Source organism: Camellia sinensis, unplaced genomic scaffold (genome assembly GCF_055761805.1).
Source record: "Camellia sinensis isolate YWXY unplaced genomic scaffold, ASM5576180v1 Unanchor14, whole genome shotgun sequence".
In the NCBI taxonomy this organism is placed as follows: Eukaryota; Viridiplantae; Streptophyta; class Magnoliopsida; order Ericales; family Theaceae; genus Camellia; species Camellia sinensis.
This window is the reverse complement of record NW_028129020.1, coordinates 4,605,521-4,709,561: the sequence shown is the minus strand read 5'-3', so window position 1 is coordinate 4,709,561 and position 104,041 is coordinate 4,605,521. Positions and strand designations below refer to the sequence as shown.

Sequence of the window (104,041 nt, the reverse complement as noted above, 5' to 3'; positions counted from 1 at the left end):
GATGATATTGCTTATAAATGATGTATTTTGAATAAAAAGTATTAAATAGTCTTAGAGTACTATATGACGTTACCTATGTGATACTTGAAGCATAAGAAATCACAAATTACAGTAAGTGATCTGTCGATTACCTAAAAAAATAGTTCATTACATCTAATTAATAAAATTTCCTGCTACACTACTGGTTTAAACTACTACATAAATAATATCATATAGTATTTCTAAGGTATCAAATAATTATTTGTTATGAATAATATAATAAACCCTTAGCTGAAGAACGTGTAAAGAAAAAAGGTTATACATTTTGTATATGAAAAAAAAAAAGGTTCAGAACCAGGGGGGAGGGGTATTTGACCCCATCGGCCTTCTTTGGCCCCGTACGTGTATGCACCATAGTTCCGTTAATTTATTTAGTTTTTAATTATGATTATTTTTTTTTAGTTATAATGTTATTTTAATTATAACTTATGAGTTCTTTAGGTATGTTTCATGTTTTGTTTAGTTATGATATTTTTTTTTTAGTTATAATCCAGAAAATATGAAATTATGTCATTTTTTTAATTATAAGGTGCATATAATGTTTCTCAGGAATATTTTTTAATTTCTACTTTATTTACAGTGTGTTTGAATTATAAATTTAGATAAAGATTTAAAAAAAAGAAAGAGAAATAGAGAAAAAAATTAATTTATATTTCATTCAATTTTTTTTATTTTTTTTTCATTTTAATTTTACACAATGTGTATGACTAATTTTTTTTTCCCATAAAAATACTTTTCATCCTAACGTTGAGTATTGACAGCATCAATCATGAGAACCTCCTTTAACACATTTGATACATTGTCCTAAAATTGACAATGGAAATTTTGATAATCAAAATGGCACAAAACATAGTACTTTAGATACTAATATTGTTTTTAATTGAAGAATTTAAGTAGGAGTTTGAAAAGGAAAATGAAAAACGTAAGTGAGATGTGAATAAAATATACTTACATTTCACTTTGTTTCATACACCTTTTCTCTTTCTTTTTCCAAATCTCTTCATAAATCTTTCAACTAAACACAACGTATAATTAATATCTAAAAAAGTAAAAGAAAAAAAACAATATGTAATTGACAGTGTATGTGTTTGTAAGGATAGAGTTTTCATATATTCCAAGATTAATGTTTGTTTTACCAGCATATAAGAGAGAGAGAGAGACAGAGAGAGAGAGAGGAGACATGATCAGGTCATCAACCACTTATACTTATATCAACTGATATATGTATATATATATATATATCATTCACTTCATTAGTAGTATTCCGTATGTAACGGATTCTTTAAATAATTGGGGTAGCTTGCTAGGTAGCCCTGGTACAAACGAACCCACAGGATTAATGAAGTAACAAGAATCAAAATTTAAATCAAACTAAGATTTATTTCAATAAAATATTAATCGTGTACTCTATTTAACCAGTATAAAATTAATTCAGATTTCTACTTGATATCATTTAATGGTCCTCGTCATTTATATAAATTATTATGATAAATAAAAATATAAATAAATATGATAATATTATTAAAAAGAATGTACATCATGTTTAACCACAACATCAATGCCACTCACTCATGCATTCTTGTTTTGTTTTTAGAATAGGCAAATGCAAGCAAGTATCTAATGGGTATTGTTTAATGTTGGGAGTGTGTAAAAAATTCCTCCCAAATATGTAAAAATGTTAAAAAAATATATTGGTTTTAGTAAAAATGTATTAAGTTTAGTAAAAAAATATCTTGTGTTCTTTAATTTTTTTTTATTTTTTACTTGTGCTTTAGAGGCACTTGGTAGCAAGATCCATTAGAATATGTATAAGAACATAGAAATTGATTTCAAAATTAGACGAGATTCTACTAATAAATTTTGTAAAATCTTGTCTATTCATGTTTATTATGTGTCTGATTTTATGATCAGTTTTTGTGTTTATCATTTTACCTAGGTTTACTTTAACGATTGGCTTGTCTATGCTATGTGCATTTTAGTAATTGTAGGTACTCACTCCAAATTCGTTCAAATTGTAAAACTCACTATTTTATCATACCTAAAACAATTTTGAACAAATTTTTTTTTTCTTTTTACTTGAACCTCCAAATTTGTGATTTTATTGGCTTTTCAAAAATATTTGTTCTAGTAATAGCTTTCTCTAAGAATTTTCTACTCGACTGCCATTTGTTTTGAAACAACTTTATATTATTCAAATAGTGGCTTAACTCAAATTTATCATTGTTAGCAAATTTCTAATTGTTGGATCATTTTAATATCTTATATTTATTTATTGATTTATCTTTTTTATAAATGAGATTTCATTACTTTGGTAACCTCTTGGTCATAAATGGAGGTTAAATAGAATCTATTTTTACTTGGTTAATGGTCATTATTTTGGTGTAACCATTTTCTTTTATTTAATGGTCATTATTTTTTGGTGTAACTGTAAGGTCCTAGTGGCCTATTAATAGTCTCTCTCATCTATTCTTTTCTACACCACTAACACATCAATTATTTTCTATACAAGAGAGATTACTAACAAAGAAGGGTGTTTTATTGGTAGAGTTTTGGATTCACCATCTTGTGCAGAGTTGGCCTGAACCATACGACAAGTGATCGGACTGTTGTATCCTTGAGGGACAAGTCATAGTTTTGTGATTGATGCACGGTATTGGGGTTCTTCCTACTGCAGTGGGTTTGATCTCCTTAAAATTGTTGGTGAAAATACCAGAAAAAATTATATTTTATTGATAAATGATGCAAAGAAAACGAGATATCAGTGTCCCAACCTGATCTATTTGTATCTCATTTTCTTTGCATCATTTATCAATAAAATATAATTTTTTTTAGTATTTTCACCAACACTAATTATCTTCATTATTTTCATTTTTAGCAAGGAATGGACTTAACTATTTTCTAATAGTATGAGGTCTCTTATTATAAATATGAGTTATAAACTCGGCAAATCAGTTCTGATTCAATTATAAGTTTTTTTTCCCCAACTCCTTTGGTATCATGTTTTATTCTTGGTATTTGTAGAGAAAAGGATTTAAAGACGTTTCATTGATGGTATTTGTGAAGAACCACATGTTCCACGAATTGCTGCAATCACCGATCTTGCTTTTCTAAATGCTACCTACTTGTATATTTTTTAAAAAGAAAAATAATTCGAACTTTAATCTCGGGGCATAAGAGGGTTCCTTGATATGATTTACTCCTCAACTTTTACTTTAATTATTGATTTCAACATGCTAGAAAGTAACACTTCCTCTTGCACCTAAATGTTCTAGTCAAATCAAAATCACATATTATTACGATTCAGAATCCTTTGTTCTCAAATCTTTCTATCATTATGTACTATTATTTTCTTAATTATAAAATCATATAAGAATCTTAATAATTAAAAATTTCAAGACTAGATTCAATGATTATAATTGAACCGGAGCAAATTACACTAACGGTCCTTATAGTTTGGGCTTTGTGTCACTTTGGTCCATGACTTTTCAATTGTAACACATTTCACCTTGAATTTTAAATCTTATTCCAAATATAGATAATTAAAGATACCATTGCTCAATTTCAAAAGTAAAGTCTAAAATATAAACTAATTTGACAAAAATAAATATCAAACAAATATTTTTGAAATTTTAAAAATTATTTCTACCAACTAAAGATAAAATTATGTAAAATAGATAAATCTTTTAGACATTTTTTTTTAGCAAATTAATTTTTATTATGTGTTTGAATGATGATCATGTAATGGGTGGTTGTTTTTATTTTGATTAAATTAAATTTTTTTTTCAAAAATTAAATATGACGACAACTTTAATATCATTATTAAACCAATCTATTAATTCAAAAAATCCAAAACTAAATTTTTTTTATATATTAAATATATCAATTACACATTAAAAGCCTAACAATCACTCATTACATGATCATCATTTAAACACATAATAAAAATTAGGGCAAATTACATATACACCCCTCCAGGTTTGACAAAATTACAGATACCCCCCTGAGGTTTGAGAAATTACGAATTCCCCCCTGAATGCTATATTTGCATAAGAAATTAGGGGGTAATTTGTTATGAAATATAAACCTCAGGGGGTAAATTGTTATGAAAATACAAACCTCAGGGGGCGGGATGTAATTTCCGAAACCTCAGGGGGGTATCTGTAATTTAACCAAACCTGGAGGGGTGTATATGTAATTTGCCCTAAAAATTAGTTTGATAAAAAAAAAATGTCTAAAAGATTTATCATTTTCACATAATTTTATCTTTGGTGGGGTAGAAATTATTTTTAAAAATTCAAAAATCTTTTGTTGACATTTATTTTTGTCAAATTAATTTATATTTTATCAAATTGACAATTTTATCTTTGAAATAGAACAATTGTATCTTTAATTGTCCTAATTTAAAATAATATTCAAAATTTAGAATCAAATGTGTCACAATTAAAAAGTCAAATGTCAAAATGACACAAGTTTTAAATTATAGAGACTATTAGTGTAATTCGCCCGTTGAACTGAGTGAGATAGAAGAATAAAAAAAATCTAAAAATAACCAATCTATATAAGTTATTAGTGTTGTATGTGAAAATGACACCAACTATTAAGTCCTTTTCGCATTATCAAAAAGTACGAAGTGCGGTTGCCATACTCTTGAATGGAATAGAATAGAAAGTGATCCATAATTTGGATTCTTTTCCATCATCCAAATTTTCATAAAGCCTTTGGTTGCAAATTGTAAAAAATTGTAGCAAACACTTGATAAATGACATTTCCAAAATTGCATGAGATTAATACAAAATACTAATTTGGAAAAATTACAAATACACCTCTTGAGATTTGATTAAAATACGAATCGCCTCCTGTAATTTTGAAAATTACATTTCACCTCCTGAGGTTTCTAATTTCATAACAAATCGCCCATTTTATTAGTAAATCATCAAGTCAATTAACAGTTTTTAATGATGTTAAAAATATGTTTCAATTAATAATTTAGGTAATTTTATTATTGTATAGGATAGCAATTATGAATTTCATTTTTTTAGTTAATTTTGTTAAATAAAAAATTCTAATAAGGGGTGTTCATAATTTTTCAAACTACATAAGATAATCTGTATTTTAAACAAATCTCAGAGAGTGTATTTGTAATTTATCCCAAATTTTATTTAGTCCAAGAATACTCACAATATAGAACAATCAAATAAGAAGTTGATTAAAAAAAAAAAAAAAAAAAAAAACACAACATCAACAACAACAACAACAACAACAACAATCAAATAAGGATAAGGGCAATGAGGACATTGACATTCACACTCTATTTCAAGCTTCTCACAATCCTTTTTCTTTTTCGTACTCTTTTTTGTTTTTTAGCCTATGATATAAGGAGATTGTGAGAGGCTGAATTATTTAACTCTCTTTAAAATTTAAGACTTAACAATATATTATAAAATAGACATGTCTCAATTTTATTAAGAAACAATAAATTGTGCCAATCCCTTGTTAACATAATTTTTTTTTTTAAAAAAAAGGAAATTATCCAAAGTCGTAAATTTGAATAATTAAATACAAATTTGAATACTAGGAAGCAATGGAAACTTACCAAAACTAGTGGCATAACAAAAATGAAAAATCTTAAACAAAGTAGATATTAAAACAAACTTTACAAATATAGTTAATTTGTAATATCAGAAGAATAAAATGATGACATTTGGTTAAAAAAATAAAATAGGGACTTAAATCACCACGACATCTTGAGTTTTGCTCGTTGAGTTATTTCTAATGGGATATGAGTGTTTTTATAAAATTATTATTTACCAATTTGTCAATTCAATTTCTCCAAATATGAGACGGCTGCCCAATTTGTACAACTTAGAGTAATTATTTAGTAGATCCAACCTACAACATATATCATACCATTTCAATAGCAAGAGAATATATAACTATTTTATCTCCTATTTTTTAGACAAGGTAGTCTTGTGCATCCTCTATTATTTAGTAGGTACATGACTACATGAGAGGCCGAACCTATCAAATAATTTCTTGAGATTGAGACACATATTTGAGAGTTAGGGAGAGAAAATAATTAAAGAAAATGTTTTGGATTCTAAATAATTTATTAATTTTTTTATCAAATCTTTCATGTGAGTGTGAGACCCACACAAACCCACATGTGTGTAGGTTTCACACCTATATGAGAGGTTTGGTAAAAAATTTAGTAGATTATTTGAGGTAATTATTCAGTAATTCCGGATTATAGACATGTGATATTCTATAGCATTATGATTGGTAGAGAAGATGGATAAGTGATGTATTGTGTTGAGTGATTGAAGAATATGAGAGAACATATTAAATAATGATTGGATAAAGAGTCCAAACACGTGATACTCTGAAAATATTAAATAATTTTCTAATTATTTAGAATTCCTATCATCACTCAATAATTAATGATAATAATAATGATAATGGGGTAATATAAATAATTGCAACTTTTCGGTGGCTAATAATGGTTCAATTATTAGGCAGTCGTGCAAATTTTCCTATAAAAAAAATAATAAATTCTCATTGGTGACACTTCCACTCCATTTTTCTATCCAATCCAATTCCATTCATATTTGTCGTATTTACATGCACTTCCACATTTCAATATTTTGAATATCTTAATCTTAGATATATTTCATTATTTATTTATTTATGTGCTTCATTAAACCATTAATTTCCATTTTATATTGTACTGGTGTTGACATGTAGTGGATTTAGTGGAAACATGTTAAGATTAATCTATTTGAATTATATATTATTTATTTATTGGAATGTGATGGATCCTTCTGGGGAAGAACCATACTAAGATAATGTACCACTCATTTCTGTCCTGTTTGGTAGAATTTGTTTAAGTTAAAAGTTGATAATTAAAAAGTAAAAATTAAAAGTACTCATATCTCAGTTTTTAAATAATCAATTTATTTAAGTTATTTCTTTCTAATAAATTATAAGTAGAAGCTACATTAAATAATTTGACACAAACTCCCGAATCAAAATAAATTATAACAAACAGTCTCTTCAACATTTTGCAGCACCCAATTAAATTATTTAAGCTTTTTTCTTTTTTGCCGCATCTGATGGCAAAATTGTAAAATACGTTTGCGGGCCCGACATTAGCGGATCAATTTCAAAAGACTGATATTCAATTGGAAATGACCCAACGATCAAATTACACACTAGTTTGATGTGATATGAGATATTTTTTGAGCGAATTCTATCGTTTTGCTTCACAATTTTATGATTTTTCCATTTTAGAAAAGTTATTATTTTTTAAGAAATATCAGTTTTGGTTATCCTTTGTTTATCTATATTTTTTAAAATCATTTTTTTGATAATTTATGAGTTTTTCTTTATTTTAGTTTGATTAGCAAGAAATGAAATTAATTGCTTATTATGGTTGTTTAATATATATCCTTAGTGTTACTCTACCATTATAAATTCCATCATAAAAATTATTGATAAATAAAATTTTAAAGAAAGTGCTCTCTCTACTAATACTTGTTTATGATTTTCTTGTTGCACTGCATAGTTCTTGATTTCCTACATGATTTCCAGTATCACAATCTTTGGTTATATAAGATTTGAATAAAAGAGAATTGTTGAGGAAAAGTATATATTTCCAACTGAGATTGATATGTTATTGTGTTGTCTAGAACCCAATTTTGATTAATTAATTAATCAACCTTGCTTCATACACCCAGTGGGGGTCGCGCCCCCAGTGACGTGGCGCGCCCCCACTGGTCAGAAATCAAAAAAAAAAAAAATAATAATTTTTTCCGGACCAACCCCCAGCTGACACCTCACTGGGTGTCACCCCCAGCTGGGGGTAGCAAGCATTTTTCTTAATTAATTAGCCTAGCCTAGAGCTAGAGCTAGAGCTAGTGTCTGCACTGGGCAACATGTAATTAGATTTTACCATAGATTGCCCTATACCTTAAGCCTTGATTAGTTGCTTAATTTTAATACAAATCTTTTTGGCATAGCTCAGAATATTTTAGTAGAGAAGAGAGCACTAATTTGCATCAAAAGAATGAGCTAAGCCGCCATTATAGCGCATAAACAATCAGATTTTCATGCAATCTTTTGCTTTTAAACTAACCTTAACCACTGATTACTAAAAAAAGGTGGTGATAATTGTTTAATTCAAGTTCAATTTTTTACATTTAGCAGCAACTTAAAGTGGAGCAACGAAAGCTACATAACTTTCTCTCAGCAAGAGATGACTCGTGCACTTCATAAAGTATAAATATTAGAAAAAGCAATTATTGAAGTAATCATTATGCTAATCTGCAATCAAAATAGGTACGCTTCTTCTATGAGTATAGAAATAGGTACGGTTCTTCTATGAGTATAGAATTAGACACAATCCTTTTATTTCATATTATGTGAAAGGATTATATCTGATTTTGTAATTGAATTTTGTGTATTTAGTGTAGAATTTTTCAAACCAGTATGTACATAGGTTTTGATAGTATTAGTACACACTCTTTTCCTCACAAAGAATTCAAAACTGAATGCTAATAGCTAGAGAGAGGAACTCCAATAGAGAGACTGATAATTCCCAATAGAATTTCAAAATTAGGGGCGTTAAGCAAATCAATTTACCTTTAATGGGACTCATGCTTTGGTTTTGTTAAAAATTCTTTTGAGTTCGTCTCGTCATATAAACAAACTAAATTTTAACACAATTTATATTTGTATTCTGACACCCTCAATTTTGAGCTAAGGCAACTAAGTCGAGGCACAAGAGATGGAGAGAGAGAGATGAAATTATTAGAAATGAAGGTAAGAGTAGAGAGAGACAGAAAAGATACCCACTTGCTTTTTGAAACTGGTATCGTCCAACCTAACTTGTTTAGTTGGTAGGTACCCCCATTCAGCTTTTGGTGTTGGGCTAATATATGTTACACTTTGTAATATGAAATATAATATTACTCTTCTGAGGTTTCTGATATTGAAATTGTTGATCTGATAATGTTTGAGCCTCCTAGAGGCTGCTCTCTCTCTCTCTCTCTCTCTCTCTATATATATATATATATATATATTAGTGGGTGACACATATAATGTGTGTATAATTTAAATAAATAAACATAAAAACAAATAATAAAGAAATTAATATCATAATATGTATGTTGTCTAAATAGTAAGAGTGTTCTTAATGAAATCCAATATCTTGGGTTTAAATCTTACTCACGCATTTGAATAATATTTTGTTATTTTAGGATAAAAAAATTTGCCATGTGATAGAAGGAGAAGCCACCACATTATTAAACACCGAGTCATATGCTCACATATATAATACTATGGATATATATACCAATTATAAGCAAGAAAGAAAGAAAAAGGAGGGTTCCTATATATTATCTATAAATTTCATTAAAATCTATCAACTCTTATATATGTGGCTTTCTATATAACATGGTGAATTTTATAAATTTTTAAATATAGACAAACTCTTTATAAGGGATGAAAAGATTAAGGAATGATGAAAGAACTATTTTGAGAAACTATTAAATGAGGAATATGGAGGTACGACAATAGGGGAAGAAATAGCCGGTAATACGATAAACCAAGATTATAAGTTCTATCGCAGGATTAGGAACTTTGAAGTGGAGATCGCACTTAAGAAGATGAAATCAAATAAGGCTTAGAACCAGATGATATCCCTATTGAAACTTGGAAGTGTTTGGGTAAAAAGGGGTTGCTTGGTTGACTAGGTTGTTTAGCAAAATTTTGTTGACTAAGAACATGCTAGATGAGTGGAGGAAGAGGGTGTGTTTGGTAACGTTTACGTTTTCAATTTATATTTACAAAAATTTTATAAACTGATTTTTGTTTAAAAAATTGACAAAATGTTTAAAAAATTTTAAAAATATAAAAAAGAGTGAGAAATGGCAAGTGGCAGCGGAAGACGGTGGTGGAAAGCGGTGACGGTAGGTGGTGGGTAGCTGGTGGTGGTGGGTGGGTGGCGGTGGTGGTGGGTGGATGGGTGACGGTGGTAGGTGGGTGGTGGGTGGTAGCGAGTGGGTGGTGGTGGTGGCGGGTGGTGGGTGGTGGTCGCAGGTGGGTGGCGGATGGCTGGTGGTGGTGGGTGGTGGCGGGTGGTGGTGGTGGTGGTGGGTGAAGTGGGTGACTGTGGCTGGTGGTAGCGAGTGGGTGGTAGTGGCGACGGGTGGTGGGTAGTGGTGGCAGGTGGGTGGCAGATGATGGGTGGTGGTGGGTGGTTACGAGTGGTGGTGGTGGGTGGGTGGGTGGGTGGGTGACGGTGCCGGGTGGTGAGTGGTAGCGAGTGGGTGGTGGTGGCAGGTGACGGGTGGCGGATGGCGGGTGGTGGTGGGTGGGTGGTGGTGGCAGGTAGATAGCAGGTGGTGGTGGTGGATGGGTGACGGTGGTGGGTGGTGGTAGTGGTGGTGGTAGTGGTGGCGGGTGGTGGGTTGTGGTGGCAGGCAGGTAGCGGATGGTTGGTGGTGGCGGGTGAGTGGTGATGGTGGGTGGATGGGTGATGGTGGCGGGTGGTAGCAAGTGGGTGGTGGTGGCGAGTGGTGGTGGGTGGCGGATGGCGGGTGGTGGTGGGTGGGTGGGTGGGTGACGGTGGTGGGTGGTAGGTGGTAGCGAGTGGGTGATGGTGGTGGGTAGTGGGTAGTGGTGGCAAGTGGGTGGCGGGTGGGTGGTGGGTGATGGTAGTGGTAGTGGTGGTGGTGGCGGGTGGGTGGTGGGTGGTGGTGGCGGGTGGGTGGCAGGTGGCTGGTGGTGGCAGGTGATGGATGGTGGTGGCTGGTGGATGGTGAGTGGTGGTGGCAAGTAAATGGCGGGTGGTGGTGGCGGGTGGTGGATGGTAGTGGTGGGTGGTGGTGGTGGTGGTAGCGAGTGGGTGGCAAGTGGGTGATGGTTGGTGGGTGGCTGGTGGGTGGTGAGTGGTGGTGGCAGGTGGTAGTGGGTGGTGGGTGGTGGTGGCGGAAGACGGTAGTGGAAAATGGTGGCGGGTGGTGGCTAGTGTTGGGTGGTAAAAAAAAAAAATTTTGAAAATTCAAAACGGAAATACAATTTTTGTGTTTTCATTTTTTGGCCAAATTTATAAACTGAGACCACTGATTTATAAATCAAAAATTTTACCAAATAAGTTTTTATTTGAGTTTTTTAAAATTTTATAAATATAAACTGAAAACTGAAAACGTAAGTGTTACCAAACGACAATCTATAAGAATAAAGGAGATATCCAAAATTGCAGCAACTATAGAGGAATCAAGCTAATGTGTCATATAATGAAAGTATGGGAGAGGGTGATAGAATGCAAATTGTGAGATATAACGAAGGTGCCAGAGAATCAATTTGGGTTTACATCTGGCAGGTCAACAATGGAAGTGATCTATCTTTTGAGGAAAGTAATAGAAAAGTATAGAGAAAAGAAAAGAGACATTCATATGGTATTTATCGACCTTAAGAAATCATATGATAAAGTGCCTTGGGATATAATATGGTGGGTGTTAGCAAAGAAATGGGTGACAAAAAGTTACATTGATGTGATTATGGACATGTATGAAAGGGTGGTGACCACTATTAGATCGCCTGGTGGAGAGACAAATGAATTTCCTATCACTGTAGGGTTACACCAAGGATATACCTTAAGTCCTTATCTTTTTGCTTTAGTTATGGATGAGTTGACGAAAAATATCCAGGATGACGTGCCATGGTGTATACTTTTTGTAGATGATATAGTGCTAGTGGATGAGACTAGAGAATGAGTTAATACAAATTTAGAGATTTGGAGAAAAGCTCTTAAATCTAAAGGATTCCGGATAAGTAGAACTAAGACAAAGTACATAAAGTGTAAATATAGTAACAGTAACAATGAAAGTAGAGGAGAAATGAAGATTAAGAATCAAGAACTGCCAAAAAGTGAACATTTTCGTTATTTAGGGTCGATTATCACAACAGCAGGGGAAATTGATGCGGATGTGGCCCATAGGATTAAGGCGGGATGGTGTAAGTGAAGAAGTGTTTCTGGAGTACTGTGCGATAAACAAATATCCACTAGACTTAAAGGTAAGTTCTATAGAACGGCTATTAGACTAGATATGTTGCATGGGACGGAGTGTTGGTCAACCACGAAACAACATGTAGATAAGATGAGTGTAGCTGAAATGAGAATGCTAAGGTGGATATGTGACAAGACTAGACAAGACAGAATTAGGAATGAGTGTATTCGGGAATGGGTAGGAGTAACACTGATAGAAGATAAGTTGAGAGAAAATCGATTGAAATGGTTTGGTCATATTCAACAGAGACCAACAGATGCAATAGTGAAGAGATTCAATATTGTAACGGTAGATGAAAGTGTTAGGGAACGGGGTAAGCCTAAATTAACGTTGGTTAGCGTTGTAAATAGAGATATGGATCTACTTAATTTGACTAACGAAATAGCCTTTGATAGGACAACGTGGAGAAGAAGGATTAATGTAACCGATTCCATTTGATGAAACTTGAGAATTAATTTTGTTTGATTTGGTTTGGTTTAAACAAACTCTTTATAAATACATAAAGTTTGAAGTGTGGATACGCATAAGTGCTGAAAAATTATTAAAATAAATTTGGTGATAAATATGAGTGTTGGTGCTCGATTCAAATTAACCAATGACACATGAACACATATTGAAAAGAAGCCTGCTTCATTAAAGAAGATTTGGAACTAATGAAGACATGTGATAGGCCAGCAGCCAGCAAGTATGACCATCGAATGGAGAGACTTTCTTGTGCCAATCTAGTTGGAATTAGTGGGACTTGTTGTGATGCGTTTTGCATATTTTGTTTTTCCTTTATTGATATTGTTCTTTGTAATCTTGAATTTCATCAATAATTTTTTTTTTTTTTTTTTTGCTGATCTTGAAAAGAAAAAAAAAGAAGAAGAGTAGTCCTTACATTATTATTATTATTATTTTTTTTTATCAACAAAAAAAACTTTATTAATGAATCACAAAATACATAATACAAGGATAATATCAATAAAGAAAAGATGAGTGCAAAAAATATTATAGCAAGCAAATCCATCTCATCTAGATTGGCATCAATATGCAAGGTCAATCATATGCTAGTACCACACCCAAATTGGTGAGAGACCAACAAACCAAGATAGCAGTACTAATGCACCCATAACAGCACAACCAAAGATCAAAGCCCCAGCTGCCCTGCATCCCCCCGCCAGATTCACTCCCAATCAATACACAATTCAGCCTAGTTCAACCATCCAAAACAGAGCATTGCAGTCCAAATCAGCTTCAGGATCACTACCTTTCATTCCTAATACAAAATCTAATTGTTGGCAAATTAAATATAAACCCTTATATTATATTTACCAAACTTGAGTGGCTTAAATTGGTAACGTGGGATTAAATCTAACACTTGGATTCAATAGGAGTAGTTCTAGTAACCATAATCATAGGAGAAGATATTTCGCAGTAGAAGTAGAGCATTAAGGTACATTTTTTTTTTTGTAATTGTATTGTTTTTCAATCAGTAGCAATTTCTTTCTCTTTTATCTCTACTCTTCTTCAAATTTTGTTCATTCTCATTTCTCCTCAATTGGTTCTTTCGCAATTGACACTTGGGGTCATTGAAGCAATTTTCAGTGACGCAAAAGAACCTTCAATTCAATCACCTAATTTATTCTGATTTAAGGATATTCAATAAAACTTATTCAATCATTGTGACAAACTTAAATTACTTAACTGAAATTAGTCAAGAGAGAGGATAATATGTTGGACAGGGAAAAAAAAAAAAAAAAAAAAAAAAAAAAACAATAGAAGGCAATTAGATCACTTGAAGCTTAACAACCTGAATTCAACCAAAAGTTGGCGTGGGGTGAGTGAGTGAGAACTTCACTGTTCAATGTATGTGTGTGACCATTTAGAGTAATTTTTGTATGGGGATAACACATATATCATGTAGTATCTTTTATTATTGTGATTGATTTTGACAGTAAAGATCATTACATTTATGCTGGGTGTTTTAGAGAACAATAAAGAGCATATACATTTGTGATTGGTTAGTACCATTTAATACCCTATTGGCATATAAAAATTTCTAGAGAGAGAGAGAGCAGTGAGTGAAGAAGCTTCTGTTGGGCATGATTTGAGTTGATTGCCTTGTGTTGTGTTAGTAATCCAATTCAAATGGAAAACAGTTACCTACTTGAGTGAACGGCCATGATTGTGTCAACCAAAAGCAAGCCTTGTGTTGGATGTGATTTCATGTGGGGGAGGTGCTACTACTACTACTAGTCCTTGTGCCTGCCTTGTGTAGTGCTATCATTATTTATATATATATATATATATATATATTATACAAATGATGCATGCATGCCCTGCAAAAAGCTCCCATTCCACTGCTAAAATCATTAGTGGAAGAAGGTGGTCATCGCTCTCTCTCTCATTTCCAACCCCCAAAACAAACACGCATGCCCCCCTTATCCTCATCATTATCATATTCGCATCCATCTATCTCATGTCTCCTCCTGGTCCTTGCATACACAACCCACCCACGAGTTACATGTAGGCTTCTAAATATTAGTCGAAGCATATTGATATTTATTGATATATCAATTAATATTATTGAATAAAAATTCATATATATAATTCTTTTGTTTTAATAGTATTAAAATATATTTCGATACTTATATTTAAAATTATGATTACACGTCATTAATTTTTATATGTATATTGATTGAAATACATGGAAGATTTATAAATCCAACTGCTCTTGCATCATGTATTAATTTCCTTATCTACCCACACCACACCCAATTTTCATCTAGCTACCTGATTATTACTCCAATATATATTGTTAGGTTTGACTCGGTCCCAATAAAATCATTATTGTTCGGTTTGAGTCCCAAATTAGAGAGAGGGGAGAAAAAGTTTAGGACATTTTCAAAGTGACAACTGGTCTCCTAGAATTGGGACCCAGCGATTTACAGTTTTTTTATGATAAGAAATTTTGGGTCATATGTGAGAACACACACATATATATATATATATATGAAAAATTATAGAATATTTTATACTGGTATTTGATCATTGTATTATTTTGGTATTTATAATTTGAATTGACTCAATTTTGACCATGAATTTATACTTTTGTCTCAATTTAATCCAATCATTTTTTATAAAAAATACACATAAGTGGCAAGTGTTATACATCTATAGACAAAACTCAGTGAGTTAATCTCAACACACGCAGTCACTATTTTCTTTCAAAAATCTTATTCGACGTTATTAATTGGACCAAATTGATACAAAATTTAAAATTAAGATTAAAATCGAGCTAATGAAAATTATAGAGACTAAAATGACAGAAGGGAATACCAATGTAATTTGTCCAAAATTATATGTAGTTAATTTGATTCATATGATTCAACAAAGACATATTATGGAAAATAAGATTAGTTTTACCTTATTTTTTTAGCAGTAAACATAAAAGGATGAGTTTTATATGTATTTATGTATGTGGACCTAACAATTGTGTCCAATGATAAAAAATCTAATTAAAAATTTATTTATTTATAATAATACTCTTTTGAAAATTATTTAGAATTATCCACATCTTGGTGATTTCTTCTCATCAAGGTTTAACACTGTTTGAGAGAAATTTAATTTGGTTTACACATTTATTTAGTGTACATGTATATGAACAAAATATAATTTACAATTAGTCCGAAGCAGGCCCACAATTTTAAATGAATGGACGGTCCATTCCATTGATTTGGACCAATCACCATTTTGAGAGGATATAAAAATTGCATTATAATAATTCAATTATAATTACTTTTCATGGATATATATATATATATATATATAGTGTCTAAAAACTATATACTCTCTATCATTAAAAGGAAGACATGCATGTTTACATCCACGTACTCATACATCGGCTTTGAATAAATTAAGTTGATGCACTTTGTAATAAAAGATGTAGTATAATTAATTACTATATTCTTTAGGTAAAAAGTTGGTATCTTTGGGTTTTATTAAAAGAAAAGAAAAGAAGATTACTTTTTCTTGAATCTTACTATTAATTAGTATAATTGAACAAAAAGCTTCTCTAGGTTATCTCTGGAAGAAAGGCTAGCTGATGCTATAGATTAGTATATATACAGTGAAGTGCACTGCACTATATTATCCATATGTATATACTACAAGTAATGCTATATATCCATAATTCTATTTCTTATTTTATTTTCTCATTTTTAGACACAAAATAATGGTGTCAGCATTTATAAATGCATATGGAACCCACTCGTTTATGTCTTAGAATGAGAAAATGAGATAATAAATAAAATCATGCATATGGAACCCACTCATTTATGTCTTAGTATATATATTGAACCACCACTCAAGGAAGACTCAGGTATTGGTCTTAGTATATATACAATCACTAATTAATATTACAATTTCATAAATTTTATCTTGAATTTTGTTAAGAAATATCAAATTATATGATTCAGATTTATTTCATACCTGCACCTACGTTACACACCACCTTTCCTAAAAAAATCAGGGACCAAAATTCCAGTACTAGCATTTGTGATTTACAATTTTCCCTTTTCCAATCCTCTTTCTACTGATTTTCTATTTTATATATATCAAAAAGCACTCATAGAAGGAACTACTAACATATAGAGAGGAAGTTTTTTTTTTTTTTGGTTGAGATGAGTTTTCATTATCTTTTTTTTTTTAATTCAAAAAATTGTTTGGTGAAAAAGTTTACAAAAAAAAAAAAAAACACTCATCATTTCATGTGGTATTCTTTTTTTGGTGCAAAAATAAATTTTGAAAATTTTAGATTAACTTTTTTTTTGTATTTATTTTTCTCAAACTAATTTTAAAATTTTCAAAATCAAAAACAAGTTCTGAAACGTCAACCAAATAAAAAATAACACTTTTGTTGGGTTATAACAATGGAAAATCGAGAATTGTTATACATCATCTGTTGGCTTATTTTTCCTACGAAAGAAAATATCATAAATGCGAGCGTGCCAGTAAGGATTGAAAAATCCTTACAGATTAAATTCAAGCCAATTATCAAGTGATTGCGTTGACGGTTCTTTTGCCTCAACAAAGAGGACTTCAAAATTGCCAAAGTGTAGAGAAAAGAAAAATTAAAAGAAGAATGAGGGACGGAGAAGGACGATTGAGTGAACAATCAAAGTAATAATTACTTACCTCTACTCCTATGCTTCGAAAATGAAGTGCATAAAATGCATCGAAATGAAAATGCTGAAAATAAATGCTTCGAAATATAAATCTATGTTAAACTACTCCTAAAATAAGGAAAATGACAAGAAATTTTGAAATCAAGTGTCTTTGATTATGAATTCTGGATCCTTTACAATGTAGTCATTAATGGCTATTTATAGAAGAAAAAATACAGCAATAACTACTTAGTAACTACCCATTTCTTCCATCTTCATTCTTGTCTTGCCATGTGTCATTCCACTCATGTACTTTGTCCTCTCACCCATCCACTTTGTCCTTCATATTCTCCATTATCTCTATAACTTCTTTTAACTTCCAAATGAATAAGAGGATGCCACGTGTCCTGCAATTATATAAATAATAAATAATAATAAAAATTACAGATTTATGGTGCTAACATTACCCCCTGCGGCCCTTAAAAATGATGTTTACTTAAATTTTTGAAGGGTCGAACCAAGCACATGACTAATCTAAGCAATAAAATGCTTCGAATAATATCAACAAAGTGCTTCGAATGATATAATAGCACCAATGAAGTGTTTCGAATGAGTATAAAATTATGACTAGATGTCTCGAATGCTAGCTATTACGGACTAGTAACAAGTTTTGAAGGTGGTTCAAAGGACCAAAATCATCTTTCGAAGGTTGAAAGTGCTGACCAAGAACAAATTACATCCTTAGAAATACTCGGCAAAGTTTCGAAGGTTCACAACCACTATTATTGTTTCTTCGAAGCTGTTAATGCAAGATGGAGTGCTTCGGAGCTTACAAAATTATGGCAAAAGAGCCTTCGAAGCAGCTTTTGGCCAACATTGTAGTTATTCACATTTTGTATGTTCTGGTTCATACATAATTAATGAAAATATTAATTTTGTGTTTCGAACCAGTTATTAATTCTTCGAAGACACCATAACCGTTGTTCTTCGAACCAACTTATCATGCCAAAAACAGGCATTATTCGACAACTAATTAATTGTCATTTTACATATATTTGAAGAGATGTACACATTTCGAAAGTTTTCAAAGCTTTATACAGTTTCGAAGGTGAAATAATCAACCTTCGAAACAACTCTTGATGTTTCGAATGTATCTTCAAAGCTTTATACAGCTTCGAAGGTGAAGTAATCAACCTTCGAAACAACTCTTGATGTTTCGAATGTATCTTCAAAGCTTTATACAGCTTCGAAGGTGAAGTAATCAACCTTCGAAACAACTCTTGATGTTTCGAATGTATCTTCGATGCTTTGATTGTGTACATACAAACAATTGGCCATCAATTTGAAAAGATAAGCCATTCTCAACCATTTATTTAAATGCACAGGCTTTTTCTAGCCAAATTCATGCATTTTAAATTGTCATCCCTTGTTCTTAGTGCTTCGAACTCATAAGAACAATTTGTTAATTTTATTAACCACGTCATCAAAATTATATTTTGATGTGAACCACAAATCCAAAAAGGATTTTGAACACCAAAAGTCATGGTATAGTGTGACCATAAAAATTCATACTTTTTGACATTTTGAAAAATGCAAAAATTTTGAATTCATGAACAGTGGCTTGTTCATTATTCTTGACCATGTTTGTTTTAAAAACATGACTTTTGCTGAATAGGTTTTCATAATTATTTTTCAAAGTGGGTTGTTTTTCCATATTAGCCATTAATGACTTATGAAAATCACCCATAGATATGTTATTTTCATGACTTGACTCTCTAAAATTTGATTTTTGGACCCCCCGAGTCATACATGGAACATTATTCTTAGCCAAATTTGGCTCAAGAACATGCTCTTTCATTGTGTTAATTTCATAATTTGGCTCTTTTTAAACGGACTCTTGAACCCCTCGAGCCATTGATGAAATTAACTCTTTACTTTTGCTATTTTTAACCATGAAAAAATTCTGAAAAAATTCACCAATTCCGGCCATTAAAGCTTCAATTAAAGACTTGGTAGTGAGAGTTGATAACTCATCATTCCATTGCCGAATTTTCATATCAAGTTGATGAATTTCTCCAATTAAATGGTGTCTTTTTTCTTCCACCAAATAATATTGTAAAGGATGAAAGTTTATTTCATCAAGAAAATAGATCTCTTCTTGAAGATCCAAAATTTCTCTTTCACGCCAATATATTTCATATTAACAAATTCGAATGGCGAAATCCAAATAGTTTGTCATTTCTTACACTTGGCTGTCCCACTGGGCGTGCCAAAAATTGTTGGCTTATTTTTCCTATGAAAAAAAATATCATAAATGCGAGCGTGCCAGTAAGGATTGAAAAATCCTTACAGATTAAATTCAAGCCAATTATCAAGCGATTGCGTTGACGGTTCTTTTGCCTCAACAAAGAGGACTTCAAAATTGCCAAAGTGTAGAGAAAAGAAAAATTAAAAGAAGAATGAGGGACGGAGAAGGACGATTGAGTGAACAATCAAAGTAATAATTACTCACCTCTACTCCTATGCTTCGAAAAGGAAGTGCATAAAATGCATCGAAATGAAAATGCTGAAAATAAATGCTTCGAAATATAAATCTATGTTAAACTACTTCTAAGATAAGGAAAATGACAAGAAATATTGAAATCAAGTGTCTTTGATTATGAATTCTGAATCCTTTACAATGTAGCCATTAATGGCTATTTATAGAAGAAAAAATACAACAATAACTACTTAGTAATTACCCATTTCTTCCATCTTCATTCTTGTCTTGCCATGTGTCATTCCACTCATGCACTTTGTCCTCCCACCCATCCACTTTGTCCTTCATATTCTCCATTATCTCTATAACTTCTTTTAACTTCCAAATGAATAAGAGGATGCCACGTGTCCTACAATTATATAAATAATAAATAATAATAAAAATTATAGATTTATGATGCTAACATCATCAAAATAATTCATTGAATTACTGCATCTTCAACATGGTTTTGTATGTGGCAAAAAAATTTCACTACTTTTTACATGTAATAGATTTTACACATACGTGAGATTTATTAAATTAATACACGTCGGAGGTGAAATAAATTTGAAAGTAAATAAAAAAATTCCTGAAAAATCTAGTCCTATTTTAATGCTTAATAATTCAAGGCACACAAATCCACATCAACCATTTAAAGTTTTATATCATTGGCCCTTCAATAATTGATCATGTTAGTGGATACACGTTATGAAAAGGTATAAATGAGAGTTCAGAAATGATATATTTTTTTAATTTAAAAGCTTTAAAAAAGTATTAATGATGTGAAAAATAAAAAATAAAAAAAAATTAAGGTCCAAATATCACATCACATACGACCCACACACCCATTAAAACCCATTAAAACTATTAGAACTCCTAATTTAAAACTCCTAATCTTTTTTTCATGTAAGTTTGTGGGTGAATAGTATAAATGACAGTTGGTATTTACCATTCCAAGTCTTGTGCTTTGATATAGTCTATTTTTACTCTAAAATATATATATTTCAATTTGATTTATGCCTTCGAAGTAAACATTCTTGTGTACATGTATGTGAGAGGGAAGGGTATATTATGGTGGTCTACCTGTAATATATAAGATACACAATTTATATGTAAAATTATAAAAATAATCAATCATGCTAGAGACTACTAATTTGGTGGCTCTAAACTCACTACTAATGAGGTGAAAAAGTTAAAAAAAAAAAAAAAAAAAACATTATTAGTGGTAGCTCTAATTAGAGCTCTCACTCATTTTCCAAAAATAATACCAAAGAACATTAATTGAACTATTTTACTCAATTCTAAATGAATAGATACAATCATATCTATAGACCTACTGATATAGATATCGGACTTATTTTATATATTAAGCTTATAGTAATCTAAGATTAACATTTTGAATCTTATCTCTAACCTTCCTTTCAAGACGAGCATACGGGTTATAAAAGAAATGCTCATTTTAGTTTTTATTAGTATTAGTATTAGTATTTTTTTTTTTGTTTGGAGGGGGGATTAAATTTTTTCGTTGATACGATCTCACGTCAGTTAACAATGAGTTTATCTATCTGAATATAAGCCTACTGGGACTACAAATCAATTTTAAGAATAAGTTCTACCTAAGGAGTATGCATCATTTGGTTTAGTTACGCTGTGTTTGGTTGAAGGATTTGAGGAGGGATTTGGAAAGGAAAAGGGAAAAGTTAGGTGAAATGTGAATAAAATATACCTATATTTCACCTAGTTTCATACACCTTTTCCCTTTCCCTTTCCAAATCCCTCCCCAAATCCCTCAACCAAACATAGCATTAGTAAATAATGAAATTTTCCATACGAACATGTCTCTTAAGCATCTTTTAAGAGTATTATCCAATAGGCTTTTAACATCCTCTATTTTTCTCTCTAGTCTCATTCTTTATTAATTTTTTTTATATTATATATATATATAGAATGAACAAGGAAGGAGCACTAAATTGACAAATGAAAATGCAAAGCACCAACCAATTCTTTAAATATAATTTTGAAGCCAAAGCAATAAGGAGAGGAGAGGAGAGAATTTGCCGAGTGCACGGGTCTCTTAGGCATGCAATAATAGAGAGACGTAGGAGAGAGTTGAAAAACTATGAATGATCAAATATAGTTAGTGGTCACAACAATAATGGCATAAAAAAAAAGTTTAAAAAAAAAAAAAAAAAGAATAAAAAAGAAAAAGATAAATGTGCTTTACACTATATATAGGACACAGAAATACTCAATGACGTAATCAAAAGAACAACATATTACTCCTGAGGTAGTTTGGATCGTTAGTCGCTCAAGTTGTTATTCAAGTCATTTGAGATATGACTCCCTTTTGAAAGAGTGATTTCTAAACTCCAAATTTACACACTTAGAATAGATCTGTCATTAAAACAAAAAAATGACAACATATAAAAATTGATGAAGAACAATAAATTGTATGAAATATGAATTTTGTGGAAGTTATTCGAGAGTAGGCTATCGTGTAACATTTTTCACTTCCAATTCATTTGAAAGTCTTGTCAAGAGGGATGTAACTTAAAAGATGTTGCTTCACATGTGGCTACTCTCCACCAAACAAGTGAGTTTTTTTTTTTTTTTTAAAGTATCCGTTCCACTAGACCGATTAATTAGAGGATTAATCTCACCATTCATTAACGGAGGCCTAATTAAAGTCTGAGCAAAACCTTGTATGAATTGGTCCCAATAAATTATTTGTACATAGAAAGTTTTGAATATGACACCTTGAAATGAACACACTCCAAACCCAAGCCTTGATCACCAGGCCAAATCCTTGGGGATTAATTGGTCTAAGTAGACGGTGAGATTTGAACATAAGATCTTATATTTGTCCTGATATTGTGTTTGATCATGTGTTTTCTCCAAAGTTTAAGTCATTAACAAATGGAAAAAGATTGAGAGCTCTAAATATAGGACTCTAGAAGGGCTCTAATGAGTTGGCATCCACTCATGATGTGATGTTTGTGCCTTGGTTTTGTTTTGTTTTGTTTTGTTTTGTTTTGTTTTTTTTTTGCTTCGACACATCACTAGAGCTCAAATTAGAGCTCTAGATTTAGAGCTCTGGATCATTTCCCTTAACAAATAGGCTCAAAAGTATTTATCAAGCAATTTAACACTTTCGATCGAAGTGCGACTTTGTTTTGCAAGTGAAGAAGTGAACAAATTGAATAAGTACAAATAAATATATCAAGCTATTCAATGCGTAACAATATCATACAATTGATAGGTACAAAGAATTTTAATCAAAAAAATCCTAAATCTTACAGTAAAATAGTTATAGTATTCATATTTCACTGTAAACTTCCAATTTATTATTATTATTATTATTAAGAGAAATGTGAGAGTGTTTGCACCAATTTTTGTAAATTTCCTATTGACAGGTAGATCAATTGAATGATGACACATGGCAATAAAGTCAAGAGTAAAAGTCTTTCATTTGATCAAAGAGACACAAGGCAAAAAAGAATTGTTTAAGTGCATAAATTGTTAAAAGTAGTCATGGAGCAATTATTAAATAATTGTTGGTTTAGTGGATTGATTTGTGTGAAAATTGGTTTATGAATGAAAGGTTTTCTTTGTCGATTTAGTGTTCAAAATGATGAGGAGCATGGGACAGTATGGAGCAAAGTTAGTTTGATAGGAAATATGAAGAATTGTTAAAGTTTGAAAGTTTGGAAGTGTGGAGCAGTTGCAGCAGCAATTGGAGGTTAGCGGTCTGCAATTTCTAAGGGAAATGAGACAGTTGCAGCAACAATTGGAGGTTAGTGGCCTGCAATTTCCAAGGGAAATGGGATCATGGATCAAGGAAAGAGGAGAAACAAGAACTATAAAGGCCAAAAGTTAGTAGAGAGAAGGAAGATCAACAATCCAACAATAACTCAATCTTTATTTTAAATGTAGATTATCAAGTTAAGAGTAGTTTTGTTCTTCATAATTTGTGACTTGTAGTTCTTGTAAACTTGAATAATTTCATTTGGAGTTATCTTTGTTTATTTGAATACTTTTTCTTTTGATTAGTAATTATTCCAAAGAAATCCTTATACTTTTAAGGCATTTAAAACTTTTATACAATTATCTGATTTTCTGTTTAATTATTCATTTAAAATTATTATCCAACCCTAGCATAACTTTTACTAACCGAGAGGTTAAATGTACAATATAAATATCAACCTATGTAGGGAAGTATAATACCATACAAAAAAAATAATAACTTGTTTCAGCAAAATAACAAATTGATAGGAGGGTAAGAATAGCTGGTGATGGTGGTGAAGAACAAGAGTACGGCTTAAATTTTTAATATATCATCCTCGATGAATGCGGTCCAGTCCAACATGTAACGCGTGCACCATTCCAACTATCTTTCGTTCTCTATGGTTTATATAATTGTAAAACAACCACTCAAGCTCCATTTGTATTCGATTCGATGAAAGTTTGTTTAAGAGCGACTTTCTATATGAACACATTCTAAAATTTTAAAATTTTTAGGTCAAACTTAATTGATCTTAACTCGATTATATAAATGAATTATAAAAAATAAAATTAATCGAGCTTAACTCATGATCAGTTCAATTAAAGTTCATTTGAAATTGACTTGAAAATTAAACAAATCAATCTTGAATACACATTTTGAAGCTTGTTAAATTTTAAATTAGAGTTAAATAACTTGCTATTGCTTCGATTCGTTTGTCCTAATGATTTCATGACCATTTTTTTTTTCTTTCATAACTTTTTATTTTTTTGTTTTATAATGTGCTCATCTCCCACCCAAATTCCATAACTTATCTGTGCCCACAGTACAGAAAGACATTAAAAAGAAAGAGAGAAATGCAGGAAGTTACAAGAACAGGACAGGAAAAAGACACTTCCCTCTCACATCCTCAATCAACTCAAAAAAAACAAAAAACATAAAAACAAAACAAAGGAAACAGCAAACCCCATCTACTCAATCATTCCCCACCTCTCTCTCTCTCTCTCTCCCCACCTTTCCCCACTCCTCCTCCTCCTCCTCCTCCTCCTCCTCATTACACACAACCCAAAGCAAATAAATCCCCCTCCACCCCCCCTTCCCACATCCAACATCCAAACAACATCACCCCATTAAAATACCCACCAAAACCATATAATACCCAAAACAGAGGGAAACAAATGCTAATGGCCTCCTTACAACCTCTAGTAGTGGTGACTGTGGTAGCGGCGGTGCTACTACACCTTTTCACAGCCACAGCCACAGCCACAGCCACAAACACCACTGCCTCGGAAGGCCATCCGATGCCATACCCCGACTTCCAACAACTGAAAGTCGGAGAAGTTATTGAGAGTGTCAAAATCCCAAATGAATATCACGAAGATGTAGTCTCTGAAAACAGTGATGGTGGTGGAGAGAAGAAGTGGAAGCTGAAGCTACTTCACAGAGATAAACTATCAGTTGGAGTTAGTTCATCATCCACCAATTATCATCACCGTTTCTACCAGCGCATCCAAAGAGATGTTAAAAGGGTTGCTGGCCTGATTCGCCGCCTCACTAGTGGCGGCGGCGGCAAAGCTAGATATGAGGTGGCAGATTTCGGGTCGGACGTGGTTTCGGGTATGGAGCAAGGGAGTGGAGAATACTTTGTTAGGATTGGTGTTGGGAGTCCTCCAAGGAACCAATACATGGTTATTGACTCCGGAAGCGACATCGTTTGGGTTCAGTGCCAACCCTGTAACCAGTGTTACCGACAGTCCGACCCGGTTTTTGACCCGTCAAACTCCGCTTCGTTTACTGGGGTGTCCTGCAGCTCTGCCGTCTGTGACCGCCTGGAGAATGCGGGTTGTCATGCGGGTCGGTGCAGGTATGAGGTCTTATACGGGGACGGGTCGTATACAAAGGGGACTCTAGCCCTCGAAACTCTGACATTCGGGCCCACCACAGTGCGCAACGTGGCAATCGGGTGTGGGCACAGGAACCAGGGCATGTTTGTCGGGGCTGCCGGGTTGCTGGGGCTTGGAGGTGGATCCATGTCATTTGTGGGTCAGCTTGGTGGGCAGACGGGTGATGCATTCACTTACTGTCTAGTAAGTCGAGGCACAGGATCAACCGGGTCACTTGAGTTTGGGCGGGTAGCATTGCCCGTGGGTGCTGCATGGGTACCGTTGCTTCGCAACCCACGGGCCCAAAGCTTCTACTATATCGGGCTTGCGGGGCTTGGGGTTGGAGGCATGCGGGTCCCCATACCGGAAGATGTTTTCCGGTTAACGGAATTGGGGGATGGGGGGGTTGTTATGGACAGTGGGACAGCCGTGACCAGGCTTCCGACGGCGGCATACGTGGCATTTCGTGATGCGTTCATCACTCAAACTGCCAGCCTACCTCGGTCGTCAGGAGTATCGATATTCGACACATGTTATGATCTGAATGGGTTTGTGTCGGTTCGGGTACCAACCGTATCGTTTTACTTCTCAGGAGGACCCATCTTGACGCTGCCAGCACGGAACTTCTTGATACCAGTGAATGAAATGGGAACATTCTGTTTTGCATTTGCAGCATCAGCATCAGGACTATCCATAATAGGGAATATACAGCAAGAGGGAATCCAGATTTCATTTGATGGGGCAAATGGTTTTGTGGGATTTGGACCCAACGTCTGCTAGCTACATTTTTTCTACTTAATTTTGCTACCCATCACTTCACAGTTAATAATACTCTCTCATTTCTCTCTCTCTCTCTCTCTCACTATTTATATCTATATCTATATATATTATATCTGTTTTGTATTAATATAGTAGTAGTCTATTGTATTGTATTGAGTTTTACTATTGATTGTGTTTAAGAAAAGGTCATCCAGGTACTGTCCTGTCCCAGTTGATGATTAGGTCAAAGTTGTATTTTGTGTCCTCCTTTGAAAGAGGAAGGGTATGTAATAACAATATATTATATTAAACGAACTTCCTATGATGAGTTTTGGTGTTACAGAGAAAGAGAGAGAGAGAGAGAGACACAGACACAGACAGACAGAGCATTATAATTAATTGGAGTCTGTCTAGGTTTTAATATAACAAAGCAGGCAAGTATAATAATAACAAATAATAAACATTCACAAAGGGAAAGCAAAGCAGAATATAGTCAAAAGAATCCAGCAAAAAAAAAGTGATTTACTTGGGAGGGGTTGTTAGAGAGCAGCATCCTCTCTGTATTCTTAACATGAGAGAGCATCCAAGACAACCTTTCTACCCCCAGGACTGTAAAAATCAACAACGCCCCCATATTCATAAAATATCTAAACAAGTGTACATACTTAAAATGTGTAAATCAGATTTATTTTTATTATAATTCACACTTGAAAATTTTAGAAATCTCTTAAATATTGATTTGTGATTATGTATCAATTTTAAGCAGTAAACAACAATCCCAATCAAACAATCAAGACAAATCGACACAATGATTTTACGTGAAAAAAACACAATTGGACACCTCCAATTGTGATAAAAAAATCACGGGCAACAGCCACAAAATAATTCACTAAGAAGATATAAAGGAATTACACAGGTATACTCTCAATTACCTAACGAATTCACGCCCGAATTGACGATAAGCCACTCCGGAATCCACCAAAGCTTCAGACTCGAATTCTTCAGAATCTACCGAAGAACAACTCTCTCTTTTGTGTAGAACAAACAAATAATCCTTTGATGTATACTCTTTAAACCATGAGTTGAATACTCAATTAAAACATCAAAGAAAACTAGCAAAATATCCACAGATATAAACCTTAGAACCCAAAAAAAAGATCCGGAGAAATTATCCAAGTTTTGGGAGAAACCCAACTACTTATAGAAATTCAAAAGTAATCCTAGTTTTGGAAGAAAACCAATTTCTTATAGAAATTCAAAGTAATCCTAGTTTTGGAAGAAAACCAATTCCTTATAGAAATCCAAAGTAATCCTAGATTTGATCCAACACGCGAATTTATAAAATCTGTGTTCGCGCGGTCCGCTCGAGCATGGGACTTCCCACTCGAGCGGAGGCTTCAAAATTGTGTGATTCATACAGACTTCACGCTCGAGCGGAAGTTTCCACGCTCGAGCATCGAATCACACCATCCAGTACTTTTTCAGGCAAAGCAGAGATGCTGTGAGCTTGCAATCACCGCTCGAGCGTAACTTTCCCCGCTCGAGCGGGATGACCAAAATTGAAAAATCTGGAAAACTAGATCCTCTTACAACCTCGGTTTTGATTCATGGAAATTGATAAAGGCACGATTCGGGTTGGATTCGCATCTAATAAACTTATACCCTCACTGAAATAAAAGGTGCGAAAACAAATACAACTGAAAGAATTTTTGTCAAACGGGATTGCCAAAAATAAAACCTAACAACACTATAGTAAGTTTAAATTTTACTATACATTCAAATTTTGTTTTTGTGTTTTTTTTTCTCTCTTCTAAATACATAGCATTTCTAAGTACAAATAATTCAAGTCTTTAACCATGAATGGCGATATCAATGGCACAACAATGCAACATATTTTTGCTCATTGCCCACAAAAGACCTTTCTTTCTTCCAATTCCATTTCCATATTGAGAGATTCCTCTCTCTCTCTCTCTCTCTCTCTCTCTCTCTCTCTCACATGATGATGGAGGGGAGCCACCACATTGGTGGACATGTGAAGCCATCACTAGAGGTTATGGTGTACCTTTTGCTGCAGCCTAAGTTGGAAATTCATTCAAGCAATGACTTTTGCAAAGGCACTATTTACTTTTTGCCTCTTTTGAATGAATTTAGCGTAGGATTACTTTTGCAATATTCTCTCAAATTAGGGAAAGAAATGTTAAGGGAGGTACTAATACTATTCCCTTTTCCTATTCAACTAATGTGGAATAAATGGAGGAGACAATTTTATTAGTGGTAAATAAATACCATTCCATCTCCATCCAATTGATTAACCACCTCCATAATTTCTAATTTCTAGGACTTTAAAACAACTTTTGAGAGGCCCACAAAAGTCAAGCTAATTGTCCATGAAAAATAGTGAAAGGAAGGGAATCAATAAAAGCAAAATGCAGGCTTTGAACAAAAACTAGGATCATTTGGGATATGCTAATACTTACTTTTGGGGTCTAGGCAAAGACTTATTCATCCATTTACCCCAAACCAACATGGCCTCTATTAAAAAACACTCGAGATAAAAAAAAGTCATTATTGCATGTTGCAAGTCCTTTTCAAAATGTCTCTCAACGGCTATATATGATGCTAACCCTGTCCCAACAAGTTTTAAATCAATCTCAATTATCTTAAATGACTTCTGTGTACCCAAAAGATAATTATTTCAACAATTTTTTCATTTTTTTCATCCTTCTCATTTTTTAAATTTTTTTATTTATTTATTTTTTTTTCATATGCGCTTATTTGAACATTGGGTGTTGAACATACTGCACCCATGTAATTATCTGTGAACTCTTTTGTTTTTGGGCTAACAAGTCCACCCTTGGCGTTTATATTTATCAAAGGAAAATCCATGAGAAGGATCATTCGAAAGTAGGTTTGATTGATTAGCAAATAGATATGTCCGAGGGGTTGGGTTTCATCCACAATGGGACCCTGTTAAGAAGACTGGTCCATCATTTCCCCATGGCCTACCTAGTCTACTGATCCCACCTTTATCCGAAAACAGGACAAGGAAATTATTCTTCTTCTGCTTTTCTTTTTTTTTTATAAATATCGTTGACATCAAATTTTCATTGTGAAAACCATTCCAGCCATCATAACAATTGAACGTGGGGGAGCATCCTGTCATATACCAATTCATTGGGGGTGCAAATTTGACAACAAGCACCTTGCAACCGCATTAGTTTGTGAACAGCAAGGCAAGCAGTGTAAATCCCTATCGCATCTCTTGGGTTGGTCCTTGGGCATAATATACGGAATATGCAGTACTACTCGTGGAGCCAACTTCTCGGGAGGATGACAAGCGCCCAGTCCGCGACAAGTGATATCAGAGCCAACCTAAGGGCACTATGGTGGGGACGATACGTGAGACTTACACCAAGCACCTCCATTGTGGGGTCCGCACCAAGGGTGGTGTCTGCGCGGGGCATGTTTCCCATGAGTAAGGGAACGGACAAGTATGGAGGCAGGCAGGGTAATGTCCTCCTGACGAGAGCGTCAGGGATTGGTGGTGGTAGTATGTCACATACCGACTCATTGGGAGTGCGAGTTCTACACCAAGCACCTTGCAAGCACATTAATTTGTGAGCGACAAGGCAGGCAAGATAGATCCCTACCTCATCTCCTAGGTTGGTCCTTGGGCATAATAGACGAGGTATGCAATACCACTCGTGGAGCTGACTTCTCGAGAAGATGACAAACACTCAGTCCGTGACAATCCCCTTACTTTCCAAATAACGAGGCCAACCACAGTTGAAAGTTTATCAATGCAACACCTCTCACCTCTATCCTCCTAAATAAATGGTGAGCATCTCCTAAGTTTCCTTAGGCTATAAAAATTTCGGAAAGGAAAACATACCTTGGTTGAGCAAGAAGGGCGGCATCCTCGCAAAGTTCCCGTTACAAATATTCCCTTCCTAAATACTTGATAAAGCCTTTACCAAACTGTCTTCCTCTGTTACTAAGACTATCTACGAAGTCGTCTTCTTCCTCACCCTCAACTGTTGAAGAGTACATTCAGGCATCCAGCTTTAATCAAAATATGTGATCCCTTTCTCAGGCAAAACGTGGTTAGGAACAAGTCACTGGAAACTCTGAGACCTTCCAGATTTACCACATTGCTTGCATGCATGCAAACAGAATCGCTACGAATCCCCATTTCAGTTTCAAATTTGTCTGGCCACCTGCTTTGATCTCAACAATCAATGACAACTGTGGTATATCGAGGGGGAGAGATAAAAAGTAGATAAAGGAGAAGGTGTTTCAAATTCGCAGATGGTATACAATAAAAATACTTAAAACAGATTATTTACAGTCAATCATGGCTTACAATCTCCGCACCTCATGGGAACAAAAATGCCCTATCATGGCCCACAAAACTCATTACCAGAGGAAATACACCTACACCCATGGGTACATTCTAAGGTAGAACTATCGCATTCAAACCAACCTTTGACGATTTGCTTCCAACTCCTGTTTGGCCATTCTTCTCCAGACAAAACGAGCTGAGTTAAGCCCTAGGTTTAAGCCCGAATGCCAATGATTGGAGGACTGCATTTTACACCATAAAAAGGTATTTGAGATCTTCCACAGTTAAGCGAGTTCCCGAGCCCCCACTTTGATCTTCACCAAAAGCAGACGCCACCATTTTCCTCTTTTCTTCCTGCAACCATGTTGGAAAACATAAAAGAATAAGGCATCATACAATAAATATCTCATCTTTGCTCTCTGTATCTGCACGAAGGCCTGTGTGCATATGCACTCTTCTAAAACCTATCAACCCTTGCATTTACAAAGCATTGGCACTCGGTTATATTCATAGATTCAACCAAAAAATTGACAAATGTCATTTACACATTAAAAAGCACTTCACAGAAGGGCCCTTACAAAATTATAAATTCTGCAAGCATACAAACAAATTGGTTTTCTTGAGTTTTTAGAGTAGTTCTTGTAATATTGAGGATAGAAATGTAAGGCAATCAAACACAGTCACATGCCCCAATTATGGGAAAATTCAGTTTGTTTCTTGAAGTTTCTAAGGCTTCACATGAATACATCTAATTCATTCTTATTCATCACTACTGTAAAGGTTCCATGTAGTAAACATTTAAGGGAGGTGTGTTCAGCAGTGACTGTTAGTGATTATCTTCAATGGAGGGCCACACAAAAACAAAAACAAAAAAATCTGGAAGTGGACAAAAAAACCTAAAATTACCTAAAATTTCAAACCAAAAAAAAAACAATTGTAGACTGTTGAAAATAAATTAAGAATAAGAAACAAAACTCATTCAGATTCAGAAGCATATGTATGCCCAAAAGGTTATCACGGAGCAATACATGTGACCACAATGGTAAGGGACACTTGGGTGTCTATGTTCCACTTAGGTTGCTCACAAAAAAGAAATGTTTAGGGAAGCCAAACATACACAAATAAGAAAGAACCTGATCTAAGGCTAAAAAATAAAGGAAACAAAGAAAGCAACATTCGGATGCAAAAATATAAGGTTAAACTGCTCTGGATTGATTAGATTGGATGCCAACACACACTAATGCAGGGCAAGGCAACAATGACAAATCCAAGAAAAGGTGGCTCTGAGCATTATTATTCGTGAAAATATCAATCAAGACTTCTTTACACAAACAAAATATAAAGATGGTGAACGAAAGTAAGAAATGTCCATACGTGTTACCTTCACATACAAAGTAAGTTCAATAGACTCTGTCTTGACATACATAGTTAATCAGAACAAAGGCAAAAACATCGTAGAATTATTATACTTCTTATTATATCATGATTAAACGTAGATCACATTCAACTCAACTCTAACAAAGCCTAAATTGTAACTGCTTGGTTTTGCCTACACTAGTTAAGGCCATATCCTCTGTTAGACTCAGCCATCATGTATTTTCTAACCAACACAACTCACATTCTTTCATGATTTCTTCTTTACCTTCTATTTAACTGTCCTTTTAAATTCAGAATTCACTGATTGTCACTCAACCATGCCACTGAATTTCCATATAACCACCCATGCCTTGGCAGAATTCAACTTGAGTCACGTAATAAATAGCAAAACATCCTGCCCATGATTAACCTAGTAAATGATGTCAAAGAAGTCACTTTCCACAAACATTGGACTCTTTCCTCCTACTATAAGCTGATTGATCTCATATGATGTGGAGGGTAAAGATCTTCCACAAATTGCAACCAATGGTGCCATATATTACCCATTTTTATTTAACTGGATTTTTTTTATCACCAGTAGTTACATGGCATAATTTCTTCTCCTTGGTTTCCTTCTTCACAATCATAATTTCTCAAAACATCTATTTATAGGGGCATGGTGGAATTGTGGTAAGGTAAGCCTCCACCTTTCCTTTTTGGAGGGCATTGCTGAAGAAATCAATTAATTTAGGGTACTGATCAATTCTATGAAGGAACTGCCTGTTGATCTGGAGCTGCATTTTGGGCACATAAAATCACAAGCATCCAATTAATTTGTCACTAAAGGGTGACCAAAGACTGTTGGTAACATAAAAAATAAAAGAAAAGGGTAATTACACTGAAACCCTTGAATTTTTCTTTTAATACAAATTCCCCCTCTATATTTCAGAAATTACACTGCATCCCGTCAGTGTTTTTCTTTTGATGGAACTGACGAAAAACATGTAATGAATTATTACCATCAACTACAAGGGTAAAAATATTGTATTACCCTCATTATCTATCTCTCCCCCTTCCTTCTCTCACCCCCTTAATACAACTTCCATAGAAACACAATCATCACCCACTACAATTGTCAATGGCACCATCACCGGCCAAGGGAAAGAACACCAACATCACAACCACCACATATTGTTGACCACACCATCCCACTGCTCTCTCCCTCACACTGACACACCCCCATCATTTCCCTTCCCCCTCCCTTCACCATTACTGGACTACCACTTCCACATATTGCAAACACAATTGCCAACTTGCCACCATTGATCTCTACCTCCTGGAGTGGTGATGATGCATTGAAGATGGAGTTGGGGTTTGTCAGGTTCGAAGAAAATGAACATAGAAAGACATAAAGAGACAGGGTGAAATTGGGGACAGTGGGTGGGTGATCATCAGTGGCGGAGCCAGGATTTATTGTCAATGGGGTCAATTAATAGTCAATAAATTATACAAGTAATAACTTACTCCAAAAAAGTGCAAAATGCTAAAAATATTCCATTTTATTTTTGATTTTGAACTAAATTTTTAATAAGAATCACATTTAGGAAAAAAAAAATTTTAAAAAAAAATTCAATACCTTTTTTATGTTAAAATTTGACATTCTCTTCAATCATATAATTTAGTGGGGTCAATTTGATGAAATTCTAAAATATCACATAATTTTTTGAATTTATCATATGAGATTACAAAGTATTTGTTAAAATATTGAATTAACTCCTATTATCTTCATTTGAACCCACTAGCTACAATGTAGCTACCCCAGTGGTGATGGTGGTGCACGTTGGTGATGGGATGGTGGCTAGTTTCCAAAGAGATGAGAAAAGGAATTTGTTCAATAAGAGAAGAGAATTGTGGTGCTGTACACAATTGTTCTTTCATATGCAAAGTGTTCATTGTTATGTCGCAACACCCATTAGATTGCAATAAGAGAAGAGTTATGGTAGTGGCAGCAATTATTTGGGGAAAGTATGATTTAAAATGAATTTTCTAGAACTGTCCTAATTTTCCATGTTCACTCTGAACTTGCTATGGATCCACTCATGCTTTCTTAGTTGAACAAAAGTGAAGCTCTGTTCCAAATGTACCAAACCCTGTTGTAATTCTTGTAGTCTGTCTTACTAGAATTGTTCACCCACTTGTGAATCTATAATCTTCTCAGCATAGTCTAATATATGCAATTACACATTATATATATATATATAGGTGAGGTGGTGCTAGCATGGAGACGGGCGTGCAGTTGGGTATCTCAGTGGTGAGGTGCTTCGAATTCTTATGGGATGTTTGATAAAAATAATTAAGAAGTGTTGTGAGAGGTAGTATTGGGTTAAACATCAGGGCCACATTTGATTGTTGGATTATTTTTTGTGGGATTAAATATTATGGGATTATTAATAGGATTGTGAGAGATAAGTTATATCATGGGATTAAATAGGATAAAGAATTGGATATATAATAGGATTATGGGGATAAGTTATACCATGGGATAAATGATTAGATAGAAAGAGTGAGGTATTATATTTGGTTAGAATGAAATACAAATATATTATTATTTTTGGAAGTTGGATGAAGAAAAAAATAATCTGGAGAGGCCTCATTCTTCTAATACCACACTACCTATGGTAATATTTAATCCTCCCATTTTCCTCTATTTAATCCTCCATACCAGTACTAAAATTATTAGGAGTTTAGTACCATGCAAAACAAACACTGGTTTGGACTATCCAATAAGACCCACACGTTCCCCACCTTCATTCCCTTCCTCCTTATATCACAATCAAACACCAGACTCACAATACAGTGGGCCCCACAAGTTTCCTCCACTTTCAATCCCACTAATAGTCAGGCAATCAAACATGGCCTAGGAGTAAAGTTTCCATTTTAAAAAAAATTTATTGCTGACATCAGCAAAAGCTATTAGTTCGCCTTACAGCTGACTAACAGGGCAATTTGTAATACGACTCCAAACCACAAGGAGAGATTGTATTAAAGGCAAACCTCAAGCATTGTCAATCTAATTTACTCAGAATAAAAAGGGCAAAAAAAAATCCTCATGCCGCTCAAGCCTGGCCCTGAGTTTTCAGGGGGCCTAAGCAAAAGCCCTAAAATGGGGCCCTTTATATATTCACAAGGCTGTGTGAGTGGGTCCCTGTGTGGCATGGGAACAATAGGGGTTTAGGAAGGTTATTCTCGAAACAAATTCTCGAGTGGCGATCCAGTTGATCCAACAACCAATCGTTTCCCACTTTAGCTATAATTTGGGCAAGAATGTGCACTCATGGATGGCTAGAAGTTGGGAGTGCACTATAGAACATACATAGCGTGAAGGCAACGCATGTGCGTATCAATTTGCTAAGGAAGCAGTTTTCGTTGATGAGGAAATCCAAGTAATGATACAGCGCTGAGAATGGTGAAGCCTTTGCTGGTTTGGGATTCTTTTGGATGGGGAACTTCTAGGACTGCCATGCTTTAGTTTTGGGCTTCAACCCCCTTGTGTACCCAAAAAAAAAAAATTTGCTTCCATATTTAACTACCAAAATTATATACTAAAATTTATTTGCATAGATAGAAAAATCTAATTTACAATAAAACAACGCCCAATTAGTACACATTAATGTGTGCTTTGGAGGAAAAAGATTGGGTAGACACCTAACATTTGACATAGTGCGCAAAGTGGTTGCCTCGTAACTTGAACCCATAATCTCAAGGTTATTAGGCCAAGGTTTTACAATAAAGAAAAAAAATACCAAAACTATCTAAGGCTATAATATCAAATAAAAATTGAACAAATTTTAGTATAGTATCGCTTAAAAAATTACTCCTCGCATTTTTAATTGCAAAATTATTAATTAAACTTTTGCATAATCTAAGTAATCTATCATATCCTTTTTAATGAATAACATTCCTAATCCATTCAATCTTTTTCTTGTGACAGGGTTGACCAAAGATAAGATTTGATCAACTAAAAATGTGAAAAAGCTTCCTTCTCCATAGGCAACTTTAACTGGCATAGTCAACGGTATTCTATAGGCAATCCAAGCATTTGGAAAACAACCATCCATTAGTTTCAAATAATTTACCACACCAATCGACTTCATGCCTTCTTTTGGTAAAATTTCTTTCAAGACTTCAATTCTAAAAATAAATCACTCCCATCAACATCAGAAAGCCCATCATGTTTCAAAATGTCTTCAAGGTTGGCACAATAAGTCTTCAAACATTCATCGTTGATAGAATTTAATTTCTTAAATCAAACAAAAACCTAAAAGTTTCCTCATATTTAAAATTGTTCGAACTTACTTTTTAAATTGTCCATTGAATAATTTAGTTTCCTAGGCCTTTTTGTATTTAAGGCTAAAAAAAAAAGGACCTAATATAAGGGCCATAAATTTCAACAAAAATTTGCCCTAGGTGGCGGCCTTGCTCGCCTACCCCGAATGTTGGCTCTGATGTTGCTAGTTTTTTGTAAACCCATGAAGTTTCAAGCATGAGCACACTACAATGAAAGCTAACCTTTACCCAAAAACAGGAACAAAAGGTGTGACGAGGAAAAATTAGGAAGAGACCATATACTAATGTCATATGTACTACAACAGAAGGCCCAAATCTCTCACAAAACCCACGAACTCTAGGCTTTTATTGCATACGGCAAAACCAGCTTAACAGAAACTCCTCCATCTTGCCCTGAATTCATGCTACCCCTAAGGCTCCAACTGGTAAAAAAAAAAAATACATTCATGTCTAATTCTATTCGTCCTCATCTGGCTAGTCACCTATCTTTATCATCATCTTGTCAACAATTTGTGTTATAATTACTCCATATTATGTACCATAATGCAAGTTAACATTACAATCATCTTGCACAACTTCACACCAAAAAAGTACAATTTTTATTATTATATATTATAGTCACTCCTCCCTCACAATTGATCATGTAAGCACAGAAGCACCTTCTAACCAGCCGTCTTGCTCCAAATCTACGAGCAGTTTTCAATCTTCTTCATCTCAAAAGGGTCCAAGACAACAAAAAATAGTTTCCTTTTGGTGTATATTAGGACATCAATTTCCCTGATGTCTACTACAAGAAATACTTCACATCAGAAAGGCATAAAAGGATAGGTTCACGTGAAAGAAAAAAAGCTTTTATTGGAAAAGAGAAAGGATGCGATTGTGCATTAATGACGATATGATTACAATAACCAAACTACAAGCAGAAGAAATTCTAGCACTTCAAATCTTGAAACAACTTAAATTGTACGACTTCAACCATACTTAGATAAAGAAATTTAGAATGGTGAAAATATATACCTGGAGAGCTAAAATTCGATCTTCAACTGTATCTTTAATAGTGATCCGTGATACAGTAACAGGACGAGTCTGTCCAATTCTATGAGCTCGGTCAATGGCCTGATCTTCAGTAGCCGGATTCCACCAAAGATCAAGGAGGATTACATGACAAGCAGCAACCATGTTTAGACCAAGGTTTCCTGCTTTTAGTGACATCAGCATAACAGTAACCTGCAATTCATTTCAACTTTTATTTATATATATGTAGCAACCCATATTATAGCAGTAAGCAGCAGAATCTAAGCTAAATGGTATGTGCCGTGAATTAGTTGTAGGCTTACAGCATAGTTCCAGATGAAACCAAAGTGAACAAAGTTTCTATCACAAAATCTTTCCATATCATTTAAAATTACATTTATTGTTCAATATAGAAAAAGTAATTAATGGTACAATATCAAACAGTCAACCCAATTGACTGTGCAAATAACTTGATAACTTTCAAGTTCTTTATTTATTTATTTCAGCAAGAACATTTCCAAAGAATCCCAAAGACCCTTTGGAATTAAAATAAATTATTTGTAATTAAGATTTGCACATTAGATTCATAATTTCTTGACAAATTTTAATCCCTAAGTTCTATATTTTCAAAAACAAATTTCCGCATAGGATAAAGACCTATTGGAAGTAATAAATTGGAGATAAAACATTCTTCAGTTGAGCACTAAAGGTTAGTTCTTATGTTTCCACATAATGGTGCTTGTTCCTTCTTCATTAAAAAATAATAATAATAATAATAGTAATAGTAATATTAAACATAGGATTGCACAAGTTAATTTGTGGTAGAAGATTTATTGGTTAGTTTTTACACAGTTCTAACAATCTCAAGAGTATCTTATAACACAAGATACAAGTATAGCATAAATTAAGGGATAAACAAATCAGGAGAAAGAGTCATAATACAATACACAAGTTGACAACTATGTTTCCAATATTATAGTGTGGGTGTTAAAAGTCAAATTTCTTGCTTGGAGTCCACAAATATCATGCTATAACAGTAATTCCTAGATATCCATAAAGAAGAAACACAAACAGTACGAAAAAATTGGCAATTCTTTTCACATTTTTACGAGATAAGAGGAAAACCTCGGGATCAGTGTTAAATTCTTTCACAGCCCTGTCTCTTGCACTCAGAGTCATTGTCCCATCAAGCCTTCTATATCGCAAACAAGACTGGTTCAATGCAATTTGAACCAAGTCCAACATGCTAGTCCACTGAGAGAAGACAATGGCTTTTATCGGTCCTTCAGGTTCAGTGTCCAGGTCTACTACTGTTGCAGCCCCAACTCCTGAATGAGAACTGTCTGAGAATGCCTTTCCTGAATATGACGAATCTCCATTGCATCGCACCAAATTATGTGATTCTGAAGTCGGACTCTTTGATTTACAATGTTTCTGAAGAATCTCAAGAGTAGCTCTGATTTTAGAAGAACTATATTCATTCTTCAGAATTATAGATTTCCCCGGAAACTCAGACGAAGATGACAAATTATTATCAGGATCCTCAGAGATACACCTCCTTAAGATAGCTTTGGAAAATACAACATCAACACCAACTTGTTTCTTGCAATCAGGAGCAGGACACATATTATCATCTCCAGTCATATATTCTGATACACATTGATAGCAAAAGACATGTCCACACATAGTAACAACTGCATCTTCAGGCGGATCCTATAAAAGAATCAGATAGTAGGAAATTCAATGGGAGTGCTACATGTTTACTGTTTCTATATAATCTTCAGATACCATCACTTTTTTCATTTGAAAACAAGAGTAAGAAGTAAAAAGGGCAAGCACTAAAATATTAACAGAACACAAACCACAAATATGATCTGCAAATAAGTGTCACTCTCGAATGAAAGAGGGAAAAGAAAAGAAAATTTTATTTTAAAAAAACAAAAAAAGAGATACATACAACAGTAATATAAGACATCAATTTACCAGCAACCACAATACTTACACTTTCATGATAGTTATGTCGCAGCAAGAACATCGTTCAGCCCTTACCCCAAGAATATTTAGCAGAAGTTAAATGAACTAGAATATTTCACTATATCCAAAACATATATATATATATATATATTATCCAATAACTTCATGACACTAAAAGAAATATAGAAAAAATTAAGATCATGGCCAAAGTGATTTCAAATAGCACCATCAGATAGAGGTCACCAGTTGACTATATTAGTTAAGAGTACTTTTCTTCCTAACAATTCATTAAAGATCCAAAGGCAAAACGCATTGCAGGTGATTTTTCAAATTCCCAATATTCACAGAACCAAGACTGGAAAAACAACCACAATTCCATGAAGATGGCATAAAATTGCTTCCAAAGATCCCAGCTGAAGGTTGGTTCCCAAAGAACTAACCTAAAAAGGTAATGAAACCAAATTGAAATTTCTGAGACTTCAACCTTAACTGTATTCTGATGCATCTCTATCCATCATGCATAAGAACTCTCACTCTCTAGAATGCTACGAAAGCCAGGTTCTTGTCACGCGGAATCACTACTAGAAGTCATCTTGTGTACTGTTGACTCTTCATCCTAAGCACAAAGAGCAAGCTTGCCAATTAAATTTAGAAGCATCATACTTTAAACCTCCATAAATGCTTTAGTAGATAGTCACACCTACATGTCTCCATCAACTATCCTGATTGACATGCTTCTAAGAACAGTATTTGCTGAAAGTTTACATTTTTTTTGTTAGATATCATCAGATTTTGCAATCATCATGAATATTCCAATTACAAACACTTAAACTAGAGGTCATAAAGGTTGTATGCAGTGCCCGAGGCTCCTAGTTGCAGCAGCGTCTAGGAGAGAGGTAGTAGGTAGGCAACCTTACCCCCACCATTTTTGGGGATAGGCTGACTCCCAGGACTTGTACCAGCACCACAACCCTAAAGGTGGATAGTTCTTGCCATTGTGCCAGGTCACAGCGTCTTAATTCCAAAACACTTCAATCACCAACAAAAATTCAAATTATACATTTATCTGTTGAAAATAAGCAGTACATCACCTACCAAGAACTTGCAGAATTCACAGTAATATTAGCCATTCCAGATCATACACACTGACTGTTGTACAAGCAGAAAACTTCTCAACAAGTTTTTACACGCAGTAGAAAAAAAATTTAATACCATGTTAGAGAAGAAAAGAAGTTTAAGATCAATAAAAACTCACACTGCAATAACGACAAATGGCCAAGGAAGTTTCCAAGAGATTCAATAAATTGATCAGCTTCTCCCTAGGAATTCTCTTTGCCAAATCCAACGAGTCACTTCTAACAGGCTCAGAACTGAAACCTTTGACAAGTAGTGGGTGGTCACAAGCCTGGCGAAGGCGCAAAAGCATCAATAGAATATTTGCATAATTTTGATTCACGGTGCCAGCAGCAGCATATGCCTGCAGGACAAATTTATAAATTCAAGATACACGACAATGAAGATCAATGAAGACTAGAAAACATGGTTTCGGTCCTTAAAAATGTCCAAAAAACAGTTCATAATGTTAAATTAGAAAAGCAAAAAAAATGAAGACTTTAGATTTAGATGGTAGATAGGTAACAAAGCAACAAAAGTGAATGCATCGCCACTCACATTCTCATCTTATTGAGGTATCATTTAACAGACTCCAACACTACTACGCTTAGACAAACTCTGTGATGACCAAACTACTACGCTTAGACAACTCTCTCTCTCTCTCTCTCACACACACACACACACATACGACTTTGAAGTGCTAAGAATCACTAATGGCAACATTAAACTAAGTGCTAATTAACCAAACCAAACCCTAAGGATCCCAAGTGTATTCAGGCCTTTTCTTCTTCAAGGAACTCATTGGGAAGTGATTCTTGTTTAGGTAATAATGTCTTTGGCAGATTGAATGCTATGATATTGGTTTCTTATCCAAACAAGAAAAAGTGTTCAAATTGTATAGATTATGGTGTTGCAGAAGTATCTGCCTTTAACTGAATGAGCTTCCACCCAAAAGAAAATACACTTTCCATTGCCTATAACATATCTAACATTCTTGGAAAACTCGTTAAGAAATAGCATAGTAGACTTCCCCGGACAGTAATGATTCTCCCTAGCAGAACTCTTAGCTGCAGAATATACCATCTTACTATCGCAAAGCGCCTTAAGGTTTCAAGTCTCTAAGAAATCTCCACAGCCACATACCCACGAGTGCTAAGATTCCTTAACAGTCATGTTAACCTGCCACATTCCAGCAGACTAGATGATCTTTCCTCTACAATCCAATTTCCATCCTAAAGGAAATATTCCACATCCTTTCTACTTTACTAGCCTCACACAAAAGATCTCCAAATAGAAAGTAACACAGGGTGACAAATCTAAACTTAATATAATGATGCATACATTGTGATGGACTTAGCTAAAGAAAGGACATAATTCTAGGGGCTGATAGAATCGACATAAGGGCCAGGGTTTGCATCTTAGTTGCAGGAATCGTGCAACCAGGTGGCGATTCTGAGTAAGAATCGCGACTCCACGTTTCTAGAAAGAAACGTGTAAGAATCGCGTTTCTGTGGAGAGAGAAACGCGATTCAGTCCAAGATGGGATCGTAAAGGAGAGAGAGAGAGAGAGAGAGAGAGAAACCCTAGCCTTCGACGTCGACATGAGAGGAGAAAGAAGAAGGATTGTTGAAAGAAACTTACAGTGGACCAGTGGTGGCAGCTTTGTAGTTGGATTAGATTAGGGCTTCGATCATCGATCACGATTAGGGCTCTCACTATCGATCACGATGGTCTTCGTCTCTGAGGGCTTCGATCAGCTTCGTCACTCTCTTCTCTCACTGTCGATCTCGATCTTGATGGATCGTCTTCGTCTCTGTGCTTCTCTCTTTCTTCGTCTCTGCTTCTCTCTCTCTTCATCTCTCAATCGTTGTTCTCTTTCTCTCTTCATCTCTGTTTTAAGTTTTAACTGATCATATTTATAAAAAAACTTCTAATGTGCATTAAAAAATATATATATATATATATATTACCGCTCCCCGAGACGCTCCCAACCTAAGAAACTTCTATCGGCTCACGATTCCTCGCTTCCGCCCCCGCTCCCGCTTCGTGCAACTAAGGTTTGCATACGTAGCAGGTTAAAGTTTGTATGGTTTCCAAAGCGATTGATAGTTGGAATGCGAAAAAGACAGAATTGGTTGAAAGTAATTCTAGAAAGCCAAAATTAGATTGTAGCAAAAGGGTGAGGCTGCAGAATTAGGAGCTTTGGGATGAAAAGCTAAAGAAAACTTGTAGTAATCAAAATAACAAAATCTGACTGCAAGAAGACTTTATAGTCTTCAGAGTCAACCCTAATGTTAGGTTGCATTCATCACAAAATCTCAAAGCATGGTTGTTAAAATCAGAATCCTACGTATCAGTGAGAGGGTCCCATGGATCGAATCGTAGGATCGGATCAAGGATTGTAAGATTCTCCTTTCTATTAAAATTAACATAAAAAAACAAGACGTTGATTAAAAAATAAGGTAAAAAATCATAAATTTAGCGATCCCACTTACGATCCCACATGGTCCTAAACGATCCTACTTGCGATCTTGCTATAACACCAATTCTACAACAATTTGGATCATTTTTGCAATTTAGGATCGTACGATCTGGATTGGGATTTTGATAGCCATGGTCTAGAGTGTGTTGGCGATGCTAAGGCACTCATTAAGCTGACTAGACTTAGGCTTCTTCTTTTTTGGTAAGCACCAAATAAATTAATTAAGGAATTTTCCGAGGGGGCACAAATACAATTAGAGGTAAGTAAAAGAAAAAAGTACGAAATGAAGTTTCAAGACCTCCACTCCAAAAACAAAAACCAATACCAACTATTAAAGTACTTCAACAAAGCACCATCTTCACATAAGATGCTTTCTCAATCGGATTGAGATTCTCTACACTAATTCTTCTTGCAATAATCTTGCAATACTAGTTTAAGTAGGTGATTTTTAAGTCTAAAATACAATCAATTATGATTTAAGTGGATGGTTTAAGTTCAAAACACAATCATTCTTGCAATAATCTTGGTCAGTGCAAGATTATTACAAGTAGTATTGTAGAAAATTATATTCCTTCTCAATTCTCCTCATTGATTTCCATTTAGCTACCCTAACTTAACTAAGAAAACATAGAAAAAAGTGATATATGGATGCTATTTCATAAAGTTCCTCTTAAACTCTTCCCTAAATACAAAATCTTCCCTAAATACTGAAGTCAAATCATTGATATCAAGATTGTTAAGAACCCAAAAGAATTAAAATTCCAAGAGATCAGATTCACATCCTTCTTCACCCGTATGTTGCCACATAACCCACTTTTAGGTTTTCTTCTTTCTTCAACTTTAGGTTGGAGGGACAAAACTCTTGTGCTACCTGAATGACTGGTGCTCCTCTGTCCACCATTACCCATGTTTGGCCTCAATAGAGCTCCAAGTCAAACATTTAACATCTCTCTGTCAATGAGGATGCCAACTGGCATGCAATAAAACCACATTTTGAGCCTTAAACTCTAATTCAAGCCTCAAACAAGATGGAAAAGTGGTTTGTTCTTCAATAAACTTCAATCATACCACCGCAAAACTCGCCAATTTTTTAGGGAAAATCCAACTTTAAATAATGAAAGGGCATATTGTCTACAACCACTCATCCTCCATACGAAGCTATTAATACATCACAAGGTGAACAAATTTCAGCCTTCCATTTATGAAGAACCACCTCAACTGGACTTTCTAAGAAACATATACCACAACTACTATACCCGTCAGCCTCCTTACTATTATAGAAGATAATAGCCATGTTAATGAGGAAAGGATAACAAGTAAACCTATTGTCAAACCTTCTACTCATTGCATTCCATATATGAACCCAGGAATATGTAATTTCTGTCTTATTCTTGTACATATGGTGGCAGAGTCACAACTATAAATCATGCTCTCATTTTGCACCATACTCCTATGAAAAACCCTTGGCAGTTAGGCGAGCGTTGTAGCGCTCAATAGAACCATCAGAATGAGTCTTGACTTTGTAGACCCATTTACAACCAACCAAATTCTTACCAGCAGGCAAAGGAACCAATTCCCAAGTACTAGTTTTCTGCAAAACAGACAACTTTTCCTCCAATGCAAAGCAGACAACCCATCCTCCATAGCTTGAGTCCAATGAGGATCCTGACAGGCCTCCTTATAAGACTGAGGTTATGAAAAAAAAGTAAATAGCAAACAAAAACGTACAGTATAAAGGAGAAAAACATGTTTTTGCAAAACCAAGTCTGACTACCTGTTTACAGATGCGAAGAGGATACTTACAGTTAGCAAGATCAGAGTTGTAAGAAGCAGGAGGATCAACAGCAGGAGCAGATACAACTGGTGGAGGGAGAGCCTTGCGACGAGAATACACTAACACCGGAGGAGAAGGAGAAGGAGAAGGACAAGGAGAAGGAGAAGGAGAAGGAGCAAGATCAGGCTCATGGGAGTCGGTGGAGAGGGACTTATTAGGAGGGGCGGTACAAGGAGAAGATGGAATAAGCTCGTGGAGAACATTAGAGATGTACTCATTACGAGGGACCTCAGAAGGAAATGGATCAATATAAACCAAATCCTCTTTAGAAACTAGGGGTGTGAGAGGAAGAAGCTAAAAGTAAGGTAGACATTTGAGAAAGGCAACATGACGGGAGATATAAAGGCGACTGGAAACAGGGTCATAACTATAAGATTTCTGAATGACTTTTGTATATTCAAAATTGTGTACTAATACAAGAATATATCTGATTATATAGTAAACCGAACCGTAAGACTAAAAGAAAACACTGCCATATATATATACCGATACAATCTCTCCAAAAAGGAAACACTGTCATATATCTAAACCTAAAACACTAGCACATATATACACCTATACACTCTGAGAAAAGGAAACACTGCCGTACATATAAACCTAACCTAATATTCTCATACCCTCGCTCAAACTCAAGGTGTTATAACATAAAACACCAAGAGTTTGCAAGAAGAAACTGAAACCGTGCAGTGGTGTGAGTTTTTGTAAAAAAGTCAGCAAGTTGCAGAGTCGAAGAGACAAAAGAAAGCAAGATAAATCCTGACAGACAAAGTGACAATCAATCTCAATGTGCTTTGTTCGTTCATGGAAGACAGTGTTATGGGCAATCTGAATGGCACTACGATTATCACAATAGAGGGAGGTCAGAGAAGACGGAGGGACGCCCAAGTCAGAGAGAAAACAACGAAACCAGACAATTTTAGCAATAGTATAAGCCATAGCACAATACTCAACTTCTACAGTAGAACGAGCAACAACAGTTTGTTTCTTACTTTTCCAAGAAATCAAGGAATCGCCAAGAAATATACAAAAACCAGAAGTGGATTTACGATCTATAACATTTGCTGGAAATTTGTGTTAATGCATATAATAAGATAGTGGCATATGATAGTGGTGTTGGTGGTAGATAGTGGCATGTATAGAATATGATAGTGGTGTTGGTGGTAGATAGTGGCATGTATAGAATATGATAGTGGTGTTGGTGGTAGATAGTGGCATGTATATAATATGATAGTGGTAGATAGTGGTAATATATAATATGTAAGTGGCATATAATGGGTTATAATGATGTTTGTAATATCTCCTATATAAGGAGTGTCATTTGGTCTTGTAAAATAAGAAGTTTTGAATATAACAGAAATATATTCCTTCTTCCTCATATTTTCGGAGTTCTTCTTCCTCATATTTTCTAAGTTGGTATCAGAGCTACAAAAAACACAGCAGCCCTAAAACCGTCATAGCCATGTCGGAAGTCACGTCCGAAACCACTTCAACCCCAGCCGCTGCCATTCCGGTGAAAACGTCCAACTCTCACTCTGTCCAAATCACCACCATCCGCCTAAATGGTGATAATTTTCTCCGCTGGTCACAATCTGTCCGGATGTATATCCGTGGGCAAGGAAAGATCGGTTACATCACTGGTGACAAGAAGGCTCCTGCTGTTAATGATCCGCTGTTCGACAGTTGGGACGCTGAAAATTCCATGGTTATGACATGGTTGGTCAATTCCATGGAGGAGGATATAAGCTCTAATTACATGTGCTATCCTACTGCACAAGAATTGTGGGATAATGCGAGGAAGAATTATTGGCAGACCTCCTCTCCCATCCATTGGCGAAGTATTTGCCGAAGTCAGAAGGGAAGAGAGCCGAAGGAGCGTCATGCTTAAGAAAAAAGGTACTGGTGAATCAATTGAAATTTCTGCTTTAATTAGCGATGCTGCGGCCAACAAGGCTGCAAATTACCAGCGCAGGTTTGATGATAAGCCACGGGTCTGGTGTGATTTTTGCAACAAGCCTCGCCATACACGCGAAACGTGTTGGAAGATCCATGGCAAACCTGTCAACTGGAAAAGCAGCAAACAAGGAGAGAAGAATCGTGGCTTTCCTACCGCTAATGAAGCCGATTCAGGTCCCTTCAACAAAGAGCAGATTGATCAACTCTTAAAGCTGATAAAATCCAACTCCTCATCCGGTACTCCTAGTGTTTTGTTGGCACAAACAGGTAGAAATCCTAAAGCCTTCTCTTGCCTAAACTTCTCTCCGTGGATCATAGATTCCGGTGCCTCCGATCACATGACTAGTTTTTCCCATTTATTTAGTACCTATTTCCCTTGTTCTGGTCATGACAAAATCAGAATAGCCGATGGTAGTTTTTCACCTATTGCAGGAAAATGATTTATTAAACTAACTGAGAAAATTAATCTCAATGCTGTTCTTCACGTCCCCAACTTAGCCTGTAACCTTTTGTCTGTCAGTAAACTATCTAAGGATTCTAATTGTCGTGTTACATTTTTTGAATCCCATTGTGAATTTCAGGACCAGAACTCGGGGATGATGATTGGGCGTGCTAGGATGCTTGAAGGTCTTTACTACTTTGATGAAGTACCTGTTAGTAATAAAAAAGCTCAGAGCTTTAATAGTACTAGTTCAATCTCTGTTCGACAAAAAATAATGCTATGGCACTATAGGCTAGGACATCCTAGTTTTCTTTATCTGAAACATTTATTTCCAGAATTATTTAAAGGGATTGATTGTTCTTCTTTTCATTGTGAAAGTTGCATTTTTACAAAATTTCATCGCCCTACTTATTTGCAAAACCTTACCAGGCTTCCAAACCTTTTTATTTGATTCATAGTGATGTTTGGGGCCCTTCTAAAATCACTACTCTTTCTGGTAAAAGATGGTTTGTTACATTTATTGATGACCATACCCGCTTATGTTGGATTTATTTGATGAATAAAAAATCTGACGTGAAAAATTTATTCACAAATTTTTACAATATGATTGAAAACCAATTTCAAACCAAAATTGGTATTTTACATTCTGATAATGGAACAGAATATTTCAATGAGCAGTTGGGTGAGTTTTTGGAAAAAAATGGGATTTTTCATCAATCTACATGTCGGGATACCCCTCAACAAAATGGCATTGCAGAACGAAAAAATAAACATCTACTTGAAGTAGCACGTGCTATAATGTTTTACATGCATGTTCCTAAATATTTATAGGGTGAAGCAATTTTAACAGCCTCTTATTTGATAAACAGGATGCCTACAAAGGTGTTAATATACAAAACACCTTTCGATTGTCTCAAAACTTTTTTTCCTGACACGAGGTTGTTTTCTGATTTACCCGCCAAAGTTTTTGGATGTACTGCCTATGTTCATGTTCCTAGTCAATTTCGTTCAAAACTTGACCCCCGTGCTATAAAATGTGTTTTTTTGGGTTATTCCTCAAACAAAAAGGGGTATAAGTGTTTCGATCCTCAAACCAAGAAATTTCATGTGAGTATGGATGTGTCATTTGTGGAAACAAAATCCTATTTCCCCAACACTTCTCTTCAGGGGGAGACAAGTGGAGTAGAAGACCGTTTTTGGGATATTTCTATCCCGCTCCCCAATATCATTTATCCTACACAAAAACCACATCTGTCTGATAATGATCACTTAGGAGAACCAAGTTCTATGATGCCTAGTCAAGAAAATTCTTGTTTAGGGGGAGAAGTACTACAAAATGATCTAAATCCTGAGCTTCAGGTTTATACTAGGAAGCGATTTCATCTGAGGAATAATGACCCGAATGTCCATCCTAATGACCCGAATGTCCACCCGAGTTCTGGCATCGAAATTTTAGGTAATCCTATTCCTTCTATTTCCGACCTTGATGTTCCTATAGCAATAAGGAAAGGTGTCCGAAATTGCATTAAACATCCTATTGCAAATTACCTCTCCTATCAAAGACTGTCTAAAAACCATAGAGCTTTCACATCTAGGATTTCACACTTGTTTGTTCCAAGGAATATACAGGAAGCATTGGATGATCCGAATTGGAAATTAGCAGTCATGGAGGAGATGAATGCTTTAAGAAGAAGTGGTACTTGGGAGATAGTTGACCTACCCAAAGACAAGAAAACAGTTGGGTGTAAATGGGTGTTTACGATAAAATGTAACGCAGATGGAAGCGTTGAGAGATACAAGGCGAGACTGGTGGCTAAAGGCTTCACTCAAACTTATGGGATCGACTATCAGGAGACGTTTGCTCCTGTTGCTAAAATAAATTCCATCAGAGTACTATTATCTCTTGCAGTAAATTCAGATTGGCCTCTACATCAACTTGACATTAAAAATGCATTTCTCAATGGTGATCTTGAAGAGGAGGTGTTCATGAGCCTACCGTCGGGATTTGAGCAGAGACTTGGAAGCGACAGAGTATGCAGATTGAACAAGTCATTATACGGACTCAAACAATCACCAAGAGCGTGGTGTGAACGCTTTGGGAAGGCAATTATCAGTTGTGGCTTCTCGCAGAGTCAAGCAGATCACACAATATTTTATAAACATTCAAAAAACAGTAAAATTGCAATTTTGATTGTTTATGTTGATGACATCATTTTAACTGGTAATGATGAAGCAGAGTTAGCAGCCCTCAAAGAGAAACTCGCAAAAGAATTTCACATTAAGGATCTGGGAGCCCTCAAGTATTTCCTCGGAATGGAATTTGCAAGATCCAAGGAAGGTATATTCGTTAATCAGAGAAAATATGTTCTTGATCTCCTTGGAGAAACAGGTATGCTTGGTTGTAAGATGGTGGAGACTCCGATCGAGCCTAACTTGAAGTTACAAGCTGCTAAGGCTGAAGAAGTCAAAGAGAGGGAACAATATCAGCGACTTGTCGGGAAATTGATTTACTTGTCTCATACGCGGCCTGATATTGCCTTTGCAGTCAGCATGGTAAGTCAGTTCATGCACTCACCAGGGGCAGAGCACTTTGAGGCCGTTTATAAGATCTTAAGATATTTGAAAGGAACTCCAGGGAGAGGCTTACTGTTCAAGAAACATGGGCATCTTCAAGTTGAAGTATACACAGATGCAGACTGGGCAGGAAGTGTTACAGACAGGAGATCAACATCCGGATACTGCTCCTTTGTAGGTGGGAACCTAGTTACATGGCGGAGTAAAAAACAGAATGTGGTAGCTAGAAGTAGTGCAGAAGCAGAGTTCAGAGCTGTTGCCCATGGAATCTGTGAAGTAATGTGGATTAAAAGAATTCTTGAAGAATTAAAGCTTTCTCACCCGACACCTATGAAGGTCTATTGTGACAACAAAGCAGCTATATCTATATCTCATAATCCAGTTCTACATGATCGCACAAAACATATAGAAGTGGATAAACATTTCATCAAGGAGAAAATCAATGCTGGCATAATCTGTATGACCTACCTTCCAACAGGTGAACAATTAGCTGATGTGCTTACGAAGGGACTACACAAGAAGCAATTTGATAAGCTGACTAGCAAGCTGGCTATGGAAGATATCTTCAAACCAGCTTGAGGGGGAGTGCTGGAAATTTGTGTTAATGCATATAATAAGATAGTGGCATATGATAGTGGTGTTGGTGGTAGATAGTGGCATGTATAGAATATGATAGTGGTGTTGGTGGTAGATAGTGGCATGTATAGAATATGATAGTGGTGTTGGTGGTAGATAGTGGCATGTATATAATATGATAGTGGTAGATAGTGGTAATATATAATATGTAAGTGGCATATAATGGGTTATAATGATGTTTGTAATATCTCCTATATAAGGAGTGTCATTTGGTCTTGTAAAATAAGAAGTTTTGAATATAACAGAAATATATTCCTTCTTCCTCATATTTTCGGAGTTCTTCTTCCTCATATTTTCTAAGTACATCACTAACCCAATCAGCATCAGCATAGGCGACTAAAGCCAAGGAAGAAGTAGAGGAAAACAGAAATCCTTGGAAGATAGTACCGCGAAGATAGCGATGAATCCGAACCAAAGCAGCCCACTGTGTAAAACGAGGAGCAGAAACGAACTGACTAACCACATGAACAGCAAAGCTAAGATCAGGACGAGTAATTGTCAAATAGACTAAGTAACCCACGAGCTCCCAATATAAAGTAGGATCAAACAGAGGAACATCATCGATAGTATTAAGTTTCACATTAAGCTCAATGGGGGTATCAGCAATCTTAGTGTCAGTAAGACCAGCACAGTGAATAACTTCATTAGCATACTTGGCCTGATATAGAAAGTAGCCATTGGGAGAAAAAGTTACCTCAATACCAAGAAAATACCGCAATGGGCCCAAATCCTCCATTTCGAAGGTGCGGAAAAGATGCTACCTAACCTCAAAGATAGCAGAAGAATCAGAGCCAATAATAATCATATCATCCACATACAATAATAAGGCAACAAACCCAGCAGAAGTGTGGAGGAGAAACAAAGCAGAGTCCTAGACAGAAGGATAAAACCCAAGCTCAGTAACAGCAGTCTGAAAGCGATCATACCAAGCACGAGGAGATTGTTTCAGACCATACAAAGCACGTCGAATACGACAAACTTGTCCAAAGGAATGGTGAAGGCCAGGAGAGGACACATGTAAACCTCCTCAATGAGATGACCATTAAGAAAAGCATTCTTAACATCCATCTGATAAAGAGGGCAATGACGAACAGCAGCAACAGATATCAAAGTATAGATAGTAGTCATCTTGGTAACAGAGGCAAACGTCTCCTCATAATCAATACCATACTCTTAAGAAAAACCCTTGGCAACCAGGTGAGCCTTGTAGCGCTCAAGAGAACTATCAGAATGAGTCTTGACTTTGTAGACCCATTTGCAACCAACCAGATTCTTACCAGCATGCAAATGAATCAACTCCCAAGTAATAATTTTCTGCAAAACAGACAAATCATCTTCCATAGCTTGAATCCAATGAAGATCCTGACAGGCCTCCTTGTAAGACTGAGGTTTTGAAAAAGAGTGTATAGCGGACAAAAATGTACAATATGAAGGAGAAAAACATGTTTTTGCAAAACAAAATTTGACTACTTGTTTATGGATGCGAAGGGGATACTTACGATTAGCAAGATCAAAGTCGTCAAAAGCAAAAGGATCAGCAGCAGGGGCAAAGACAACTGGTGGAGGGAGAGCCTTGCGACGAAAATAGACTAATACCGAAGGAGGAGAATGAGAAGGAGAAGGAGCAGACGAGAAAGGAAGAGGAAAGGAGGGAACAGACTCATGGGGGTCAGTGGAGGACTCATTAGGAGGGGTGGTATAAGAAGAAGGAATAAACTCATGGGGAACAACAAAGATACTCATCAAGAGGGATCTCATAAGGAAATGGATTAATATGAACCAAATCCTCTTTGGAAACTAGGGCTGTGAGAGGAGGAAGCTGAAAGTAAGGTAGACGTTTGAGAAAGGCAAAATGGCAGGAGACATAAAGGCGACGGGAAACAAGGTCATAACAACGATAATCATTCTGAGTAAGACTATAACCCAAAAAAACACATAGGACAGACCGAGCACTAAGTTTGGTCCTATCTTTACGGGATAAAAGGACAAAATAAGCAGACCCAAACACACGAAGGAGGGTGTAATAAGGAAGTTGAGAAAACAAAGCTTCGTAGGGAAACCGACCAGAAAGAAGAGGGGTAAGTATACGGTTGAGAAGAAAAACAGCAGTAAGAACTGCCTCATCCAAAACGAAGTCGGAACGGAGGCAGAGAGAAGGAGAGACCTAGATATCTCAAGGAGATGACAGTGTTTACCCAAATTGGGCAGGTGTATCAGTACAGGAAGTTTGGTGAATGGTACTCAAATTGGCCAAATATTCATAGAACTCAATTTTAAAGTATTCTCCACCAAAGTTAGACCGCAACAATTTAATAATAGACCCAAACTGTGTAGTGACCATAGATTGAAAAGTACGGTATATCTAGTAGAAGTCAGATTTATGAGTCATAAGATAAATCCAAGTGCAACGGGTGTAGTCATCAACAAATGAAACATAGTATGTAGAGCCCCTTTTAGTGAGAACAAAAGGACCCCAGAGATCAATATGAACTAAAGAAAACGGTGTATCAGATATAGAGGTACTTTTGCAGAAAGGTAAGGCTATTATTTTGGCAAGTTTATACCCCCAACAATCAGTAAGTTGACTAGGAGAAATTTTTACCCAATATACCTGATTAAGCTAAAGACCGTAAGCGGTCAGCAGACAAATGCCCTAATCTGGAATGCCACAAATAGAAAGGAGTGAACAAAGAATCAAACTCAAAAGAGAAAAAAACAGTCAGAGAGGTAGTCATATGCAGATGTAGGCTCTCCACCACATAGAGGTCTCTAACTCTACGACCAGTCCCAATCTGCCGCTTGGACATCCGATCCTAGACAAAACAAATGGAAGAAGAAAAGATAACATCAAAACCGAAGTCATCAAGCTGACTGATAGAAAATAAACTGATAGATAACTGAGGAACATAAAGGACAGATGGAATAAAAACAGCAGACATAGCAGACAGAAAGACAGACCCAACAAATATAACAGACATATCAGACCCATTAGCAACATTAACAGTAATAAGAAAAGGAGAGAAAGTACAATTTTGAAGTAAGAAGAGATGAGAAGTCATATGATGAAAGGCACCAGAGTCAAAAATCCAGACAGACGAAGATACCTGAAAAAGGCCCAAGCAAACCTGAATAAAGAGAGGAAATAATGGAGGCAGATGGGGACGGTTAGGAGGTAGACAATATATGCTGCAGTTGACTAATTTGAGCACTCAAGGAAGCGAAGTCAGGATCAAGAGCCGAAGCAAATGCAATAACTAGCAAGAGGAGCCCAAAATTGGTTCTGAGACTGTTGAAAAGACGAGGTAGACAGGCGTCCCTTCTTGGGATAGTGGTACTTCTAATAGCCCCACTGATGGCAGACGGCACATTGATCTGAAACCAACAACCTATTTTTGGCCCTAGCAATCTTATCATTCGACATTGCAATAAACCACAAAATGAAAAGACAACTGATAGGGTCTAAGTGTAATAACACAAAACTGATAGGTCAAACTCAGAGGAGAGATATCGAGACCCACAAAATTAGAGAACTACAGAGAGAGCGAAATCGTTACAGAGAGAAGCTTCGTGACTCGAATCTTCGGTCTCTTAAATTGGTCGATCCAGATGCAACAGTCAGATGGGTCGAACGAATGACCTAGATGGGTCGAATGAGAGAGACAAAGCAACAAGATAACAGAGCTTACAGAGAACCAGAAGTTTCGAAGAAGAGGACCAGAGAGAAGCAGAGTTAATTGCAATGCGTCACCCACGCGAGTCAGAGGAGTGACAAAGGGGTTCGAACCAAATGGGTCACCCATGCGAGTCACACATGCAACGAAGAGATGTGACCCAGATGTGTAAATTAGATGGACCAATCACACGAACCAAAAGCTGAGGTACGATGATTCCAATGCTAGATGAGCTTGATTCTGGCAAGAACCAATGTCGATTACGATATGGGTACAATCGCAATTCTTGTGGCAGAAAGAGGTCGTTCAAAACTCAACAATCGACGGTGCTAGGTTTTCATACACGACTATGATACCATATAAGATTTCTGAATGTTTTTTGTATATTCAAATTGTGTCATATAGTAATTCTAACCCTAAGACTAAAAAGGAAAAGAAAACACTGCCATATAGAAAAAGGAAACACTGCCATATATAAACACAATATATACTACCATATATATAAACCTACTGCCATATAAGAAAAGGAAACACTGCCTCATATACACAATGTACACTACCATATATATAAACCTAACCTAATATTCTCACAAATGGAAGGAAACTATTCGGATAAACGAGCAAATGAACTAAATACAACCGAAGACTCATGCTGGAGAAGAAGACTTAACAATTGTCATAAATACACAATAGATTCAAGAGATAGCTGGTGAAGGGATAAGGTTGCAGGCCGCAGCTTTTGGTTTTCTGATTAATAGAAGAAATAAAGGAAAGCCATAATATTTTCATATTAGGCTTTTTTTTATTGATAGAAGTACTAGAATATACAGAAGAAATAAAGGAAAGCCATAATATTTTCATATTAGGCTTTTGTTTCATATTTCTTATAAGGTAAAGGCGATTTTCGCTCATAAAATGCTAGCATAGTAAGATTGGATGAAATTTTAATAAATAAAAAACAAATGCAAGACATAACTGTGAAGGGGTAATGTTGCAGCCGCAGTTTTATTCCAAAAGGTTTGGAACTCCCAGTACATTAGTTGAAAGTTCTCCAAAAAGGGTAAATTACAAGAATCCCCTATACGTTTTGAACATCATTGTGGTGATTATTTTCCTTTTGTTTTATCCTTGTTTCATAGAGTGTACCTCTATGAAAAAATGACCAATTATGCAAACTGCATTATCTTGTCATGCCTCCAAAAGCGCCAAAAGTTCTATGCAGTAGGAAATTAGCAACAGTATACTTGCACTTGTGCACAAAGCCAGTACAAGAATTTTGAAAGAAAATAGTTTCTCAGTGTGGATCAAATAATGCCTAGAGTAAGACATTGCTATTTTTCACCACCATGCTTCCTGTATTTCATGCATGCAAAACCAGCTACAAGAACTACTTGATCTCAAAAAAAAAAAAAAAAAAAACACTAGTATGAAACTCTTAGTTTCAAAAGTTGAGACAGGTTTTCATCTCTGACATATAGCAATGCGCTACAACCAAGTATACTTGATCGTTAACTCACCATCCAGCACAAGCATCTAAAGCTTCCTCAAGAATAAAAGACAAAAATAGAAAACAAAATAATGAAAAAAAGTCGGAAACAATGAACAAAAAATAAAGGGGGGAAAAACACCTTGAATTGTGAGCGTGAATCAGCTTCCAGTTTTGCATAGAAAGCCCGCTCTTCTGGAGAGAAATCCACCTTAGTCAAATGTATTGTCTTTGGTGGTAATCTAATTATAGGCTCCCCATCAATCAATGTGCCTAGGACACAGGTTGATGATGATCAGCACCGAAGAAATAAAAATAACTCCAAGTACACATTAGTGTGGCACAAGTATATAAGATCTATACATTTGAGCAACAAAAGTTGAACCAAGTAGCACCAACCAAAGTTAAACAAAGAAAAAAATAAAATAAAATAATCCAGAAAAACACAACCATATTCACATGTGTAGATAAATAGCTAAATAGAGGCCAGCAGGAGAAATAAAATAAGAAAAAACTAAGCAATGAAAAACAGGGCACAACTGGCTCCAAAATTGTAGCTCAATTTCAAATTTCTAAATATCAATGCAACAGTGTACTCTCTTTTATGCCATGCACCCTCGTGCACATTTTCTAGTCTATATATATTTGCTACCTTCATGTCAACTGAACACAACCAATAATATATACTTCTATTATTATATAATTATAAAAACTACAATTTGAATTATTCTTTAATATTAATGATTAAAAAAGTGGGTCAATAAAATAGCTGGACGACTCCTTTTTTTGGGTTGACAAGAGTCCTGCTAAAATTATTCCCAAACTAGCAAAATGTGCACCACATGGCCACATAGAAAGATCAGCTAGAAAGCACTCCTGACAGCAACAGACGAGCTATGCAGAAGCATCAAGCTATGACAAAGAACAAGATCTGTAGATAGGTTTCTATTGTTCACAGATTTTCTAAAAGAATGTTGTCTCCATGATTTAGAGATCTCACGTTGCATATTCCGGCATATTCCACAGCTCCAATGCCTAAAAGAACTAGTATATTGTGGGAAAAATATTTGCAAAACATTCTAATAAGAATTCAAAACACACACAAGTTCATGTCAGTGCACATAAAAACTGAATTACAATCTGTGCAACAGGATGAAACTACTTTGAGACACATCCATTGTTATGGTCCAAAACATAAACATACCCACACACATAAAAGAATCAGGCATAGGAGTTAGTCACCTTTTGTTCGGCGTAACATTATAGCCCTTAGAACAGCTTGAAGCTTCTTGTAACCATGAATTGAGTTTCTAGATATCGGATACTTTATTGTATTGCAAAATGACTTATAAACAGCATATGGATCATATTTCAGGAATCTAAAGTAGCTGTACAATTCATCAATTGCATTTTGTATGGGTGTACCAGATAAGCACCACCTTCTTTTAGCTCTAAGGCCACAGCAGGCTCTAGCCACTTGTGTTCTGTGATTTTTGATTGTTTGAGCTTCATCTAATACCACCCTAAACCAACCAACTCTTGCAAGTGCACCACAATCACTATCAATAACAGAACTATCAATTCCATTTCTCCCCTTCTTTCCTCTCTTACCAACATTAAATGTCTTTTTCCGTTTTTTATTAGCAGAAAATTCAGAAGATAATCCATATTTCTCCCCATTTTTTTGGTCCTCATCATCTTCATCAACCAAAGGCTGTTTAGGAACTTCATTAGTCACAATAGCATATGTCGTAAGAACCACATCATACTTTGCTAATTGAAGAGGATCCTTCGTCCTATTGCTTCCATGATAGATTAAAACAGAAAGTTTTGCTTCATCTGCAACTTTGTCATCCAGCTCCCTGGCCCACTGTCGAAGAACACTTGCCGGACACACAACCAATGTCCCAGCTGCAGGCCTCCGCCTACTCAACTCCGAAATAGAAGTAGTCGCTTCTGGAATCAACTTAACATCATCAGATTCTCCAGTCTGCTTGCCTTTTTCCAGAGTGGCACTGCCATTCTCATCATCATCATCCAAATTCAAGGCTTCAGGTTTATGATCGGATTGACCTTCTGGTTTAGATTTTGATTGTAAGAATCTCTGCATCTGTACAAGGGCAATCACTGAGATAGTCTTACCAAGGCCCTGTAAAATAACAGCAGAATAAGTCTGCATAGAAGATTTATAAAAATCCCAAACAATGGGCAAGGTCAACCTAATTACTAATTATTAACCTGATCATCAGCCAGAATTCCACCCAAACAATGTAAACTTCTTGTTTCCTTCTGAAGCATCCAAGCCAAAGCAATTTTCTGTAAAATAAAATAATACAAGATTAGAACATGTTCACATGCAAATGGAAGGACAAATTAACAAAGATAGATCAAAAATAAAAATTGAGAGAGAGAGAGAGAGAGAGAGAGAGAGAGAGAACCTGATGTCGTAGAAGAGAGACAGACAAAAGACCATCAGGTAATGTTGCTTCAACTTTAGGTTGGTTAAGATCCTACAATACATTGTGAACAATATCCATCAACTGTTGATTTTCCAATCAAGGATTATTATTCAATAGTTATTAACGTACAAGAAATTTGAAGGACCAATTTTATTCTAGATTTCTAACATCAAAATTAAACTAATGAACTAGATCCCAAGAGCTGAACAGTTATGATGCAAAATACATCCATTAAGAATAGATATCATTGAAGCATCACTCCTCCCCTTCTTTCAATTATGTGTTCCAACTTCCCTAGTAATACAATAAGGTTAGTTCAGGTCACAAGATCCCAAAAGACATTGGTATTGCGGATTAAATCGAACTAATAACTGGTTGAATCAGGATTTTGATGCAGCACCAGGCCAGCTGTGAGCAACACAAGTAATTCAATCATAGATAAAAAGTAAGAAACAATTCCACCTTTGAGGTACTTTTCTGCCCTCAATGTAGGAATATTAGGGCAAGGACAGACCTTTTCATAGCAAATAAAAATGTGAAACTATGAAGGGGGGGGGGGGGGGGGGGGGGGGGGAGGAACAAAAATGAAAGTGCAAACGCTGGTAAAGGATATGGTGCTAAAAGGAGTCCAATGATGAAAAAGAGTCATCTACAAAGTTTCAACAGTTTTGCATTAAGGGCCTAGATGATTTAAGTTGAAATCTAGGTGTAGATTAAATCTACAAATCTACAGTGTTGACAAGATTTACTTTTGCAAGCGATTTTAATTTCTCAATATCAATATTAATTTGAAATTAAAAACAAATAAATAAATTGAAACAATATGCATATCAAAGGAAACATAATGGGATAGACATCCTCTGGTAAATGGATCAACTATATTAACCAAAAAAATACCAGATACGACCTAAATAAGGATGCTAAAATTGGACTGGTTCACCTAATAATCCATCCAAACTGAGAAACCACCCAGCCCGTAAATGTGTTTCATAAACACAGAACTGAGGCCCCATTGATGCCATTGGACCTCCTAGTGATGGGCAAGCGCAACAGGGAAACAGCTCATCTTCATACCAAAAAGACTACCACAAAAGTTTATGTTCCAGTAAAACTAATAGGAAAGTTAAGGAACAGACACAGATAGAAGGAACACTAAACTTTTTGTTTTATCACCTAAAACAATATTACATAGTTTGAAAAGAGGAAAAAAGAACGAAAGAAAAAGATTCATAGATGTTAGACTTGTCCCGCATCCTTTTCTAAGCCACCCAAGCTTGGTTTCTATAGACTAGAGGCCCCTCCACCTATTGATAATTGATTTTGGGTTGGATTTCTCCAAAATTCTAACATAGTATCAGAGCAACAATGAACGACGACTTTGTCATTAAAAATTTTCTTTTACCCACAAAGATGAATTGCATAAAACCAACCTCCACTAAATTAAATTAATTCTAGAAATTGTTTATTTTCAAACTCAATTCAGTTTCCCTCAATTTCAAAAAAGTAAACCCTAATTTTTAATATTTATGTTTGTTTAATAGATTCTGTCAAATACTAAACAAAAGATTGACCTCAATGATAACAAAAAGACAAGATTGAAACCGAGATGCTATTTTACATACTTTTTCATTCATATTGATGTGGTCACCTGAAAAATCTCATCCAACCATAACTAGTATCACATTTTACATATCTAGTTAAATTTAAAATTTGATGGGGTAGTTGACCCCATATTCCAATACCTAGCTGCCTTGACCCTGCCTTTGCGTCTCAAAAGGACATGCAGACAAGCAATGAAGAGCTACTTAATTCAAGCCAGCAAGAAGACAGGAAGCTAATTCCCTTCCACTGGGCCTTTCTTCGCTGTGTGAACAAGGTCTTAGTATGTATGGGCATTCTGGGTAGGTCCCAATAAGTCACTGGTCGAAGGTTTAGACCAATTGCAATTCATCACCATGTTGCCCGCTTTACCCCCACCACCGTAACCTGCATCATCATCATTCGCAATCACACCCTACATCACAATCGTCGACCACCAGCCCGTCGCACCACATCTCAATTGCAACGCTTCACAACTATCTCCAACAAGTCACAGGCACTCACGATCACCCATGACCAGTTCTTTGCAAACCGTACCCTCAAACATTGCCTACAAAGTTTGCTTCCACCAGTGCCAATGATCTTCAATTGTTCTATGGTCTTCGATTGTTCTCCAATTGTCTCAGCTCAGATAAGGACTTCTTGACTCAACCACTAAAAACGATCACGGATCCTACTTTTCTAATTTTTTATGGAGTAAATTTTTTAGATGTCTATTCTGCTACAATGTGTTTTGTGATGAAGACTATGTTTCATGGTTGAGGGATTTTGACATGCACAACTCCTACTTTGCACTATTACCTCTTATGTTTTGCTAGTTGAGTGCATTGGAATTCTTGATTGGATAAGGTGGGCCCATGGATTTGACGAGTTCTATTCAGTCTCCATTCGTCTAAATGGAAGTAACTATGCCCAATGGGCTCATACCATTGAAATCCAAAGTTTACAAATTGGAGAGTTGAAGATGCCTAGATTCAGAGTTGTCTATGGAACAGTATGAACCATAAAATCAGTTGTCTAATATTCTTACCAACTACGAAACTTGTGTTGACACTAGAGAAGTGCTCTAGTCTCAACAATCTCCATAGAACTTACGATCTTCATTGGAGTATTTCTCCCTTCCTATGAATGATCTTTCTTTATTCTTGTCTGGTTTGCCTCCATTCTTTGATTCAGTGAAATCAAAGATTCCAGATAGTAAGGAGCTTCCTTCTCCGAGTGCCGTTATTAGTCAACTTCAATAGGCCTCCTTGTCTGATTCTACTTTAGTTGCACAACCTTCTAGCGAGAGATCCACTTTAGTTACTAACTACTATAGGAGGTGGGTTACTAACTACTATAGGAGGTGGTAAAAAATCTAGTGTCGGCTACGGGTGGTCATAGTGGTTGATATCATGGTAAAGGAGGTAGTGATCATAAACGTCATGAGCAAGGGGGAGGAACATATCACGGAAAGAACCATATTACAGAGTTTAGTTAGTAGAGACTTGCAATACATAAGGTTTAGTGTTCAGGAGGTGGATGAACCACAGATTGGTACACTCCTTCAACTGTAGAGTAGTATCTATTCCTGAGGAAGACTCTGCTTTGGGTACAAATTCTCATGGGTTGCAAATTCTCATGGTTTCTCCATTGCGTCGTCGGCTTGCTCTAGTTTGGCTCCAATTGCATGGAATCTTAGTTTTGCTAGAAATCTCACTGATAGAGAAATTGGGGATTTAACCTCCTTGTTGTCTCGCATTGATCATTTGTCTTCGTATTCCTCCTCAAGGGATAAATTGGTTTGGCTTATACATTCCTCTGGTGTATTTTCTTGCAAATCTTTTCTCGAAAAAATCATTGAGAAGCCAAATATTCATACTTTCCTCTTCACAAAAGAATCTAGAAGTCGTTTGCACCTCTCAAAGTGAGGTTCTTTATATGGTCTCTAGTTCATAGAAACATTTTGACCAATGATGTTCTTCAAAGGAGAAGGCCCGTTTTCTCTCTCCTCAATGGTGCATTATGTGTAAGGAAGAGGGGGGAAACTCTAAATCTTTTCTTTTTCTTTTTTTTTCTTTTTTTTTTTTGCACTGCCTAGTGGCAAGGTGTTTGTGGCAACAATTTTTTACATGGGATGGCCTTGCTTGGGTGGCACCCGAATCATGTAGCTCTATGCTTTCTATTGATTTTCGATTCCTGGGCTGCAACAAGAAAGCAAAGGTGTTAGGGCTTTGTGCAGTTTTTGCTCTTTTCTGGGTTATATGGTTGGAAAAGAATGCAAGGATCTTCGAAGATGACAGATTTGACATTTGTTCAATGTGAGAGAAAATAAGGTTTTTGGCACCTTTTTGGGCTTTGGTCGCTCCCCCATTTAGAGGAACCCCGCATTTCTTAATTTCTAGTGATTGGAAGGCCGTGTGTGTTTCTTAGTTTGATTTTTCTGTTTTTGGTTTTCGCTTTTGAGGACTTCTTGTCCTCCTTTGTACTTTTCTATCCTCTTTCTCTATTTTAATAAAATTCTTCTTTTGTTGCTGATCAAAAAAAAAAAAAAAAAGAGAGTAAAGCAATACAAATCACACCATACCATGGAATGAATTATATCATATTATGTAGTTTAGTAAGTAGAGACTTGCAACACATAAGGTTTACTGTTCAGGAGAAGGATTGTTGGAATGTGTCCCACATTACTTGAAGTTGCCTCATCTGTGCTAGTTATAAGACTCTAGTTTCCCTCTCCTTAATATATGGATTTTAAGGAGAAGTGTGGATTGGGCTTTTTAATTTGGTATCAGAGCTTGGTTGGGCCTGCGACTGGTGTGTTGTTTGTCCGACTAGTGTATGTTGTCGTCCAAGAGGGTGTGTTGGAATGTGTCTCACATTGCTTAGAATTGCCCCATCTGTACTAGTTATAAGGCCCCAGTTCCCTCTTCTTAATACATGGGTTTTAAGGAGAAGTGTGGGCTAGGCTTTTCAATTTGGTATCAGAGCTTGGTTGGGCCTGTGATTTGTGTGCCGTTTGTCTGACTACTGTATGTTGTGGTCCAAGAGAATGCGTTGGAATGTGTCCTACATCGCCTGAAGTTGCCCTATCTGTGCTAATTATAAGGCTCTAGTTTCCCTCTTCTTAATACCTGAGTTTTAAGGAGAAGTGTAGGATGGGCTTTTCAATTAGGATGAGCCGCAGATTGTAACACCTACTTCAACTATTAGAATAGTACATATTCTTGAGGAAGACTATGCTAAATTTTGGGTACAAATAGAGCAATACAAATGACACTATGAAAGTTCAATGAAACAACGATAAGATTACTGTCTACAATCAGAATGATAGTGGTGACAGACAATGATACGTAGGAAGTGACACAACTCAAGCTGAGATTAAACAAGGAATTTGATATAATAAAAAAACTTGATCCTTTGAGGCACTTTCTCGGGATTGAAGTTGCCAAATCCAATAAATGCATCTGATTATTTATTTGGTGGGGGCTTATTTGTTCTGCCTTTGGAATTGCTTGGGTGTAGCCGATGGGGGTTTTGGAGTTGTTGTGGAGTTAGAGGGGGGTTCGGGTTGAGCACCGTCGACGACAGGTTTGGTCATTGGTGCCATTTTGTGTGATGTGGTTGATTTGGTTGCAACGGAATCAACATACTTTTCTAGAGACACGTCATTGTGTTTCGTGGCTTGAAAACCATTTATTAGTTACTTTGTACAATTGGTCAAAGAGAAGAAGGATGGATCTAGATTTATTTGTTTCTTAGACTTTTTAGATGATGTTATTGGTTAAAAGTTGTTAGCATCATCCCATTTTGGGGTTTTCTTGTATTCTTTTGTTTCATCTTGATGCTTTCCCTATAAAGTCTAATTATGTATCCCCAAAAAAAAAAAAAATCAAATAAATGCATCTTTATTTCTCAAAGTAAGTGCATTCTCAATCTTCTTGATGAAAGAAGCATGTTGAATTGTAGGCCATAAAAACTCACCAATCAAGGCTAAACATCATCTTAGTAGTAGTGTCGGTGATCCTACAAACAAGGAGAGATACAGGAGACTTGTGAGGGACTCGATATATGTTCCATACTCATTGCATATGTAGTCGAGGTTGCAAGTCAGTTTATGCATGATCCTCATTTAGTGCATCTAGATGTAATATATCGCATTTTGAGTAATCTCGCGTCAGCTCCTGGAAAAGAGATATTGTTCTCTAACCATGGTGGCTTGAGATTAGAGACATTTACTGATGCAAATTAGATAGTTTCAATTGATGATAGACAATCTACTTCAGGCTACTATACTTTTGCAAGGGGAAATTTAGTTGCTTGGCATAGCAAGAAGCAAGTAGTGGTGTGTAGATCCAGTGCAAAGGCAAAATAAAGGGTTTTGGCTCATGATACTTTGAGAATATTACGTTATATGTATATATGGTAGTATATATATTCTGTATATATTAGGGATTGAGTTATATATGTCATGTATATATTAGGGTTGGAGTGAATCTTTGTGTTTTCTTTTCAGTTCTAAAGTTAGATTGTTATATAAACTGGTGTATTCTTGTATTAAAAACACATTACAATATATAGAAATATTCAAAAACTTATATGATATCAGAGCCATATTCGAAACCCTAGGTCTAGTCTCGATCGTTCGACGTTCTCTCGCTTCATTCGAACTCGTTGTTCGAAGTCCTCTCTGTGTCACGAAGGCCTTCTCTATGGTTCTCTGAAGTCATGAAAGCCTCCTGATTTTTGGTCTGAAGTCGCGACCCTCTACTCTGGTTCATCTTCATCCTTCGCTCTCTCGCAAGGGTCTCTCTTACTTGCACAAGCCTGCTCTCTCTCTCTCTATAGTTCACGATCTCTCTCTTCTCTAGTTCACGATCTCTCTCTGGTTTGTCTGATCGTCTGGTTCAGACTCTCTCCCTTCATTCTTTAACTTTGGTTCTTCCTTAAACTGATTGATATTTCTAGGTGTTGAGTCAAAAATCTGGTTATTATATTTTGACCTCCACTGGTTCTAATACTTTTCATTTAGGTCCCTAATAGCTTTTATTTACATATTATCACCATGTCAGACAATAAGACTTAATCTATAGCTTGCAAATTTATTGGAGCCAATTATCCTTATTGGTCCAATGTTATGAAAAAAAATTTGCTTGGTCGAAAAAAATGGAGATATGTTTCTCGTTCTGTTTCTCGTTTATCGGATCCCAAAAAGGATGGATATCAAGCTAATTGTGACGCTTGAGATTATGATAATGCCCAAGTTCTGACTTGGTTTCATAATGCTGTGGATGATCGTATTGGGATGATCTCCAAATACACTACTGCCAAGGAGGTTTGGACTATTTACAGGGGATTTATCAACAGTCCAACTTTGCCAAACGATATGAATTGGAAACAGCTATTCAGAGTGCTTGCCAGCGAGATCAGTCTATTCAAGATTTCTACATTGAGATGACAGGACTTAGGGATCAGCTTGCTCTCATGGAACCGGCTAGTCCTATGTGTAGTTTCGAGAAAAAGGGTCGTTTAGTGCAGTTCTTAACAACTCTCTCCCTTCAATATGAGGCTATCCGTGGTGGTATCCTTCACCGGTCTCCTTTTCCCTTTGTGGATGCTATTGTTCGTGAACTCTCTGAAGAAACCCATCTTAAGACGGCCAATCAGACTCTGTCTCCATCTGTCTTCTTGGCTCCTTACATTATATGTATATGTGATAGTATATATATTCTGTATATATTAGGGATTGAGTTATATATGTTATGTATATATTAGAGATGGAGTGAATCTTTGTGTTTCCTTATCAGTTCTAAGGTTAGGTTGTTATATAAACTGGTGTATTCTTGTATTAAAAACATATTCGAATATACAGAAATATTTAGAAACTTACCGACACTTGTGAACTAATGTGGCACTAGACTTTACTAGAAGATTTGGGAGTCTATTGTGATGACCCATAAAGTTAGATTGCAACAACAAAATTGCCATTAAGATTGCCCATAATCCAGTTCAGCATGATAGAAGAAAGTATAGTGAGATTAACAAGTAGTTCATCAAAGAGAAGTCGAATAAAAGATTGATTTGTATGCCTTTTGTAAAATAAGAAAATCAGTTGGTGGATGTTTTTACCAAAGGTCTTAGTAGTAGAATTTGTTACCCCATTTTTTGCAAGTTAGACATAAGAGATATCTTCGCACAACTTGGGGGAGAGTGTTGTGTTATGTTTTTATGCTATGCTCAGTTGTCAGTAGCCTGAGGGGTATTCCTGTACTTCGGACCACTTGATATAAATATGTGCTCATGAGAGAGGGAGCTTCTATATACACACACCTAATCCCCTCTATACACACACTTAATGATATTTAATTTTATTACAATTTTATCCCTAAATAAAATTACTATTTTAGACATCAACCAAATTCATCTCAATGCACACATCCTGACTTCACGTTCATCTCAATGTATACATCCAAACTTCACGTTGAAACTGAAGCTTCAACCTTCCTTATTCATAGTTTCTTCCTCATTCATCATTGATATGGAGGATTTATCTTCTGAAAATCAGCAAATAAGTGTTTATGAGAAACATAGCGAAGGAAATGCGAGTTTCTTTTTCTTTTTTTTTTTCCAGCGTCGTTCGGATAACCAGAGCCGAATTGTGTTATTTGGTTCGGAAATCTACTACCGAAATAATTATTTATTTTCGGAAGTTGTTGTCCGAACAAACTAATAAATTTCGGAAGTTGTTGTCCGAACCAATTATTTAATTTCGGAAGTTGTTGTCCGAACAAAGTTAACTTTTACAACATTCAACTTCCGAAAGTTGAACATAAATTCGGACAACTACTTCCGAATGAAGTAAAAAAAAAAATTTTGCAAACTGTATACCAAATTTACAGTTTCGAATTGCAAATTAATTTTTATAATGCCATTAAAAATTTGTGATGTTATACAAAACATGCAATGTCATTACATTTGAAAATAATATCAAATACAATACGTAGTGATTGATTCATATAGGTATAAATTATGTTACAATAATTAAAATTTTAATACATTTTCTCAAATTATTTATCACTCAATAAGAGATTACCACAAATGTAAAAGGAATATACATAAGAAGGGAGAAAAAAAAAAGAAAAACACTGTTCGGAAGTTTAAAACCGAAAGTATATATACTGTTCGAAAGTTGAAATCCGAAACAAAAAATTAATTTCGGAACTTGATTGTTGTTTGAATTTAATATATTCGGAAGTTGACTGCCGAAATAATCAAAAAGTTTCGGAAACCTACTGTTGAAATAAATCACCAATTTCGGAATCCTACTTCCGAACAAATGAATTAATTTCGGCAAACCAGTTCCGAACGATTTGTTTACACTCCGTGGGCCTTCGTCCGTTTTCAAAATGATAAAAACAAAACTCTACGTTTTGATTAATTCATTTGTGATTTATTTCAACAGTAGGTTTGTGATTTATTGTTACTGACAGAGGTTGAAGATGAAAGCTCTGTGTGTGTATTTGGGGATGAAAGCTTTGGGGATGAAAGCTGTGTGTGTGTATTTGCACACGGTAAGCTTCAATGGGTGTGTGTATCCTCAAGGTTGAAAATGTAGCTTAAGCTTCAATGGGTGTATGTATCCTCAAGGTTGAAGATGTAGCTTAAGCTTCAATGGGTGTGTGTATTTGCACCGTTGGGAGAGAGCTGGGTTTGGGGTTGGGGGGTGTATGTGTGTGTGAGGGCAGATGTGGAATAAACCGTGTGTGTAGTGAGTACATTAATTAGGAATTAATTTTTTTGGTGTGTGTAGTGAGAAAGATGTGCAAAGAGAGTATTTGGGATGTGTAAATAGATGCTCCCCATGAGAGAGAACCCTAATTTTGTCTCACCCATTAGCAGTATATTGTCTTCTTACTTATTCTTACATTCATGGCAGCTATAAAGCACGGACACATCTCTGGAGGCAGCGTATGGGTGTCGGACACGCGTCGGACACGTGTCCGACACTCGACCTAACGTGTCCCTGTTTTTTTTTTGAATTTTTGCAGGCGGACACTCTTTCCGACACGCTTGACACGTCGTGGACACGTTGTAAACAGAAAGAAACCCTAATCAAGAGACAAAGAGAAACCCTAACCCATTGAAGATAGAGGGGGAGAGAGAGAGAGAGAGGAAGAACCTGTTGAAGCCTATATCGAGGCTAGATCGAATCCTCTTCGTCACTGATCGAGGTATTTCTTTCGCGTCTCTATTCGTCTCCTCTCTCTCTGTGTTCGTCTCTCATCGTCTTCATCTCCTCTCTCTCTGTCCATCTCTCTCTGTTCTCGCCTCTCGCTCTCTGATCGTCACCGTCGCCTCTCGCTCTCGCTCTCGCTCTATGTCTCTCCCTTTTTTTCTATTTGACTCTCACTTTCTCTTCCCTCTTCCTTATTACCGTGTCTGAGTGTCTCTCTCTCTTTATTCTTTTTATTCTTTTTTCTTTTTTACACCTTTTTTTTTGTAAATAAATAATATAAATAAATACAAATAATATATTTATTTTTTAATTTTACATATAATAAATAAAATAAATAAATAAAAATAGTATGTATTTTTTAATTTTACATATAATATATAAATATATATATATATTAAACGTGTCCCCAGCGTGTTGTGTCCCCTATTTTTTAAAAATTTGCGTTTTTACGTGTCCGTGTCATGTCCCGTGTCCGTGTCCGTGCTACATAGCATGGCAGCTATAAACCCAGGTCAAACTCATTAAGAAGACGGGGAGACACATTTATGAAAAGTGAGAAGTCAAACATGCAGCACTTTCTAGTACATGAAATGGCAACAAATGCATTTTGAGCCAACAACAGAATCCAAGAAAAATCCAAGATAATAACTCTTCACAGACCACATAATGGAAATTAAAATGATTTTATATCTGCGTGGTGAGAAATACCTGTAGTGCCGCTTGATAAATTAGTCTCTCATCACTTCCAACAGCCCTTTCTTCAACCAAACCAGGACGGGGTGTAGGATCACTTGAACTGATATACTGTGAAGTTGAAACAGACTTGCCATGCATCAGGGATGGAGGTAGTATCCTATTTCCGTTGTTCTCATACACAATAACTTCATCATCAATGCTCCTGCCAAAATGGTCTTCCATATGGTTCTTTTTGGCTAGATTTGGCCATGCATAATGATGAGATTTTCCACGAGCATCACGAATCTGACTGCTGCTAACATTCTCTACCAAATTGCTTGATCTGGAACTTTGTGCAGATGCCTGGATGGAATTTGGAAGGGTCCTCTTCAGAGCTTGTTGGGAAGAAAGTTTTTTGTAATCTGTACCGTACATACCAACAGTTCAGAATCAATGAACCAGTGAAACTTTGAAATGCATGACATTTTCTGGCTGAACCACATTACCGTTCTCTTTAGAATAGTTAGAATTGTCAGCCTGCATCGTATGCCAATTAGAGGCTCTAACATATTCACTAGAACTAGGATGCAACCGAAGGTTAGCCTCTGTATGATGGTCAACATTTGAAGAACTTCCATTAGAAGTAATTGCTTTCATAGGAAAGGGAACCTCTTGAGATGGTCCAACACGACCTGAAACAAAATCAAGTGCTATATGATCGGGTAGCAAAAGAATATTGGAACGTGCAGATTTTTTTATTTATAAAAATGTTAATTTTTACCCCTTGAAGTTGCACCAACTGCAGAATCCCTTGATGAAATGATCTCGTGATTGGCAGAATCAGCAGTTTCCCTCAGAAGTGATTCATATTCTCTATATTCATCTAGATCCCAAGATGAATCACTATCAGATGAAGTAAGATTAATCGTTTCTCTTGCGGCCATAACAGTTGAATGATGATCCCCTTCTCCAGCCAACTTATAAGAAGCACCAAATGGTGAGCCAACCTGCAATCAAATATCATGATCAGTATCCAGTAATATGGCAGCAGAACCAAAAGATAAAAAAAGTTTCATCTATCTCACCATCAGACACAGAATCTTTACTCACCAGATCAGTACAATGTCGAGAAACTAAGCTGCAAAGCAATCCACTCAGAAAAGAACAACATCTCCTAGTAGACTCAACAAAATTACGAAAAGGATCCACATCGTCAGGCATCTGCATTAACAGTATACCCACTATCTCATGAGAAAAATAAAATAAAAATAAAAAACAAAAGCAAACAAAAGCCAGAAAACCCAATTAAATCAAAAATAAAGAGAACAAACCAAATAGACATGGTTCATAATTTTGTACTGGAGATAAATTATATTCCTTCCTAGAAAGGAAAATGAAACATTTCAACTCACAACAATATTGGCATGCAAGGTAATATCTTAATTTTACTGGAAACAGGTTCAATCTGAAATACAGCACAGAAATAAGATTAAGCAGAGCATTCAAATGAATTGAGAAGCTGAAAAACACATATCATGATGTTAAATAGAACTACACAACACTGTACACAACTGAACAACTTTAGACCTGCTTTGCTTAGCAAGATGAATCAGAAGGTTAATATATGAATCAACAACATAACAACTTCAAATAATGAGGTTAAAGTATTTTGCAGACTGGTATCCAAGAGGGTGTACGTCCAACCTCACATGCCCCAATCATCATAAAATTCTGAGGCAATCTGTTCTGTAAAGCTTACTGGATACTTGATGGGTCCAACCAAGAACAAGAGAGAGAAACCGTAAGGTTCTAGAGAGAGAATATCTCTAGCAATCAATGTTCATATATCAAAGTTAATTACAAGATGGTTATGACTTCTCTAGATAGAGGCTATCCTACATCATATATCAAAGAGAGAATATCCTACATCATACTCTCTCACTCGAAAGAACTTGTCCTCAAGTGAAGACAAACAAAATACAACCAATGCACAAGAAATGAAACACAAAACTAGAAAAGTATGATACAAACAAATTCCAAAAAGAAAGCTAATCTACTGTAAAATTTAATGTATAAAGAGAAATAGAGAGAGAATAAATTGTATGTATTATTGATTGATATATTGATATCTATTACAATGATTCATGATTCCTATATATAGAAGAGGGTGAGTGTGTAGTAGGTAAGGAGTAGGTGAAGTGGAGGTGGTAGTGGTGTAGTGGGTTAGGTTTAGTGGAGTAGGTGAGGTGGTAGTGGTGTAGTGGGTTAGGCTTAGTGGAGTAGGTTTAAGTGGGTGAAGTAGGTGGAGAGTGGGTGAAGCAGTGGGTTAGGTTTAGTGGAGTAGGTTTAAGTGGATGAAGTAGGTGGAGAGTAGGTGGATTTTAACAGCCCCCCGCAAACTCAAGGGGGATAGGAACTAACCAACTTGAGTTTGGAGAGAGTAACAAAACAAGAAAATACATAAAAATAAAAGAGGATAAGAGACACTGTATGGTCGTGTCAGACCATTGGTGAAGACACTGGATGGTGGTGTCATAACGTTGTAGAGGACACTATATGGGGGTGTCATAACCATGTAGAGGACACTGTATGGTGGTGTCATAACGGTGTAGAAGACACTGGATGATTGTGTCAGACCAATGTAGAAGACAGTTTATGGGGTCATGTCGGACCGTTGTAGCAGACAATGTTGTGACAGTTGTTGTGACAGTTTACGGAGTCTTGCTGGACCCTTGTAGAAACTAACCGGAATCAATGTCGGGACAGTTTACAGAGTCTTGTCGGACCCTTGTAGAAACTAACCGGAATCTATGTCGGGACAGTTTACAGAGTCTTGTCGGACCCATAAAGGAGCTAACCGGAATCAATGTCGGGACAGTTTATAGGGTCTTGTCGGACCCATAAAAAAGTCGCACCCTCAAAAGGTGTGCCCAATCTTTCAAAAGGCGTGCCATCAAAAGGCGTGCCCAATCCATAAAAAGACGTGCCATCAAAAGTTGCGCCCTCAAAAGGCGCGCCCACTTCATCAAAAGTCGTGCCCGACAGAAAGCGTCGAGCCATCAAAAGGTGAGCCGGAGACGCGGCGAGGCACGTGAGCGACAGAGTGGCGTGTCGGCCGCGTCGTCAGTGTCAATATAAACCAATGCGAAGGCTGTGCTTGAGGCAGAAGCGAAGACAAAAAAACCTGGGAAAAAACTTCTGAAAAACTCTTCATTTTCTGAGAGAGATATTCGTTTTTCTGAGAGATTGCCTCTAAGAGCTGCAAATCTTGAAACACTCCCCTTCCGAACATTATCAGTCTGAAATTGCTATTTCGCTGAAACACTCAGCAACCCAAAAAACATGGCCTCTTCTTCCCGTTCAGCTACCCAGAATATGGCCTCTTCATCCCGTGGTCTACTCACTCTCTTTCCCGACCTCAACGAGTCAACAAGAGAGATAACTGGTGCGGAGGTCCGTGAACCTCAACCAAACACCTCTGGTTTTGCTCCGTTGAACTTTCCGATGCGGTCGGTGGAGCAAAGAATGGCAGTGCAGTCGGATGTGGAGGCCAATCAGTATACATTGAAGTCATGTGTGGAAACCATGACTGCGGTTACAAATTTGTCGAACCGGCTGCAGAGTAGGACAAATGAGGTGCAGCAGTTAAACGCCCAACTGGCTCTGCTCCAACGCATGTATAAGGATGCGCGAGCAGAGTTAAGTGTGCTAAAGGCGGAAAATAAGGAGCTGAAGCGGAAGGCCACCGTGATGTTCCGATTTGGAGGTCCACCGTATGCTGTAGTGGAGGAACAGGGAGGAGGCAACTTGCTTGGTGGTCTAGGAAGCACGGAGGCAACACCGGCAAGGACCACCCAGGACGGAGGCAAGAAGAAAAGACCGGCGGCTGAGTAGAGAAGAAAAATCCCACTGTGGGTGTGGTAGTTTTGTTTTTGTTTGTGTGGGTTTTTTTTTTTTTTTTTTTTTTTTTTTTTTTTTTTTTTATGTAAAAGTGTGATCGGGGTTGATCCCCTGATATGAATAAAATGACAAAGTTGTGGAATGTTGTTGGTGTTATTTTGTGGTGTTGTTTTGTTTAATAAGAAAAATAAAATAAAAGAAAATAGAGAAAAATATTTGTGGATGGGTGATAAGAAAAACAACAGTTTTTTTTTTTTTTTTTTTTGGTGGAATATAAAATAAATAATAATAAGAGAATGGAAAACGGGTGATGCTTACTAACAAGGGATAGGGAAAATATATTATAATAAAATATATATATATATCTTAAAATAAAAGAAAAGGGTGAAAGAACGTGGATGAAATAAATTAAGAGAAAGGAGAGATATGATTAAAGTGGGTTTGAAAGTGGGAAAAGATGAGAGAGAGGGATGTCCAAGAAGCTTGTGCTTTTGATAGTTACACATTACCCAAGCTGTATGTGAAGATGCATGTTACTGTCTTACACTTCTGCAGGCTTGGTATTCTTTGTGGGGCACTTGCAACACGTGACATTGAAAATTGTATTCGAAAATGATGACATCTCCAACATGAAACGTCTTGGAAGCAGCCCAGGCCTTGTAATCAATATTCCCAATGATGGTTCAACCAGCGGAGTCCCCAACCTTGTACACTGCTGCCATTGAAACCTTCAAGCCAGCAAACATGGCTACCAACAACAGAGCCACAGCTCTACACCCCACACCCAAATCCATGGCTAAGAGAGAGAGAGCAAATCGGGAAAAAAACAGCAGTGACGAGCAGAAAAGCAGCGCCAGAAACGCCAACGACGACGACGAGTAAGAGTACAACCACGGATATGTGAGAGGCGAGGTGAACGGCGATAGAGGCTAGACGATGATGCGGGTGCCGCCGCCGACATAGCGGAGAAGGGGTGTAAGAAAATGTTGAAGAAGTCAAGGTATGTGTAGAAAATAAGCGGAATAGGTTGAGGTCCGGCGGGTGGCCAAGGCGAGGTTGCCGCCCGCCGGTGAAGCGAGAAATACTAAGGTCTTAACCTTGCTCTGATACCATGTAAAATTTAATGTATAAAGAGAAATAGAGAGAGAATAAATTGTATGTATTATTGATTGATATATTGATATCTATTACAATGATTCATGATTCCTATATATAGAAGAGGGTGAGTGTGTAGTAGGTAAGGAGTAGGTGAAGTGGAGGTGGTAGTGGTGTAGTGGGTTAGGTTTAGTGGAGTAGGTGAGGTGGTAGTGGTGTAGTGGGTTAGGCTTAGTGGAGTAGGTTTAAGTGGGTGAAGTAGGTGGAGAGTGGGTGAAGTAGTGGGTTAGGTTTAGTGGAGTAGGTTTAAGTGGATGAAGTAGGTGGAGAGTAGGTGGATTTTAACATCTACAATGACAGAAGTGGTGTCGATGCAAGAAGAATCCGGCAAATAAGGCACCAGATCTTGCACATTGAAGGTGTTGAAGATTCCCAAATGAGGCGACAATTTGACTTGATAAACATTGTCATTGAATTTGTGCAACATTTCACAAGGATCCACATTCCTATCACTCAACCTGGTGTAAGAACCGTGAGGGTACCTTTCTTTGCTCAACACAACCCGAACAAGATCCCCCACCTCAAACAACACTTTCTGTTTATGCACATCACCGGCTGATTTGTATTTGGCATTGGACTTTTCAATTTAAGACCTAACTTGAGCATGAACATTCTTCATGAATGTAGCCATTTCCTCCGCTTTGATGCTTCCCTTCCTTGAGATAGGAAAAGGAACAAAGTCCATAACACTTGAAGGTTTCATCCCATAAACCACTTCAACAGGAGAAGTATTTATGGTGCAATTGATTGACGAGCTGTAAGCAAACTTGGCTAAGGGAAGAATACCAACCTAACTCTTAGGATGATCTCCCACAAGACACCTCAACAAGTTGCCAAGACTCTGATTCACCACCTCCGTTTGGCCATCAATTTGAGGATGAAAGGCAGTGCTAAAGTTCAAGTCAGTGCCAATTTTCTTCCACAAAGTTCTCTAAAAGTGATCAAGGGATTTAGCATGTCTATCAAACACAATACTTCTTTCGGATAGAAAAAGAAATCAAGCACCGTTTGGTTACCTTAATCTCATTGCCTTTCTCGAACCAAGATGGAGAATAATGATGGGGATGGTCCTCCACCAAAAGGTTGAGTTTAGCCACCACTTATTGAGAAACTGGGTTCTCACAACCTCCACTATCAATGATCATGTTACAAACACATCCACCAATGTTGCAAGCGGTATAGAAGATATTGGTGTGCAACTAATCTTCTTGGCTCCCTAGCTTTGGTGATAGAAGTGTCTTCTTTATCATAAGAGCAAGACCCTCTTTTTCATCACTATCTCCACCAATTTCAACATTGTCTGAAGTGTCCTAAAATGGAGCGTCCTCATAGCCACCATGGTCCTCAACTTCTTCAATGAGAAATGTCTTGTTTCGATTAATGCCCATGTTCTTGCGGCAATCGGAAGATCTATGGCCCGGTTCACCACACTTGAAACACTTGAAGGTTCCACCTTGAGGTGGATTTTAGTTTCCGGAAGCACCATTAGGATGAGAAGCTTGAGAGGAAGAAGCACCTTATCCATGAACTTAGAAGGAGGAATAACTTTGGCAAAGCTAGAAGGGGAAGGACCTAGCCTAAAATTACCTCAAAATCCTCCTTGGGAGTATTGTCCCATTTGGGAAGCACAACAACTTTGTTGCTTTTCCACGGCTAAAGCTCGATTATAGGCTTCGGAAACATTACACAATATATTCAAGGCAAGAACATCTTGGATTAAAGGCTTCAAGCCAATCACAATAACGAGCCACCCGTTGCTCTTCCCTCTCATTTAAATCAACCCGAGCAATGAGTTGATAGAAAGATTCCGTGTACTAGCCCACACCTCCAACTTGCTTGAGAACATGAAGGGCTTGGTAGACACTTTGAAGGTAGTTGTACCCACCAAGTGAAAGCTCTTCCCTTTAGTCGAATAGCAACAAGCTTGACCTTTTTTTCATTGGAAAGCTCTCCATAATCAAAGATCTACTCGATAGTATTGAGCCAATCAATGAACTCGTTGGGATTAAGGCTTCCATGAAAAGTCAGGAAACTTTATCTCGATATTGCTCTCCCATTCGTGCTCAAACCTACCCACATTCGCTTGACGCCTTTGCGTAGCCAAAAAGAGATTATCAAAGGAGCGATGAGTACCACCCTCGATATCAATGGAACCTATAAAGCACGGATACCTCCCCGAGGGCTGCGTATCAATTTCCGACATGTGTCTTAACACTCTCACGAAAGTGTCCCATATTGTTTTGAATTTTTTGTAGTCGGACACATTTGGGACACGTTTCAAACATTGCGGGGTACAAAACATAATTTCTAAAACTTGTAACTGGGGCTCAAACTGTAAAAACCAAAGATCGAAGAGAAGAGGAGATGAGCGAAAGGGCTAAGGCCACTCGCCGTTCGCTGCAACAAATCAAAGGTATGTCTTCTTTTTTAATTTTGTTGTTTTCTTCTCTTCTCCTCCTTCGATTTTCTTCTCTTTCTTGTTCGATCTTCTTCTTCGATCACTCTCTCTCTGTCTCTTTGTTTCTCTCTCTCTCTCTCTCTCTCTCTGTCTCTCTCTCTCTCTCTCTCTCTCTTCGACTCTTTTTTTTGGTTCTTCACTTTCTCTATCATTCTCTCTCTTTTTTTTTTCTGTCTCTATGTTTTCGTTCTTTGACTCTTTGTTTTCTCTCTGTCGCTCTCTCTAAATGTAACATCTTTCTATCTCTTTGATTATTTATATTTTCTTTTTTCTTTTTTTGCTAAATGCAACGCCCTTTTTTTTTTCTCTTTGGTTTTTTTTTTGTTCTTTTTTATTTTTGGCTTGGCTCTCTCTCCGATTATTTTTTTTCTTCTGTTTTTTTGTCAAATTAGTTTTATGTGATAAAACAAATTATTTTTATTTGAAGAAAAAATCACATTGTTGAAATTGTTAATTTTAATGATGTATTTATTAATTTTATTATAGGAACCAATTTTTTATTTTGAAATATAGAATGCAATTTTTATGTTATTTGTGAATGATATATGATGTTTTAACTATGAAATGTGTGTTTTTTTTATCGCAAGATTAGAGAATTTGAAGTGGAGATTGCACTGAAGAAAATTAAATCAAATAAGGCTTTAGGACCCGATGATATCCCTATTGAAGCTTGGAAGTGTTTGGATAAAAAAGAGGTTGCTTGGTTGACTAGGTTGTTTAGCAAAATTTTGTTGACTAGGAACATGCCAGATGAGTGGAGAAAGAGTATTTTAGTGCTAATCTATAAGAATAAAAGAGATGTCCAGAATTGCAACGACTATAGAGGAATCAAGCTAATGTGTCATATAATGAAAGTGTGGGAGAGGGTAATGGAACGCGATTGTGAGATATAACAGAGGTGTCAGAGAATCAATTTGGGTTTATGCTTGACAGGTCAACAATGGAAGCGATCTATCTTTTGAAGAGAGTAATAGAAAAATATAGAGAAAAGAAAAGAAACATTCATATGGTGTTTATCAACCTTGAGAAAGCTTATGATAGAGTGCCTCGGGATATAATATGGTGGGTGTTAGAGAAGAAAGAAGTGACAAAAGGTTACATTGATGTGATTCGGAACATGCATGAAGGGGTGGTGACCACTATTAGATCACCTGCTGGAGAGACTAATGAATTTCCTATCACTGTAGGGTTACACCAAGGATCTACCCTAAGTCCTTATCTTTTTGTTTTAGTTATAGATGAGTTGACGAGAAATATTCAAGATGACGTGCCATGGTATATGCTTTTTGCAGATAATATTGTGTTAGTGGATGAGACTAAAGAAGTAGTTAACACAAAGTTAGAGATTTGGAGAAAAACACTTGAATCTAAAGGATTCCGGATAAGCAAAACTAAGACAGAGTACATGAAGTGTAAATTTAGTAACAGAAATAATGAAAGCAAAGGAGAAATGAAGATTAAGAACCAAGAATTGCCTAAGAGTGAACATTTTCGTTATTTATGGTCGATTATCACAACGGCGAGGAAGATTGACACGGATATGGTCCATAGGATTAAGGCAGGATGGCTTAAGTGGAAAAGTGTATATGGGATACTGTGTGATAAATGAATACCCACTAGACTAAAATGTAAGTTTTATAGAATAGCTATTAGACCAGCGATATTGTATGGGACGAAGTATTGAGCAACCAAGAAACAATATGTAGATAAGATGAATGTTGCTGAGATGAGGATGCTAAGGTAGATGTGTGGCAAGACTAGACAAAACAGAATTAGAAATGAGTATATTCGGAAATGAGTAGGAGTAGCACCGATAGAAGATAAGTTGAGAGAGGAATCGATTGAGATGGTTTGGTCATATTCAACGGAGACCAACAGAGGCAGTAGTGAAGAGATGCGATGCAGTGACGGTAAATGGAAATGTTAGGGGACCGGGTAGGCCTAGATTAATGTTGGCTAGCGTTGTAAATAGAGATATGGATTTACTTAATTTGACTAACGAAATGGCTTTTGATAGAGCCGCGTGGAAAAGAAGAATTCATATAGCCGACCCCATTTGATGGGACTTAAGGCTTCGTTTGGTTTGGTATAATTTTATAAGTGTAATTTTGTATTTTTTATTACCTTTAATATTTTTTTGGGCAAATTACATGAAAAAAACCCCAGAGTTTCACCTGTTTTGCAAATTAAACCTCAAAGTTTAAGTTTTAACAACTTAAACCCCAGACTTTAAATCCATGTACAATGTAAACCCTCTGTCCATTTCTGTTTGGTCTCCTTAATAGAGCAATATTTGGGCAAGAAAATGGTGTTGTTTTGATTTAGCCCCAAAAAAAAAGAAATAGAAAGGGATAATATTGTCTTTCCACACAACAACTAAGGGATAATTTAGTCAATTCACCTAGTTGTCTTCCCCATTTTTCACCACCACCGGCGCCATTACTATGCAGGCTGCTGCAACCATTACCATTTCCTTTCCAAATAGAAACCCAAGCTTCTCGCATTTGATTCAACAACTAAACCAAAAATACACACAGCCAGAAACTAGCAATAAAATAAAACATTAAAAAATAGACACCCAAAAACAAGAGCTGCAATTGAAAAGGTTTTAGTGAGTCAAGTAATTGCAGAAGAAGAACCATCGATGGAGAAGGCAAAGATTGTAGTAAAACATATATATAAATATATGGTTTTAAACATACTTGTTGGTAAACAAGTATATACTTGAAATCTTGTTGAATTTTTGCTTCAAATCTCAAAGACCCACCAAATCAAAGTTTCAAATCAGAAAAACCCAAACAAAATTTGTACAAAAAATCAATTGGGGACTAGGAACAAAACATACAAAACTATCCATTGCCTGAAACCAAAACCCTATTCGATGCTTCTGTTCGAATTTCGAAACCCAATAATCATGAATCATGTAAACAGAAACCTAGAAACACAATTAATGTGTATATTTATGTATATGTGTCTGAATATATATATATATATATATATATCATAATCAAATAGTTGAATACCCAGAAGACAAAATCATTCTTCACTTCAACATACACATGTACATACATGTATAGATATAAATGTGAAGTCATATATGATTACTCAAGAAGAGAATAGAAATGCCTAGCAGAGATGGAAGAGGAGTTGGTGTCGATGTCGGTGTTGGCATCGGCAGTGGTGTGATTGTGGCAGAGACGGAGAAAGCAATAGTGGTGTGGGTGAATGGGGCAAAGAAGACGGGTGGTAGGATTGATTGTGTGAAGTCAATTATAGTGTTAAGAATTGATGGTGGTGATTTGTTGAATGGTTGATGAATGATGGTGATGATTTGGTGTGTTCATGTTCTATATTAATATTTACATCAAGTTAAAAGAGTAAATAAAAGATTGCCCCGTGTCTTGCAAAAAAAAAGTTTTGTTAACTTTGGAAACAGAGTTGGACGGATGGTTTACATTGAAACTCATTTTAAAATATAGGGTTTAAATTGTTAAAATTGAAACTCTAGGGTTTAATTTGTAAAGCACATGAAACTTTGGGGGGTTTTATGTAATTTGCCCTATTTTTTTATAATTTTATGATATATAATAAAAAAAATTAATTATATATATTGAGCATGCTCCCAACATGTCATGTCCTCCATTTTTTAAAATTTTGCGTATCTGAGTGTCTCGTGTCCGTGTCCGTGTTCGTACTTCTTAGATCAGAACCATCACTACCATCGGTAGAAGGGAGGAAACATCAACATGATGGGTCCAATCAAGAACAAGAGAGAGAAATTAGAGAGAAAGAAACCCTAACGTTCTAGAGAGAGAATATCTCTAACAATAAATGTTCATATATCAAAGTTGGTTACAAGATGGTTATGACTTCTCTAAATATAGGCTAACAATTCCCCACCACTAACTAGTCACATGCCAAGCACTTGATATCCTACATCAATATTGATACAAATAATAAAATGCTTGACAGAATTACACATGAGAACATGATATAACATACACTTTTTCAATAAGTAAAACAGCAACATATACATTTTTTCATTTAAGTAACAGTTACATATATATTTGTATTCATACATGCAAGTATAAAAAAATGTATATATAAGATCATTTGTAGTTCCTACAAAGAGAAGGGAAGTGTATTCGTCGTACACCTGGAGTTTTCCCCAGCCATACCATGCCTATATGGAAGCTGTTTTTCTCTCCAAAAAACTCTAATCCCATCTTATTGAACGGTTGAAGCTCAAGAAGTCTACGTTACGCTTATATTTGTTTTATGTGTATTTCTTTCTTGGTAAGTTTTTTTTTATAAGCAAAATGAAATTGTATCAAAGGACATGCTGAGGGAGGACAACCCTTATACCCAATTTTCAATCCTCCTAAGCTACCTCAACCACCCTCCAACCTGAACGTAGCTAAAAAACCAGACTATCGTACTTCCCAATGCTTCCCCACATGGCAAACTCAAGATCATAGAAGTACTCCTATTGCTAGTTGCATCACACTGAGCATCAATAGAACCATCCATTACACTTCATCATCATGCTTATCCATGTGCTTACTAGTCGATTGAACCCCACAAGCCTCTTTCAACTCCATCTCTAGAACCCCTTCTCAATTACAATCAACATTGCCATTCCAGCATTAAATAACAATCCAATCTATCACTACCTTGCCCTCCAAGAACCTCCAACCCCGTCAATTGCCCCATCAAAACCCATCCTAGAAATTTCATCACTCTTTTTGCACAAATCGAAATGTAACACCCTGAATAGCACTGACCGTACATTGAACTAATTGCAATGAATTGACAAGCCACTAGACCACAATTTAAGCCCCCTACCAAACATGGTCTTAACTATATTGGGGCCCAATGGCCCCTTCTACTTGGTGTAAGTAACTAGCCTAAAGAAAAAACTGAAAGTCTAACAGAGTAATTTGGTAGAAAGATTGTGGGTTGCTAGCTCAACATACCAACATCTTATTAATAATCGAACCTAAGTAATGAAAATGTTTACTATTTGTTAGACCATCTCCAATCATTCACCAAATTTTTCATCTAATTTGATTCCAAATTTGAGTAAAAAGCTTGATTTGATATGAACTACTCCAATCATTTCATCAAAATTTTTGAAAAATTACATTCTCATCCCAAATTTCACTTTTCATCAAATTTGATGAAAAAAACATATCATCTCAGATGCTTCATCTTTTTAAATTTTTATCAAATTCAAATTTGATGAAGGATTTGATGAGTTATCAATTTGATGGAAAAAATGACTCTCCCTTGATTTGATGAACATTTGATGAAAGGATTAGAGATGATTTTTGAACACTTTTCATCAAATTTAAATTTGATGAAAGAAAAGGTGAAGATTGGAGATGCTCTTATCTCCTGGTTTTCAATCTTCACTTCTCCATTATTTTAACTTTAATTATTAATAAAGTTACATTTTATATTCTACTAATTTTAAACCCTTTTAATTTCTTGTTTCTCTCCAAATTTATAATTTAGTGTTAATTTTTTCATTGGTTTCAGCTAGTAAAACAATATCATCTGCAAACAAAATACACAATTGGAAATCTTGTTGAATGTGTTTAGTTAATTCAATTCATTCATGACTAAGGCAAATAGGGACACAGTAGACCCTCAATGCAATCCTACAGTAATTAGTAATTCAATAATTATAGTCACAAGACTCAACCCCATCATTTATGTCTTTTCTCGGCAAGAAGCACGGACACAGACACAGACACATGACACAACATGGACACGTCGACACGTAACGTTTCAAAAAATGTAGGACACGTACAAAATATATAATTTTATTTATTTATTTTTATGTCATATGTGAGGATAAATAACTATTATATGTCATATATATAAATATTTAAGTTAAAGATAATAATTCTTAAAATCTAAAGGAAGAAAATAGATTTAAATTTATATTGTTTTCGTTTTGTCATTAAATTCCAATTTATTTTTATTCAAACTTGTAATGTGTTTCATGTATGTCCGTGCTTCTTAGTTTCTCGCATTAGTATACCTTTTGGTCACATTTCTCCAACACCCACCATACTATATCTCTAGACACCCTGTCATAAGCGTTTTCTAGGTCTATAAAACTATATGTAGATCCATCCTCTTCTCTCTATACTATTATATTAATCTTCTTAGTAAATATATCGCTTCCAAAGTTGATCTACTGAGCATTAATCCAAATTAATCCTTTGAAATTGTTGTTATAATCCTTGAGTGATGCTAACCCAAGGGATTAGCCTAGTGGGTGCAGTTTGGGGTATGGGGGTGTGCTCCCTCCAAGTCTTAGGTTCAACTCCCATTAAGTGCTATCAACTCCTTGAGGCTACGCCCGCGGGCTCTACCCGAGATTTGCCTGATCCACATGGAGGGGGCATTTTGAGTAGGTCCCGGGATTAGTCGAGGTGCGTGTAAGCTGGCTTGAACACCCGATCATCAAAAAAAATAATAATAATAATAAAATAATCCTTGAGTGATGCTCAATCACCATCTCCCACAATTTCATTGTATGACTCTTCAACTTAATGTCTCTATAGTTGTTACAATTATGGATATCTCCTTTATTTTTTATATATAGGTACTAAAATACTTTTTCTCCACTCATCAAGCATTTACCTGATTTCATTTTCTTCAATACAAATTCCACCTCAAACTCCCTTAGTTGATGATAAAACTTATATTCTCTGGTTCCATCAACGCTATTATATTTCTCTCCTCTTAACTTTCTAAATGTTTTCAATTAACAATTTCTCAAAATAACTTTTCCACCTTTCGTTAGTCTCCTCATCCCTCACAGCTTCACTAACACCCTCAAATTTTCACTTTTTATACACTTAATCTTATTAAAATCTCTTCTTTGTCTTTCTTATAAGTTAGTAAGTTGTAAATACTATTTTTTTCCATTTTACTATCTAATCTGGTATACATTGAACGCTTTTAGTTTAGCATCTCTAATTGTCCTTTTTTAACCTCCTTATTAACCAACTTATATCTCTTAAAATTTCACTCATTTTTATCGTTTTGTCACTTTTTAATACATTCTTCTTCTTTTCTTTTCTTTTTTACAACGGCTTGTATCCACTACTCTACCACCAAGTATTTTTATATATAAGGTTTTTTCCATGTGACTCTAAGGATTTCTTTCAATATTATTCTTATGCATTCCACCATTATATTCTACATGTTATTAGTATCACCTTCCAAACCCCACATTGCTTCACTAAACATTTTATCCTTAAATATTTTTACTTACTCATCTTTAAGTTTTTATTATAAATATACAGTACTTTTATTTGAACATCAGGTAGAATAGTTGCACAATGTTGCATCTTTCATCTTTTCTTCTCCTTCTCATTTGATTCCTCCTCGTTGACACTTGCCATCCATTATGGACCCCTTCCCCATACCATCTCAACTTCCACACCTTCCCTGTTTTTCTTTCCCTTCCGTGATATCCACTACAAACTACTTTAGCTCGTGGCTTTTGCCTCCTTTCTTTTCTCTAATCAAATATTACAATTTTACTAACACACTCTTATGAATGACTTGCCTTCTTAGCACCAACTATACAGATATTGACATCAGGATCATTGCAACCAAGAAAAACACCAATTTTTTAACCTTCTACCTTTCGAGTATTAATCTACCTTTGTTGTGCTAGTTGGTTCTTGGTTCTATATATTTCAGTTGGTTTCGAAAGATTGGCCTTTGATTGTAACGTATTGTAACTATTTGTGCACCCACCACATGTCATAAGCACACAACAACGATGGGTACTCTATATGTCATCATAGATGTCCTGTGTCAGCCAACAAAAGAAGCACATTTGGTCATCCTACAAAATTCCTTACAAAAACCTAGACTAAACTACTCTAATTTTGTGATTTGGTCTAGCACCCAAGAACACAAGAAGGTACATTCTTGTTATTATCCCGCAAGAGCTTAAGAGTCTAGGTCATACCTCCTATCTCTTTACCTAGATCAAGAGGTAGGGTGATGATGAGCATGGAAAGAAGACAAAAGGAAATTCTACAATTTCAAATGGACCACCTTTAAGTAGAGTTCTAGAATAGTTTTGAATCTTTAATTGCGTTTATTTTTAAGTACGTTGTTGGATAAATTTATGTTATTGTATTAGGATTTAGGAGTTCGGGATATTTTGGAAATTTCATAAAATTCCTGGACATTCGATGTAGGATTTGCTCATGGGTCTTTTTATAGTTCAAGTAACGTTAATTGATTTTTATTAGGTGTCCTAGTTGATCGACAAGATTTGTGGTTATCAAATATTTTTAGTTTCTAAATTGGAGTCCTAGTCCTTATAAAAGGAGGAGGGTCTAACAGCCTATAAATATATGTATAATCTCATTGATTCAATAGTTTTGAGTTATGGAAATTTAACATTGTGTTTCCATGAATTTACCTAACACTTGCAAGTGTGAAGCGTTGTTCCTCTTTGTCCTATTCTTTGTGAACATACCTAAGTTCTATGAAGCACGGGTATGGGTACAAGTACAAATACTGGTACGACACAGGCATATTGATATGATAAAATCCAAAAAAATATGGTACGGGTACGGCTTGGTACTTTTGTTAAAAAAAATATATTTATTTTCAATTTTGAATAATGCAAAAATTGATTAAATTTGTCAAGATCCAACCTACAATTAACATTTAATGCCAAAACTGAAGGTATAAATCAAAATTAAATGTCAATATATTACATAACGTATAAACCATAGCTTAATTTTAAAATTATGCTAAGCGTAGCACGAAAAATAAAAAAGAAATCTAGTAAAATAAATTTTATCTTTGTAATAGAAGAAAATATTGTTTCAATTGAGGCATGGTACGTCTTGGGTATATACTAGTTTCGTCTGGGTACGCCAAAAATTAAAAATAAAAAATTTGAGTACTTGTTTTGAATACCCGGTACGTATACAGAAGTACCGTACAAAATATCATATGCTAGTAAGTACCCAGTACAAGTATGACGTGTTTTTCAAAATACCCATACTTCATAACCTAAGTTACTATTCTCAGGCATGGTTCAAAATGTCACCAATATGTAACAGTGTAGCTGTAACAGTGTAGTTGTTACATAAGGATATTTTGAGCATCTAATTCAAATACACATGCTTGTATCGGCGTAAGAAAAAAAATCACAATTATATTCGCCAATACAACATTGATATGATGTTGTATCATCCAATACAGCCGTTATTTGAACTAAAAACAGCCAATACGGCTTTTATTTTAATTGATACGGCCCATGTTGACATATAGCACACATAGACTCAATCTAGGTGGCACTTTACATCATCTATATATATATATATATGCAGGACACGACACGTGGGGGACACGCACAGAGTGTATAATTTTATATATTTATTATATGTCATATTTATGAATATATCATTCTAAGCTAACAAATAAATGCAATATAACACTAATTTCTACAAATCAACATTAATTTTCTTTTATCATCATATTTCAAGTTTTTTTGTTCAAAATTATAATTAGTTTCACGTATCTAATTAATGGACACGTGTGTTTAAGCAATGGACACGCGTGTCCTCTAAGTGTCCAAAGAGTGTCCGAGTCTAAATTATTTTTAGAAAAATAAGACACGTTTGGATGAGTGTGAGACACGTGTCGGGAAAGTGTCTGAAGAGTGTCAGTGTCCGACACCGACACGACGCCGACACGCTATCTGTCTAGAAGTGTCCGTTCTTCTTAGTATCCATACTATTATTAAGTGAAAGACTTAATTGATGTAGTGAAGCCTTTGCTCTCATGCCACGTGGCAGTATTTTTTATTTTTTAAAAAAAAAGATACACAAAAGTGGGCAAGACTTGAACCCATTGCCATAGGTTTAAGGTAGGAGGACTCATACCACATAAGCTAAGTACACATTATAATATTAATTTCATTATTATTTTCTATTATTCTTATTAATTTGAATTGGACATGCATCATGCGTACTACCCGCTAGCATTGGTATTAGCAATGCTATAGACCACTAATTTACCATCACTAATACCACCACTAGTGAGGTGGCAATTGAAAAAAAAAAAAAAAAAACAAGGCACAAAACACATGTGGCAGTGGGTGGGACTCACTGCCACATCATTAGAGCCACCACTAATTAGTGGTCTAAAGCATTTTTGTATATTGCTACTATCCACTTGTTTGAAATACTTAGATCTTATTTAGGGCTTGAAACTTCCAGATTTTAGTTTAATTTTTCATCATCCTACTTATAAAATTGTTAATTGTTATTGAATTTTTAGTTAGTGTTTCCCTTCTACATGACAACAGAATGATGGATATCAAATGTTTCTATATTAAAGAATGAATTAGCAACTAAAATTATTGTATTATCTATTTGTCGTAGCAATTCTAGTTATCCTAAATTGTGAAATCCCCTTAAGAGATGAAATTCTCCACATTTTTTGCCTTAAAAACAACATAAAGTTCAATATGAAGTTATAAATCATGTTTTCAGGTGCCACAGTGTTAGGTAAAAATCATTACACATTCAAATAGGGATAAATAAAATCAGAATATGCTTAATTATTAAATGATCCTAATACGTATTGTAGAATCTCACCCAAAAAGGCCATAATTGCTACATTTGAGTTTAAAGAAACCCTTTGGTACCACAAAGCTCAAGGCTTCAATGATTGATCTATGTCTTTCCAGGTTCTTCTCTGCAGGTTTCTATCTTTTTTCTCGGTTGGATTCCTAGCTATTATTCTTCTCCTCTTCTTCTTCATGCCTCTAGTCTATTGGGATCCTCTTTTTTTCGTTGAGTTTTACATCCTCTATTTGTTTTGGATTTTTATTCCTCTTCTTCACACCTTTGGTCTACTGGGTTTCTCTCTTGTTTTTATCTCTTCTGATGGGTTTCAACATCCTCTCTCTCTCTCACTCTCTCTCTATTGGGTTCTTCTTCGGTTCTCTGGTCTGTTGGATTCATCTTTTTTCCCCTTACTTTTCTTTGTCTATTTAGGTTCTTTTTCTTCTTTCTTTCCTCTCTCTATTGGGTTCTTCTTGTCTAGGTTAGGCTCCTTATTCTTTTTTTTATTGACATGCACATTTCCCTGACCACTGATATTTCTTTATTTTTTTATTCCCCTGCTAGCCAGTGTAACAATACAATGCATGTACATGTAGATCCTTTTTTCTAGTTGCTTAGTTAAGTTGTTGGATGTTATGCTTTATAATTTTTGGAATTTTAAAAATATTTGATTCTTATTATCTACAACTTGCACTTGACATCAATAAGAAGCGCACGCCACAGGAGACCTCTGTGCCTCAACGCGTCTTTTGTTTTAAAAACACTAGCAAAAATAAAGGGGTAACCCTATAAATTGATAAAATTAGACCTCTAACCACTCTTGCATAGAGTAGTTTAAATAATCTGACTTGCTGCCATCCTCATCAAGCAATGTGCTTTCACAAATTCAACTTATTTATCTATATTTTGAAACTATAAAGATGAAAAGCATTGGCGAAAACTCAATCCATAATTTAATTTGACTTAACACTGACCCCACAATCAATGACAATGAGCGCCAGCAATACATGCAAGTTTCACAAATAACAAATCACAGCAATTACTTGAGAAGAACAAAGAAAGAATGGCCATTTAGGGTTCAGTAATCAATTGTAAGTAGAAATAAGGAAAGCATACAATAAGAAGCCATTCTGTGTTGAAAACCAAACACCAACCCAATCGAGAAGACAATGCAGATATAATCTAGGGTTTAATACACACCCACACAACAACAACCAAAAAAAAAAAAAAAAAGAAAAAAAAAGAACCTAACTTTGAGTGAACCAGCATGAGGCTGTACAGAGAGAGAGAGAGATGCATATAAATAAACATAGACAGAGAGAAAGAGAGTAAGACTATGAGAAGTTGAGTGTGTGTTTGTGTGTGGGAGAGAAATAAAACCCTACCTGTAAGTGGGATGAGAGGTGGAATCGCCATTGTAGTGGGTGTTTGTAGTGAGTCAGTAAATCGGAGACAGAGAAAAGAGAGAAACAAACAATGATCTATTGACGGCGTCACCAGAGTTCAGGTTGGGGCGACGCCAACAGAGACAGACAGAGAGAGAGAGAGAGCTCCTCGACGGTAGCGTTTCAGCAAAAGAAATATAAAAATTTTATTCCCCTGGGAAAAGACCCAAAAAAACTGCAAATATTTTATCAATTTTTGTTAATGTTTTACCTTAACTTTATGACACATGATAATGTTTGAAATAATTGTACATGTTACATAAAATTTAACAAAATAGTTAATGACCCATGTTTTAAACTTTATTAACATGTTTTATTTGATTAAAATTAACAAAATAAATTTGTTTTTGTTTTTTTACATTTTTAAAAAATTGTCTAACTCAACTACACGAATAAAAAAATTTAAAAATTGAGTTACTTTTGAGAATAATTTACTAAAGATAAAAATAAATTAAATTATAATATACAAAATTTATATAATTTAAAATAAATAATAAAACTAAAATAAGTTAAACTAACAAAAAAAATTAAAAAGGCCAACTCTCAACAAAGAGCCAAATGACTTTAAAATATTATACATTCTTTATAAGGGATTTTTTTTTTCCCCCCTTTTTAGGTCCCTAGTTCAATATGTTTTAGTTTAAAGGCAACTGAAAAAACTTTGATAGTTCAAGGACACCAAATATTTTATGAGCCATTATCAACTTCAATTGTTGCCGATAACCCTTTATTGTTGGTAATGATTTTGTGGTAACCCCCACAGGTCAGCCACATTTTTTTGGCAAATCTCCGACAATATTTTTTTGACAACAATCCCATGCTTTTTCCTGCCAAAAAAAAAAAAACCTTTAAAAAAAAAAATCACTCATTGTAAGAAATTTCACTTATTGGCAGTGATTTTTCAAAAAAAAAGTTAAGTGAAATTTCACTGCGTTATGATTTTGAAATCTCATTTATTGTGTAAAGAACAAATGGATCTCATAAGATACTCAAGAAATTCCTTTGATTTCTTCCATTCACACTATTTTTTACATGAAAAAATAGAAAAAGAAAGAACGGAGAACAAAGAGAAGTATAGTAAATAGCAATAGCTAAGCAATGAAAGAGAGAAAATAGGAAAAAATAGAAGAAAATTTTATATATGCACAAATGTGAACTGGTGAAGAAGGTAGGTGATGGTGGAGCAAGGATCCCCTCCTTGACTTTCCTCATTGACTCCCTACTTGATGGCCTATTGGGTCCACTTTTGGGTCTAATTTCGATGATCCGAACCGTTCAAATTTTTGAATTTGTTATGTATATCATACTTGTAAAAAATCAAGTCGATCGGATATCAAAAATCACGTGAACTAAAAGTTTTATTAAACAATAAAACTATTTATTAAATTTTTTTAATAAACGGTTTTTAGTTATTCTGATATTCGATCAATTTGATTTTTTACAGGTATGATATACGTGACAAATTCTAAAATATGAACGGCTCGGATCATCGAATTTTGATCCAAAAGTGGACCCAATGGCCTATCAAGTAGGGAGTCAAGGAGGGAATCATTGCTCATGATGGTGGCTATAAAGCAAACACTAGAGGCGTAGGTAGCGGATAATGATGGAGATTTGGACTGACAATGCATAAACGATGATAGTTAAGGCATAAACGATGATAGTTAAGGCACAAACAATTGTTTGAAGTGGTGAATGGTGAATAGCAATCATGATCTAAATCGGATAATGACAAATAACAATCATAATATGGATCGGTGATGTGCGAACAGTGATGAAGGTGACGTCAATTGATGGTGGTTGGTACAACATCGATGGATGCGGTTGAGGCGGAGATAATTAAAGTAAAAAATATATCAAAAGGAGAGAGATTTTAGAGAGACAGAATTGTAAGAAGAAAATGAGAAGGGAAAAAATATATATTTGGGACTTTTTAAGGTTTTAAGGTTATTTTTGACCATTTATGTCTAAAAAATATGTATTCTTCTAAAATTTGAAATGTTAAAAGACCTCAAGTAGCAAATAAATTTTTGGTGTCTTAAAATTATCACACAAACATGTAGAGGGGTGTATTCCTAATTTTTTCCTAAAAGAAAAGTGAAATAAATTATATTTGTATGTTTTTTATATCTGTTGATTAAATATGAGGTGATGTGTAAAATTTGAACAATTATTATTATTATTGTTATGATGATGATGGTATGTCATTAATATATCAAAAAATAAAAAGAAATTTTCAATAAATGAGAGTAACAAAAAAAAAAAAGAGAAAATGTAAAATAATTATAAAACAGTGAGAAAAATTGTGAAGCTACCAAAATATCCTCCATTTCCTCTAATAGCTTCCCCTTCATCTCTTCCCTACAAATCCTAACACACCCACCGCCTACGGACCAATTTCCATCTTCCCTTAGCATTGATAGCCACTTATATTTCGTACAATTATTAACCGCCGAACAAAAATTAATTGGTCACATATTAATTACTAAACAAAAATAAATTATGCATATATAATTATCGAATTCGTTCGGTAGCTAATATCCAAACAATTAATTTTGTTCAATAGTTTATATTGGAATAAATTTTTTTACATAAATTGATAATTTTTGTAGTGGGCAAATAAAAGCTCCTTTGTATTCATTTTTAAAAATATAAATAAATAAATAAATAAGTGGATATACTTAGAAAATTTGTGAGTACAATGTATTTTGTAAACATTAGCCATAAATTCTTTTTGTGAAGCCTTTGAGATCGTGAGACCAAGCTCAATGTATTTCATAAAAATTAGTCATAAATTCTTTTTGTGAAGCCATTGAGATCGTGAGACCAAGCTCAACTTGTTCACAACAACGCAGGTTACTATTCTGTTGGGCTTTAAATAATCATTTAAGGTGCAAAAGACAATTTTATGACGCCATTTTAGTAAGTTTAAATGCATCGATTTTATTTTATCTTTTATGTCAAGTTTCATAACTTTTTATGATCCATTTTACTTGTCTGTCAAATTTAGTTAAGTCCAACCCCAAAGGGTTGGCCTAGTGGATACAACTTAAAATTTAGGGGTATGTTATTTTTAGGTCTCAGGTTCAACTCTCATTATGAGCAATCCGCTCCTTGGGGCTATACCTGCGAATTATGTCAGAGATTTACTTGAGCCACGTGGAGAGGTGCTTTGCGTGGGTCTCGGAATTAGTCGATGTACGCCTAAATTAACCTGGTCACCCAGTTATAAAAAGTAAATATATATATGTATAGTTAAGTCCATTGACAATAATGTTGCACCACTACTAAAAAAGGACCTTTTGCAATGTTTTGCGATGGTCTCAAACGTTGCAAAAGGTTCACATGTTGTCACAAAAGATTTTTTGCGACGAAGTAGCGACGGGAAATAGAAGGTGGCAGAAAGGTGCATGACAAAAAATATTTGTAGCGGTTACAAACCGCCGCGTCCTTGTAATGACGGTAAATCAATGGTTTTTGCGATGGTTTAACCTAACACAAAAAAGTGGAGAAAACATCACTTTTAGCGACAGTTTAGAATGCCGTCTCCAAAAACTTTTTTAGATACGGTAGTGGACGTTAGTATTATTAGCGCAAACTTAAACGTCACAAAAAAATAGAATTAAATTTGTCAAATTAAGTTCAGCAACTTTGGAGCAACTAATAAATGGGCACGAGCGGTGCACGTGAATGTTGTCTTTCAATGATTTGAATTTGAATTAAAATTTGATTATAGTACATACTCTTCAATAAAGTTAGAGTAATTACATTTCAATAATTTTAAATTTCTTCCTAGTTTAAATTTGAATTAAAATTAAATAGTACATGTTTTTTATTGAAGTTAGAAATTTTAAATTTCTTTCATCTGCTTTTTGCCATTTGAAATTGAATTAAAATTAGATAGTAATACATGTTCTTCATTGAAGTTAGAGCTAATTACATTTCAATGATTTCAAAAAAATAAAAAAAAAAAAAAAATGGGATACAAAATAGTGGTTAGTATGATAGATTATGATGTAGGTAAATATCATTCCATAGACTCAAATTTAAAATCTTATTTACCTTGACACTTAAATACTCTCACCATGACTACTTAAGCAATTGCCTGAGGTCTTCTTACGCTTTGTCTTACAATATAAATGAGAAAGTTGGGGATATGAGGGTGTTTGTTTGGGCTTTTCTGAGCCAACTTATAACTTTTGACTTTTGAAAAGCTATTTTGGACTGTTTGGTTAAATTTATTTCAAACAGTTTTTTATTCTAACAATTTTTTTTTAAATCAAAAAGCTGATTCTGAGAAACTGCTCACCCCTTACTTCTGTTTATCAGCTTTTACTGTGGACATGTTAATTTACGGTTATATTCTTAGATTTTTTTATTTTTTTTATTTTTTTAAAAATAGAAAAAAAACCCCAAATTGACTATAAAATATTATTATTATTTTTTATGAGAAACGTAGATATGTAGTGAATAACAAAAACTAAAATTTAATTGAAAAAAATACCTCACAACTTATTTAACAAACACTACTCAGCAACTTAAATCTATAATCCAACAGGTACACCAAATAGATTAACAACTTCTAATTAAAGTCATAATTTATAATCTGTTAAGCTATAATTTATAATCTGTTTTAACAGTTACACCAAACGGAGCCATAACCCATAATGGTTGCTACATTCTCCATCACGTTTTCTTTTATATATATACTTATTGATATTACGGTTTTATTTTCTAAGTGGTTTGTAAAAGTTGTATACATAATTTCTACCATGTTGTTTGAAATTTGTCCTATTCACCTGAAAGGGGCATTTTGCATAGATCTCGAAATTAATCAAAGTATACATAAATTAGTCCGAATATCCGGTCATCAACAAATATTTTGTTAACCTTTTTACTTGCTTAGTTTTCGTACTATTTTCACATGTCTTAACATTTTTTATTATTTATTTATAAGGCTATGGTGTTTTGATGGGCTGATAGTAATATATAGTTAGTAATAATTATTATACAAATAGATAGCAAGTAAACAAATAAATCATATATATATATATATATATATATATATTATCAAAAGAATCATAAATACAAATTAAAAATTGCATAAACATCTTGTACTTGAGAGATAATTAAAAATACAAATTATGAATAAAAATAAAATAAAATAGAATTATTAAATTTAAATTGGCATACACAAATTTTCAAATATCTTATGAGAGAGAGAATTATGAGCCAGGTATGGGCCGAGTTAGAGGCCGAGCAAATTGGAGGCCCAATGGTGCATTGGGCCGCGATAACTTTGGATTTGCCCGGAGTTGGGGTTGCTCAGAGATAGACCGAGCCACTTGGATCTGCGCAGGTGATAACCGCGCAACTTGCGTTGCTCAGTCAAAGGCACGCACCGTTAGCCTGGCCGAGAAGCTTGTGCTAGAAGTCCGGCTGGATGGCCTTTGGTTGATCAGTACGACCAGTATAACATAAAATGACTTTTGGGGTCATTAAACCAAAGAAACCATTCCAACTATATATGAATCACCAATATAACATAAAAATATGCCTTTGAACTTCAAAAATCATAATTGTGGGGTTCAAAATTTACTCACTTGGGTCAAAGCGAAATAATGGACTAAGTTCAAGCTTAGAAACCCATTAGGCAATACAATTAGGGTACGACCACTGCCTCTATAAAAGGTGTAAGAGGGGCTAATTTGAGCCCACTAAATTATTTAGGCCCAATAGCCCAAGATTAGTGGGCCCGAATTTATCGCAAGTCCAAGAATCGGTGGGCCCAGATTTATCGCCATCAAACAGATTGAATCGCTGTAAGCCTCGAAAGGGTTCGGGTCCACGAACCTAGAGACTTACTCAGGCCCGGAACTCGAAAGGGTATTAGGCAAGCCTAGAGATCCGAGGCACTCGGACTCGAAAGGGTTCGGATCCACGAACCTAGAGGTCCGAAATACTTGGCTTCGAACGGATTCAGACGCAATCTAGAAGTCGCTCCGTTAATGAGTCCCAGAACACTTGCGGGCTCGGAGCTTTCCGGGATCTACGCACCAGAACCATGGGCGTAATGGAGTTCGAACAAAGGACCCGATCCCGAGGACGGTGAGTGGAGACAAATTCACTCTTCGGTTAAACTAGCCTATACCCGGGTCGAGGTGGCACGACCCCAGGGGGTCCATGAGACTCGGCAATATTTTGCGGCAGGACGTTCTCTGGGACTACCCCTGACCCTTTGGGATGATTGGGGATCATTGGTTAGGTGTGGCTAAGAAGAAGGGTTTGCCGAGGGACTGATCTCCTCTTCGGGGTTTTCTCATCCTCGGAGAAGTCACCTCCTCGGAGAGGTCACCTCCTCGGACAAGGTGGTTAGAGAGAATATCCCCCATGTGCCTTGCACATGGGCTCCATCCTACATCATGAAGTGCCTATAAATAGCACTTACCCATAGCTTTACAAGGGATGGATTTTGGAGATTTTTAACTCTTGGGAAAGAACTAATTTCCCTTCTCCATTATCAACCTTGAGAGTGAAAGTGGGAGATCAATGGGAGAGCCTTGCCATTATTCTATTCTCTAGCCATTTTGCCTTCTTCTTCACCCAATCTCTTATCTCCATCATCTCCTTTGTTGTTGTGTTCCTAAGTTGAGATTATTGAAGAATCTAAGCCTCTCATCATATTCTAGAGAATTCGAAGTTGTTCTTCAAGGATCGTTGAAGATCTTCGAATTTTCCAACTCTTTTCTTGAACCCTGTCCTACATTTTGGCGACTCCACTGGGGAGGCGGATTGTTTAATGGTCTCAACGAGATCTGGAATCCACACAACTCCAACAAGGATGGCGGAAGAAGATGAAGTTCACCAACAAGGATCCTCTAATGGTGGTGATGACAGAACCATGGCTCCAGATCAACCACTTTTACTCGAAGCCATTCAAGGACTTCAAAATACTCAGCAAGAGATTCTTACCACTCTTCAGAATCTCACTCACACCATGTTGGTGATGAGTTCTAACTTTGCACCGGCGCCAAACGGAAATCAAACTGGTGGTGGAGTTATTCCCGCCGGAGCGCAAAATCAAATCCAAGGAGAAGTAGGCCCCAATCAGCCTATGGCTCATGGCAACACGGCCACAGTAACACATGCTCAAACCACAGTAGGCGGCAGCAGTTTGCTCATGCCCGGGCTCCATGGCGTGCCGAGCCAAGATCCAATGGTGACTAGGGGAGTTTCTGGTGTAATGAATGGCGCTCCGACGACTGTTGGTGTCCAGGAAAACATAAGGAGCATGATGGCGCAAAAGGGAGCTCTGCCCGTACCTAATCTTGTTACGCCATCAATAAATGTTACCCAAGCACCAAGCGGGCCTCCTTTGGTGCCGACAACAAATCTGCAAGCACAACCCGGTATAGCGGCGCCGTGCGGTGGACTCTATGGGCCTCAATTCAATATCCCATCACCAACTGGCTTGTCTATAAGCGCTGATGGCCAGTATCGTCAAATGTCCTCACCAATGATGAATTCGCAGCACCAGAATGGCCAAGACGCCCCTAGCTCAGTCTTCGGGTACATAAGCCAAGTCCCGGGAATACAACCATCAAACTCTCTCCCTCAACAGTTTCTCACTCTCGCCGATGTGCAGGCCATGTTCGATCTCGAACGGGGCAAGAGGACCTTACCCTCTTTGCCTGATCCAGACGTCAAGCCGCCTTACCCCATTGAGATGCTGAGCTATCCATACCCTGAGGGGTATACAGTGCCGAAGTTCATCAAGTTCGACGGCAAACAAGGAAATGCCCGAGAACATGTTGTGCGATTCATCGAGACTCTAGGTATTCATGGTTCAAACCACGTCCTCCGACTGAGAGAATTCTCTAAATCCCTCACCGACCGAGCATATAGTTGGTATGTTAATTTGGCCCCAAACTCTGTCCGAAGTTGGGAGGAAATGGTTAACAAATTCCACTCCAAGTTCTTTCAAGTGGCGGAGAATGTGACCACACTTACATTGTGTAAAGAGAAGCAACAAGAAAGTGAAGACATCCTTGACTACGTCAAAAGGTTTCAGGACAAGGCCGTGGATTGTCATGAAGCTGTTGAGGAGAGTTATCTGGTTCAAATTTGTCTAGAAGGGGCATTGAGCAGGTACAAAATGTTTCTAGTTAACCACAAGCTACCCACCTTCTCGGCATTAATAGAAGCAGCTCGGAACATTAGCATTCCTCAGACTCAGGAGTCCGGATTTAAAGCCAGTTACAAGACTAGTTTCAAGTCATCTCATGGACCTATCGTTGCTGCTGCCTCTGCCCCGGATACCCGAAATTCACAAGGAGGAGGTCATAGAGGCCAGAAAAGAAAGCAATATAATGGTGAAAAGGGGAATGTTTCTTATCCATGTGGAATCGAGGAAGTGAAAGCTCTAGTTAAGGAATGGGTGGCTGACGGAGAGCTAAAATTGCCTTATGTTGAAGAAATGCCATCAAAAAAGGACCGTGAGAGCCCTGAATTTTGTGTCTACCATCGTACATTGAAACATCCGACAGAGAAGTGTTGGACTCTCAGGAAAATCTTTAGAGATAAAGTCGAGGCAGACGAATTGAGGTTCAAAAAGCGAGGGACTCAAGACATCCGAGAACAACCGTATCCTCAACACCGAGACAAGGGCAAGAATGTTGCTATGATAGCTTATGAAGGCCCAATGATCGAGGCTATCGCTAATCTCGATGACGATGACTGTTATCTGGACGACATCCTCGAGCCAGAGGGTGAGCAAGTTTACTATGGAAGTGCTCTCGATCCAGAGGGCAGAACATTTATGACTCATGGCGAAAATCCCTTTGATCCAGAAGGATGAGAAGAATACTATGGAAGAGGAGGACACCATGTTTATGTGACATCTTATTTTGAGGAGACCGAGGAGATGGTTAACTACGAGCCTCCAAGAGTGGAAAAAGATCTGGATCACTATGCCAAAACCCTGCAAGACTGTGTAAAGTTCAAGCAGTTCTTTGACCAGCTTGGACTTTCCAGGGAGGCAAGAACGGAAATCACCAAGTCTATCATTAATATAGCCGAGGCACACCATGAGGAATGCATGTCGACTGAGGGGTCTATCCCGAGGAAGGCAAAAGAGCAATCTAGTGCCATTACTTTCTCCGAGGCTGATCGAAAGTATCCTTTTTCTCACAATCGCCCGCTTTATGTGACTGTTTTTATTAACGGGGTTGAGTTCAAAAGGGCCTTTCTAGATAGTGGAGCCTCTATCAACATTATGACTCGCGCTACTCTAGAAAAAGCCGGAATCTCTGAAGAACGCATTGTGAAGCGGCCGATAGTCATCACTGGCTTCGGTGGAGAAAGGAGAGTTACTATCGGATGCGTAACAGTTGATTTAGCCGTTGGAGAGATTCGCTCGGCCACCAAGTTCCATATTATCGATTCTGAGGCAAATTATCACATCATTCTAGGGAGGACCTGGATGCATAGATATGGGGCTGTACCATCAAGTTATCATCAGTGTGTTAAGGCTAAATGGGGAAAGAAGACGGTGACAATTCAGGCTACAGAAAGGCCGTTCGAGATCCATGAAGCTCATTATTCTGATGCCATCTACTTCACCGAACTGGCTGTCGAAGAAGTTCCCACCACCTCTAAGCCTCGAGGGGTCAAAATTCCTCGTTGGGAGGATATCAAAGATGACAAGGAGCCGATGATAGAATCAAGTAAGCGGGCGATGTCTAGACCAGAAAGTCCGCCTATTCCTCGGAAGGTGATGAAAGTTCGAGAAGGAGGCAAGATGGTGTATTATTTATGAAGGTGCGGGGAGTCGGTTTCTTCAGTCACCGACTCCGAGTCAAAAGAAGAGCCTCCTGACAATGATATAGTAATAAAGCCTGAAGTGGCTCCAGAATGTATGCAAGATGGGCCGAAGCCTCAGCCTGAACAACTTATCGAAATAGATCTGAGTGATGGACAAGATGCACCGAGGCCGGTATTCGTAAGTTCGAGCCTTAGCCCAGAAAAGCGGGAACAGTTGTTAAAGTTGATAAGCCGATACTCAGATGTGTTTGCTTGGTCATATAAGGAAATGCCCGGACTAGATCCTAACCTAGTCTCCCACTATCTTGATGTGTTCCCAAACTCCAAGCCAATTAAGCAAGCTGCTCGAAAATATCATCCAGATCTCGAAGAGAAGATTAAGGAGGAGATTGAAAAACTTCAACAGGCTGGTTTCATCCGGCCAATACAGTACCCCACGTGGTTAGCAAACATCGTGCCAGTAAAGAAGAAGAATGGCCAAATCAGAGTATGTGTAGACTTTCGAGATTTGAACAAATCTTGCCCGAAGGATGAATTCCCTCTTCCTCACATCGACACCCTCGTGGATACTACCTCGGGACACCAGATGTTCTCATTCATGGATGGATTCAGTGGATACAATCAGATTAAGATGGCTGAAGAGGACGCAGAAAAGACTGCTTTTAGAACACCTCTCGGAAACTTCTTCTATACAGTCATGCCTTTCGGACTCAAGAATGCCGGTGCAACTTACCAAAGGGCTATGACTGCAATCTTTCATGACATGATCCATCATGAGATGGAAGATTATGTTGATGATCTAGTGGTGAAATCCAAGAAAGAAGAAGACCATCTCCGAGACCTTGAGAAGGTATTCAAGAGGTGCCAGAAATTCAAAATGAGGATGAATCCTCTCAAATGTGCTTTCGGGGTGACGGCCGGGAAGTTCCTCGGGTTTCTTGTACATAGGCATGGTATCGAGGCAAATGAAGACAAGGTCAAATCTATCAGAGCAATGCCTCCCCCGCATTCTCAGAAGGAGTTAAAGAAGTTCCTCGGGAAGGTGTCTTATATTCGGAGGTTTATCCCAGCACTGGCAGAGATCTCTGCGCCTTTCGGCTCTTTGTTAAAAGGAGATGCCAAGTTCGAGTGGAACCAAGAGCACCAAAAGGCCTTTGAGAGAATCAAGGCGGCCTTGACCTCGCCTCAGACCATGATAGCCCCGCAGCCCGGGGTGCCTCTAATGTTGTACCTAACTTCAACCCCCAAGTCCATAGGGGCATTATTGGTCCAAGATGTAGGTGGAGGTAGCCGCCCGCCAGAAGGGATCCTTCCGACCAAAATAAGGAGATTTCCTCCACTCAGATGCCGGAGGTACATCCCTTTCTTTCATGAGAGCCGGTTCCGATGACCCCGAGACTACGGGTTTCTTTTGAGAAGACATATGGCTGAAATAACAGGTATAAATAGTAAGGAGTTGACCGTATTAAAATTCAGAATATTGGAATTAAAGCAACACATTCGAATGAAATTTCGGCATCAACTATTCGTTTCTCTGAGAGTCCATGAATTCAACAAATTCTACGAGGAATTTTTTTACACCAAGAGTCCAGGTTCAACCCCGGAAGTCATCAACAATTCTTTTTCTCGGGTGTTCCTCAAGCTCAACAAATTTTAATACCAATGGGTGCATCATCAACATATAGATTTTCGTCTTCTATCATCAATAAGAGGTGCAATGTCATAGGTCGCTTCATGATGAAGTTCAATTGGGTCAATTTCTTAAAGTCACTATGTTCTATATTAAAGGTCCAATTTATACGGGGCTCAAAATTTGGACAGAGTGAAGTTCAATAGTAAATTTCAGGCCCGAGATCCGAAGTATATTACATTGCTTATCAGTAGCAAGATTCAATGGATCATTATGCAAATTACAAGAATGTCCTTTCCAAAGTCCATATTCATAAGTCCAGGGTTTTCTCTCTCCATGTCAAAAATGGAGCTCAAATACTAGTCAACAAGTTATATTCGGCCTTTCCTCGGTGATAAAGTTCAACAAATTATGTTCAAGCCAAGCACCTCAATAAGGTTTCAAGTGCTAGTGCATGTTTCCATATGGCCAAAATCACGGTGTTTGAGCTAAAAAAAAAAAAAATATCATTGGGATAGCCACAAAAATTGAGTCCATATTCAGATTCAGTTATTTATTTATTTATTTTATTTTTATTTTCATCAGATTGCTTGAGCCCTCTACATTGCCACAAAAATATATTTATATATATTTAAATATACTTATATTCGGAAGAGGGGGTTGAATGTCATACTTACAAATTTGGGCAGTTAGAGAGGTGAAGTCCGAAGCCGATACTGGAAATTTAAGCTGAAATCAGAGAGGCTTTACAGACTGTAATCAACAAGACTGGGCTAGGCTTGGGCAAGACCACACATGTTGCGTTGAGAGGGCGAACGTGCGTGGTCAACGTCGGATAAGCTGAAGCCGGAAGCAGCAATGTGGAGCTAGGTTGGGCAAGACCACACACGTTGCGTTGAGAGGGCGAACGTGCGTGGTCGACGTCGGATAAGCTGAAGCCGGAAGCAGCAATTGATTGTGCACAAGCCAAGGCTAATGTGGGTAATCCGAGCTCTAAACAAAAAAAAATATATATGATAATCAATATATATATATTTGCCCAAAGTTTGTCAAGCAGCAAAGTAAAAAAAAAAAAAAACGAAGCACCAGCAGATTCGAAAAAAAAAATAAAATAAAATAAAATAAAATAAAATAACATATATATATAATAAAATAAAATATTATATATATATATACACATCATAAGCCATCTATGCAGAGTATGATATAAAAACTAATGATCAACGTTACTTAATAACATGGGATTGCTACCAAGAGATACCACAGATAACATCATGCACTCACAACGGGCTGGACAGTGACGAACTGGGCTGGTGATAGCGCCAGCTGGTGGCGCTTTGGGTCGCAGCACCAGTGGTGTCCGGAGTCACGGCGTAAGCAGTGGGCGATACCGCATGGGTCAGACGCGAAGCGTGCAGGCCGCGCGAGTTGGGGTGGTCGCGCGGGGGACAGTGCCTTGAGTGACTCTTTCGCAGGTCGACGGCGGTGCCTGGGCTAGGACGACGGGCGACATGCAAGCAGTGGTGGTCTTCGGTGGCTGTGGGAGCAAAAACCGAGATCCAGTATGCCCGAATCTCTGAGGACGCTAAGCTGAAGTGAAGCAGCAATGGTGAGTAGCAGCTTAGATCACACGTCTGCGGCGATCGCGACGCGGGGACTGGTCGGTGGCTGGGTCACGACGCTGGGATAGGTCGGTGACTGGGTCGCGACGTCTGCGGCAGCCGGAGCTGGGACAGGTCAGTGGTGTTGGTCGGGGCTGTGATGGCAGTCAGTGTGCACACTTTTAGCCTTTGGTTTGTTGAAGAAATAAGGCTACCTGGTGTGGTCTCTCGGTTTAGAAAAAAATAAAAAGAAAAAAAAAAGAAAGAAGAAGGAAGATGGCCTCTCGATCCAGAGAGAGAGTAGGTGCGGCGGCTGTGCAAAAATTTGGTGAGGCTTAGGGTTTTGGCCCCTTTCTTTAAATAGAAAAGAGGGAGCATTATTTTATTTTTTTTAATATTCCCTCAGGATATTCTAAACATGTATGTATATGTAATTGGTCTGCTGTGTGCCAAATAGCAAAACGCGAGCCTTGTGTGCTATTTGTTTTTTTAAAAAAAATGGATGCTTTGTTATTATTTGCTTGAAAAAAAAAAAAAAAGTACAAAAAAAAAAAAAAATTTGCTTCTCAGTTTTTTCTGTAAATTGAAGTGCGTCATCAACTTTATCCATAGGCTCTGTCGTGACAAAACATTTATTTATTTATTTTTTTTTTTTTGGGAACGTGATGCGAAACAGGGTCGAAGAAATGACAGTATGCATGTCTGAGAAATTTAAAATTTCTCATACACGCAAGGGGCAAATGTAAGATGGGCTAATTTGAGCCCACTAAATTATTTAGGCCCAATAGCCCAAGATTAGTGGGCCCGAATTTATCGCAAGTCCAAGAATCGGTGGGCCCAGATTTATCGCCATCAAACGGATTGAATCGCTGTAAGCCTCGAAAGGGTTCGGGTCCACGAACCTAGAGACTTACTCAGGCCCGGAACTCGAAAGGGTATTAGGCAAGCCTAGAGATCCGAGGCACTCGGACTCGAAAGGGTTCGGATCCACAAACCTAGAGGTCCGAAATACTTGGCTTCGAACGGATTCAGACGCAATCTAGAAGTCGCTCCGTTAATGAGTCCCAGAACACTTGCGGGCTCGGAGCTTTCCGGGATCTACGCACCAGAACCATGGGCGTAATGGAGTTCGAACAAAGGACCCGATCCCGAGGACGGTGAGTGGAGACAAATTCACTCTTCGGTTAAACTAGCCTATACCCGGGTCAAGGTGGCACGACCCCAGGGGGTCCATGAGACTCGGCAATATTTTGCGGCAGGACGTCCTCTGGGACTACCCTTGACCCTTTGGGATGATTGGGGATCATTGGTTAGGTGTGGCTAAGAAGAAGGGTTTGCCGAGGGACTGATCTCCTCTTCGGGGTTTTCTCATCCTCGGAGAAGTCACCTCCTCGGAGAGGTCACCTCCTCGGACAAGGTGGTTAGAGAGAATATCCCCCATGTGCCTTGCACATGGGCTCCATCCTACATCATGAAGTGCCTATAAATAGCACTCACCCATAGCTTTACAAGGGATGGATTTTGGAGATTTTTAACTCTTGGGAAAGAACTAATTTCCCTTCTCCATTATCAACCTTGAGAGTGAAAGTGGGAGATCAATGGGAGAGCCTTGCCATTATTCTATTCTCTAGCCATTTTGCCTTCTTCTTCACCCAATCTCTTATCTCCATCATCTCCTTTGTTGTTGTGTTCCTAAGTTGAGATTATTGAAGAATCTAAGCCTCTCATCATATTCTAGAGAATTCGAAGTTGTTCTTCAAGGATCTTTGAAGATCTTCGAATTTTCCAACTCTTTTCTTGAACCCTTTCCTACAAAAGGAAGACCACATCTTTGAACCGAGGTATGCCCCATCTCTGCACACAACAAACCACTCTTCAAATTATTTTGTCTCGCGGGAACTAATTTTATCATCCGAAGTGTACACGGCCAAAACAGACTAGTTGACTGGCATTATTGATGTTCTATGTTATAATTATTTGGGACAAAACTCATCTCTCTATTTAACCATTTCAACAATCTTTGTAAGAAGATTTTAAATTCTCACAATAATATTAACCATAGCCTTGCTACCATAAAAACAAACCGTGTTCAAGGCTCACCAAGACTAAGCATTACATGTAGAATGCCTCATGGCTTACAAATTTAAATCACAACAAAATATATGAATGTTTCGCCTGCTCCTCCGTGTTAGTGTCCTTAGCCTGAAAATGCCAATGGGAGTGACCTTTTGGTTCATAGGACACGAAACTAAAAGGCGTGGTATGAGCATAGTTACATGTTAGATTGCATGAGAAACATGATCATACATTTAAAAGAGTTCGAAAACATCATAAAAACCAACTCCTTTGTTTGATTTTCATTTCTAGAATTCACTTTTTTTTTTTGTTTTTGTATTTTTTTGTTTTCATTGAATTTTTTAATATTTTAAGCAATTTTTTTTAATTTTTAGACACACTTAACATAAATACACTTAAAAAAGTAATATTTTTTAAAAAAAACCTTTAACAAATTCACTAAATACCAAAAATACAAAAAAAAAAAAAAACACACACACACACACACAAAAATTCAATACATTTTTCATATTTTTGGGTATTTATTAATTTTTTACAATATTTTTTCATAAATATTTTATTATTTAGATACATCTAAGTAAGGCGCATCTTAAAAAGGGGGGAAAATTGCTTAAAAATTAAAAAATATTCACTAAAAAAAATTTATTTTCTAAAAAATTGAAACCAAACACACTGAATCTTTCCAATAACTCAACATTTCAACCTGTACAATTTTTTTCTTTCTTTCTTTTTTTTAGTGC

The 104,041-nt window shown here is 36.3% G+C and overlaps 2 protein-coding genes and 1 long non-coding RNA gene across 5 annotated transcripts; 1 reads left to right on the top strand and 2 right to left on the bottom strand.

The window, feature by feature from the left end:
* Window positions 1-19,889: 19,889 nt before the first annotated feature.
* On the bottom strand, window positions 19,890-30,631 carry LOC145814957 (uncharacterized). The gene is made up of 2 exons (XR_014358175.1): window positions 30,307-30,631; window positions 19,890-20,142 (listed from the first exon to the last, which is right to left on the bottom strand). It is a non-coding gene; the product is annotated as an uncharacterized LOC145814957 (long non-coding RNA).
* LOC145814956 (protein ASPARTIC PROTEASE IN GUARD CELL 2-like) lies at window positions 24,518-26,739 on the top strand. The gene has a single exon (XM_082911902.1). The coding sequence runs from the start codon at window positions 24,951-24,953 to the stop codon at window positions 26,433-26,435; it is 1,485 nt and encodes a 494-aa protein (XP_082768028.1). The 5' UTR covers window positions 24,518-24,950; the 3' UTR covers window positions 26,436-26,739.
* A 75-nt stretch (window positions 30,632-30,706) lies between the features above and the next one.
* On the bottom strand, window positions 30,707-88,386 carry LOC145788582 (helicase-like transcription factor CHR28). Of its 3 annotated transcripts, XM_082911900.1 has the most exons (14): window positions 88,113-88,328; window positions 69,999-70,051; window positions 69,697-69,807; window positions 69,368-69,593; window positions 69,093-69,278; window positions 68,620-69,008; window positions 58,077-58,148; window positions 57,877-57,954; window positions 56,881-57,787; window positions 55,781-55,911; window positions 40,703-40,924; window positions 38,599-39,186; window positions 37,477-37,686; window positions 30,707-31,110 (listed from the first exon to the last, which is right to left on the bottom strand). In XM_082911900.1, the coding sequence occupies exons 3-14, from the start codon at window positions 69,805-69,807 to the stop codon at window positions 31,006-31,008; spliced, it is 3,225 nt and encodes a 1,074-aa protein (XP_082768026.1). In that variant the 5' UTR covers window positions 69,999-70,051; window positions 88,113-88,328; the 3' UTR covers window positions 30,707-31,005. The 3 variants fall into 3 exon arrangements, with proteins under 3 accessions (XP_082768026.1, XP_082768025.1, XP_082768027.1); XM_082911899.1 differs by lacking the exon at window positions 69,999-70,051 and having other exon boundaries at window positions 88,113-88,386; XM_082911901.1 differs by lacking the exon at window positions 69,999-70,051 and having other exon boundaries at window positions 56,881-57,748; window positions 88,113-88,330.
* Window positions 88,387-104,041: the final 15,655 nt, after the last annotated feature.

Bases quoted from the DNA above. Each gene is read 5' to 3' on its own strand.
- LOC145814956 (XM_082911902.1), top strand. From the start codon at position 24,951: ATGCTAATGGCCTCCTTACAACCTCTAGTAGTGGTGACTGTGGTAGCG.
- LOC145788582 (XM_082911899.1), bottom strand. From the start codon at position 69,807: ATGCCTGACGATGTGGATCCTTTTCGTAATTTTGTTGAGTCTACTAGG. The intron at 57,955-58,076 runs GTTCTCTCTCTC...TTTATTTTACAG, and splicing joins TCTCTCTTCTACGACATCAG to AAAATTGCTTTGGCTTGGAT. The intron at 39,187-40,702 runs GTGAGTTTTTAT...ATTCTTTTATAG, and splicing joins CCATTTGTCGTTATTGCAGT to GATCCGCCTGAAGATGCAGT.